General features: G+C 37.1%; 2 protein-coding genes and 1 long non-coding RNA gene across 3 annotated transcripts; all 3 read right to left on the bottom strand.

The window, feature by feature from the left end:
- Positions 1-1737: 1737 nt before the first annotated feature.
- On the bottom strand, positions 1738-11354 carry slc10a7 (solute carrier family 10 member 7). The gene is made up of 12 exons (XM_079849532.1): positions 11167-11354; positions 10109-10191; positions 9896-10032; positions 6973-7048; positions 5816-5854; positions 5657-5692; positions 5378-5461; positions 4069-4234; positions 3887-3938; positions 3652-3725; positions 3410-3555; positions 1738-2805 (listed from the first exon to the last, which is right to left on the bottom strand). The coding sequence occupies exons 1-12, from the start codon at positions 11264-11266 to the stop codon at positions 2788-2790; spliced, it is 1011 nt and encodes a 336-aa protein (XP_079705658.1). The 5' UTR covers positions 11267-11354; the 3' UTR covers positions 1738-2787.
- Positions 11355-66393: 55039 nt separating this feature from the next.
- Positions 66394-66726, bottom strand: LOC307146214. The gene is made up of 2 exons (XR_013819073.1): positions 66685-66726; positions 66394-66545 (listed from the first exon to the last, which is right to left on the bottom strand). It is a non-coding gene; the product is annotated as an uncharacterized lncRNA (long non-coding RNA).
- Positions 66727-71098: 4372 nt separating this feature from the next.
- Positions 71099-141799, bottom strand: LOC307146182 (uncharacterized protein). The gene is made up of 5 exons (XM_079850062.1): positions 141693-141799; positions 140350-140667; positions 101576-101718; positions 71971-72031; positions 71099-71859 (listed from the first exon to the last, which is right to left on the bottom strand). The coding sequence occupies exons 1-5, from the start codon at positions 141730-141732 to the stop codon at positions 71816-71818; spliced, it is 606 nt and encodes a 201-aa protein (XP_079706188.1). The 5' UTR covers positions 141733-141799; the 3' UTR covers positions 71099-71815.
- Positions 141800-144179: the final 2380 nt, after the last annotated feature.

Raw genomic sequence — 144179 nt, 5'->3', positions numbered from 1 at the left:
TTTGTCTATTGACGCGTAATCCATAAGGTTTTGCCAGCATGGTCTGAAGAGGATACGATTCAATTTTGGTGAAAATCGGACCAACGGTCTAGGAGGAGTTCGAAAAAGTTTTTGAAAGAAAATCAAAATGGCGGACAGGAAGTTGAGCCAACTATGGCAAAATTGGTATCTATGTTCTCGGCATGACCCAAGTAAGACCAGTTTCATTCAAATAAGCTCATTTATTTAAAGGTTAATCGCATTTTTTGAAATTTCACTATAACTGTCTCAACTTTTTGAGGACTGTCAGGGCATGGTGCCGAAGACACATACTGAGTTTCGAAGTGATACACCAATGCGTTCGTAAAATATAGCATTTTTATGTCAATATTCTAAATGGTCGACGCCCAAAAAGGCCGATATGGGACAATTGAGTGTCGTTCGACTCGGCATGCTTCACCAAATATAAAGAGACCCGTTTTGGCCAAACTGTTCAGAAGTTATAAGCAAAAAGGTTAATTTTTCATATCTCCTGACCACTAGGTGGCACTTCGGCGAAACTGCTGGTACCTTAAGGTCATGGTTGTCATAAGTTTGGTCAGATACATTAAAGCGTTGCGGAGATATTGCCTCACATTCATTTGTGCTTGGGTCTTGACGACGTAGATGTGACGTGAGCAACCCGTCTGTCTTCTAGTAGCTGTGCCAAGAGAAATCTGAATCATTCCCTTCCGAAACTTGAACTCACGGAGAGCGTGAGTATTAGCTGTCCATCAGCTAGGAGCAGGAGAAACTTTTAGTAGGTATTCTGATTGATTATTTCGTCATTTTGCCTCCATGTCCCTGCGATCGCCCGCGAGCTTCTCCTCCTGTCCATACGGTAATCTCTCTACTGTGCGACAGAGAGTCGCGTGGTTATGGCGCAATCGTTAGCCTATTTTTACAAAAAATGCTTTTACGGGGCCATAACGTAAGATACAAGGTATGGAGCCTTTTTATACATTTTCGTGTTTCTTTAGAAATAAATAATGGACAAATGGAGTCTTTAAACGCCTCAGATGTAAAGTTATTCGCTGTCAAAGTGACGCCAAAATGAATGGGAGTCAATGGAATGCTAACAGCAGGTGGGGGTCCGCTAATCAATGGCGGCGCCCAGGGAAGCTTCAAAATAATATGAAACCCTGCCCCCCTGGTGATGGCCAAGGAGGAGTTTGAAAATTCAAAACGCCGGATACATTTTCATGACGGAAAATTACGTCATGCATTCGACTCGCCTTGAGCCAAGGAATCAGTGCAAAAAAATGTGTTGGTAAGCGAAACTTCAATTGGTGGCGCTAGAACGATTGAGTTAGAGAACATTGCTATGGTTAAAGTTCAGACTGTCCTCTATCTATGTGCCAAATTTAATAACTGTCCTGTTAATGGTTATATGGGCTGCCATTAACTCAAGAGCGGCAGAAGAACACTAACGGTTACAAGTGCTTGGCCCCTAATAACTGTTTTCTATTGTAATACATTTAAAATGTAATTTATTCCTGTGATCAAAGCTGAATTTTCAGCATCATTACTCCAGTCTTGAGTGTCACATGATCCTTCAGAAATCACTCTAATATGATGATTTGATGCTCAAGAAACATTTCTGATTATTATCAATGTCATATTTTTGTGGATATCATGATGCATTTTTTTCTGGACTTTTTACATTTTCTGCAGCAATGTCTTTACGGTCACTTTTGGTCAATGTAATGCAGCCTTGCTGAATAAAAGTTTCAGTTTCTTATAAACAGCATAAAAACTTAAAAGCATACTACAGTTGCGTACTATTGAAAAACAACAGTATGCAAGTAATCACAGCCACTGTATTAAACCTCCTTAATGACGACAAGACAAAAAAGCCAAAAGTGCTTTTGCCTTTAGTGAACATAAAATATCAATTGTGTTTAATAACTAGAAATGATGCATTTCAGTTTGAATGCTAGTTTAAAAGCTTGATTTTAACCATAAATAAACTATAAGATACAGTAGAAATGTTTAAACACAATAGCGTCTTTTAAAAGGTAAATCAGGGTTGAATTATTTAGTTTGAATGTTTTCACCCATTAGACTAAAAATGTTAGATAACTAAAAACTATATTTGATTTGAATAAAGAAATGTTTTAATAAGTTTAATAAATACAGATTTATTTTAAAGAGCGTACAGTGTATTTGTGATCAAAGTTCATTTTGTTTTTGTTATTTTTTGCATGATGCACCACAAAACACATGTGATCAGAAAGAGTTTACACAGAAAACCTCATTTAGACAGAGTTTATAACTGTTTATTGTCTTCAGTAACATAACATGGCACAGTGGAACAGCTGATCTTAGCGTTTACTGCACCAGAACAAACGACCAGCGGTTCAGTAATACTCTCGTCATCGGGTACATGTAAGAAAGATAGCAGGGCATTCAACAGTTCAACGAAGCCACACAAATATCCCCTGGAAGTCGAAATAACAAAAACAAACCCATCTGACAAAGTCTGAGTGCTGTTGGAGTAGGAAAAGATTTCACACTTCATATAAAAATAAAAATATACATTCAGGTATCTGTTTAAAAAAGCTCATGGAATGGATTTCAGTCCCTGGCGTCTGAGGTCCCGGTCGAGTTAAGGCACTTGATCTCACGTTTACTGCACGTTCGGCGAGTAAAACTCCTGCTATCGCCGTCTCAGTTTGGTTTGGTCTCGTTGTTTCTGGTCTGGTCTGGTCTGGTTTGGTTTGGTTTGGCTCAGCCAAGTGTTTCACAGCTTCCAGTTGACAGTGTAGTTCATATGGGCGAGAGAGTCTGAAAGAAGCAAGTCAAGAGGTTAAAAGGTTAAAACAGACCCAAATTAATTGTAATAATAAATGTATGTGTGTGTGATCGAGTGTGTGTGAGAGTGAGTGAGTGAGTGTGCGTGAGAGTGTGTGATCGAGTGAGTCAGAGTGTGAGTGAGAGAGTGTGTGAGTGTGTATGTGTGTGTATATGTGAGTGTGTGAAAGAGTGTGTGAGCGAGTGAGAGTGTGTGAGTGTGTGATCAAGTGAGTGAGAGTGTGAGTGAGAGTGTGTGATTGAGTGAGTGAGTGTGTATGTGTGTGTGTGTGTGTGTGTGTGTGTGTGAGCGAGTGTGAGAGTGTGTGATCGAGTGAGTGTGTGTGTGTGTATGTAAGTGTGTGAGAGAGTGTGTGAGTGAGTGAGAGTGTGTGTGTGTGAGAGTGTGTGATCGAGTGAGTGAGTGTGTGTGTGTGTGAGTGATTGAGTGAGTGAGTGAGAGTGTGAGCGAGTAAGTGAGTGAGTGTGTATGTATGTGATAGAGTGAATGATGAGTGAGTGAGAGTGTTTGTGTGAGTGTGTGTGTGTGAGTGAGTGTGTGAGCGAGCGAGTGAGAGTGTGTGTGTGTGTGTGTTACCTTCTGTCTCCCGCTCATCCATGTTTTAATGGAGGGCAGGAGGACGCTGCCCAGCAGGATCTGAGCGGGATGATAGATCAACAGAGGCACTGATATCAGAGACAGATGCTCATAACCCTCGAACACGATCTTCAGCATGGGGATACCTTCACACACACACACACATTAAACCAGTGTTTTCAATTATAGAAGGTCAGTAATGATTAATATTTGCCTTTTCCAGACAGAAGCTTGTGTTTTACCTAAAGTGAGGGATTTATGAGTCGCACAAAACATGATGGCGACTGAATCAGCTGCAGTGAATCCTGAGGATTTCCTACAAACATCACAAAAAAGATGCATATAAACACACTATGAAGTCTGTCACAGATCAAAGAGTAAGTGGATCAGGGTTATGTCTTAACCTAAAAATGCAGAATTGTTTGTCTCAATCTTAAACCAATAACACCATGACAGAAGACTGAGTGTGTTTCTTACCTTGTAGACAGGAAAAATATCAGGGCCATGAAGCTCAACTGAATGGAAAATACTGAAAAACAGGGAAAAAACAACAATGACGATTTTGTTCAAAAACAAGTTTTTGTGCAATATTCCAGTTTTGCCCGTAGGTTAAATCCGCAGCTTTGGCCGGAGAGCTGGCAGGTTAAACACACACTCACTGATGAAGACGACGAGGAGGAGGCTCAGGTGGTCCAGCTCTATGTTGGGGTTGGAGAATGTGTCGCAGAAGGTGGTGTAGATTATCATGAGCAGGACGACACTGCTCACCGTCCCGAACGGAGGCTTCCGGCGGTCCAAACACTCTCTCAGGAACCTCCTGCACACCTACACTCAAAACAATCATTCAGACACCAGATGTTAAGGCTGGGTGATTTTTCCATTAATCGTTTTTTTAAATGTGGTCGATTCAACATCGGTTCTCAAAGGCCACGAATCGATTTTTTTCCATATTTATTATTTATCTATCACCCAAAAGCCAGTATTAGTTTTCCTCCACTGTTCACAGGCTTGTTCCATGTTACACTAATGCTGAGAGATTTGTGTGTGTTTTATCTTAAACATAAAACATCCTGTTTGATCAAGGCGTGCGACTGTTCTCACTCGTCCAGTTTTCAGCATCAATGTTTCATCTTGCATCAAAATCCTGTCAATTCATATGCATTTGAAATATAGAGTTGAGTTCTGTTTTAATGTACCCAAGTGTACCTAAGGTTTGTGGCTCTTCATTTCTTTTTATTAATTAGCCACTTATGTAAACTTATGTTCACTGTTCTTTTTTATAAATATAAGATTTGTATTAAATCTATATTCATTGAGTCGAATCGAAATCGAATCGAATTGGAACATCTGAATCGATACCCAGCCTTACCAGATATCATTTTTGATATATTTTTACTAGTTTGTGCAGGACACTATAGTTAATTTATGTAAGTGAGGAGAGCAGAATAAAGTGAACTGAGACATATTATACCCAATAATTCTTCATACAGTGACTACCAGTAACATTTATAAAAAATTTGAGACCAAAAATGATTCAGACTCTTTGAGCTGATCATGTTTTGCTGAAGTGTTTGTCTTTAATTGCTAATGCTCTTTTTACACACAGATATTCATCATAATTCATCAGTGAGACAGTCTAACAGAAGGACGGACAAAACCAGTCAAATATCAACTGAGTTCATAACTCATATTTTATTACCATTTTCTAAACTATAGCGAATAAACTGATAATGTGAGAAATGTAGAAGGTGTCTGAATACATGTTGGTTTGACTGTACATCCACAAACATGTTCAGTATCACAGTGGCGGCTTCCTATTAATAACCACTGATGTTTAATTATTTAAGACAGAAACTCAGATTAACGTTTCTAATCCTTTCCCTTACAGATGCTATTTGCCTTTTTCACATGTGAAATTAGATAAAGATGAACAATATTTACTAAAACAACACACACACACACACTCACCTGTCCAACTATGAGCGGGACGACCACCGTCATGAAGAGCTGCGAGAAGATGGAGGTGAACGGGACAGAAGACGAGGAGCCCAGCTACACACACACACACACACACAGTGAAAAATATTATACAAACAATATATCAGAAACAACTCCTGTAAAACACACTGAACAATCAATAGAGTATACAGTATATGTATATTTACAGTCTATATTACACTCGTACCACATGCTCATTGTTCAGCACATCCACACTGAACACAACCCAAATAAAAGAGTTTTACTCACAAACACCAGCAGCAGAAGAGGAGTGACCACAATCCCCTGCAGAGAAAGCAGATTCTTTCACATTGTGCTTTTATTTCTTTGTTCTTTTGTTTGTCTATTTTTCTCTTTTCTGCTCCATTCCCTGTCCTCACTTCTCTCTCTCTCTCTCATCACACTTACCAGAAAGCTCCCAAATGCAGAATTGAAAATGGCTGCAGCCTGTAAAGAAAACAAATATACGCACTTTTACATTAAATACAAAATAATTATATACATTAAAAACATAAATGAATGTTCATTTTGATGTTTAACTGCAATGTACACCAAATGTTGTGATTATTCTGTTCTAAAAAGTTATGATTTGTATAACAAAATGTGATTATAACAGTGATCATGATTATGAGGTGAGGTCTGCTCGCTTGTTAAGTTTTAAAGAAGTACAAAAGTTGTGATAGTTGCAATTGAGTGTTTCTGTAATATAGTTATCATTATGGTGGAGTGTATTTTGTAAAGTTGTGATTGAAAATGCGTTTGTGAAGATAGTGTTTGTAAAGTTGTGATTGCAGTGATTGAATGTGTTTTTAAAATGAGCGTTGTAAAGTTGTGATTGTGAAGGAATGTGTTTGTAAAAAAAAAAGTGTTTGTAAAGTTGTGATTGGTGTGAGAAATGGGTTTGTAATTGTAACGTGATTGTGATGGAGTGTGTTTTTAATGTTGTGATGGGAGCAAGCTGGTAAAGATCTGATCATTGTGAATTTGTAAAGTTTGGGGTTTCATTTTCTATTTTTACTAAAATAGTGTTATTTTCTGTTGGAAATTATTTTGTGGTGAGGTCTGCTTGTAAAGTTTTAATGAAGTACATATGTAAAGTTGTAATTGTTGTGATAGAATGTTTATTTAAAGGTCTGGTGAGGTCTGTTTGAAAAGTTATGAAACAAATTTGTACAGTTGTGATAGTTGTGATTGAGTGGTTTTGTAACATTGTTACCCTAATGGTGGAATGTGTTTGTAAAGTTGTGATTGCTGTGATGGAATATGTTTGTTAAGTTGTGATGGGCACAAGCTTGTAAAGATATGATCTTTGTGAAAATGCATTTTGAAAACTTTTTGTTTATTATTTAGCACACCAAATTTCGTTATCTGTTGGAAAGTCATGATTTAAAAAAAAAAAAAAAAAAAAAAAAAAGTAATCCTAACAGTGATAATGATTTTGTGGTGAGGTCTGTTTGTAAAGTTACATAAGATTGTGATTGTTGTGAAGGAATGTATTTTTAAAGTTGTGATGGGAACACGCTAGTAAAGATGTGATCATTGTGATGAAATGAGGTAATTTTTACCTCATTTCCTCCTACAGTTTTAGTGAGGATAACAGCAGAGGAGACAGGAGGCGGCATACATGCAACCGTCTGCAACCTGAGAGAGAGAGAGAGAGAGAGAGAGAGAGAGAGAGAGAGAGAGAGAGAGAGAGAGAGAGAGAGAGAGAGAGAGAGAGAGAGAGAGAGAGAGAGAGAGAGAGAGAGAGAGAGAGAGAGAGAGAGAGAGAGAGAGAGAATTTTATAACACTTTATTTAATCATTTAAAAAAAAAATTAAACATACACTTTACTCAAGATATTTAGAAAAAATAATAATTCACCATCCTTAAAGCACAACATTTCTTTATAATTCCATACATTTTCAAATTCCTCTACAGTCTTCAGTTTTATAAAATAAAACTCTTATAAAACTCTCTTTTGTTAAATTTTTAAAAACATGTACTACATCCTGGCCCACTTCACCTCCTATTTTTTTCCTTTCTTGTCAGATAAATAGCCATTTTCGCTTTTCCAATAACAAAGTTAACAAGTTGCCCTTTTTTTCCAAAACTTAAAACCAAAAATGAAACAAACCTTTGAAAATATTCATTTAAAATCCACAAACATGAAATTAAGCATCAAAAATAAGCTTTTAAGTCTGTCACAACAGTGAAAAACAGTTCTCTCCATTCACAAAAAGGACATTTGCTATCAATCTGCTGAATTAATTATGCTAACAATCGCATTTAGAGAGATTTAAAGGTGCTTAAGCGATGTCACGCATTTTTTTAGGCCAAAACATTTTTTGTCACATCCAGCAGACATCTCCTCACTATCCGCTAGCTGCCTGTCCCCTGAACACACTGTAAAAACACACGGTCTCTGTCGACAGCCCAGGCTCCACAAACGGCAAGAAAAACAAACTGGCCCAGCCTGGACCACGAAAGACAACAATCAGTGTTCCAGCCAATCACCGACAAGAATGATTTGAGGGTGGAGGAGAGAGAAGCATCAAGAGGGAAGTTAGCTAGAGGAGAGATGTCTTAGACAACGAAAACGACTAACGTTAAAAATGTATATTCTTGAGAATTTTGATATGGCCGACACACGACCAAAGAGACGACGTTCCAATGAACAGATAAAAAAGAAGAGGGAAAAGGAGTAGCCTGGAAATCCAGACCTAAATCTAAAAGATTAAAGGGATACTTCACCGTTTTTTCATATTAAACTATGTTATTCCCTTAACTAAGACGAGTTGATACATACCTCTCTCGTCTCAGTGCGTGCACTCAATCGCTCTGGCGCGGCGACACTTTGATAGCACTTAGCTTAGCCCAGTTCATTCATTAGGATCCAAACAGAGATGAAGTTAGAAGCGACCAAACACCTCCACGTTTTCCCTATTTAAATACAGTTACACGACCCAAGTATGGTGACACAAAATAAAACGTATAAAAAGGATAACTATAATGTATGGCGGAATAGCACTTGGGAGCACTTCGACTCGGCGCAGTAATATCATCACTCCTGAAAAATCCTCTCCCTCTCACTTCTGTCATTAGAACCAACGTGACTTTTTACTGTGCCGAGTCGAAGTGCTCCCAAGTGCTATTCCGCCATACATTATAGTTATCCTTTTTATACGTTTTATTTTGTGTCTGTAAATAGGGAAAACGTGGAGGTGTTTGGTCACTTCTAGCTTCATCTCTGTTTGGATCCTAATGAATGAACTGGGCTAAGCTAAGTGCTATCAAAGTGTCGCCGCGCGCCAGAGCGATTGAGAGCACGCACTGAGACGAGAGAGGTATGTATCAACTCGTCTTAGTTAAGGGAATAACATAGTTTAATATGAAAAAACGGTGAAGTATCCCTTTAATGGTCTGGCGTCGACTAATGAAAATTGTCCAGCTCGAGGGGCGGCACCAAGCATGCATTTGAAAATCTCACTGCACGCAATTGGATAACACTACGACCAATCACAACAAGTTATCGCTTAGCTTCCAGCGGAGCTAATGTTAACTGGTAGATTAGACTCTTGCCGTATCCGGTCGACAAAACAGCAAAAAAGTCCTTCTTGCAAAGGAAGGATTCGAGCGCCGTCTTCTGTTCCTCTTTCAGATAAAAAGCCAAGTCTAACTCGTTCATTGTAGCGGCCAAAGCCATTTCAAACAACTGGTGTTCATCCATAGGCATCTTGCAATGTTTACTAATGACTTAGACGTCACAGCGCTGTCGTCATCTCGCCTCCGACCCGCCCATATCAGATAACCCGCTGTGATTGGTGCAGCTCAGATCGAGGGGCATATTTAATGAGCATCATTACTCGACGCCAGAGTAACTGGGTGAGCAAATTCAACTTGTGCTCTCGCGAGAACTCTGGATTACCAGGGTAGAAAAGGAGAAGGAACGCACAAAGTCCCGAATTTACATAAGAAAAGCGTTCAAAAGGTGATGAGAACGCCACCGGCAGAAGGGCTTCCAATCCCACATTCAGGAGTCTCTGAGGGGGGGGAGGGTCGAGCTAGCCTCCGTTTTGTTTGACAATACTTTGAACGTCAACAAGAAGTGACGTCACCCAACATCGCTTAGAGAAGCTTTAATAAATATTAACACACACAACTGAATTTAAATCACATTTATTCCCCTGCTTTCCGGACAGGAATCCTCCACATACTGTCCCTATCCTGCGTCACTTCAGGACATTTCAACCAATGGCACAACAACAGTAACTCATAATCTTCAACGTTATAAAAACATGAATGTCTTTTCTGTGTGTGAAAGGACGTGTGGAGGTTGCAGGGGAACACAGCGACTCTCTTGCAGGAAAATAACCTTAAAGTGCCAACACAAGAAGCCCTCAGAGATCCAGTTTCCCTCGGCTCAAGCTCACCGACAGAGACTTCATTCAGTAAAGCAGAGAACAGGTAGAGATTGTGTACGAGAAATCTGGAAATACATGCACTCACCCTCTGAGAAGCCATTGGTTGATCGCCGTCAGGGCCAGGACTTTCAGGAGCAGCCAGATGGCGATGGGGAAAAACACTAGCGTAAACGCCTGGACGAAGAAATGCAACTTTACGTGCATTAATGCACTCGCCAGCTCCTGGAAAACACAGCAAAATAGAAATTACTTCTAGAAAAATCTATAAAATCATAACAAAAACTGGTACCAATCATACCTCTGTTTTCAAAGACAAGCCACTGTTGAAGAAAATAACAGATACTGCAACGTAGGTGATGGTGATCTCTGGCCGAAGAGGACCTGAAAGAGGACAGACTCACATGAAATAATAGCAGCATAAGGAATTATGATCATATATATATTGGTTAAATTAGATTGCCATGTTTTGGGGCGCTAGGGTTATAACATGGTCATTTTGACAGGTTTCATAATATTGAATTCTTTATGTTTTCTTGCAGCATCATATAAATACAACCATGGTAATCATTTAGTACCAAAATATAACTATATGTAACATGGGTCCTGTACAGTTTTATACGGGGAGTCATTGTTCAAATGCAACACTTTTCAATATCAACAATATTTGACCTTCTAAGTCAAAATTAATTTATGTTTTGTGATTTTTTTTCAGTGTCAGATATTCATGTTAGTTAAAAACAGACATACTGATGATTATTAGATATAATTCGGTGGTGCTTTCAAACTTTATCCATTGAAATCAAAGACCTACAGCCTGTTCTGACTAATGTTGCTATTACGATTCTTATCTATCCATCCATCCATCCATCCATCTATGATCTATCTTCAAACTTCAATGGGGTTTTAAACTTTAAACAAGTCTTTGTCCAGGCAAAAGTGTTCTCACGCATGTATAAACAGGAAAAACAGTGGTAACTATTCTCCACCCGGACAGGATTGTTCAGATCCGGGTGTTGCAAGTCAACGTGTCACAGTGACAGCTAGAGTAAAAACAACCATCAAACACATCGATTAACACACTGTATGATCCTATTCAGATCACATTTATCATGTAGTCTCCATCTATACGCTGAAAACTTTACATACAATAATGTGACCTCATCCCTCATCATAATTACTTCCATTTTACGTCAATGCACAAATGATCAACCATCTTTTTGTGTGATATTGATCTATACGAGTCATTTCCTAATAGCGATCATTGCATAATTATTAACATTTATGTGTGCATTAACTGATTTTAAAGTTTGCATGGACAGAAATGTGTCCAGGTGTGTGTTTGATGATGATTCTCACCTCCTTTCACTCCCACGGACGGCGCGAGCTTGGCGCACGTGATGACGAGCACTATACCGATGATAAACCATTCTTTCCGCACGCGAGCGATCAGACCCATCGCCCATCAAACCGACGCGCGTCTAAAACTGACGAGCTCCGTGTCCGTGCGTCGAGTCTCGCTCTTCCGGACACATATGCGATACCGTAACGACTGGTGTCTGCGCGCAATCGCTTTGTCAATACTACTACCACGGTGAGCTTTATTATTATTATTTTATTATTGAACATATATAACAGCAAATACATACAGTTATAACCCAAGACTGAATTAAACAACTATAATATAATTATAAACAGTTGACAAAAAGCCACTAAAAAAAAAAAAAAAAACATTGAACATATAATTTACATGTTATATGTTTGGTAAATAATTAAAAATAAATTAAAAGCTTTGACATTGCTGGAAGAAGAGATAGTACCCAAATAACATTTCAGGTCTTTGCGAAAAATAATAAAAAGAGGTTTAACAGACAAAAATGACTTGTGTACAAAAAAACTTGGCTAGAAAAATAAATAGATTTATAAGAAAATACTTGTCTTTTAGATTCTTGTCAGAGTTATAAAATCTAAATAAAACATCCTTAAACACCGATGAAAAATGGTCTAATAAAGAAGATAACGGGTTGTTTTGGCCCCGCCCCCTGCGCCAGGATTGGTTAGTGAAAGCTGCTAACTGCCGAGTCAGCCCTACGCTCATGAATATCCATTACTGATGCGTGCTACCGTAATGACTCGTGTCAGAGCGCACCAAATGGGTTAGAATCATTGCATTATTCCAAATAAATAGATTGAGATTCACAAATAAACGTAAATAGATTCACAAAATTGATTGAATTCACAAATAAATAATTAAGATCCACATTTATTTGTTTCACAGTAAAGAGTTTCACAAAAAATAGTAAAATTCAAAAATAATAAATAAAAAAATATTTACAAATGTGTTTTATGTCACAAACACAATTCTGCCTGGCATTCGCAGTGGTGGAAAGTAACTAATTACAAATACTTTCGTTACAGTACTTGAGTAGATTTTTTGATTTTTTTCTACTTTCTTTTCTATTTTCTTGATTAATCAGAGTACTTTGACAAAGGTGCCGACGGAGCAAAAGAGCGAGCTTACATTTCACAAACACTTTTTAAACGACTGCGTGCGGTGGAGACTGAGCCCTCAGCCCTGCGCTTCAGCCAATAACAGACAGTTCTGAAGCGCTTCAGCCAATAACAGACAGGTCTGACTCGGGTGTAAAACCAATCAAAACTTGCAGTTCAGCTGGGGGGCGGGGCGTTCAAACCGCGCTTTGACATTCAATCACTGGCGCTCGTGTTTAGAATCCAGCCTACGTGCGTGGCAGCATGCAATTTAAAATATTCTGATTTTAAAATGTAATTGTGGCAACTCCTGAAATGGGTCATCCCATTGATATTACCAGAGCATTGAGCAGTTGAAGTAAATAAAAAACTCGGCTCCGGGCTCATAACATGGACAGCGTCTTGTGTCTTGAAAACATTAACACAGTTCAACTGAAAGGTAAAGCTCGCCCTCGCCCCACGAAGCAAACTTTGTACAAAGCTGAAAAACCCTCAACAACAGTGAAATAAGATCGCATGATTTGTCTGTCAATCAGATGCATGTAAAAGCAATATAGGCTCCCAGCACATTTTCGGTAGAACGGAAAAAAAGAGCATTTAATTTAACGTTAACCATATACCCAACTTAATTTTTTTTTTTTTTTTTTCACTGGCACTTTTTTATTCATACTATCTCTTTTTTTATCGGACCTTTCACTTAACCTTCTTTGCTTTCAAATATGAAATTATTCAAATAAAAACATTAAAATGATCTTACCTGGACTTATTTTTAAAGATTAGTAATAAAACATTTTCTCTTGGCAACAGGGAAAACTAGTATGTATAGCATACCGTCAAAAACTACAATTTATGAGTTTAATATCATGTTTTGTTTCAAAATCAAAATTACTTGAAATTACTTCTGTGGTTTCATGTGTGAGAATATATTATTTTATTAAATTCTATAATACAGGCTATGTTGATTAGCATTGCATTAATGGGTTAGTTCACCCAAAAATGAAAATTAGTCCATGATTTACTTGCACATAATTAAATGTCCTGGCTCCTCCAAGTTGAATGGCTGGAAAAAAAATTCAAACCCAAAAAAGTGCATCCATTCATGATAAATAAAAAAAATACTCCACATTGCTCCAGTGGGTTAATAAAGGCCTTCGGAAGCGAAGCCATGGGTTTTTGAAAAATACCCATATTTATAACTTTATACTCTAAAATAACTAGCTTCCGCCAGACGATCGTACGCATACTAAGCAAATTGACTTGCGCCACAAGAGTAACCCGTGACACATGTATGAAGAATGTAGGAGTATCGTAAGCTTAGACGCCTCTCGTGGTTTAAACAAATAGGGCTGTGCAACAAACTGAAGCTCCTCTTCTATATATACGTTGTGCGTCGAGTCAGGGTTTAGTCTTCCACCGTAACTCGATGCGTATGGTCGGTCGTCTGGCTGAAGCTAGTTATTTTAGATTATAAAGTTATAAATATGGGTATTTTCCTTACACAAACACATGGCTTCACTTCAGAAGGCCTTTATTAACCCCCTGGAGTAAAAGTGGTAGTGATGTAGTACTCGAGTCCGGTCTCGGACTCGGTCTTGACTCGGACTCGACCCTTCAAAGACTCGGTCTTGACTCGGACTCGGCATAGGTGGTCTCGTCCCCATCACTAGTCCACTAGAATACATACCACTAGAAAATTAGTCCATATTAAGACGTTAAGACTGCTCCTCTAAACAATTCCCAATCTTGCTTAGTCTGTAGGCCTAACTGTTGATTATTAACTGGGGTGATATTAAATCATGAATATGAAAACTGACATGTTTTTATGGTCTTGGTCTCGACTCCTAAAGACTCGGTCTCGACTCGGACTTGCTTCCTCAAAGACTCGGTCTTGACTCGGACTCGACTGTATTTGAAAACCAACGGACTCGGACTCGACCCTTCAAAGACTCGGTCTTGACTCGGACTCGGCATAGGCGGTCTCGTCCCCTTTTATCATGGATGGGTGCACTTTTTTGGGCTTCAAATTTTCTCTAGCCATTCACTGCCATTATAAAGCTTGGAAGAGCCAGGACATTTTTTAATATAACTCTGATTGTGTTCGTCTGAAAGAAGAATGTCATATACACCTAGGATGGCTTGAGGGTGAATAAATCAGGGGCTAATTTTCCTTTTTTGGTGAACTATCCCTTTAAAGACATACATCATTCTTATGAAAATACCTAAGATATCGCTATCATGTGTTTGTCTTCATGTTTCTTCAGTCAAATGTCTCTATTTGCATGTTATTATATCCATATAGGCATTTCCTGAAACGTCATAAGTGAATCATTCTATGAATCTCACTTGTGGACTTTCTGCACGTGGTATGAATAATTATGTACTGGGCTTCCAGTATGAATGAAACAGAATTGACATGAGAGTGTTTAGCGCTCCATATCGCTATCATCTCCCCATTTTGGGTAAAAATAGAAAAATAATAATAAAGTACTTTGTAACGTAGTTACTTGAGTAGTTTTTAAGCAAACTACTTATTTACTCTTACTTGAGTCATATTATTTTTCAGTACTTCTACTTGTACTCAAGTAAATTATTACTTAAGTAGCAATACTTTTACTTAAGTACAATTATTTAGTACTCTTTCCACCACATTTGTGAATCGCTTCTTTTGCATTTGTGGATTTTGAACAATTTCTAGCATCAAGATGTGCAGACCCATCCACAAATAAGTGGACTCCGCCCACCGTCAAGTTAAGCCAATCAGATAACAGCCATCTGAGCTGACCAATCATAGCACGCTCTGTATTAAGATTCTTTACAGTTATTTGTGACTCTCAATCTATTTATTTGGAATAATGTAACAAATCTAACCCTATTGCACACTGTCTCAAAGAAGATAATAAATAGCTAGATATTCTATTTGAAAATATGAATTTATTCTATGAAAAATATTTACTTTGTCTGCCTTAGATTTTAAAGTCATATAGGCTATTTAAAAAAATTAACAACACTTTTGCATGTTCGTGGTTCTCTGATGGTCACATAAAACGCAGGTAAACAAATAAAATATTCCATCTTTTTTAATATTAGGCCTATTTAAAAAACATTTATTTTTTTAATTATGGTTATATGGTTATATTTTAATTTTACATTTTAATTTAATAATTTAATTAATGAAATCAGATCTGAACAGTGAAACTTTAAAGGCGTGGAAATATAAAGAAATAATGGAATCTGCTTTATGTATTCATCAATTTAATAAGTGATCACAGAAAATATTTCATACAAAGTCAAGAAAAATGTGAATTTGTAGTTGATTGTCCTGCTGCTCTTCATCTTCATCATCATCATCATCATCATCGCTCACACACACTCCTCCTCGTGTGTGAATGAGAATGGCCGCACTGAACTCTGGGCCGGTTCTGCTCGGGTCTCCTCTACAGAGAGAGGAACATCCAGAGACTGATCCATTTCTACAAAAGATGAACATCAACTTAAACACACTCTATTATTTCAGTGCAGATCTTCATTCAGAAACAAATGACACTAAACTCATGTTTTGACCGCGAGTGTGTTAATAAATGAATAATATGTTGTTTAAAGAATAATCATACCCTCAGAGGAACAAACAGAAGTCCTCATCATCTTCCAGAGAGCAGACAGACAGCAGGACACTGATGGACAAACACTCCACACTGAAGAGCCTGGACAGGGAGGGACATTACAACACATTACATTAACAGATAGGCCAACGCCATCTAGCGGCGCGCATGTAAACGTCTCGGGTTGAGCAGGAATACACGTGGTACTTACGCCCGTTTCACACATACTCCGTGTGCAGTGCGTGTGCGGTGCGGGTTGCAGTGCGTTTGCAGTGCAGGAGCAGCACATGCAATAGTGCTTTCACATATGCTGCGTTTGCAGTGCGTTACTGATCCGCTGCTGTAGGCTATAACACATATACATACTCGCTATTTGTATTTCAAATCCAGAAGTTATCAACAACTTTTATTTAAAAAAAGTTTTTTTGTCAGCATTGCAATTCTCTTTGTACACCTATACACTCTTTAATAGACGTATTCACGTTTAAACACAATTTAAACAACATTATTAAATGCATTACTTCTATATAATTATATATTAAGTTGCTCAAGCAAGTGGTAAAATATTTTACCATGTACAAATATTAAAATCGAATAGCCTACATTTTAAATTAAAACTTAAAATTGACAAAAACAGCAGACTCATGCCTTTTCTTTTGCATAATTTAAATCTTTATACAATAAACCTTGCATGTCACAAAGAACTTGTTTTTCCACCTCCACGAATGAGACGAGTGTTGTTCATTATGCCTTGTTGAAGTAAAATGTATTTTCCTTTGATTTACCCGCGGTCTTAACGTCTCAGCATTGCGATTATCTTTGTACACATACTCTTTAATAGACGTATGCACGTTTAAACACAATTGCAACGGCAGCCTATTATTCAATGCATTACTTCTACTTAAGTTGCTCAAGCAAGTGGTCAAATATTTAACCATGTACTTATATTAAATCGCAAACATTTTAAATTAAAACTTAAAATTGATAAGAACAGCCGATTCTCATGCCTTTTCTTTTTCATTTAAATTTTAATACAATAAATCTTGCATGTCACAACTTGTTTTTCCACCTCCACGAATGTGACAAGAGTTCATTATGTCGCCTTGTTGAGGTAAATAGTAGCTTTCCTTGCTTTACCAAAAACATAGTATTTATTTAAATACATTTATGGTGAGATTTATACATTTTATTTAATCAATCGCATTTATGGTGAAATTACAACATTTGCAGGTCAATCTGTGTTCATTTTGACCACGAAACATGCGCTGTCACTTTAATTCAGCGTTTGCAGCACAGCAAAAATAGACTCGGTGCGGAAACGATCTCTGCACTGCTGTATACGCGTAACGCCCGTTTCACACATACTCCGTTTGCAGTGCGTATGCGGTGCGTATTTTTTTCCGTACCCATGTTAACAGGTTAGAGCTTTCACACTGCACGCGGTTGCAGTCCGTCGATCCGTTCCAGTTGCGGTGCGTATACAGCAGTGCAGAGATCGTTTCCGCACCGAGTCTATTTTTGCTGTGCTGCACGCGCTGAATTAAAGTGACAGCGCATGTTTCATGGTGAAAATGAACACAGATTGACCTAAAAATGTAGTAATTTCACCATAAATGCGATTAATTAAATAAAATGTAGTAATCTTAACATAAATGTATTTAATTAAATACTATTTTCACTTTAAGACCGGGGTAAAGCAAGGAAAACTACAATTTACCTCAACAAGGCGACATAATGAACGACACTCGTGGAGGTGGAAAAGCAAATTCTTTGTGACATGCAAGATTTATTGTTTTAATTTAAATGCAAAAGAAAAGGCATGAGAGTCGGCTGTTTTTTATATAGCCTAATAGGCTACATGGTTAAATATTTGACCACTTGCTTGAGGAACTTAATATAAGTAGAAGTAATGCATTGAATAATAGGCCTACGTTGTTTAAATTATGTTTAAATAACATACGTTAGAGTGTATGAGTACAAAGAGAATCGTTAAGACCAGGGTAAATCAAGGGAAAATACATATTTCAACAACGCAACAATCAACAACGCAACATAATGAACAACACTCGTCTCATTCGTGGATGTGGAAAAACAAGTTCTTTGTGACATGCAAGATTTATTGTATAAAGATTTAAATTATGCAAAAGAAAGAGTAGCCTATATGAGTCTGCTGTTTTTGTCAATTTTAAGTTTTAATTTAAAATGTAGTCTATGCGATTTTAATATACATGGTTAAATATTTTGCCACTTGCTTGAGCAACTTAATATATAATTATATAGAAGTAATGCAATGAAGTTTGTTTAAATTGTGTTTAAACGTGAATACGTCTATTAAAGAGTATATGTGTACAAAGAGAATCGCAATGCTGACAAAAAACTTTTTTTTTTAAATAAAATTTGCTGATAACTTCTGGATTTGAAATACAATTTGTTTGTGGTACAGCAGGATCAGTTATGCACTGCAAACGCAGCTTATGTGAAAGCACTATAGCGCGTGCTGCTCCTGCACTGCATACGCACTGCAACACTGCGCACACGGAGTATGTGTGAAACGGGCGTTAGCCTGGCAAGCCAGACCTACATCAAGATGTTAGGTCTGGCAAAATACATTTTGCTGCCACTAGGGTGCGTCTATTTCTAGGCTACGTGGTACTAGGTTTGATGTTAGAATTATGAGTGTGTGACGAATGGTTGAAAAGCAACTATTTGCTTGATACTAGACTTGACACTGAGACTTACAGTTACGTTATTAAATGTTAATTAGATAACATGTATCAATGAGCAATACAGCTTTTATTAATCCCTGTTAGGCTAAATAAAATACAAATGCTAATTTCTAAATTAGATGTTGAAATTAACATGAACTAAGATTAATAAAAGCATGTAGAAGTCATCATCGTTAAATAACTAATAGCCTAAATGAACGCTTATTGTAAGTTGCCAAAAAAATCTAAGCATCAGTTACATTTACACAAATCTCTGTCACTCAGCATTGATTATTAATAAACAGCAAATCTACACACAACACACTCGTTGTTATTGTAGTGGTGTTTTTAATTTAAAAATAATAGGGCTGTTTGACTTCATGTTTTACAGTTAAAATATTCACAATTATTATCAAAATAGGCTATATTCTGCATTGCCATTTTTATAAAAGTTTAAATAAATTAAATATATGAAATAACTCACTTGTTGAGGAGTTCTGCATGATAGATGTACTCCAGGAGTTTGTTTCACTTGAGTGTAGAAGAGATGTGCAGCAGTGTATGGTGCTGATCCTGGTAAGCCCCGCCCACCGGCTCGCTGTCACTGAGAGTTTGAGACTGAGCGGCGGTGTGCGCTTGTGGTTTGTATGTTCAGAGTGAGAATCCCCCAGCGCTGAGTTATGTCAGGAAGTGGTGGCACGGTAAACACCACTTGTTAAGTTTCTCCGTTGTATTTAAGGCGAGACACTACAGGTGAATAGGGTAAAAATGTTCTATCTAGCAGATATCACCATGAAACTTTCCCAATTGATTACCTACATTAAGATGAGCAAATGTATTACAAGTTTTCTGTAATTTAATGTTTAAATATGCAAATTAGGCAATATCTAATTAAATATGCTCTAATTTGCATATATTTTAAAAAACAAAATCTGAGTAGCTATTGGATAAAGCCAGGTTAAAAAATATTTTTTCATCGTGTTCACATATTAGATGGGGGAAAAAAATTACAGAGGGATTTATGGATATCTACTTTTGTTATCCTGTAAATCAGAATATACTGTCAATAGCCTTAAAAAATATTTTCGCCATGTTTTTGGAATAAAATGTTATATAAATCAGGCTAGGAATAATATATTTACAAATCCGTCTGTGAATGTCTTCATAATATAACTAGGTACAAGACTGGAAAGTTTGGTGTAGGCGTAGGTGCTACTGAAGTAGAGATTTCAGACTTGGAGTATGAATGAGAAAAAGTCATTTTGAGAAAACGGTGTTGCTGATAGACAGGAAATGACTGTCGATCAGTCCATATTTGGATCGGACAGCATTGTACAGCAGAGAGAGTGTTTTACAGCTGGGCTGTCCGCTGTGAGGAAGCAGAAGTGCTGTCTGTATCTGTACTGAATGCATTGCTGCTTGTGCTGTCTCTGTTGTGAGGAAGCAGTGCTGTTGTGGGGATCGCGGAGCAGCGTGTTGATTAAGAACGCCAACTTTTGTTGAATTTATGAGAAATCTACAGACGCAAACAGACAAAGTGTAATAAAATAAAGACCTAAATGTGTATTTCAGACTTTTTTTACCACAAGTCTGAAAGAAGACATGTTATTGAAGACAAATATCCAAAAATCTCAAAATGGTGGAAAAATTATTCAATTTGTAGTAGGTGAATATTCAAAACACATAGGCTATAAGTACAAATACTTAAACACTTGTTTAACTACATTAAGGACTTGTATGTCTGTAGGCTACTTTTACAATTGAAGTGACCACACACACACACACACAAAATGACAATTGTATCATGATTCAACCCGGTATGACACAAAAGCGTGGAACTTTCAGATATATCCACTAGAGGATACGGTGTGCACGCTTTGCCTCCCCACGCATGGATGAAGATATAGTCAGGGGGCCAAAACTGATATTAAAACTTTGTTGGACACTTTTTGGTACAAGTATACAACCTATCCAGTATTAATATTTAACCCCTCAACGTGTGTTCTAGCCAGGTTGTCAGCCTAGAAAATGTTTTTTTGTCCATTTTAACACTATATTCTTAAAAGTGGTAAAAGCGGATTTTTTTCCCAAAGTGCTTCCATTTTCTTCCATGTTACCTATTGTAATTTTGGGCAAATGTGCAATATAATCCAACTTATGTGCAAGCATGATCATTAAAAATAATAATCAATAAATACCACAAGAGTATCACACCACAAGGGTCACTGTTGTGTCAGCACAGCTGTGATTTGGCAGCAGATTGAGGCAGCAGATCCAGAGAAGATGATCACAGCAGGTGTCAACAGTACAGTCTGAACAAAACTTTATAAAGGAGTGAATCACACAACAGATTAACTTGATCTATTGAGCATACCTCGGTTGTAACGAGTGGTTATTTCAGTCAAAGTTGCTCTTCTATCAGCTTGAATCAGTCGGCCCATTCTCCTCTGACCTCTAGCATCAACAAGGCATTTTCGCCCACAGGACTGCCGCATACTGGATGTTTTTCCCTTTTCACACCATTCTTTGTAAACCCTAGAAATGGTTGTGCGTGGAAATCCCAGTAACTGAGCAGATTGTGAAATACTCAGACCAGCCCGTCTGGCACCAACAACCATGCCACACTCAAAATTGCTTAAATCACCTTTCTTTCCCATTCTGACATTCAGTTTGGAGTTCAGGAGATTGTCTTGACCAGGACCACACCCCTAAATGCATTGAAGCAACTGCCATGTGATTGGTTGATTAGACAATTGCATTAATGAGAAATTGAACAGGTGTTCCTAATAATCCTTTAGGTGAGTGTATACCTAGGCTAATTTACTTTCATAATTACTAGCTTACTTACTAATAGGTAAATTAAGTTTTGTGCAGATGTGTAATGGAAATATTATGTTTTTAATTTATTTGCTGCACAGCAGCCTATTTTACAGTCTGCTATAGCTAAAAGTGTTAATAAGTTTGTTAGATAGCAAAGCCCTCAGCTTATGTCAGAGGACACTGTAGTGATCCACTCAGAAACCAATCAGACTAGTGTAGTGAAAAATTTCTTTGCCTTCTGATGAGATAACATGGATCCAGAGGGAGCTGTAAGCCTAGCGTCCAAAGAAAAACAAATAGGAAGAGATAATGATTGGGAAAAATGTCAAGTCAAGTCAAGTCATCTTCATTTATATAGCGCTTTTAACAATGTAGATTGTTTCAAAGCAGCTTTACAGAGATAAACGTATAATTTAAGGTAAGATTGTTTTGGCTTTATAGAGGTTCTTTAATAAAGTTATTTTCCAGCTAAAGTTAGTTTTGATTGATTCGCTTCCGTCGCAACGATCATTTGTTATTAAATTAGGGGCCGCCAAGACGACACCATTCTCTCTACACAAACTTTAAATGCGATCCTGTGAGAAAAGCTGATGGCGTTCACATGCGCATTAAGAATTGGTTCTATAGTTATGTGCATTTGAATATATGTGTGCAGGTTTGTAATTCCCTACAAACCAAGCCTAAACAAATTACTGGTGTTTCCTTATAGTTTTGATTAAGAATTTTATTTTATTTTATCAATTCGGGGTAGATACGCAAATTGAGTTTTCCCGACGACGCTTTATCTGTAGAGTGGTAAAGGGATCCTCCATAGGGAGAGACTAGTTGGCACTTCAGCACTGCGTTGTCATCGGGTCCAGGCAAAGGTCCTTCGTCAGATCTGGATACGGCCTGGATCCGGCAGGCTGCGGGAGGAAGACACTAAAATTAGCGTAGATGCCATTCTTCTCATGATGTAACAAGTACATCAGGATTTATGGGAAGTGTTCCCGGTTCCAGCTGACCTAATCTATGCAGCCTATCATTGAATTATAGAAGTCTATAATGTATTATGTGAATGCTATGTCAAAGAGATGTGTCTTTAATCTGGCTTTGAACTGACAGAGTGTGTCTGCTTCCCGGACAATGGTAGGAAGACTGTTCCAGAGTTTTGGTGCTAAACAGGAGAAGGATCTACCGCCAGCAGTCGATTTGGATATTCTAGGTATTATCAACTGGCCGGAATTTTGAGATCGCAATAGACGTGAAGGACTATAATGCGTTAAGAGCTCGCTCAAGTACTGCGGAGCTAAACCATTTAGTGCTTTGTAAGTAATCAGCAATATTTTAAAATTTCTGCGATGATTAATAGGGAGCCAGTGCAGTGTTGACAGAACCGGGCTAATATGGTCATACTTCCTGGTTCTGGTAAGAACTCGAGCTGCTGCGTTTTGAACAAGCTGTAGTTTGTTTATTAAGCGTGCAGGGCAACCACCCAGTAGAGCATTACAATAATCTAGCCTTGATGTCATGAAAGCATGAACTAATTGTTCCGCATTTGTCAATGAGAGCATATGACGTAATTTAGATATATTTTTAAGATGGAAAAATGCGGTTTTACAGATACTAGACACGTGACTTTCAAATGAAAGATTGGTATCAAAGAGCACACCCAGGTTCCTAACCGACGACGAAGACTTAACAGAGCAGCCATCAAGTGTTAGACAGTATTCTAGGTTATTACGTGAGGACGTTTTTTGTCCAATAATTAGAATATCTGTTTTTTCAGAATTTAGAAGTAGGAAATTATGAGTCATCCAATTTTTTATATCAGCTATGCATTCTGTAATGTTTCATTTGTCAAGACAAATATGGAAAATACAGCCAAGATAAAGCCCTTTGATTGAAGTGATTTTTCAGGATTTGGTGTCTTTGTGCTCTTTCTGGAGATTATTGTAGTATAATACTGTGCAATATTTTTGCAATATAATAGACACACACCATTATTTGCATTGTGCTTAGCTTGACCTTGCTTATTCAATCCATTCAGTCTCAAAGGGATGAGACTGACAACCTGAGAGCCAACCTCTGCCAACCTGAGAGCCACTGCTTTGATGGGGAAAAACATACCTTTGCCATACGACTATTACATAGTTATTACTACTAACTAGTTACTAACCCCTAACCCTAAAGAAGTGAGAGAGCAGTTTTGTTAGGATGGAATTAATAACTATAGTGATAATTAAATATAATTTGTGTTACAACCTGGTACACTAATTAAGTCAAATAGCACCATAGACCATCATCTACAGTTCTAAATTTCCGCCTTGACATTAAAGTATTATAACTTGTGCAGCATTGCACTGTCTCTCCCTACAAGCTTAAACTTGGCCATAACCATAGATATGGGTACTGATTGATAGAGGTTTTGGGATACTAGGTTATGTTTCCAAGCTGATATTCACTTTGAAAACTGGTTCTCTTTAGGCGGAGATTGTTTTTTTCATGTTCTAGTTCTGTTGTCTCTTACACTGTACAATAAATGTTCATTCTGACACTTCAGCAGACATCCCATGAGTGTTGGCTTTCATTTGATACCATTTTTATGAATATGGTCCTTGTGGTTAAGGAGATATTCAACATTTACTGTTGGCATGTCGTGTTGAGCAGGAAACCAAAAAATTGGCCTGAAATTGCTTGTACAAGTCACAAAAAAAAAAAATTCAGCTTGACAACCACCCTAATATCTTACCTATGGGTGTCTTCTAACTAAAAAAAATAGGGTGACAGCTTGTACCAAAACATGTCCGCAAAAGTCTTAACGGAAGCCCTTTTCAGAATTGGCCCCCTGACTAATACCGGGTGCATGATTTCGGCCTTCCACACTGTAAACAAATGATTGTCAAATTAACAGTAACTTACTGGCAACAATTATCCAGTAGTTGCTGTATTTCATTCAACAGTAAAATTACTGTAACACTAAATACAGTTTTACAACGATTAGCCTTTGCAGTTGCAAATGTAGCAGATTGTGAATTAGCTCTAGCTCCCCCTGCTGGAGAACTGGGATCATCTACCCCTGTAGATTCAGCGGTGTCAGGTAACCCTCTGGGTAATCTTTACCTATCATGCTGTATCTTTGAGCTATATATAAGCTTTAAAATAATAATAATAATAATACATTATGAGACAAGAAATCAGCTACACATTTTGCTAATATTTCAATTGTGTGACTCTACAATCTGGTAAGAAACAAAACTGTTTAAAAATGTGCCTTTTATATTATGAATTTTGTGCTGAAGAAAAAATAACTGCATCTGACATAATTATTTAGAACATTTTTCATTTAAATTTTACATTTTAAATACTAGTGAACAAACTCCATCGCACACCTGCAATTGATAGGTGCGGATAATGAGACCAACCAGGTGGATCGTTTCAACAGACAAGAAATTCCCGCACACTATCGTAACTTGCAAAGAAGTATTCTTTATTCACACAACGTTTCGGTCACACGACCTTCATCAGGAGTATACACATGTTCAAATTCATCTCTTTTAAGATAAACACATGACCAATTACCAAAGCTCCATCTGTAAACAATTAAGCTCATTAGGAGTATAAAATTAACATCACATCATAAACAGTTACAAATTATGATAGTTACAACAATCAATAAAGATCCCACTGTAGGTTAACAAGATCATCTAATAGCCTATACACATGATCAACACGTCGTCATCAAACAGCATCAAAGTGTTACAACAGTCAGACTCCATAACCACTCAAACTCATTGTGAATACATAGTAGGAACAACACATCATTCAAAACCATTACATCACTATAACATTACATTAAATGGTGCTTCATCGTTCATACCCACAGGAAATAAAGTTTGAAGGGTGTAAATCCAGAACAGTTCGCGTCTCTGTAGAAGTAATTCAATGTCTCCACCTCTAGGTGGCAAAGTTACTTTCTCAATCCCACAGAAACGTAAAGAGGTGACATCGTGATTCAGATTTAAAAAGTGTACCGCGACTGGATAATTCATATCTTTTCTGCTGATCGAACTCTTATGTTCACTAATTCTTTGTTTCAATTGACGTGACGTTTTTCCCACATAGCCTATACCGCAAGGACAACGGATCAAGTAGGCCTAGCCTACACAACATGAGTGGAAACACAAGTAATCACAGATTTAATGCTATATTTTTTTACCAGTTCTAGGATGACAAAAAAATGATGTTTTGAAAGTATTATTACACTGAGCACAATTCCCACAACGATAATTGCCCTTCTGTATAGGACTAAGTAAACTCTGAGATGCACGAGGACTAACGCTATCTTTTAAATTCCTGGCGCGTTTATGTACAATCAAAGGAGGATGTCTAAAAATATCGTTCAACTCCGGATCAGAAGACAATAAATGCCAGTGTTTTAAAAAAAAATGATTTTATCATGTAGGACTTAGATGAATGTGTTGTACAAGCAAAAGAATACTTTCTTGTTTTCTTTGTCTTCTTTTTTAGTAATTCAGACCGTGTCTTTTTAAAAGCTGTATTGTATCCTTCTTCGACGCAGTCTAATAACCTCTGTTCAAAAAATTATTTTTCATGATTTTCGATTTCTCAATAAAATCGGAATCAGAATAACAAATCCTCCTCAATCTGTAGAACTGACTCTTAGGCAGTCCTTTTAAAAAAAAAGTTGGATGAAAACTGGTAGCAAGTAAAAGTGTGTTACGAGTCTCTTTTGTAAACAAAGTTGTAGTCAAACTGCCTTCGTTCTTCTGTACCCACATATCGAGGAAGTGTACTCTAGACGAATCAATTTCAGAAGTAAATTCTAAGTCGTCAACCAAGTTATTCAAATATGTCACAAATTCTCGAGCCTCATCGTGATCACCCAAAAAAATACAAAATATATCGTCAATGTATCTATACCACTTCATAATCTGTGAATAGAAAGGATTATTTTCTGTATTCAATACATAACTCTCCTCAAAAAAAACCCATAAATAAATTGGCATAGTTAGGGGCAAAATTCGAGCCCATTGCTGTCCCACTTATCTGAAGAAAAAAATCCATATCGAAACTAAAATAATTATATTTCAAAAGGTACGAAGCCATCTCGACGATAAAGTCTGATGGTGGATTAGAGTCCTCGCGTAACGAAAGATAATGTCTAAGTGCAATAAGTCCTTTTTCATGTGAAATGTTAGTATATAAACGTGTTATGTCAAAAGTTAATAATAAAGAAAAATCCGGTAAATCATACACCTCAGAAATCTTATTGATAAAATCAGTAGAGTCTCGAATGTAAGATGGTAACGAATAAACAAAAGGTTTTATAAAAAAATCAACATACTGAGATAAAGGAGATAAGAGGGAATTAGTCTGTGCCACAATCGGACGACCTGGAGGGTCAATAAGTCTCTTATGAATTTTAGGAAGAGTGTAAAAAACAGGTCTAATCGGATGTTGACAATACAAGAATTTAAACTCTGATTGAGATATCCAACCCTCTGTTTTAGCATTTGTTAAAAATGACAATATCTCAGATTGATAAGTATTGGTAGGATCACTGGGAAGTTTTTTATAAAACCTAATATTCTGTAATTGTGAAAGAATTTCATCTTGGTATTTTTTCGTATCTTGTACTATAGCCCCTCCTTTATCAGCAGGTTTTATAATGATGCTTGGGTCACTTATCAATTCGGTCAAAGCTTTTTGCTCATTCAATGAAAAATTATGAGAGATTTTATTACTAGAAGAGCAAGCTTCCATCACCTCTTTTTCGACCAAACGACAAAAAGTATGAGTGGTTAGACACATTAGGGCAAAAATTACTTTTAGGTCTAAAAGGTGACATAGATGAACTCGATTCTGATTTGGAGAAAAAATACCGTATCTGTCTAAAACATTTAAACAAATCCACTTTTAGACCAAAACAATTAACACCACATTTTAAATACTAAAATTATTTGATTAACAAAGTCAAATGCTTTAGTTTGGGAAACCAGTGAACAGTGAAACTTCAAAGGTGTGGAAATGTTGAAAAATAATGAAATCCAAATGGTCAAAAACTATTTAATACAAAGTCAGTAAAAATATGAATTTCCAATTTGATTGTTCTGCTGCTCTTCATCGTCATCATCATAATCTTCATCATGACACAGACACACACTCCTCCTCGTGTGTGAATGAGAATGGCCGCACTGAACTCTGGGCCGGTTCTGCTCGGGTCTCCTCTACAGAGAGAGGAACATCCAGAGACTGATCCATTTCTACAAAAGATGAACATCAACTTAAACACACTCTATTATTTCAGTGCAGATCTTCATTCAGAAACAAATGACACTAAACTCATATTTTGACCGCGAGTGTGTTAATAAATGAATGTTGTTTAAAGAATAATCATACCCTCAGAGGAACAAACACAAGTCCTCATCATCTTCCAGAGAGCAGACAGACAGCAGGACACTGATGGACAAACACTCGACACTGAAGAGCCTGGACAGGAACAGAAACAGTAACATTTACATTAACAGATACACGGGGACAGACTCGCGGCTGCATAATAATTCATATCCCTAAATGTCTGTAAACATCGTCACTGTAAATGTCGTCACGTTTGTGGAGACTTTTGAACGAATTGTTGAAAAGCAAATATTTGACCAGACTTGACACTGAGCGGAGAGTAACCGTTACAATATTTAATGTAGGCTAGATAACATATTTGTGGGGCTCATAATAACATTCCCTAATCTTTAGAGAGAGAGAGTAACCCCCTCTAAATGTCTTTATTTTATTTAAATGTCTTTATTTTATTTTTATTGTTCACATAGTTCGTATGTATTCTAAACCCATGATGGGGTTAATGCAGGAAATGTGTTTAAATCAATGTTGGTGCAAATGCATAAGACCCTGCTTCATTTATAGTGAGTGATGCTCAAGCAGGAGTGTTGCGATTCTACAGGAGAGGGCGTGGGGTCGAGAGAGAGGAACAGTGTTTGTGTAGTGTTGTGAACGCACTCAGAGTTTTTGTTACTGCGAATAAATGCCGTGGTAATGTAAGCAGTGAACAAGATTAAACGAACCCATCAAATTATGCACGTCTTGGAATTGATTCATTTCGACATGCAACTAACAATGAGCAATATTGTTTACAGCTTTTATTAATCCTTGTTACTAAAATGCAAATGTTAATTTCTGAACTAGTAGGCTAGATGTTGAAATTAACATGGAATAAGATTAATAAATACATGTAGAAGTCATCATAGCCTAAATTAACGCTTATTGTAAAGTGTTGCCAAAAACTCTTTAAGTCTATCAGTTACATTTACACAAATATCTGTCACTCAGCATTGATTATTATTAAACAGCAAATCTACACACAACACACACACGTTGTTATTGTAGTGCTGTTTAATAAAAAAAAAATAGGGTTAACAGTTCATGTTTTACAGTTATTCACAATTATCAAATTATATTTTGCACAGAATAAACTTCGCTCTTCTTAATTTACAAAATACCATTTTTATAAAAGTTTAAATAAATGAAATATAGCCTATTAAATAACTCACTTGTTGAGGAGTTCTGCATGATCGATGTGCGCCTGGAGTTTCAACTTGTGTATTTGGAGCTGTGTTTGGAATCATGTAGCCTACGACTGTGCGCTGAGGGGGTGACAGAGATGTGCAGCAGAGTGCTGATCCTGCAAGCCCCGCCCACTGACTAGACCGCGCTGTCATTCGTAAAGTCAATAAGTCAAACATTCAAACCTTGATTCTTCCTAAAACTCAGAGTAGTATCCGCTTTTTATTACAGTTACTGAGTGGGCAGTTACTGTGTGACTCTTGTGGTTTTCTACTTCAGAAATCCCCCAGCGCTGAGTCACAATGTCAGAAAGTAGTGGCACGGATACGATTATGAACACGGTGTTGGAAACAGAGGGGCGGCACAATTGTTTTTCTCCATTTCTCCATTGTACTTTAAATTTCATTAATTGAGGGCTTGAGACGAAGAACCATATAAGTCCATATTTTCAAATTTTGAATAATAATTTTTTTTTTTTTTGGACTCTGAATATTATATTAGCCTACTTTAATTTTTTTTTTGCTTGAAGATAGACAACAAAAGCTTCCCGATTCTAATGAGATAAGATTTTTAGTATCAATCTTAAAAATAAAAAGTTAGAGTAATTTACATTTCTGGAATGTGGAAGAACAGTATAATGTGGAATAACAGTATAAGTCCAATTCATCATATCATTTTAAACCACTGGAGATTTTATTGCTTTATCTTAGTTTTAATACAGTAACAGAACCTTAAAGAAAATATTAAGCATTTCTTTCTTTCAATTTCTTTTATTTTTTTTGCCAAAGTAAATCACAGAACAAAAACACGGACAATACGGTACGAACAATGAACAATACATAGACCTACTTATAGTACAAAAAATAAAACGTCAGTACAAACAATAAACCGTACATACTTACAATAAACAATACATACAAACAATAAACAACAGTAATAACAGTAAACAATACATATTTACAATACAGACATACATCATCATCATTCCATGCTATAGTTCCATATGCTAGTTTACCATAAACATCTTCCTTTGTTTGTTTCTTTAACTTTTATAATACATTTCATAAATAATCACCCCATTCATTAATTTACTAAATAAATAAATACCTATATATTCCTATTATACAACATAAGATAGGGCATACAAGATAAGCTACAACTACTTTTATGATTACTTTTACACAATATACACAATATACCCCTTACCCTGCACATGACCCACATACCAGGCTACTCTTCACATTCTAATGTCCCATAAAATGCTTGGGCCTCCGCTGGCATGTAGGCTAGCATTTTCATAAGGTCACGGTGCTTCTCCTTCTTGACGGGCAGAGGGTCGGAATTATTATAGCCTAGCTTTTTCATTATTGTGTAAGTCCAGTGCCATTCAATTTTAAAGTTGCGTTTTTACATGTTTTGACATAAGCTACGTCTACATTAATCCGGATACATTTGAAAACGGCGTTTTCGTTTATAAACGCTCTCCGTCTCCGTCCACACTGCAGTGCGTACTGCGTTTTCAGGCGTTTCAGTGTGGATGAGAAACTTTTGAAAAACGCCTGAAAACGCTAAATCCAACTCACTCCGCATGCGTAAAACCCCACAAAAAGATCACTGATATGATTCAGATGGAAAAATAAATAATGAAGTTATCGCGCAATTCTTCTGACAGGATCATTTTATTTAGTAAAATATCTCAGCATTCACTGATGCGGTCCAGGTCGCACGCAGTCACCATATGTCTGGTCTAAAACGCTAAAACTGCTCTCATGTAGGCTATTGCCGCCAGACAGCAAATGTGAGTAGCCTAAATTCTGTCATCTTTGCAGGACTGTGATATGAAGAGTGTGTGGGACGGTCTACGACTCGGCGAGCACGCGCAATTCAAGTCCACGAGACCGAAAGTCCACATGAAGTGCGCGATTTGGGACAGGGCCTAATGTAGAATAGCCTATTTTTAGCAACAGTGTGAAAGTGAAGAGAACAGGCACAATACTGGTATAAACATTAATATCTATTGGTACAATATGCGTCACATGACTAAATTTACGATACGGCTGCACTGAATAATGTTTAAAAAAAATTAAGTTTGAAATCTGAGGATGGATAAATGATTCAATTTGTTGGTGAATATTCGAAACACAAATAGGATACAAGTACAAACACATAAGCACTTATTTAACTACATTAAGGACTTGTATGTCTGTACTTTTACCCTTGAAGTAATGATTTCCCTTTATTACTCATTTTGGAAGGGTTTGAAAAGGAATATCTCAGCAAGAATATCCCATTGCATGCACAAATCCCTTGTTAACATATATATATATATATATATAGCCTATATACATACATATCCCTTGTTAACATATATATATATATATATAGCCTATATACATATTCAACATAATAAAATGTCATCACTATTTCCAGACACAAAGTTAGATCTTTTTTGACTGTCTAAATCTCACAAATGTTTATATTCAGATTAAATGACTAAATTAAAAATAGCGTAAGGTGGTCTTGTAAGGAGATTCAGAAGTTTTGGGTTATGGTTGAACAAGAACTTAATGCTATCTTATCTATCAATATTGGCTATACGGTCCAAAACACATGTTGCTTGGAATATACGAGACATAACATGGTTATAGACAAAAATAAAAAGACACTTTGCAAGTTCCTAACATTCTGTGCAAGAAAATGTATTCTTTTGAACTGGTTAGTTGATAAAGCCCCTTCTAGGTCACGATGGCACAGGGTTATATTGGAATATGTTTCATTAGATTTTCTAACCTGTGCGTCTTATAATAAATATGTCCTCTTTTATAGAAGGTGGGACCCATTTCTGACATATATGGGCTTAGATATATCCTCTATTCTAGGGTTTGATTAATGAGGTTTAAATGTGTGGCACATTGGTGCAAAAATATTTATTGTTTGTATGATTATACCACTCTTTATTTCTTAAACTGATTTACTGTGGTAAGCCATATTATTTTTTATTCATTTTATTTAAAAAAATTTCACCTCTCTTTTCTCTCCTTATTTTGTTTGATGCAAATATTGTTTTGTAATGTTTAAAAATTAATAAATATATTTCACACACAAAAAAAAATAAAAAATAAAAAAATAGCGTAAGAATCAAAAGTGCTGAGATGAGATTTTGTGCCATACATGGTCAGAACTCGTTACTCGACATACTTTACAGGGGAAAATATTAGAACATGTGTGTGCAACTCTGAAGTAGAAGTAGCCAGACGTATTCCAAGTGAAACTGAAAGTGAAATTAGTTGAACAGAATTGTCTGTGTTATATCTATAATAATTTGAAATTAACAAGCAAATAATCTCACATTTTCACATTTGTACCATCAACGAATCTTTGAAAGTTACAAATTTGAAAGATTATATTTTTTCTTACACACACTCCTGCAATAAGTCAGAGAGCGCTGTGAGATTTGAGTGCGTCTCTGGGCATCAAGAGCTTCTCGGTGAAACCACTGTCTCTGATGAAGCCTCGAATGAAACGGGCTTTTGGAAGGAAGGATGAAGGAAACACGAATCGTCAGCTTCTGGTTTGAACTTTTCACATTTTACAAATTATGTTTGCAGTTGCAAATTTATTTTTTGTTGTTGTTTTAGCTCACAAATATTAGGCTACAATACATTTATGACACATTAATTTGTAAGACCCGTCAGTAGGCTACGAAAACTATAAAGATAACGATAAAGATATTGCCTATAGGCAGGGCCGGCGCGTCCATATAGGCGAACTAGGCAATTGCCTAGAGCGGCACTTTTGTAAGGGCGGCAAAATGTGTGCCAATCGGGAATGAACAATTCACAAAATAGGCTACATGATTTGCTGAGCTGCCGCTGCGCCGCCCCGCCCCGCCCCCTGCTCTCACGAGTCATGACTCATGACTGAGTAGCCGCGTTTCCATTACAGATTTGCGCAAATGTTTTGCGTTATTATCTAAATATCGATAAAAAACTATTGCGAAATGACGGCGTTTCCATTAACCGATGTTATGCGACTAAACGTCCTTTTTTCTCTCGCGATAAGTCATTCCAAAAATCAAGGCAACGGACGTTGGTTTATATAATATCACAGCCACCGCATTAGACATTATTATTATTAATGGAAGGAAACGTGGCGTGTTATCCAAGCATTAATGGCAGGGAAAGACCCTTATACTGCGAACGACACATAAAGCCTAAGGAGTTTCTGGGTGTTTTGCCCTCGGCTGGTTGGAATACCATTTTTTGAGCTTCGATGCTTCGGTAGTAATGAACATCGAATATTCAAAGCTTTGAGAGGGTGCTGAACATATTCTTCTCTCTAATAAAGGCAGGAATCTCTATGTGTCTGTCCGTTTGCATTTTGATTATTTCGAGAACCGTTCATCCAATCGACTTCACAAGGGAGTGCAGTGTCGCATTTGGTGGTGCAATATAGATAGACACGCGAGACGCGACATGTTCAGAATTAATAAACTTTTAGTAAACTACAGAACAACGCGAGCGGGAAGCGGCGCACCTCACGCGGGCAGGGCTTAAATAGCCTACTTGACGCACGCTGCACTAGTGATATAAAACGCACACACACAGGTCTGTTAAATTAAGAAATACTTTAAGGTAGTCTATATTTTTCTGACTAACAAATTACTGACACAGTAGATTTAAATGAAGAAAAACAAAATTTAAATAAAGAAAAACAAAATTTAAATAAAGAAAAAAACAAAATTTAAAATTTCAATAAAGAAAAAACTAAATTTAAATAAAGAAAAACAAAATTTAAATAAAGAAAAAACTAAATGTAAAATGTAAATAAAGAAAAAACTGAAATTTAAATAAAGAAAAAAACATTTAAATAAAGAAAAAACAAAATTTAAAATTTAAATAAAGAAAAAACGAAATTTAATTAAGTAAAACGAAATTTAAATAAAGAAAAACGAAATTTAAATAAAGAAAAACGAAATTAAGTTAAATTAAAAACGAGATTACATCACTAGCCGCGTTTCCATTAGCCTTCAAATTGCGCTAATTGAAATTGTGAATTGAAAATATGCACAATGGAAACACGTCAATTTCGCAAAAACTCCCATTTATCGCAAAAAAAGTTTTTTACACTCTCATGAGGTGGTTTTTCAGGCAATTCGAAAAAGGAATATTTTGCAAAACTGCAATGGAAACAGTTTTTGCGCATTTAAAGTCACCTGACTTAGAAGACGCTGTGTGTTTGAGGTCCATCTACGCAAATAATAATAATTTTATATTATTTTATTATAACATTTAATAGGCTATATTTAGAAGAAGCTTTTATGCAAAAAAGGAACCAAGCTGAGTGTGGAGCGCGCACTGCATGACACGGAGGCGCGAGCGCGAACACTTGCATTTTCAGTGGAAACAACTTAAAATACTCTATAATTTCTGGTCATACAGAAAATAATATTACATTATTCTCAACTACTTTTATTTGTGTAAACTCACAATAACAAGAAAACGTTGTGCTTTTGTAAAATAAAATAAAACAATCAGACGCACTTTCATGATCTCCGTAAACTGGAGCGCGAGAACTGAAACAAAATATAGCCTATAGGCTAAAGCTTGAAAGGTCCACTTTAAAACGAACAAATTCGAATCAAAGGGTAATACCTTCTGATTATGTAATCCGTCTGCTTAGCAGCGGAGATGGAGATGTGATTTTAGCAAAAACAATAGTTTATTAATAATATTAATGGCTCTTCTCATTCAGCACTGCGGGAAAAACATCAATTCCAGGTTCTAATTTGGCCTTAGAAAACCAGTAAAATCGACATGTTTTCCATATTAATTTGTGAATATTTTAAATGTTTAATAAAGGGGCAAAAAGTCATAAACAAAAATCTGAAAATTCGTCAATATTTACTTTTTTTGCGCAGCAGTTGGTGTAGCCAGTTCAAATTAAAATTTTGGTGTTCAACTTTGCGTTTTTAAAAGACAACAATACAGTTTATTTTTCGTTTTTCAATTACGGGTTAAAAAAGGAAAAACGAATGGACACAAAAGTAGCCTACATGGATCGTTTGGACAGAATACGAGACAGAGTTCTTTATTAAATTAATAAAAGAAACAATAATTAGCCTATAGGAATACTGGATTCTAAATCTCAAAGAAATGCCACAATCAAAACCTCGTCGGAGAAAGGGGCGGCACAAATGTTGTTCGCCTAGAGCGGCAGAAGTGCACGCGCCGGCCCTGCCTATAGGCAGTTCTAAAAATCGTTCTAAATATTAAAGAATATAGCAGAGTTCACAAATCATATACCATAACGACACAGAGAAACGATGTTGTTGGAATCACTTTCAGCGCGATTTTATCCAGCTGATGAACGATAAAAACATTGACAACTGTAACGAGCTCGAGCCTTTATAGCGACAGACAAGCACGCGCTTATAAACAGAACAATATCTGCTGGTGTGGACACTGATATTATCTTTATAGTTATTTATATATTTATTTTTGGTGTGAAGGGGCATTTAGCTGGCTAAGTTGAATAACTTGGGGGCCCATTTCCACAACAACATTTTCAAATAAATACATAGGCTACATCTTTTTATGCGATTTTGCTGTTCATATTGTAGCGCTGTTTTTAATTAAAAAAAATAGTTTATTTTGACTTAATCTTTTACAGTTATAATATTCACAATTATCAAAATATATGCTATAGACTATTGCACAGAATAAGCCTGTTCGCTCTTCTAAATTTACAAATTGCCCTTTTTATAAAAGTTTAAATAAATTAAATATATGAAATAACTCACTTGTTGAGGAGTTCTGCATGATAGATGTACGCCGGGAGTTTCAACTTGTGTATTAGGTGAGGTGTTTGCGATCATAGACTGTGCAGTGTGTTTAGTGCTTAAGTCCGCCCACCGGCTAGACCGCGCTGTCATTCGTAAAGTCATAAGTCAATCATTCATGCCTCACCTCGCTGACGCTGAGTGTACAGTGAGAGCGGAGGAAACCACAGTTCTCTGATTCTCTGATTCTCTGACACACTTGCGCGATCAAAAAGGCGGATATCTCGGGAGTCATCTGTTTGGCTAAATAAATTAACGCGCTCCATGTGTTAATAAATAAACTGGATCATTTAAGCTCCTTTGCTTTTCTGAAAATTCGCGTTTTACAGTTTTTACAATTGATGTCAAAATGTGTTTTTGCACAAAAACATAATTATTATTATTTTTTTTACAAAAATAGTCTATAGGCTAAATGTAATGAAAGTTTTAATAAATACAATGTAAAATGTTGTAATTAGCCTACTTGTATTTGAGTTCGGAATAGCCTACTGAAAAAAAAAACATAATTTTCTCACTGTCGGACTCGGACTGTGCGCTAGTGCTTTCTTCAAATGTTTAGAGCAAGAAATCCCCCAGCGCTGAATGATGATGTCAATTCACGATTCTCAAATGCTTTAGTTTAAGAAAACAGTGAAACTTCAACGGTGTGGAAATGTTGAAAAATAATGAAACCCAATTGGTCACAGAAACTATTTAATACAAAGTCAATAAAAATATGAATTTCCAATTTGATTGTCTTGCTGCTCTTCATCTTCATCATCATCATCATCATCATCATCCTCATCATCGCTCACACACACTCTTCCTCGTGTGTGAATGAACATGGCCGCACTGAACTCTGGGCCGGTTCTGCTCGGGTCTCCTCTACAGAGAGAGGAACATCCAGAGACTGATCCATTTCTACAAAAGATGAACATCAACTTAAACACACTCTATTAACGCGAGTGTGTTAATAAATAATAATTAATAAAGAATAATCATACCCTCAGAGGAACAAACAGAAGTCCTCATCATCTTCCAGAGAGCAGACAGACAGCAGGACACTGATGGACAAACACTCCACACTGAAGAGCCTGGACAGGGAGGGACATTACACTACATTTACATTTACAGATAGGCCTACGCTGTGACAGTCTCGCGCCATCTAGCGCGCGTATCATGTAAACGTCTCGGGTTGAGCAGAAACGCGCGGTATTAGTCATGATGTTAGAATAATGAATGTGACGAATGGTTGAAAAGCAACTATTTGCTTGAGACTAGACTTGACACATGAGACTTACAGTTACGTTATTAAATGTTAATTAGATAGCATGTAACAATGAGCAATACAGCTTTTATTAATCCCTGTTAGGCTACTTAATAAAATACAAATGTTAATTTCTAAATTAGATGTTGAATTAACATGAACTAAGATTAATAAATGCATGCAGAAGTCATCATCGTTAAACAGTCCCATGTTTGTTAACTAATAGCCTAAATGAAAACTTATTGTAAAGTGTTGCCAAAAACTCTTAAGTCTATCAGTTACATTTACACAAATCTCTGTCACTCAGCATTGATTATTATTAAACAGCAAATCTACACACAACACACTTGTGGTGTTTTTAATTTTAAAAGTAGGGTTGTTTGACTTCATGTTTTACAGTTATAATATTCACAATTATCAAAATATATTTTGCACACAATAAGCCTGTTCGCTCTTCTTAATTTACAAATTGCCATTTTTATAAAAGTTTAAATAAATGAAATATATGAAATAACTCACTTGTTGAGGAGTTCTGCATGATAGATGTACGCCGGTAGTTTGTTCACCTGGAGTGTAGAAGAGCTGTGCTGCAGTTTAGTGCTGATCCTGGTAACCCCCGCCCACCGGCTGGACCGCGCTGTCACTGGGTGTGCAGTCACTGCAGTGAGAGCGGAGGAAACCACTCCCTCCGCTCTCACTGCAGTGACTGCACACCCTGAGACAGCGCGGTCCAGCCGGTGGGCGGGGCTTACCAGGATCAGCACTAAACTGCAGCACAGCTCTTCTACACTCCAGGTGAACAAACTACCGGCGTACATCTATCATGCAGAACTCCTCAACAAGTGAGTTATTTCATATATACTGGAGGAGTAATACTGGAGGAGAGCTGTAATACTGGAGGAGAAGTACCTCAGGAAACCACAGCTCTCAGAGCGAGAAATCCCCGAGCGTCAAGTGACGATGTCAGAAAGTAGTGGTACGGACCACGGTAAACAACACTTGTTAAGTTTCTCCATTGTACTTTAAATGTCATTAATTATAGCTTTGTCGTTATTGTCTAAGTCCAGTGCTATTCAATTTTAAAGTTGTGTATTTACATGTTTTGACATAGGCCTACTTTGCCATAAGTTGATGTTGTATTAAAATCATTAGACTGTAATAACACTGTGTAATAACACAGAACTGCACATGCTCAAGCGCTGAGCACATGAATAATATTGAATATTACGTTTCAAATTCAACAGTCTCAAGACGAAAACGAACATTACAACGAGGCACGGCTGCACTGAATAAATGAGTAGCCTAATGTTAAAACAAATGAAGTTTGAAATCTGAGGGTGGAAAAATTATTCAATTTGTAGATGAATATTCAAAACACATATAAGCTACAAGTCACAGTTCATACATAAACACTTGTTTAACTAGGTTATATTAAGGAGTTGTATGTCTGTACTGTACCCTTGAAGTGACACACACACACACACACACACACACACACACACACACACAAAGATGATTTAGGCCCTTCCAACGAAAGGGATGTGGAAAAGTGATTTCATACAATAAAAAGTCACTGATGCTAAAGCTATTCGAGCTCAGTCCCATCGCGGATTTTTCAAGTGTAGTCGAAAGACAAACTGCAGCAACCTATTTCTTGGTATTTGTTTGTCGAAATTGCTAGCCAATTTTCATAATACATTTCACACAATTCTACATTTATACCTTTATTATATTATTATTATATACCCAATGTTATTATTAGTAATAATTAAAAAATAATTATAAAAATAATTTTAAAATATATATATTATTAGTAGTAGTATTATTATACTTTATTATATTATTATTTATACATTTATTATATTACATTTATACAATTATATTTAACTTTGCTGGCCATTGAGACGACACTGGTCAAGTCACTGGAAAAGACGCCTAGTTGTACGACAGGGTCACATTTTCTTGAAAAGGAACGTCGAATTTACGTATAAATAAATGGACAATTTTAAATGGACGATTTTTATGATGTAAAGGACTTGATGATCAGGTCCTTGTCCAGCTTGTCCCAAGCAGCGAGAACCCAGTCCACAAGCAGACGGCGAGATGGTGCTTTTAGGTTCCCACTTGTGTATTGCTTGTCTGCATCCCCAGCCATCCACTCATCATAAGAAGCATGTAGGCTCGCTTTGAAGGGCTGGTTCCACATGACATCGGGGGCTTGGACATACTTAGTGCAGCCTCCTGGGATCACCGCGGTTGTGATGTTGTAGGACCTCAGTTCCTGTTTGGTAGAGGTGCTGATGTAACAGCAGTAGGCATCCCACACCAGGACAGGAGGCGCGGGCAAAAACTGAATTTGCCTACCACTGATCTGAGCCATGCTGTGGTCAAGTCGTCATTCATCCAGCCGTTGGCAGATGTGACGATGACTGCTCTTGAGATCTCTTGCTGCATTGCCTTCACTTCACGTATGGCCCCCCGGAAGACGACAAAAGGCTTGAGTTTAGTGCCATCAGCCTTGGCAGCAAGGACAACAGTGAGATGGCTTTTCTCGTGGCCTGTTGTTTTGAGCGCAACACTCTTCGTCCCTCTTACGTCAATGGTACTGGGAGACACCATATCAAACCAAACGGCAGTCTCATCCATTGCAATTATGTCCTTCTCTGAAATTGATTTCGAGACGACAGTCTTGCTCACGTAGTCGACGAATAAGACAAGTTTCTCTGTGAGGAGATCTGGGTCCTTCTGAGCCATTGTGGTGCGACATCGCAATGCAAAGCCATTTGGGTTTAAAAACTTTTGCAGCCAACCCCTGCTAGCCAGAAATCGTGACCTCTATCACTCACTGTAGGGTAGATTTCCAGAGCCTTGTTTCGGATCATTTTCCTCGACACTCGGTTATGATTGTCCCTCATTGAATGGATCCACTCAGAGAGTTTTGTGTCCAACTCCTCGCTAACCTTTTTTCTCCCTCCTCCTGGCAGTCTTGCTCTCTTTTTGTTTGCTGCGGCTAGATCCATTTTCTGCTTTTTCCAGTATCTTATTCTTTTCGTGTCAATGTTAAAATGTTTAGCAGCTTGCTCCCCAGAGTGCTCTGCAGCATATTCCAGCACGTTGTCTTTGAACTTGATGTCAAATTCTCGTCTCCTCTTTGGCTCCGCAGCTGCCATGGTAAACAACGTTAGCCTACCGGTGACTGAAATCTCACGTGCAAGTCAAAAGCGAAGTGATTGACATGACCAGGCTACCGTACCTATGGCTTGGATTTGTTAGTGTGACCGAATGCTCTCTTTTCCATGTTGCCCACTTATGCAAATTAAGCTAGAGGTTCCCGCCGTCAATTTCCCTTTAAGTATAGAGAGCCTAAGTCCCTCCCCTTCCGGTCGACCACCATGGGACCTTATTGCGGAAAAATATTGTATGGGAGTCAATGGCGAGAGACAACAAATATTTTGATCTCGTTTGAATTGTGCCCTGATTTACACATATGATGTTTGTCAATTTAAAAGATACATTTTAAAGTCAAGAAAGTCGCAGCTTGATGTAAAACTGCTGAGGTATAAGACTGTGAAAATACGTAATTACAAAGACTACAAAACCAGAAGGCGCACATGCGACGTCACACCTTTTCTCTCAATGAATGAAGCTAACTTTACTGAAGCTAACGTCTGTCATTTTTTCTATAGTCTTACATTATAATCGTAACGTTACGCCGTCATGCCTGAGTGTTTTGAACCAGAATACACACATACGAGCAACGGATCTTGTGACGTACATAGTGCGAGACGAGAGATGTAGTTCATTGAGCGATTTTCACATAAAACTAAACGTTACTCTTCTGTTTTATGACAAACTGCGACTTTCTTGACTTTCATAATTACCTTTTAAATTGACAAACATCATATGTGTAGTTCAGGGCACAGTTCAGACGGAATAAAAAGATAAGTTATCTCTCGCCATTGACTTCCATACATATTTTTTCCGAAATAAGGTCCCATGAGCCGGAAGCGGAGGGGCGGGACTTAGGCTCTCTATTGGGACACGTCATTTCCGATTGGCCATAAATAGCCTCTTTCAGCCTGTTAGGATACGCTGCTTCCTGTTGACTCGGGGGTTCCCTTTTCGCTTCCCACGTGCGGGTATTTCGAGTGTGGTGTTACGCCAGCGGTTGCGTGCTTTTTACAATGGCGATTGCCTACGCTTGTTGCAGGCATGTGTGAACTCATTTATGCGACGCTGCGGAATCAAAGTGAGATCAAATAATCTGGTGGGCGGTTTGGTGCTTGACTGATTTCATCATCGGCTTGTTTCAGAGATATACAGACCAGTTTACGCGACAGGATCAAAGTGAAACCAAACCATCTAAATGTGGTTCGTTATGAGCGATTGACTGACTTCATTGTCGGGTGTTTGAGATCTGTTGTGCAAATCTTTTGGTCTCGATTCAGAAGGCCTATTTAATGCGAGGAATCGCCGTTGTCCTACAGTCTATTTCTCCCTTGCCTGTTCACCTTGATTAATAGTTATTGTTTGTGTCTTATGATTGGAATGATGATGTTATAATTTTTTTTTTTTGTTGTTTTGTTTCTTTCTTTATTTGGAAATCATTTGTTAGTGGGAGCTATTGTTCCCAGGCGAGTGTTTGGGTTTATTAGTAATTTATTGTTTATATTAATTCTGAAATTATTTCTTTATTGTGGAAGTGTGTGTGTGTGTGTGCGTGCGTGTGTTTGAGTGTGTTTCTTTTGCTAGATGCTGGGGCTCCAGCCAGGAATCCTCCTTCTCCTTTTCTGTGGATTGGTGATGGTTTGAACACAGGGTGTGGTGTGCAGTGAGACGCACGGATTTTGTGTGCAGTGGTGTGAGTTGCCCCAGAGTGTGTGTGTGAAGCCAGGTATTACCTGCTCTTGAGTCCTCAGCCAAAGCTTCTGAATGTAGTGTCATTGTATGTCCTTGTGAGTGTTTGTTAAAACGACCATGTTTCCTTCCCTGATCACATAAATGATCAGTTGTTGTGGCATGCCCTGCCTGGCACGTCCAGTTGATTTTAAATGAGATTTTTATTGTTAATAAAGAATTATTGTGCATGATATTCACGTCTCTGCTCCTTCCTAATGCAACCAACTTGCGTGCCTTAAGATAAAGTGTATCAATTATTCTCTGTGTGATGTCAGAGTGGCGTAGTCGGTTTTCTTAAAGCTGCCTGTTATTCTATTCTATAAAGTTGCAGTATAACTCATGCCACATTAGCAAACATTGCCCCCCTGTGGTATTTGCATGTATGACAAGCATAATGTTGTGGCCTGCCCAGAAAAACGTTGGTTCTAATAGACCAATTTCGAGCCGACGTCACAGTTACGTCACGGCGCTAGCTGGTGGCAAAAGGAAGGGAAAACTGAAGGCGGCCAATACAAACCAGCACAGATTCGGCTACATAATAAGAAGCTTAAATTATTATTATTGTTATTAAATGTCATCTTGTTGTGTTGTTGGGTGCAAGAATCAACGGAGTACAGGCTCCAATTTGAAATTGATTATTTGTGAATCATCTATGATTTTATACATAGTTTTGATTGATTGTGACTATACTTTTTGAAGAACCTGGTAAAAAAGGGGAATCAAATACATAGTTAAAAAATGAATGCTGTCTCTTAGCAATCCCGAACTGCTTCATATCAGTGTCATGATAAAAGCATCATGTATTCAGTCATCCATAAACATTATTAGATCGGACGGCTTGACGTTGACGACAACATCCATAATTCTTGGATGTGTTGCGTCATCAAACTAGCCTTTGTTATTGTAAAGAGGTTAGCGACCCCTAGTGGCGAAAAATTCCATACTGTACGTTTAAACGTCGCTATACTTTACCATTTACAGTTTTTGTTAAAGTTTTAATAAATGAAATGTGTGATTACTTTCTGCATCTTGTGGATGGGGCAAAAGCAGGATTGTCTGGAATTCAGGGTGTGTAACTCCAGGGATAGAAAACCTAGAGCCTAAGGGGACCTGCTTTACGTTCCCACAAGAAAGCAGGAAGAAAAGCGCTTTCGTTTGTGACTCTATATGTCACTATGATGATCAGCGTTTATTAACCCCTAAACCCTTGAAGACTCATCTTTTTTCTGAGTGACATACACAAAAGTAAAAACGTATTAGGCTACTCCAAAACTGTAGCAAGAAAAGTCAAAAGATGTCCTTTGATTTAGAACACTTTTCAATTTCTTTTGAAAATATAAATTAGGGATGAGTGGGGCACAAACTAAAGCGGGCTCGTTGTAACACTCTTGTTTTAAATACTTCCACACATGCCAGCATGACGAAACTTATAGTTGCCATATCAACATTATAGGCTAGAACAAAAAAAATGTGCCAAAATTCAGAAATCTTTGTAAGATATGACTGAACATTTATTTGGGATTTTCCCCTATGCCCTGTTTCAGGATTTCAGGAGTGTGTTTGAGGAATCGCCGTTGTCCTGCGACTTACGTTTGTTTGTTTACGTTTATTTCTCATTCGGGTGGCAATCGGGTGTTCCAATCGGGTTTACTTTCGTTTTATTTCTTTAAAACGTCCGTTTAACCTAAACTGGTTCTCCTTCTTCCCGGTGCCTTGAACTTATATTTCAATTAATTTAAAATAGAACATTGAAATAAAACACTTTAATTTTCCTTGCTTTTATTTTGTGATTATTTTAATCACTTTGTATTTGGCTATAGGAAAAATAACACCTTTAGGGCCTTGTCTTTTTATTCAAAGAAAGGACAGAAATGAATAAGAAATCAAAAAGAAAAGATTTTTTTGGCTTTATCTCAAACTGTCATAATTCTACTAGAGCCAAACACATAACCATATTTCACCACATGCACGTATAGGCCTGTGAGAGCCGAAGCAAGCAAATGCTCATCGCGTATTCACTTCAACTCCGAAAAAATAACCGAGCTTCAGAATCAAAATGTTCGCCAAGTGTTCGGCGTTTAGCGGCATTTATTGTGACAAGTCTTTAAAGTGTTTTACTTTTAGTTGCCAAAACAGACGATTGTTAAAAAAAATCCTGCCGCGCCATTCACATTTCCCATTTAATGACACAATTTGTCTTATAGGCCTATATTGTTAATAACGACTTCACCAGGCTGGAAGAGTGTGTAGCCTATAGACATGTTTCAGTAATTTTGCTTTCTGTGTAGGCTATTTAATAAAGTCTGTGCTTATGGAGAGACATAGATTGTCCTTTTGTTTCCAGTTCTTACAAAACATATCGACGCCACTTTTTTCATTCTTGAAGTGAACTCTTTGCCTGATGGTGGTCAGATTCACTGTTTTGCAATGCGGCATTGAACATGAACACTTCTTGCGCTTAATCGGACAAATACACACATACAGTTATACCAAAAATAACATTCTTGGCGACTGGCGAGTATAAACAGTCGGATATGTCTTAACCGAAGCAGATGAGAAAGAAATCATATTGAATTATGCTATTAAACAAGATTTAATCCAATTCAGTTTCACTCAAATCATTGATTAAAATTAAGTGGCTTTCAGGCCTCCATTTTGTAGCGGATCTCGTCTCACACCACAAGAAAACCCCCACGACACCACTGGCTTCGGTGGACCACGTCTGCAGTTTATTGACAAGAGGACAGACAATTAACACACACGCCTTCAGGTTCACTCTCTCTCTCTCAGCTGACTCTCTCCAGTCACAGGCTGTTCTGCGTTTTATACAATAAAGTCTTGTTTTACAACAATCAATTTCTCTGTGTCTTATTTATGGAAATTCACATTCACAAAAATCAAATTAAAGAAATAAAATTCCATTAAAAGTACATATTGTTACATTAAGATTTTAGCCAAAATATATCAATTTGTTAGATCGTATAGTGGTTTTTTTCCCTTATTGTTGTTAAACATACCTGCAGTTTATTGACAAGAGGACAGACAATTAACACACACGCCTTCAGGTTCACTCTCTCTCTCTCAGCTGAAGGATGTATGAGAAAAGACACATTAAGTACTGTCCTCCATTACAGAAACTGCAATTCATCTAATACAGGCCACACATATGGCTATAAACATACATTCTAGCATCCAAACGAAAGTTACAGACATTCAATAATACAAAACAACATTTCTACAGACTCAATCGTCAATCCACCAAAATTATATTTCAAGAAATGTATTTACAGGGAAAAACCCGCACTCTAGTTTGGCGCGCGGGCGGCAACATCAAACAAACACGTGCGTTCATAAAACTCCGAAAATGCATCAAACTGTACTCAGAAAAGTGAATATATCAACTTGTTTCGGTTTCATGACATTTCTATGATAAATATTGACTTCGAACATCACTTTATACAGTATATTTTACTCTTAAATGAAGAGCACTGCACAGACATACCTGACTCTCTCCAGTCACAGGCTGTTCTGAGAGAGCAGGCGCGACCGGTCCATTATCAATGACGTCACTCACAGAACAAACTCAAAATGTTAATTATAAATAAAAATACACATTTTCCTTGTTGCAGAGAAAAATAAAAATTGCATTGAGAATGTTTAAAGTATTTGTTTTGACTTATATAACCGATTTAATTATTGAACAAATAAAAGTTTGCTGGAACAGTTACCATGAAAAACTCCATTCACTACAATTTGTTTAATCTTTAATCATCTGGGATTTTTTTTTTTTTTTTTTTAAATAAGGAGTTTTGTTTTTACATACAAATTCAAACATTATAGAGTTAATCTTTTTAATCAGTTGAGGAGAATCATAGGAGAATAAGACTTCATATGTTTTGATCAAAATTATTCTGCCCATGATAGACGAGAGATTAACAATGCTCACTTAGTGAGTCGGTGTCATTCACCTCACACACGTCCTTTACAAAGAAAGCTTCTGCTATATTGATTTAGAGTGTGTGAGGGAAGCCTGCAGTTAACAAACTAACGAGTTAAATTGTTAAGGTATTTGGGTATTTATTATGACTCAGACTTTCCGACATTCCGAGCCGAACGGAAACCCTTTGCTACATTTGTATCAGATCGAGCAATGCAAAACCCCAATACATGCGAGTTATTCCAACGTTATCTCACGACCAATCGTTTTTCATATCGCCTATATTAATCTATTAAAACATTAGAATAAATCTAGGCCAACCTAATGATATTATGCTGGTTGATATGATTGTAGCCCTTATTTCTTGATGCCGTATCGGCGTATTCATCGTGGGTAACATGAACAGCCGCCTAAAACTCGCATACCACTCTCTCTCACTCACTCTCACTCTCACTCTCACTCTCTCTCTCTCTCTCTCTCTCTCTCTCTCTCTCTCTCTCTCTCTCTCTCTCTCTCTCTCTCTCTCTCTCTCTCTCTCTCTCTCTCTCTCTCTCTCTCTCTCTCTCTCTCTCTCTCTCTCTCTCTCTCTCTCTCTCTCTCTCTCTCTCTCTCTCTCTCTCTCTCCAGCGCGCTCTGCCTTAAAGGGGCAGGAGCACAAAATAACCCCTACACCACAGGTGTCAAACTCAGTTCCTGGAGGGCCACAGCCCTACACAGTTTTGTTCCAACCCTGCTTCAACACACACACACCTGCAGTTTTCAAATAAGCTTTGGACTTGGATTAGGACTTGATTAGCTGATCAGGTGTGTTTAATTAGGGTTGAAGCTAAACTCTGCAGGGCTGTGGCCCTCCAGGAACTGAGTTTAACACCCCTGCTCTACACTAATATATATAAACTTTGCATAAGACAAATAAAAATGTATGAAAAACATTTTCTTAAATAGAGAGCGTATTTAGGCCACGCCCACACCCAGGGGGAAAACAAACCAACCGTCCCCATTGACTTTGCATTGCGAGAGGCTGCCTCCTTGTCATTTCTTGCTTCTAACAAAAGACAGAAAAATGCCTAAAAGCTGCTGTGTGACAAGGTGTACAGCAAACAAGCTAAAAAACCCAGAAATAAGTTTTTATTAGCTCTCGACCCCCAAAAAACGAGTGTTTAGGACATAAAAGTGGATACAGACAGTTGAGACAGAGCGTCACGTGTCTCATTACTCTGAGAAATAACGTACGTCCACTGGAGGAAACCGTAATCGGCTACACAGGATAGTTTATCTTACAGAAATATAATATATAAAACTGACATTTGGATATTTGACTCCCCAGTGACTAAATGTTTAACTTACTGCACACGTAGTGTATTTTTAGTGCATACTGAGTGTCAGGATCCCACAATTTACCCATTCGTTCCAGCCTGTATCCACTTTTATGTCCTCAAACGCTCGTTTTTTAGGGGTCGACAGCTTATGAAAACTTATTTCTGGGTTTCTTAGCTTGTTTGCTGTACACCTTGTCACATAGCAGCTTTTAGGCATTTTTCTGCCTTTTGTTAGAAGCAAGAAATGACAAGGAGGCAGCCTCTCGCAATGCAAAGTCAATGGAGACGGTTGGTTTGTTTTCCCCCTTGGTGGGCGTGGTCTTCAGATTATGACGCGTTGCGCTCTGTCTCTATAGATTATTATTGTTTAACATCTGCTTTTCCCCCAAATAAAATAATACATTTACAAATAGTGAACTAAAATAAAACAAAGTAATGAACTAGCAAATTTAAGGTTACATGATTAACAGATTTTGATTTAATTCTGATGTTGTAGGCTACATTATGATTTTATGATTATGATTATAAGCATGATTATTTTTATTAGGCATTACATTAATAAGGATTAATAAATGCTGTAATAGGCCTATTGTTCATGGTTAGTTCATGTTTGTTAATACATTAAATACCATTAAATATTGTAACTGGCAAACAAATCAGACGAAAACGGACAGTTGCAGAAAGTCATGATTCAGATCATTAGATATTGAATCTCTAGATAAATAAAATATTTCAGCTTTTTTTTTGGTCAGTGCTTTATTTTGAATCACAAACTATTTAACTGGAAATCAATAAAATTGTGAATTAAAATTTTCCTGCTGCTCATCCTCCTCCTCATCATCATCATCGCTCACACACACTCCTCCTCGTGTGTGAATGAGCATGGCCGCACTGAACTCTGGGCCGGTTCTGCTCGGGTCTCCTCTACAGAGAGAGGAACATCCAGAGACTGATCCATTTCTACAAAAGATGAACATCAACTTAAACACACTCTATTATTTCAGTGCAGATCTTCATTCAGAAACAAATGACACTAAACTCATGTTTTGACCGCGAGTGTGTTAATAAATGAATAATATGTTGTTTAAAGAATAATCATACCCTCATAGGAACAAACAGAAGTCCTCATCATCTTCCAGAGAGCAGACAGACAGCAGGACACTGATGGACAAACACTCCACACTGAAGAGCCGAGGAACAGATACAGATACACGCCACTTATTTTAAACAAGTTAAGTCATTATATTCATAAAAGTGATATGATTAAAGATTATGAAGAAGATGGTCTTAAAACAATTGATTTTGATATTTTTTATATTATTTATTCAGTGTAATTTGGATGCAACAAAGCCTATACCTGCAAAACTGATACTGTCATGGCAAACATTTGGTTTGATAATCAAGGAAAGATGTAGCCTGTCTTAGCCTAATAAATAATTTGTTGCTTTCGTTGAAATTTTACATAGGCGACGGCGTACACAAATGTATGCCTATTTATTTTATTTATTTTATTTTTTTATTAATTCCTCCACTAATAGAGACATTAAGATGGATGAAAAGTAATTGTCTTCGTCTTTAACTCACTGCTTATGTTGAGTAGAATGCGATGTAAATCGAATGTAATCTCAGTCTTCGTTTGTAAATATTTTAGTTACGATTGACTTTCTGTTAATGTTCAACAAGTTGGCTATGCTACATGAATGTAAAATGGTGCGCTAAAAAAAGTAATGACTCATTATTTTTATTTTACCACTGAAGCGCCTAAAAAAAAATGAGTCATTGCTTTTTTCATTGCTGGCGCCGCCTTCTGTAAGCGTGAGACTGTATTACACACACACACACACACACACACACACACACACATGAGGTGACGCAACTGTTCTGGCAAAAGCTGAGAGTGAAAGCAAACTGTCAGGGTGAAAAATAATAAACCTTTTATAATCATTTTAGCCAACAATAAAGCCATTATTTTCACATCATTAGCTCACATAGCACAGCAATATTGTTTTTGCTGTTGCATGTATTAATCCTTACTGGATTATTAAATTAATTTCTGAATTAGTCGGCAAGATTTTGAAATTACCATTAGCTACACTTAATAAATGCTGCAGAATTCATCATCGTTAGTTAGTCAATTGATTTTAATGTATCAAATCATGAAAGGTTATTGTAAAGCGTAAAAAAAAAAAAGATATTTGTATCAGTTCTGGACAATAGAGTTTATTTGTAATAATTAAAAGGTACTTTAAAGTGTTTTGGGGTTTGGTTTTTGTGTGAGTAACATTGGTTCATTATTCATGTTGAGGTTCATCATCATTCTACCAAACTCTATTAAACTCATTATTATGGAGTATTGATTATTATATCTATACACATATTGAAATTAATATTTTTTGTGTCTAAAGTTTTTAAAAATAAAATAATTGACTCACCTGTATTGGAGTTCTGCATTGCTAGATGTAATTCAAGTGGAGAAGAACACTAAAGTCTGTCCTTTCACAACCGCTTCACTGAGTTGTCTGAAATCTGAAAAGAGCCTACCTAGAGATATCAAATCTATGCTAGGACTAAAGAGGCGGGGCGAAGAGGAAATCATCAGCCTTTCTGGTTTAGCGCTACACGACTGAGAGACAGTCACACGCCTATGCACGGTCCGTGGGAATATCTCTCAAGATATTCACACGCGTATACACGACTACACTCTTAACCCGAATTAGTTGACTTTACTCGCAAATCGCGTGGAAACCCGTTGCCATATACCACTTTAGATTTTACACAAGGTGAAACTAAACATGTTGAGTTGTATTAACATTCATATCAATCATATGGAAAGACCCAGACAATAAGAGATTAAACAGATGAAATGAGGTGCTGATGACTTATAATCTTTATAGACTATATCAATATGCAGCATAGTCACTGAATCACTATTCACTACTCTTGGCTTTTTTGCTATAACAATTGTGCCTTTTAAACACACAGATAAAGCAGCCAGAGAAAAACTTATATTCATTTGTCAAGGGCAAGAGCCCAACTAAAGCCAACACTTATCACCATTATGGTGACTACAAATTAAACAATAATTCATCAGCATCTAAACCTCTGTTAATTCTCAATACCGTCTGCTTCTCAATACTCGTCCCGCCAGGTGTAGAGCCCCTTGGACGCACGTTAGACACGTGTCTTTTCACGTGACCAGGCAGGTTTTTGATTTGGCCCCGGCCCCCAGAGCCGTCGCAATGGGGTAGGCAAGGTAGGCAGCTGCCTAGGGCCCCCAGCTGAAGGAGAACACTCATCTGAAGGGGAACACCCATCTGAAGGGGAACACCCATCTGAAAAGCAAGCAAATACCCAGAAGGGACACCAGAGGGCAGAATAACACACAAACTCCTAACAATTTGAAAGATTATACTTTTTCTTACACACACGCCTGTAATAAGTCAGTTCGCGCAGTGAGATTTGAATGCGTCTCTGGGCATCAAGAGCTTCTTGGTGAAACAACAACTGTCTCTGAATGAAACGAGATTTTGGATTACATTTAATCATTTATTCATTTAGCAGACGCTTTTATCCAAAGCGACTTACAAATGAGGAGAGCAATAGAAGCAGTTCAACTAACATGGACAACAATACAAGTAGCCTACTCTGTGACCCTTCCCAGTTTAGTCTAACGCTACACGTAATAAAACATTTTTTTTATTTATTTATATATATATAAGAGAAAAAAGAAAGAAAAGAAAAGGATGAGTGGCCTAGGGAGAAGGAAGGAAAGAAACTTGGAATTGTCAGCTTGTCAACGATTAGCCTTGTTTGCAGTTGCAAATGTAGCAGACTGGGAAATAGCTCTATAGCGCTCCCCCTGTTCGTTCAATCTCAGATATGTGATTTTATAATATTGGCGTGTAATTGAAAGCCTGTGTTCTGCAGTCGCTACACACAGTTCGAGTCCAGCGAGAGCGTGCAGTCCTTGTAGAATCATTGTTAACGCAGTGAGTATGATCTCTTTCTGGTGGACAGTTTAGTTTAAATAAATGCTTACATTTCGCGGCTGCGTGTGTGTGTGTGTGTGTGTGTGTGTGTGTGTGTGTGTGTGTGTGTGCAGGTCGGATATATATATATTACATGCAGTTACTCTTTACTGTCACTGGTTCTTGAGATCTTTCTCTTTGAGCTTGGTTTGGACGTTTCTAAATGTGCATGACTTTATTTCTCCTGTTGAACACACAAAGGTTTTGAAAAAGGAATATCTCAGCAAGATTATCACCATGCACAAATCCCAAATCCCTCGTCAACAAATAGGGGAGTTTGTACAATATTGTGATTTAAAAAACTTGTTTAACCCAGAAGAATACATCCTTAATCACTTAACCCATTTTCTCCTCCTTTCTCTCCTTCTCTTCCTGTTCTTATATATTTGCTTCAATGTCTTGAAAAGGAGCTTAATACTATTCTTATACAAAACCCCATCTATTCCTTCTATGAATTAACTTTTACCTCTGTATATTCCCTAACTTTCTTCAATGAATCAGTGAGCTCAACTTCAATGTTTCTGTTTCCTTATTTTTGAGAAGGAGATTCCTTTCTACGAAACACATGATTCAAACTCACATTACAGCTCAAAAGAAGGAACATGAGGACTGGACGGAGAAAGGTGTGTGGTGTGGTTCATTCGTCAATAGCAGAATATGTTTTATATCACATGAGAGTTTCTGTCTCAAATATGATATAACACATTCAGTTCTATGATCAAAGCTCTCCCCAAACCCATCATAAGTTTAATCAAAGGATGTCTTTCAAATTGAATAAGTGTCCCCTTTTTATTTTAGTTGAAGATTGCAATTTCAAAGAAACTAAAACTCCAAAAAAAAAAAAAAAAAATGATCAGAAATATGTTTGAAAACATCTCATTCCCTGTGGTGGTCTATAGAAACGTTATTTTTACTTTTTTTTTTTTTTTTTTTTTTAAATAAACAATAATTCAATAATTATGAACAAAAAATTCCCATTAATTCCCAAAGCTAAGGAAATCCATTTATCCATCCAGTGAATGCGTACAACGAGGATTTGGAATTGAAAATAGTAGTTCTGCATTTTGTGAAACTATTTTTACATTTTATGGCTTGTTTCGTGACTGGCTTTACTCAACGGAGTCTCCTCTCACAAGGACATTATTTATGGACTCAAACAGCAACAAAGACGATTTTGTGGTTAATAACATCCTTATTCTGGGAAAATGTTATCTACACAAATATAAATATATGTAGATTTTTTGTTGCCATGTTGTTTGTACATGATATATTGTTCAATTACAAAAAAAACCTTGGTTAAAGACCATGATGCAGTTGTTTTTAAGTATTTTTTTTGTTCTTAAACTCGTATGTTAGTTAAGGGCAATCGAAAAACAAAACATCTGTTTATACACACACACACACACACACTGTGCGGTTGTGAATTGACCTTTCGTTTTATGTATGTGGGAGAAAAAAAGGGAAACTCTCTGTCACCCAAAAATGAAACTTCTGTCATCATTTACTCATCCTCAAGTTGTTCCAAACTGAGTTTCTTCTGTTGGACACAAAAGATGATATTTTGAAGAATGTTGATGAACCTCATTGACTTCCATTGTAGGAAGAATCCCATGAAAGTCAATGGGGTCCATCAACTGTTTGATTACAAATATCTTCAAAATATCTTTATCAGAAGAAACTCATCCAGGTTATAAACTGACAGTGGACGGGATCACACACACCAAAACATGCAAAGGAGAATAACTGCAGTGTTGTTTCTCAGAGAAACATGTTTCTTAAATATCTGCAAACATATTATGGTATTTTTATGCTTTAGTACAGTCAAAAACTTACACACAACACCTTTAAGTTTTACGTGCGTGAGAAAGTGACATAGGAAAAATATCAGAGCGGTCAGACAGGATTTCCAGAGACTGGAATAGGATCAAACCACAAGAAAGTAGCTGGAAACAGATTTGTAAAAATTATATTTCATGTGATTTTTCTTTTTTGTTCACATTTACTAAATATGATCGGATATGCATAAAAATCAGATTTCGACTGCCATTTTGAACAAGTGTGATATTTAGTGGTTTAAGACACTCTGGTATCTGTGAGCAGATCTTTAGTATTTCCTCTACAACAGTTCAAGGCGACGGACACACAATCACTGCAACTGGTTCCCAATTCGTTCTTTTGAAAACACGGGATCTGTAAAGAGAACAACAGAAAACTGAGCTTAGAGAAAAACACAATGACAAGACGTCATGTAAACCAAATCAAATAAAAAGGTTCTGAAGTCAAAGCTTAATTTATACATTTTTGCTATTTAGTGATACAGAAGTCCTGAGGGCGACATCTAAACTGTTCTGGGTTCAGCTGCTACTTTAGTGTTAAAATGTTAGATCTAAAGTTCTAAAGTTAGGAGAGAAACGCCACTCATTTTTAAGAGCTGATCCTAAATTTCCACGTTAGAAGCAACTTCAGATTATTAGAACCACATGGTCATATCCATTGGTACAAAAATAAATGTAAGTAATACTTGCCTTGCTGAGTTTCCAGAAGCAAACGCCCCCCGAGATGACGATAACTAGAGGAATTACAGCATAAAGCCAGTGTGGGTCAGAGGAGCTGAGAGGTGTTGGGCTGGAGGAGGAGTGTGGAGGAGCTGGACTGGAGGAAACTGGAGCTTCTGGAAGAGACAACAGGAACAAAGAGGATCATAAACAGCAAACCAACTCTTACTATCACAAATGACAAGCATTTGATCTTTCCATAAAGTTTGAAGTATATGTTTGCACAGCATTCAACAAATTATTCAACAAAATAAGCAAGCAATCGTTTTTTTTTTCTTCTTTTCCAAATCATTAACCCTCCTGTTACCCTCAAATCTACCAACATCTTTTACCCACTGGGGTCAATTTGACCCCAGCTATTTAAACCCCCACAATTAGATTTTTTCCCCAAAGTTTGAAGTCAGGTACTTTATGTTTCTTTGTTGACTACTTAAATAGCCCTTTAAATAAAACACCACCAATCCCCCACCCCCACCCCCACCACTTATACATCCAGAATACCTACTGCACGGCTATGGACAAATTAGCAAATCACTATAAAATGTCACTGATTGATCTAAAATTAAAAAATGATATATATTTGGTGTTTTAATAGCTTTTTATTTATTATATAATGCAATATATTTTATCAAGGATAGGTTTGGGGTCAATATGACACTCCCATTGATAATCTCAGGATGCCTCACTGTTGGCACGACACAGGACTCATGGTAGCGTTCACCTATTCTTCTCTGGACAATCGATTTTCTAGATGTTCTAATCAGATACATTAACTTTTCACCAGTCTTCTGCTGTCCAATTCTTGTACTTCCTGCAGAATTTCAGCCAATCTTTGATGTTTTTATTGGAGAGAAGTGTCTTCTTTGCTGCACTTCTTGACACCAGGTCGTTGTCCAAAAGTCTTGGCCTCGCTGTGTGTGCAGATGCTCTCACACCCACTTGCTGCCAATATTGAGCAGTTCTGCACTGGTGGTGACATGATTCCCAAGCTGATTTCTCAGGAGGAGAAGTTCCTGGTACTTGCTGGACACTCTGGGACATCCTAAAGCCTTCTTCACTGCAGCCGAACCTCTATTCTTGAAGCTCTTGATGATCTGGTAAATGGTTCTTTCAGGTGCAAAATTCTTTGCAGCTATTTCCTTACATGTGAGGCCATTTTGATGCAAAGATGATCCTCCATCTTTCTTTGGAGGAAACCAATGCTAACAGAAGAACATAATGATTGGAAGCACTTCTTCCTTTCTTTTATAGCGGTCATGTGCTGATGATATGATTAGTAAAATGATGTTAGCTGGTAATTTGGTGCCATGGACATAAACAGTGAAATTTGGGGTTTTGTGATAAAGTTTTTTGAAATTATGTAAAATGCCTCTGATCACTCTGCACAATAATCTAGAAAAATGTGAATCAACATCATAACAACTGAAATTTGGCCACCGCTGTACCCTGTCATTCAAATGGAAAGTATTGATTGGCAAATAATTGCTCAGCTGTTCTTGTACAACAGCACTGTCTTGGCCATCTTCCTCGATTCCGTCCAGCCCTGGCACCCGGTCTTTCTGGATGTTCTGGATTGCATGCCTGACCTCACTGGTCAACACTGACGGGATGGCTGGTATGGCGTTGTCCTGCATTTCGGGCAGGTCGACTGGTGTCTTGCTGGCGAACAGGTCCATATAGAACCCCCAAAAAACTTTGCTAAGAGGTCATTTTCAATTGAGAAATAGCATAAAGAGAGAGCTCACAAAGCACAAAGAGAAATAGTTTATAAGGCTTCTGTGGAAGCTTTCATACATTTGCTCCTCCGCTATATTATGTTTTCCCCTCCCCCACGGCACAAAATATCAAAGTTCTTGCAAGAATTATGTTTTCTCTTCCCTGGAAATATATAATTGGCACTGGAAATATCTAATTTCTTGTGAGAATTATGATTCCCCCCTCCACAATATCATGTGAACAATCAGTGGTTCTCACAATACTTCAAGTAGGCCTATACGGTAATGTCAGGTTAGGGCCCTAAAGCAGAGGGAAGGTTTTTGAAGATCATAAAATCTCAACTTATAATGACCTCAATATCATCCAGAATAAATGTGGGATTTGTGCCTAATCACCAATGTGTGAACAACAAAAAAATATATATTTCTTATATGTTTTATACAGCAAAATGAGCCTGGGGTCAAATTGACCCCAAAGAACACCGATGCTACAAAAGTACGTACAGAACATTGAAAACCTATCATCATGTTAATTTTATGTTTATCCAGTTGTCCCCATTAAATTAGGAAAAGTCTTTAAATATGAAGCAAAAAAATTGTTTTAAAGTATGTATTTAGAGACGTTAAACACCGAATGGGGTCAAATTGACCCCAAAGGGTTAAATAAATCATGGAGTTAATGATAAAGTCATGATTATTTACATCATCTGAATGTCATCATTTATAGTCGTTTTCAACTGAGTATTTTGCACACACAAAAAAGCAGTTGCCTGTTTGGATTCACAGTCTAAATCATATTACTTTGTAATTTAAATTAGTAATTTAATTTCTTTAAATAAGAACAGGGTTGCAAGTCAATTCAAGCTCAAGTAGGAATAACATCAGCTTCATTTTTTAAAACTTTATGAGTACAATCATGACCATTTATATATTTTCATAATCCTGGTTGCAGGCACACAGACATATTATAGTTAGTGCCAAAGCTGTGCTGATATTCTTGTCACAAGACCATTTTATGCCACTAAATATATAATCATAATATAACAGCGTAATAATGCATCCATCATCAGTATTTAAAGTAGGCCTATTTAAAATGCAATCATCATCAGCTGTGTTTGTGTTGGCTTGTGTGCAACAGTTTGAGGATGTTCATCTTCACCCAGACATGATGCTGTGTGGAAGAGTTGGTGGTTTTGTGTATCTACCGCGTTTGTGTTGAATCTACTGAGTTTCACTTCTTTAGACTCTGATTACACTATTGAGACTTAAAAGGCAGAAGTGAGATAAATATGTGGTTATTTGGGTTGTTGTGAAACAGATCTGGCCCTGGGTCTGGAAACGGTGTGGCTTCATGCTCACATTCAATGTGTTTCACACTCATTTCACCATTATCCATTTTACTGTTGCGTTCCTTCAATAGACCAATCAGAAAAGCGTAATAATACTCACTGTTGACCACAAGTGTAGCAGTCACCTCACACACTTTCCCTCCAGTGTAGGCTTCTGCTTTATACAATCCTGATCTGGAGATGTCCACATCTTGAATGGTTAGAGATAAACGTCCTTTTCCAACTATCAGTGAAACTCCAGGTCTGGGAGGATCATCATAGACCCAAGGCTTCTGCGCAATAAGTTCAGCATATTCCTTCTTGTCTTCTTTAAAAGTAATTCTCACTTCATCTGCTTTCTCCACTTCATCGATGTCGAAGGATATTGTAACATTCTGTCCATCGATCGCCTCGAACTTCGACCCAGCAACAACTAGAACTGCAAATCAGAACCAGTGCATTAGAATAATGAGGAATAAACTGACAATAGATTTTTTTTTCCAGTAAACAACAATAATCAACCGATTAAATAAACAGGCTCCCCACCTGAAACAAGTGCCAAATTGATAGTGACAATGGTTTTCATCGTAAGCACAATTCAGGAAAATTAGCTTCGAAATGTGTAACGCAGAAATATTCAGTGTTCTGGACCGTTGGTTTTGCTTCTCTATTCTTCTAGATGTTCTGTCCTACTCTGGTCATTTGTGTAATCCCGTTGATTGAGTTAAATCTTTGTAAAGTCCAGTTTAATGAAGAAATAGCGGCTCTCTGTCACACAGCCTCAACTAAGCGCCATACAGCAGCATCCTCCAGATAAGAGCTTCACACGACTAATGGTCTCACTGCTGATTGGCCCGCTGCAGCCAATAGGAGATCTGGATTCAAGCTCCGCCCATTTGGCTCTGCACCACTAAAGAGACAGAGCGCATTTAGGCCACGCCCACATTAGTGGAAACCACTTGTATTTGGTTATTTCACAGCAAGTTTCTTTCCTACACACACACACACACACACACACACACACACACACACACACACACACACACACACACACACACAAAACAAAAAACAATAACATTTTGCTATAATAGAGGATTATGATTTTAAAATAAATAAACACTAACATTTTATCTTAATTGTATCCTTCTTATTTGTCTTTTTTTCCCCCTTGTTATTTACTTTTGCACCTGATCAAACTGTTATAATTAAAGTAGTGATGAATTATTGTTGGCATGTTGTTTTTAGCCTACATGATACATTGTTCAATAAGAAAAGCTTGTATCGCTCTTTTCTTCCACTTTCATTTTCACCATCGCCACCTATAATGCACTGATCACAGAGTGTGTAAAACAGAGAATAACAACAACAACTAAAATATACAATGAACATAAAATAATATATAATAATAATAAATAATTAAATACTAAAATAAATAGCCTAGGATAAAAAGTGTTATAATATAGGGCAGTTACATGAATTTAAAAAGCTTTAAAAATGTTTATGAGCTTTTTGATTTGTGATCTCCTGTTTGAAAAGGTTTCAAAGCTATATTGTGAGATCAGTATTACAAAAGTTATTGTATGAGGGTTTCTATTAAGTTATTTTTGTCTTATGACTTTAAAACTTTAAACTTTAAAAACAAAATATTTTAAAGATTAATAATGTGATGTTCCTCATCATGAGGTTCTAGATCAAGATTAGTGTTTAATTTTTTGTCATGTCTATTTTAAAGAAATATAAAAACTGCAATCAAAAATAAATGTTCAATATCTTCAAATTATGTCTTACAAAAACTACATTTATCACAAACCGTAGCCTATATGAATATATAGGCTATATGGCTGCATTTACAGGATAATATCTATGAATAATTTTGTTAATTATTTATTTTACTTTATTAGAAATAACATTCGAGGCACGATTATTGGAAAAAAAAAAAAAAACGTCTGATGCATCATTATTTTTATATAGACTATAAAAATAGACCTCATTGGCTAAGGTGTACGCTGAGGTGTGATAATGTTGATCAAGCGTCAAGTTGCAGGATACTTCCTGATGGTTTGGTCCACTGGGAGGAAATTTAATAAGAAAATTATGATGCATTAATTAGAACATTATTTGATATCAATCCGCTGACAAATACAACCAACAACCTGGTTTTAAATTATGCTAGTAAAAACATTTTTGACAACATGTTAATATATCCATTTGCTAAACGAATAAGTACGTGATATCCTTTTCTGTAAAATAGCAATTCTTCAATCAGCCTGTATGTCGGTCTTTCGACGCAGGCCACAAAAACTTTGCCAGGCTTTTCGGTCCCTGGCCAGGCCCATCCAGTTTCTGCCGATGTCTTGTTTGAGCGAGTCTCACCATCGGGTTGCGGGAAGGCCGATCGGTCTTTTTATGTCAAGTAGCGGCCATTCGGTCACGGCCCGCGTCCATCGCCCGTCCGAACTTCTGGCCACATGTCCAGCCCAGCGCATCTTGCAACCCGATCACACTAAATGCGTCTCTATAGCACACATTGTGTTTATCGTACAATTTTTACGCCAAAATTAGTTTTTACGTACGATACGCATGGGTAGGTTTAGGGTAGATTTAGTAGTGGTAAGTGCATACACATGGGTAGGATTAGTCGTGTGGGGTGCGTGTCTATTACACGCAATAAAGTGCGTATCAAATGCACGCGAAAACTGCGTATCATATGCACGTAAAAACTAATTTTCGCGTATAAATTGCACGATAAACACAATGCGTGCAATAGAGACGCATTTTCATGGGGTCCTCTTGATGCCGACCATTTGCCACGATACATTTACGTGAGACAGCAAATATACAAACCATTTCTGCATTTGCAGATTAGTTTCTGGGAAATGTGAGTCTTGTTTAACATGGACTTTTCCTTCCCAAAAGTGATAGCTCATTTTACCTGTCATAATACAAAATATCCTGCCATTTAGATAGGAAAGTCACATGGTGACGTAGGCAGTTCAAATGACATGAATGCAGGAACTGAACTGTAGCCTATTTTTGTCATGTAGGCTGTAGCTATTAATAGCCTATTGCTTCATGTTCCATTTCTTCTTATTTTAATGTTAATGACGAGAATTTTTTTTCTTTTCCAGTCTCCAAAACTATCACAGAAATATCACAAAACTAACTCTAAAACATGTTCATCATAAAATAGGTTTTAAAATGTTCAATGTATTTTTTTATAGGCTACGTTTATCTGCTACTTCCGGAAATCACGTGTGTTACGCGAGACGAGGGAACCCTTTTTTTTTTTTTTTTTTTTTTGTAAGCTCACAACCATCACAACCAGTATTAGCGCGTCATGTGGGGATTTTTCCTTTTACTTTCGAAAATGATTCGACTATATATATGTGTCAGATTACAAACGGACCATGCCAAACATTCGACATGTTGTGTCTGCTGAACTTGATCCTACTTGTAAGCTTCATAAACTGAGGTTAGTCACGAGAATCCTACTTTTTATTCAATACATTGCATTTCTTTTTAGGACAAAACTGTGTTTAGGCTTGCAAACTAATAACTTGTTTATTTTCATCCCACAGCTCCTTTCAGGTATTGTAGCACGAGCCGAGGAGACACAGTTGTGTTGGGTCAGGATGTTTCACTCTCTTGTACGCTGCCCTTTGCGTCTTGAGTCAAACATGTCACCTGGCAGCGGGTGCGCACGCACGAAAATATGCAAACTCTGGCAACATTCAGCGAACAATTCCAGGATAATGTGGATGGCGAGTATGTGGGAAAAGTCACTTTAACTCTGGCGACATTTAATTCAGTGGCGGAGCCTGGATTTTTTCATAGGGGTGGCCAGGCAAGGGCCAGCAACCAGTCTGGGGTGGCACAGAAATATTAATTATTTTATCATAAAAAATAATTTGACTATAATGTATTGGACTGTTTTAGTGCCTACACAACTGAATAAAGTTCAGTTGTGCTTAATTGTAGGCCTAATAGTAGTGAATTAGGAATCATGGAATACTGAGTGAATTTTATATTTTTTTATTACTACCCACCACCTCATATTAAAATGAATTAAATAGTAATAAAAGGGCACACACTAAAGTTCAGCTTGCTCAGTTAGATTGGTTCTGGTTCTCAAAATCAATAGCTTGTTCTACATTGTTGCATCTTCATGGATGAGATAACATGCAGTTAAATACTGTAGTCCAAATATAATTCAACCTTCAATGCGTTTTATATGATCAATAAACTCTTCAACCAATTCTGAGTTTGTCAAAAAAAAAAAAAAAAAAAACCTTTCTATATTAGTTTTCAAAATAAATAATTGCAACAGTTCTATCATACCTAAATTAAAAAGGAAAACAAAAGTTATCTTTTAAATCCCCATGTGCAAGAATGTGAACAAGGCGGAAGTCAACAGCACATAATGTAAAATGTTATGTTTTTCATATAATGTAATGTTGCCAGAATGTAAAATTAGTTATTTTATGGATTTAAAAATTATCCGTTTTTGTTTGTCCTTAAAGCAAAATGAATGCCTATCTTCTAGTACAAATGCACAGTGCTCACATTTATTTGGACATTAAAACATTACATATCAGTTTGTGCCTCATATTGTGATCTCGCATAGCAGAATATTTGAATCCAGACACATGTGACGCATATATAACACATACATGCATGCAGTTTTGACAGCTTTAATCGCCTTTTTGATTCTTACATGAGTTTATTGTCGACAGAACTACGGCTACAGCGCGCCGCATTTGCGCGTGATACATGTGCGTACGGAAGCACAATAGCCTACAAAGGCTGTCAGCCGTATTACAGAAAAGTTAGTTTTACTGACATTTGGCCTGACAACATCTCATCTTACCGAACATAGCTAACTGAATAAGGTCAACGCGCTTTTCTCAGCATCTGACAGAAGTGTCACAAGCTTTCACACACATTTTCTAAAATAAAAGTAGCATCAGAAAAAAAGAGATTTACGTTTGTTGTTGACTGCACACTATTCGACTTACTCAAAACGGTCTTGCAACCCACCAGTTAAGAAAGATTGACTCTATATTTACTATGTGCATCTGTTCCTCTTCAGGCTCTTCAGTGTGGAGTGTTTGTCCATCATTGTCCTGCTGTCTGTCTGCTCTCTGGAAGATGATGAGGACTTCTGTTTGTTCCTCTGAGGGTATGATTATTCTTTAAACAACATATTATTCATTTATTAACACACTCGCGCTCAAAACATGAGTTTAGTGTCATTTGTTTCTGAATGAAGATCTGCACTGAAATAATAGAGTGTGTTTAAGTTGATGTTCATCTTTTGTAGAAATGGATCAGTCTCTGGATGTTCCTCTCTCTGTAGAGGAGACCCGAGCAGAACCGGCCCAGAGTTCAGTGCGGCCATGCTCATTCACACACGAGGAAGAGTGTGTGTGAGCGATGATGAGGATGATGATGATGATGATGAAGAACAGCAGGACAATCAAATTGGAAATTCATATTTTTATTGACTTTGTATTAAATAGTTTCTGACCATTTGGGTTTTATTATTTTTCAACATTTCCACACTTTTGAAGTTTCACTGGTTTCCCAAACTAAAGCATTTGACTTTGTTAATCAAATAATTTTAGTAATTAAAATGTAAAATTTAAATGAAAAATGTTATAATAAAACCATTAAAAATGAAATGAAGCACTTATTAAAATGATATCAGTTATTTTTTTCTTCAGCACAAAATTCATAATATAAAAGACACATTTTTAAACAGTTTTGTTTCTTACCGGATTATAGAGTCACACTAGAGATTTTACAAGTGTTTTCAAGTTATTTGTGTGTTAATAAATGAATATGTTGTTTAAAGAATAATCATACCCTCAGAGGAACAAACAGAAGTCCTCATCATCTTCCAGAGAGCAGACAGACAGCAGGACACTGATGGACAAACACTCCACACTGAAGAGCCTGGACAGGGACAGAAACATTAACCTAGCTTTATGACTGGACCACATTCTGCTGCCAGTGATGTTTCAGTCAGGTCTTGGGATTGAGAGTAAATATTTGACATTTTCAATGATGGCATTGCTCTTAGCATTCATAAAATACTGCTCAGTTTTCCAGGGCTCTGAAATGTGAGTTGGGAGTGAAAGTGGCTGTTAACTTTACGCAACCTTATAAATGTTCTGTATATTTTAAAAGGTCATCCTTTTAAAATGTATGAAGGGCATTTGGGCTAGTTGCCTACAGTAAATTATATGCTTTGTTTTTGAAAAAAGGGATGTGTGAAATTTAAATCGTTACAAATGGATCGATGAGGTCATTCATGAAACTCATTTAAAAGAGTATCACTGCATCATTTTAGTGTGAAAACTGAATAAAGTACTAAGCGATTTAAATCCCATTTCCTTAGAGGATGATCATCTTATGAAATCTCACACATACACATAGTGGACTAGAATCTGATCAGTTTTGTCAGGATTGTCTGATCATCCAGTTCCTTGACTTGCATATTACTTTGTTACCACTAGAGGGAGGTAAAACTCCAGAAATCCTCTCAACGATACCTATTTATATGAGATTTGACACCTATTTATGTTCTGCTCTTTTAAACTGTACACACACACACACACACACACACACACACACACACACACACACACACACACACACACACACACACACACACACACACAGTGTATATATAATTCCTGTGCTTTTTTTCCCCCATATGTCATATTATTTTGTGCTTTATTTTATTATTATTTTATTATTAATTGTTAATTAATAATTAATATTAATAATATTTTTCACAAGCTTTAGTTTTTAATGCTCATTTTCGCTCTCTATTGTAGATGCTTCATGACTGTCCCAAAGCTAGACGAGAGGTGGAGATGCACTGGCGGACTTCCTCCTGTACATATCGTTAGAATTGTTGATGTCTATGTGAATCTCTACCAAAACGGGAACTGCCTTCTTATTGTAATGGAGTCATCATCTTCTGCTGTCTTCAGTTTAGGTAACAAAATGCCCTTTTTTTTCATTTCTACATTTCACTTCCTTGGTAAATGCTGATCAGCACTTGTCTGGTCAGACACTGTCTTTATTTCCTGGATCATCCGTACTTGGTATTAAACTGCAACCTTTGCTGTTGTGGCCCTTAGGCCTATCCATCCGGCTGTTAAACATGTTAAGAAAATCATCAGGCATTTATTTCTGCCGTAAATACAAGTTAAATGATGTTTGACATTAAGAGGTTTTTATATACCAGTACAGTCATTATTATGGGAACAAAACATCGTCAATTTTGCTGTTTTAGGCTTGTTACAGTTTGAGTAAATATTTCATGAGAAATACTTGAAAATCATGAAAACCTTGTTGAAAACCTCATTTAGTTACTTTTACGCAGCCCCTTAACTCATTTGTAATGTTTTGTCAAGGTTTCGTTGCCTCATCCTTGTAAAAAGTTTACCAGCAGGTGTTCGGAGGTTACTTATACTGTCGTGGAAATTCTTAATACGAATACAACCTACTTAATCTGACTTCTTCACCACGGACAGTTTAAACAACTTGCAGTTGTTAAAAATACAATACAATACAATGCAATGCAATACAATACTTCCCTGAAGTAAGGTGACGGCGTCCCGTCGATGAAGCTACTATCACTACCTCAATCACATTTGGATGTTCTTTTGTTTTCTTTTGAAGGTTTATTCACGGCCGGGAGATCACTGGCCACAACAACCAAGTGGGTCTCCTGAATAGAAAGATACATGTTTACAGTTGAGTAAAAATCAATGTCACTCAAGTCTTCTTCACTGTGATTTGTTCTGGTAATTGGTGTGTAATGATCTGAGCTAGGCATATGACTGTTAGTTCTGCTGTGTTAAGCACTTTTTGGTTAAGTAGCCTATATATGGCCTGTGACCAGACAGAGCATCCTTAGTCTGCATTTCTCTGTACATTTAATGTTGAAAATAGCCTATCCATTACATCAAATATTTCTATCACAGGGAGGAGAAAATATTTCCATGCTGGAATGAGAAGCGTTCAATAGCAGTCAGAAACAAAAAGGAAAACATTTAAAATACTGAAGAAAACACATAATTGGGAACATATGGCATTATATAAGAAAACTCAAGCAGAAACGAGGAAAGTTATAAGGGAAGTAAAGAGTGACGAAATTGGTAGGCCTACCACGGTTAAGTAAATGTGGAGCATGATTAAAAAGATGACAAAGTGAAAGAGAAAGCATCGTCAAACGTGTCCAAACCATCCGCAGCTGACGCAAAATAGCAGGTTTTCTGAGAGTGTTTACAGCAGCAGAGAGACTGAGATCAGCTGGAGTCTCTTTTCTTTGCAGGATGATCGAGGAATCATCATTTGCATTCTCTGAAACCTGACACTCAAACACATTACCACACACTGAATCTGAAACACATTACCACAAATCTAAACACATTACCACACACTGCGGATCTATTATCACACTACGAATCTAAACACATTCCCACACTGTGAATCTAAACACATTCCAACACTGTGAATCTAAACACATTCCAACACTGTGAATCTATTACCACACACTGCAAATCTAAACACATTACCACACTGCAAATCTGCAAAACCATACTCTAATTCTTCTACACAGTTTTCAATTTCCTAAAACACTTTTTGCAAACCACAATACACAATTCTCTAATGCAACACACAAAAATCTAACAGGAAGTATTTGATTTCTATTTTTAAACACAACTTATCAAAATACCACATTATTCATCAGAGACTCACACACACTCCTCACATGTGCAAACACTCATTGTTTTACTGAACACCAAATAATCAAGGCTTTAGAATAGGTCAAAGGTCAAGTTATAGGTTACACAAATGCTTACAGTAAAAAAAAAAAAAAAAAAAAAAAAAGTTTGCTTTCAATCTTACTTTCGTGTTTCCTTGAATTTTTCAACATCTCTCTGCCAATTACTTTCAATCCTGTACAGAAATGTACATAGAGCTCATGAAAGAAGAGCTTTAGGTTTTGAATAACTGTGTGTATATGATATATCCAAAATATAATATTATGGAAAAGGTGTTTGCAACGTAAGACAAATGTTTGCTTTTGAGATGTTTGTGATATTTTAAATGCATTGCTTCATTTAGCAAGAGATGTGAGGCATTTTGCATTTTGAAAAAAGGCAGAAGATAGACAGTAGTGTTTCGGTCCGTCTGAATTGCCTTATTTTCAGTCACTGCAGCATTACAGGAGATACGAGAGATGCCGATCCTTTTAAAGAGACAGTTCATCTATAAAGGAAAATTCTACTCTCCCTCTCCCTACTCTTTGTTCTGCTGAACACAAAAGAAGATTGGCTATTTTAAAAAATATTTTACCACCATTTAATTCTATTGTGTGAGAAAAAAAAAAACTATGGAGCGATGGAATAAGAAACTATATGAAAAGGAATGAAACATGCTTTTTGTAATCATTCTTTTAATAAGTGATCACAGAAAATATTTAATACAAAAAGAAACGTGAATATCTAGTTCATATTCTGCTCATCATCATCATCATCGCTCACACACACACACTCTCTTCCTCGTGTGTGAATGAGCATGGCCGCACTGAACTCTGGGCCGGTTCTGCTCGGGTCTCCTCTACAGAGAGAGGAACATCCAGAGACTGATCCATTTCTACAAAAGATGAACATCAACTTAAACACACTCTATTATTTCAGTGCAGATCTTCATTCAGAAACAAATGACACTAAACTCATGTTTTGACCACGAGTGTTAATAAATGAATAATATGTTGTTTAAAGAATAATCATACCCTCAGAGGAACAAACAGAAGTCCTCATCATCTTCCAGAGAGCAGACAGACAGCAGGACACCGATGGACAAACACTCCACACTGAAGAGCCTGGACAGGAACAGAAACAGGAACAGATACACCATTACTAGTTATTATAGGCCTAGCATCAATTGCAGGATAACTATTCCACTGATCTATTTATATCACTCTCTCACATCATGCCTACACTCACTTTAAGACTGGAAAGTCACTTAAATTCACTTAGTTATAAGGTATATTATTTGATGCATTAGCTAACAATGAGCAATGTTCTTTAACAGCATTAACCTTTGTCAGTGTTATTTAATAAAAACACATTTGTTAATTTCTAAATTATAAACCCACAGGGTAGCTATGTGTATCAGTTGAATTTATGGAAAATAGAGTTTATTTGTAATATTAAAAAGTATGCGAGTAGCGCATTATAATTATTATAATAATTAGCGCTCTATAGCGCTCTATAATTATGTTTTTATTTTTTACAAAGTAAAAATGCAATGAAAGTTTTAAAATGCATCAAATGTTGAAATTATGTTGTAAACTTACTTGTTTTGAAGTTCGGCATGCTCGTATACTCCGTGAGCGCGGAAAGATACAGTAGGCTATGAGTCACTATAAACACTGCACACATTGCAAAAGTCTGATGATGACAGGAAGTCACAAAAATCACCACTTACAAAAATCGCCCAGATGCTGCGGAGGAATCAGGAAATGAATAATGTATTCAGGTTTTTAGTCTATATTAATCTCAACAATATATTAATTAATGAATTCTGTAATGTTACAGGTATAATAAAGACAAGGAGGCAGTTTAACAGACTTAACTTTACTCTGACAATGTTTCTTGTTTCTTGCTTTTTGAAGAAGACAAACACATCTTCATCTGTCATTAAGGGAGTTCACACAAAAATTAAAACTATTTCATCATATATGTGCAGTTACTGACATTTTTCACAATAGGCTATGGTGGTCAGAATTGATGGCACCCCTGGTAAATATGAACAAAAATGGTTGTAAAAAAATAAATCTGCATTGTTTATCCTTTTGATCTTTCCTTCAAAAAAATTCGCAAAAATCTAACCTTTCATTGAAGTAAAATAATTGAAATTGGGGGGTAAATCACATTATAAAATAAATGTTTTTCTCCAAAACACATCGGCCACAATTATTGGCACCCCTAGAATTTTTTATGAGAAAAATATCTCTGAAGTATATTCCCATTAATATTTACCTTTATTTAGCACACCAGGGTGACTAGGAACATGAAACTATCCAGCTATGACTTCTTGTTTCACAGGAGTTTAAATATGAGGAAACACAAAGGCCAAATTCCCTTAATCATCCATCACAATGAGGAAAACAACAGAATACAGTTCTGATGTGCAGCAAAAGATTGTTGAGCTTCGCAAAATAGAAAGTGGCTGTAAGAAAATAGCTAAAGACCATCAGGGCAATAATTAAGAATTTATAATCAACTAAAGATGTTACGAATCTGCCAGGAAGAGGACGTGTGTCTATATTGTATTAATGGACGGTGAGGAGGAAAGTTTGAGTGGCCAAAGACTCTTCAAGGATCACAGATGGAGAATTGCAGAGATTAGTTGAGTCTTGGGGGTCAGAAAACCTAAAAAAAAATTATCAAACAACCCCTACATCCCCACATGTTGTTTGGGAGGGTTTCAAGAAAAATCCTCCTCTCTCCTCCAAAAACAAACTCCAGCATATTCAGTGGTCAGACACGACTGGATCTTCAAAAGGGACCGGATTCTGTGGTCAGATGAAATAAAAAAAAGGGCTTTTTGGCAGCAAACCCACCAGATGTGTTTGGTGCAAACAGGGATGAAGAGTACCCCATGCCTACGGTTAAATACACTGCTGGATCTTATATGTTGTGGGCCTGTTTATTTGCTGGAGGTCCTGGACATCTTGTTCAGATACATGGTATTATGGATTCTAGCAAATACCAACAGATAAAAAATCAAAACCTGACTGTCTCTGCTAGAAATCTTGTAATGGGCCGTGGTTGGATCTTCCATCAGGACAACGATCCAAAACAAACATCAAAATTAACACAAAAATGGGTAACTGAGCACAAAATGAAGCTTCTGCCATGACCGTCCCAGTTCCCTGACCTGATGAGTGGGCTGAACTGAAGAGAAGAAGCACCAACATGAACTTGTGAATCTGAAGGATCTGGAGAGATTCTGTATGGAGGAATGGTCTCTGATCTCTGGTCAGTTATTCTCCAAACTCACCAGGCATTATAGGAGAAAAGTCAGAGCTGTTATCTTGGCAAAAGGAGGTTGCAAAAAGTATTTAATAACAGGGTGCCAACAATTATGGCCAGTGTGTTTTGGAGAAAAACATTTATTTCATAATGTGATTTACCCCCCACTTTCAATTCTTTTACTTCAATGAAAGGTTAGATTTTTGTGAATTTTTTTTAATGAAAGATCAAAAGGATAAACAATGCAGATTTATTTTTTACAGCCATTTTTTATCATATTTATCAGGGGTGCCATCAATTTTGACCACCACTGTATATATATATATGTTTTGTGTTCAGCAGAAGAAAGAAACTCGTACAGGTTTGAGGGAGAGTAAACACTAACTGACAGTCAGAAACTTGTCTTGTCATTACAGTAATGGATATTATATTTATCATGACTCACACACACACACACACACACACACACACACACACACACACACACACACACACACACACACACACACACACACACACACACACACACACACTGACTCTCTCTCTCTCTCTCACACACACACACACACACACACACACACACACACACACACACAGACTCTCTCTCTCTCTCTCTCACACACACACACACACACACACACACACACACACACACACACATTACAGTGAGGTGTAAGCGGTTATATGCGCAAACACACTCCATACTTGAAATACCAGAAGGCAAGAAAATCTATCGCCTCCCAGCCCGGCCCGTCAGCCTTCAATAAACACAGAAACACAGTAATGAATAGTGGTTTAGGAAAAACAACCACACAAAAACAGAAACACTTCATCTAACCATAAGCTTGTCTGTGAAGAAGTGCTTTTGAAGATGAGCGAGACAGGAAATGTAGGAAACACTTCAACTCTATTATCCTGAGAACCAAAGTATACAGCATATATTTTTGTGAATTTAGTTTTGTATTACATTGTTTGAAGAAGAAACAAATTGAATAGACATTTTTGGAAAAACAAGTATTTTATTCCTGTGTTATGCTATGTCCTCTGTAGTGGACACCAGGTCATTTAAATAAATAGATAAATGAATGTTCTTGGGGCAACATGTAATGAAAAAAGAAGTGTAATAATGGGAGTAAAAATTTAATAATTGGGAATATTTTCATAAGAAAATGTATATATATTTTCTTTCCCTGTTCACTTGTTGCGTCTCCCAGAATGCCTGATGAACATAAGTCCTGATGTCTCTATTCAGCGGTCATGAACTCAGTGCTCTGTTTCATAACAAAGTCACACATTTTTAGAAACCACATATTTTCCTGAGATGTTTTATGACAAATCATTTGAAAATGAAGCCAGGTTTAATAATAAATTTTATTTTAGCACCTTTAAATGTTGTTTAAGGCACTTTACTTAAAAAAAGGATATAATGTAAAGGCAAAAAGTAAATGTAGCCTATAAATAAAAATAGAAATAAAAACATCTATTATCATATTTCCATAAGAGTGCTGCATTTGATCATTCAGTCAATGTAAAGACTGAGGAAGTTTTCGAAACCTTACATCATTCGGTATTTCTGGAAAGCCCCGAATGTTCACTAAAATATAGCATCAAATAATGAAGAGAAACACACTTCATCTCTGTAACCACAAGCCAGATTTTCTGAAATAAAGTGCGGTAATGCGATGCCTGTGTAAAGAGACTGTGCTTTATACATGTGAGAATCTCTCATGATAACCAAATTCAGACCAGTTATTTTCCCTTTATAAAGACTGCAAGTATACGCATATCCTAACATAAATCATAATGTGTGGATCTGATTGAAGATCTGCTGTAGAAGCTTCTGTTCATCTCTGATACATCAAACCTGCAATCTCAGCAATATAATAAAAGATGTATAACTGTATAATACAGATTATTAGCATCAATACCAGCTTACAAGTAAATATTAACAGTATAATTCATGTTGTGAAGGTGTAAATCCACATTTTCATGAAATAACTTCAATGTTACATTGTCTGATTTTTCCACGTCATCTTAAACTGTAGACAAATGTGTATTATTTAAAGGCCCCCTGAAATCAAAATGTACGTTTTTTAGCTTTTAGTATGTATATGTTAGTCTTAAGGTTATGAATAAGCCGGTGTGTTCCAAAACAATGACAAAACTGGTATTTATGCGATTTAAACATTCAGAACGCAGTCTTTCACTTCTGCTAAAATGGATCAGGGATTTTTAAGACATCACCGCAGACTTCAGCTTCTCATCACATCTTCTGTCCAATCAAATGCTCTCTAGAAACTAAAGCTCCGCCCCCTATGCTATAAACACCACCTGGCCAAAGCGATGGAGGAATGTGTGTTGGAGATGTGTGTTCGGTTGCTCAAACGCTCAAGTTTTCTAACTTTACGTTGGTTAAGAATGACATGGTTAGAATTTATTCACATCTCTACTATTGAATCCAGCAAATCATCAATGCTCAGATTCACTTCAATGGTGCTGTAAACTAAACGCTATTGGCTATTTGAAAAGGGGGAGGAGCCATTATATAAGTCCCGCCTTCGCTTCCTGTTTCAGAGGAAATTACATCAACTTATCAAAGCTGCGCTTACCAAGACACTTCAGTGGGGCTTTAACATTCATGAGACAAAATCACAGAAACACATTACAGGAGACAGAACAAGCAGAAGGGCAACACTGCACTGCAACACTTAATGCTGGGGATCTATTTCCACATGTTTTGGTGCTGTCCATCGCAATGGTTATCACTGTCAATCTGAATAAACATGTTGGACTGATAGTTTGAAGAAGGTTAAAGTGTTCAAGTGTTTTAAGAAGACGTGAGAAGAGCTTCAGAATGTTCTCCACAACCGTTCATGGCGACGGCTACACAATCATGACTTCCAATTCTTTCTGTTGAGACACTGGATCTGTGAAGACAACAGCAGAAAACTGTCCTTAGTGAGGAACAACACGGCAAAGAGAAATATCCTAATAATGGAAAAGTCATGTGATGCATCAAACAGTGAAGAGCTTCATACCTGGAGACAGCTGGAGTTTCTCTGGCTCCTTCATCATCTGATGCTGACTGTTTCTGACAGCCTACACACACACACACACACACACACACACACAATTACAAGACGTCACGTAAACAAAATAAAAAGGTGTGATTTACACACTTGCTATGACTGTAGAAAGACAAACATAAATAGTGAAGAAAAGCCAGAATATTAAATGTCACAGATGTATATTTACTGAGTAATCCACTGTTTTGTCGAGGGGGTCAAAATGACATTTCTCACCTGAGATTTGGAGGCAATTTACAGGAGGTTAAAATGACTTTAGAAAGATGACAGCATCCCTATTTTATTTTTACACAGAGATTGGTAAGTCTATTAGTTAAATATGTTGACTTTAGCAATCTGTGTTTCATTATATGCCGACAGTGACAGCTCAGAAATTAATTAATTCATGTTTGGTTGGTTTTTCTCCTCCACAAAACAGTGGATTACTCAGTAAATATCTAAAATTTGAGCCGGGGACTTCTGGTTGATTTGAAGGGATGACCCCATAGCGATTCAGACGATACCGTATTAAAGGTCGGTGTCATGAATGTACAGCAACAACAGGCTCTGGATCGTCTCAGTCAGTTTTAGTGATACAGAAGTCCTGAGGGCGACATCTAAACTGTTCTGGGTTCAGCTGCTACTTTTAGTGTTCAAATGTTTGAATTACTCGTAGATGAAAAATCTATAAGATCTAAAATTAGGAGTGAAACGCCTTCATTTTTAAGAGCTGCTCCTAAATTTCCACGTTAGTAGAAACTTTTAGCCGAAAGATTTTGGTGAATACAGACTCAGATTATTAGAACCACAGTAATGCTCATATCCATAAATAAAATAATATTTTATATATTTTATTTTAGTAATACTTGCCTTCCTCCTACAGAAGCAGCAAAAAACCAAGATGATGATGATGATGATGAAGATGACGACTGCAGTTATTAAAGCATAAAGCCAGTGTAGGTCAGAGGAGCTGGGAGGTGTTGGGCTGGAGGAGGAGTGTGGAGGAGCTGGACTGGAGGAAACTGGAGATTCTGGAAGAGACAACAGGAGCAGAAACGAATAAGAGAATCATAAACAGTAAAACCAAAACCACAAATTTCTCACAATCTGCCAAAAGTCAAGCCTTTACTCTTTCTTTAAATCGATAAAGGATCTGTGTGTTTGCAGAAATTATGCAATTTTCTTCTTTTACAAATCATTAAATCATCTCATTATTAGGGCTGGGAGAAAAAAAAAATCAATTCACCTAGGTATAAAATCGATTTTTTTAAATTACATAATCGATATTAATTCAAATTAAATTGCTTTATTGTTGCCCTTGCTTTAGATGAGGTTGACAGAAGTTAGCCACTTTTGTTTCAACAGAATAAAATGTGTCATTATGAGTGTTGAGTGACGTGGGCGCGTGGAACACACTGAGAGAGAGATGAGACAGTAGAGCTGCACGTTTCATCTTTAATAGACTGTGATCTCGATTCAAACACCCACGCGATCTTTCAATTCTTCTGTCTATTAAACCTTTGGCAAAATCATATCGCATCATTCAAAGCTGTGTTGGCGCTGACTTGGAGAGAGTTGTCATGAAACAGCAGTCTTTTCAACCTCATAGTATCATTATTTCTGTGATACAATAGTTCAAATTATCATAGAAATACTGGGATAAAAGTTTAAAGTTCAAATAAACACCGATGTCTACGATAGAGATCAAAATAGAGTAAATCAGCTTTTGATAAAAACTTGGCGCTTAAAATATCGAATAGCCTAGGCTACAGTTTCATCGATTACTGTAATTCGATCTACAATACTGTAATTGTTACATTGACAAGGACTGTTAAAAAATGTATTTGTTCTTGAATCATTTATTAAAAAGAATGTAGTACTGTATGATGCTTCTAAAATAAGTCAGAAAAATGTGATTAATTGTTTTTGTAAATATGACTCATCATGTACAGTCTGTACAAGTCTATGATTTAACTTTCCCCATGGTGTTAAAATCGCAATTTGGAATCACAATACTTGTGGAATAGCAATTCTTAAAAATAAATAAATAAATCGCAATTCATATCGGCACCCAAGTATCATCATAATATCGAATCGGGAGATAGGTGTATCGTGCAGCCCTAGTAATTATATAGCCTAGATTACCCGAATGTTATCACTCATTGTTTTCAACAGAAGATTTTTCAAAAAGCATTTGCTTGTTACGGTGTAATCATGACCATGAACACACTACCGGTCAAAAGTTTAGAAACCTTACTATTTTTTTACGTTTTTTAAAAAAAATTCTCTTACGCTCGTCAAGCCTGTATTTAATTGATAAAAAACAGGGGGAAAAACAGTAATATTATGAAATATTATTACAATTTAAAATAATGAATTTCCATTTTAACATATAATTTATTTCTTTGATTCAAAGCTGAATTTTCATCAGTCATCACTGGCTGGACGGCGCTTGTTAATGGACGCGCACGCCTGGATTATTATTTACTGAAATGTCCACAAGTTGTAGGAGCCGTATTCATTTATTTTTTCTTTAACTTCTATTTGTTATGAAAATGTTCCATTTAGTTATTAGGAAATGTTTTCTTACTGCTAATCACTGACACATTGTCATCTTCCTCTAAAAACTCACTTGATTTATCAGCAACACTGATGTTCTATTGCAGATCTACATTTTGCAACATCGTTACAGTTGCTGTAGATTTATTTTACTGTGACTAGTCTTGCTTTCAAGTAACCAAAAATCCAAATAAACAGTCAATGAATCCAGTTTCAGTCCTTGTGCTGTGTGAAAAATTGTGTGCACCTTCTCTCCAGCCAACACCCGAGGGAAGATTTCAGGCTCCTATATTCAGTGACCAATTACCCAAGAGTGAAGCCTACTGGACACACACACACACACATGACAACGTTTAAAGAAAAGGAAAAACATGCCCATACAAGGATTATAATCAATGTTGGACACAGTTGTGCTGATTAATATATTTTTTTGGAACATGTGGTACTTTTTTCAGGATTCATTGATGAATAAATAAGTTCGAAAGAACGGCATTTATTCAAAATATAAATCTTTTCTAACAATCTTTACTATCATTTTATCAATTTAACACATTCCTTGCTGAATAAAAGTATTGATTTCCTTTTTAAAAAATTAGCTGACCACAAACTAGTGAATATATTGTTACAAAGAATTTCTATTTTAAATAAAATGCTGTTTTATTTACTCTTTATTCATCAAAGAATCCTGAAAAAACTATCACAGGTTCCAAAAAAAAAAAAAAAAATATATATAAAAAAAATATATATTAAACAACACAATGTATTTTACCAAAACTCAACGACTGAAGTCCTCCTTTCCATGCATTTATGCAAACCAGAGTCAAATAAAAGTAGTGAAGGAATTTAAATATAGGCCTTGTTAGCCTTTACTTTCAAAAAACATGTTAAGAAAATTTGCAGCACGTTAAAATACAGTTTGTCTGTTTTTAGACATATTAGGAATACATTGACTCATGATGCAGCAAAAATTTACTTGGAGGCAATGATAATTCCTCATATTAATTACTGTATTTCTTGTTGGTCGAGTGAAACAGCAATAAAACCTTTAAAATCTTTATATAATCAAGCTGTTAAAGTATTAGACAAAAAGCCACTGAGATATCATCACTGTCTGATTCTTGGAAAATACAGCATGTTAAACTTTGATGATATAATTGTGTATGCCAATGTGCAATTAGTTTTTTAAATTTTGAATAATTTTGCGCCTCCTCCCCTGAAAACATTTGTTGTCCAGCTCTGAACAGATGACAAGGAGCTCCAGGTCCACGAGTTGCAATGATTGCCTAATGCCTAAACGTGCACAGACAGACTTCTCATTTAAAGGCATCAAAGAATGGAACAAACTCCCACAGAGTCTGAAACTTTCCTGACCTGAAGGATTTCTCTCGCAATACAAGGAAAGTGCTATTGGAAAACCAGTCGTGTCAGCATAGATAACTGTGTATGTGAGTTTTAGTGATGTTTTATTGTAATTTTGGTATGATTTACTTTGATTGATGGTTGTATGGGGAATGGTTGAATGAATGAATTAATAGTTGTATTTGAGTGACTAATTACATTTTATATTGTATATTTTGTATCGTAATTCACCTGGAAACTAGCTCAAGCTAAATCTGGTGCAAAGCATCTTTAATTAATGTTTTTTGCACATTGTCCGTGTTGAAATAAATAAATAAACGAAACGAATTCAATCATCATATTAGAATGATTTCTGAGGGATCATGTGACACTGAAGACTGAATTAATGATGCTGAAAATTCAGCTTTAATCACAGGAATAAATTACATTTTATATATTCACATAGAAAACCATTATTTTAAATTGTAATAATATTTTGCAATATTACTGTTTTTTCTGTATTTGTGATCAAATGAATATCAGGCTTGATGAGCATAAGAGATTTATTTTAAAAAAAAAAAAGTAATAGCCTAGATAAATAAAATATTTCAGCTTTTTTGGTAAGTGCTTTATTTTGAATCACAAACTATTTAACTGGAAATCAATAAAATTGTGAATTAAAATTGTCCTGCTGCTCTTCATCATCATCATCATCATCACACACACACACTTCTTCGTGTGTGAATGAACATGGCCGCACTGAACTCTGGGCCGGTTCTGCTCGGGTCTCCTCTACAGAGAGAGGAACATCCAGAGACTGATCCATTTCTACAAAAGATGAACATCAACTTAAACACACTCTATTATTTCAGTGCAGATCTTCATTCAGAAACAAATGACACTAAACTCATGTTTTGACCGCGAGTGTGTTAATAAATGAATAATATGTTGTTTAAAGAATAATCATACCCTCAGAGGAACAAACAGAAGTCCTCATCATCTTCCAGAGAGCAGACACACAGCAGGACACTGATGGACAAACACTCCACACTGAAGACCCTAGGGAGGAACAGAAACAGGAACATTTACATAAACAGATACACGGGGACAGACTCGCGCCATCTAGCGGCTGCTATGATAGCGGTTGGACATCCTGGAGAAGCAGTAGCTTCATGTAAATGTGATCACAAAATGTAGTCGGAAAACGAAGACTATTGAACGAATGGTTGAAAAGAAACTATTTGCATCAGACTAGACTTGACACTGAGAGTTACAGTTACATTATTTAATGTATTAGATATCATTTACTAACAATAAGCAATATTATTTACAGCTTTTATTAATCTTTGTTACTAAAATGCAAATGTTAATTTCTGAAATAGGCTAGATGTTGAAATTAACATGAACTAAAATTAATAAATGCATGTAGAAGTCATCATCGTTAAATAACTAATAGCCTAATGAAAGCTTATTGTAAAGTGTTGCCAAAAACTACACAAATCTCTGTCACTCAGCATTGATTATTATTAAACAGCAAATCTACACACAACACACACGTTGTTATTGTAGTGGTGTTTTTAATAAAAAAAAATAGGGTTGTTTGACTTTATGTTTTACAGTTATATTCACAATTATCAAAATATATTTTGCACACAATAAGCCTGTTCACTCTTCTTAATTTACAAATTGCCATTTTTATAAAAGTTTAAATAAATGAAATAACTCACTTGTTGAGGAGTTCTGCATGATAGATGTACGCCTGGAGTTTGTTCAACTTGATTGTAGAAGAGATGTGCAGCAGTTTAGCACTGATTCTGGTAAGCCCCGCCCACCGGCAGGACCGCGCTGTCATTCGTAAAGCCTGATTGGAAGATTGGTGTCCAGTGAGAGCGGAGGAAAACAGTCTCAGAGCAGAGCTGTGATAGAAAAGGAAACGGCTCTCGCAGACTAGGCAGGAAGGAAATAGTTCTCAGAGTGAGAAAATCCCCGAGCGCCGAGTGACGCGTCAGAAAGTAGTGGCATGGACCACTGTAAACACCACTTGTTAAAGCTGTAGTCTACGATGTTGAAAATCGGTCGAGAAAGCCTGAGACAGTTGTGAAGTTTTAAAAAACTCATCCCGCCCCTCCACACACACCCCCCTCCCTTCTGTGCTACCTGATCCCTCCCACCGGGAAACGACCTAAACAACGTCACTCAGTCAAGCTGTGATCACCGGTAGTAAACATTGGCGCATCTTGTTCAAATTCCGATCGGCTCGAACAGAAACTGAATATATACTGAAATATATTCAAGCACTTCAAGAAATATAATCACTTTGACCCGTGATAGGCGATGCTAAACGGCTAACATTCCAATGCCGACCGGCAGCATAAGCATGTTGTCAGACCGATAAAAAGCTATTATGTAACACCTCACACCATAAAAGTAAAAAATAAATGCTTACCTGCTCAACAAAAAGTCAGCCGTGTCAGCGTCGTTTTTTTTGGTTTGTTTTTTCTCCATTGCTGAGCTGATGCTACTTTGCTAGCTACCATAGACTGTCAGCTGCTTGCCCGCGAAATTTCATGACGCAGGAGGGGGGCGGGGTGGGGTGCGGTGGGGTGGAGACGCGAGCATCAAGAGGAGCGGGGGATTGGATGAGAGCAGTTGACCAATGTAAGCTGTCCGGCCGGACAGCTTACATTGGTCAACTTCTCTGCAGCTGTACACCCAATAGAGTGAATGGATTTTTTTCATTCTTTTTTCTCTTCATATTGTTAGGACTGTACTGTAGAACCATAACCAGCATCTAAACGAGGTTATTAATAATGAACAATCTTTGAAATCGTAGACCATAGCTTTAAGTTTCTCCATTGTACTTTAAATTTCATTAAAGGGGGGGTGAAATGCTATTTCATGCATACTGAGTTTTTTACACTGTTAAAGAGTTGGATTCACATGCTAAACATGGACAAAGTTTCAAAAATTAAATTGTACGTTTGAAGGAGTATTTCTGTGCCAAAAATTGTCCTTCCGGTTTGTCACAAGTTTCGGAAAGTTTTTTTCGAGTATGGACATGTGTGACGTCAGATGTAACGGAATTTCCTTATAGGGGTCCTAAGGGCACTTCTCCGGTAAGATCGCGGGCGCGCGCGCACTCGTACACCAGAGCAAGAGAGCGAAAGCAGTACCTCATCTAAGCGCTCTGCTCGGCTTTAGGGAAGTCAGTGTCACCAAAGAAGTGTGTTTTTGGTTGCCAGGGCAAGACAAACCTGCACAGATTCCCAAAGAACCCAGCGTTAAGGGAATAGTGGATGCAGTTTGTTTTTCCGGGGCAAAAACGAGTTGAGCAAGACTGTAGCCTATCCCTGCATTTCGACGATGATTGTTTTATAAACAAAGCCCAGATCACGGATTTGCAGATCGTCTAATGCTTAAGGATCGAGCAGTCACAATGATAAAGGTCCGCAGTCGTGCGTTGGAACCGCAGGCGGTGAGTAAAACTGTTGAACAAATGTCTCTGTGTGTTGTTAACGTTACTAGCTCGGCGCATTAGCACAGCTTTAACACATCGCCCACACGGCCCGCCCCCAGCCGCTCGTTTTTTTCCGGAAAGACTCGGTACAGTCTATCTTTCACTTATAAATATAATAAAACTAAAGACTTTTTGGAGATATGAACGATGCAATACTACTCTATAGGTACTCAAGATTAACAGGAGATTGAGTGAAAATGAGCATTTCACCCCCCCTTTAATTATAGCGTTGTCATTGTTGTGTAAGTCCAGTGCCATTCAATTTTAAAGTTGCGTTTTTACATGTTTTTACATACTTTGCCATAAGTTGATGTTGTATTAAAACCATTAGACTGTAATAACACTGTAATAACACAGAACTGCAAATGCTCAAGCGTTGAGCGCATGAATAATATTGAATATTACTTTTAAAATCCAACAGTATCAAGACGAAAACAACCATTAAAACGAGGCACGGCTGCACTGAATAAATGAGTAATGTTAAAACAAATGAAGTTTGAAATCTGAGGGTGGAAAAATGATTCAATTTGTAGATGAATATTCAAAACACATAAAACAAGTCAGTTCACATAAGCACTTGTTTCACTACATTAAGGACTTGTATGTCTGTACCTTTACCCTTGAAGTGATCACACACACACTCACACACAAAAACGACAATTGTATCATGATTCAACCCGGTATGACACAAAAGCGTGGGAACATATATCCACTAGAGGATACGGTGTGCACGCTTTGCCTCCCCACGCATGGATGAAGACAACGGGTGTATGATTTAGGCGCTTCCAACGAAAGGGATGTGGAACAGGCAGGGAGCCTTTTCAACATCCTTTTCGTCCAAACCCTTTCAACCCCTTCTAAAAGGATTGGAAAGGTCTACTAAAGAGTTCAAAAGTGCTGAGATTAGATTTTGTGACTCAGGCCAATGAACCCCGACATTCTTTAACGGGGAAATTAGAACATTAGAACATGTGTGCGTGAAACTTTAAAAAAATGATCATTAGAAGTATTCCATCCTGAAGTGAAACGTGAAAGTGAAATTAGTTAAACAGAATTGTCTGTGTTAAATCTAATAATTTCAAATTAAAAGGCTTATAATCTCACATTTTCACATTTGTACCATCGACGAATCTTCGAAAGTTATACATTTGAAAGATTAGGCTCTACTTTTTCTTACACACACGCCTGCAATAAGGCAGTTCGCGCAGTGAGATTTGAATGCGTCTCTGGGCATCAAGAGCTTCTCGGTGAAAAACAGCTGTCTCTGATGAAGCCTCGAATGAAACGAGATTTTGGATTAGCCTACATTTAATCATTTAGCGGACGCTTTTATCCAAAGCGACTTACAAATTAGGAGAGCAATAGAAGCAGCTCAACTAACATGGACAACAATATGCAAGTGCTGTGACCCTTCCCAGTTTTGTCTAAAAAAAATAATATATATATATAAGAGAAAAAAGAAAGAAAAGAAAAGGATGAGTGGCCTATAGGAGAAGGAAGGAAAGAAGAAAGGAAAGAAACTTGGATTTGTCAGCTTCTGGTTTTAACCAACGATTAGCCTTGTTTGCAGTTGCAAATGTAGCAGATTGGGAATTAGCTCTATAGCGCTCCCCCTGTTTGTTCAATCTCAGATATGTGAATGAGTGGAACGTGGCATGTAATTGAAAGCCTGTGTTCTGCAGTCGCTACACACAGTTCGAGTGCAGCGAGAGCATGCCGTCCTTGTAGGATCATTGTTAACGCAGTGAGTATGATCTCTTTCTGGTGGACAGTTTCGTTTTAAAAAATGCTTACATTTCGCGGCTGCGAGTGTGTGTGTGTGTGTGTGTGCAGGTCGGAGGGGCGTGCCTAACAGGCTGTATCTTTAATATATATAGGCTATATATAGGCTATATATTACATGCAGTATACTCTTTACTGTCACTGGTTCTTGAGATCTTTCTCTTTGAGCTTGGTTTGGACGTTTCTAAATGTGTATGACTTTATTTCTCCTGTTGAACACATACAAAGGTTTTGAAAAAGGAATATCTCAGCAACAATATCACCATGCACAAATCCCTCGTCAACAAATAGGGGAGTTTGTACAATATTGTGATTTAAAAAACTTGTTTAACCCATTAATCACTTAACCCATTTTCTCCTCCTTTCTCTCCTTCTATTCCTGTTCTTATATATTTGCTTCAATGTCTTGAAAAGGAGCTTAGAGGTGGTAGGCCTATCAGTGATTTCAGGCCCAAATTTTTTTCATCACATTCATCTAATCTTAGCTGCCCGCCCTATAAGCATGCCTACAGAGACGCAGTTTTTTGACGGCATGCTTATGGGGCGGGCAGCTAGCGGATCGTTAGGAAAAATTCGATGAATGTGATAAAAAAAATTTGGGCCTGAAATCACTGATACCACCTTTAACGCTATTCTTATACAAAACCCCATCTATTCCTTCTATGAATTAACTTTTACCTCTGTAAATTCCCTAATTTTCTTCAATGAATCAGTGAGCTCAACCTCAGTGTTTCTGTTCCCTAATTTTTGAGGAGATTCCTTTCTACGAAACACATGATTCAAACTCACATTACAGCTCAAAAGAAGGAACATGAGGACTGGACGGAGAAAGGTGTGGTGTGGTTCATTCGTCAATATGTTTTATATATTTGATTTGTTTTATATTAGATTTGGTTTTGACATATGGCTTGCCTATTAATAACATTGACGTCTGTGAAGCCACTTTCTCTGATCATTTGCCTGTCCTATTTGAGATATGTAGCCTACTTCGCGTGACGTGTGCCTAAAGTGACTGCTCCAAAACGTCGTTGCCGGATGATAAATCCCTCAACTTCTCACTTATTTTCTGAGGCTTTTAATTTAATTGAGTTGGACTATTGGATGCCATCATGTGGGCTAACTACTGAAGAATTAACTTCATCGTTCTTTTCCACTTGCAATAGCATTTTGGACACTGTTGCCCCTTTCAGGACGATTCGAGATAAATGTAGAGTTCAACCGTGGCTGAACACTACAACTAGAGCTATAAGGCTGGAATGCAGAAGGGCTGAACGCCGCTGGAAGAAGGATAAGTTGCAGATCTCACTTGATATCTTACGCTATAATTTGTCTAAATATCAAAAGTGTGTGAGACTAGAGAAATCAAAGTACTTATCAAATATAATTAGTAGTAACTCCCTTAAGCCAGCTGTACTGTTTAGTACCATTAATGCGGTTTTGAACACTCCCCAAGCTGCTTGTTTAAAACATTCTGCCGAACTGTGTGAACAATTTTTTAAAAAAATTATTGACAAGATTGATGCTATTAGATCGAATATATCATCTTCTCTGATTTTCCAACCTATTAATTTTGAGCGCTCTGCTAAATCAGTTCGAGCCGGTGTCCCTTGTCTCATTGAGGGAGATTTTTGTCAAAATGAAATTTACTGCATGTCACACTGACATTGTTCCTCCACGACTCTTAAAGGATGCATTTGATGCCATTAGCTCTTCAGTTCTTGCTATTATTAACAGTAGCCTGGCTACGGGAGTTGTACCCAAATCTTTTAAACATGCAGTGGTGGAACCGGTTATTAAGAAAAGTAATCTGGATCCATCAGTCTTTGCTAATTTTAGACCTATCTCTAGACTTTCGTTCTTGTCTAAATTACTCGAAAAGGTTGTATTTGAACAGTTGAATGTATTTTTATGTTTAAATGGTATCCACGAAGTGTTTCAGTCTGGTTTTAAGTCTTTGCATAGTACAGAAACTGCAGAGGGTTTCAAATGATTTGTTACTTACCACTGACTCAGGGAATTGTGCGATTTTATTATTATTGGACCTTTCAGCTGCATTTGACACCTTAGACCATAGGACTTTAATTTCACGTTTAGAAGAATGTGTTGGTGTTGAGGGTATTGCGTTGGCATGGTTTAAGTCGTATTTGTCCGAAAGAACTTTTGCTGTTCGCCTCGGAGAATTTGTCTCCTCTACGGCTTCTCTCACGTCTGGGGTCCCTCAGGGCTCCATTTTGGGGCCTATGTTGTTCGCCTTGTATTTACTGCCACTGGGTCATATCTTTAGGAAATTCGGAATTTCGTTTCATGTCTATGCAGATGATACCCAAATGTATCTGCCTTTGAAAAGAAAAGACACTTGCACCTTAGCACCTTTACTCCAGTGTCTTGAGGAAATTAAAGCTTGGATGGCACAGCACTTTTTATGTTTTAATGAAAACAAAACAGAGGTTATGCTTTTTACTCCCGGTGGTACTTATGAATCAAAGAATTTTGATCTTGGTGAGTTGAATCCACTAGTGAAACCCTACGTAAAAAATCTAGGTTTCACTATGGATTGTGATTTTAAATTGGATAAACAGATTAACTTGGTAGTTAAATCGTGCTTTTTCCAATTGAGACAACTCACCAAGGTGAAATCATTTTTGTCTTCTAGAGACTTTGAAAGATTTCTCCATATTTTTATTTCATCGCGTCTAGATTATTGTAATGGCCTCTATATAGGCATTAGTCAGGCCTCTCTTTCTAGACTGCAGAGGGTTCAGAATGCTGCAGCTCGCTTGTTGACTGGGACATTTGCAGTAGCAGGACCGAAGCTCTGGAATAGTTTGCCCCTGCACATCAGACAGGCTCAAACCCTGGCTATTTTTAAATCGAATCTCAAAACTCACTATTACAGTTTGGCATTTGACGCTATGTGAGAGTATTGTTTTTGTTTTTTAGTTCCTTTTATTTTAAGTCATGTTGGTTGATTGCTTTATTGATAAAGGATATGTGTGTACAGCACTTTGTTAAACACTTGTTGTTTTTAAAAAGTGCTATATAAATAAACTTTGACTTTGACTTTGATATCACATGAGAGTTTCTGTCTCAAATATGATATAACCTGTATCAGAACACATTCAGTTCTATGATCAAAGCTCTCCCCAAACATCATAAGTTTAATCAAAGGATGTCTTTTGAAATTGAATAAGTGTCCCCTTTTTATTTTAGTTGAAGATTGCAATTTCAAAGAAACTAAAAATCAGAAATATGTTTGAAAACATCTCATTCCCTGTGGTGGTCTATAGAAACGTTATTTCACAGTTTTTTTATTTTTATTTAAATAAACAATAATTCACAGGTTATGAACAAAAAAAAATCCCATTAACTCCCAAAGCTAAGGAAATCCATTTATCCATCCAGTGAATGCGTACAACGAGGATTTGGAATTGAAAATAGTAGTTCTGCATTTTGTGAAACTATTTTTACATTTTATGGCTTGTTATTCATGACTGGCTTTACTCAACGGAGTCTCCTCTCACAAGGACATTATTTATGGACTCAAACAAAGACGATTTTGTGGTTAATAACATCCTTATTCTGGGAAAATGTTATATATAAAGTAGATTTTTTGTTGCCATGTTGTTTGTACGACATATTGTTCAATTACAAAAAAACCTTGGTTAAAGACCGTGATGCAGTTGTTTTTAAGTATTTTTTTTTGTTCTTAAACTTGTATGTTAGTTAAGGGCAATCAAAAACAAAACATCTGTTTATACACACACACACACACAGACACACACACACTCACACACACACACACACACACACACTGTGCGGTGTGAATTGACCTTTAGAGTTCGTTTTATGTAGGCCTGTGGGAGAAAAAAAGGGAAACTCTCTGTCACCCAAAAATGAAACTTCTGTCATCATTTACTCATCCTCAAGTTGTTCCAAACTGAGTTTCTTCTGTTGGACACAAAAGATGATATTTTGAAGAATGTTGATGAACCTCATTGACTTCCATTGTAGGAAAAATACTAGTCAATGGGGTCCATCAACTGTTTGATTACAAATATCTTCAAAATATCTTTATCAGAAGAAACTCATCCAGGTTATAAACTGGCAGTGGACGGGATCACACACACCAAAACATGCAAAGGAGAATAACTGTAGTGTTGTTTCTCAGAGAAACAAATATCTGCAAACATATTATGGTATTTTGATGCTTTAGTACAGTCAAAAACTTACACACAGCACCTTTACGTTTTACGTGCGTGAGAAAGTGACATAGGAAAAATATCAGAGCGGTCAGACAGGATTTCCAGAGATGAGACTGGAATAGGATCAAACCACAAGAAAGTAGCTGGAAACAGATTTGTAAAAATTATATTTCATGTGATTTTTCTTTTTTGTAGTTCACATTTACTAAATATGATCGGATATGCATAAAAATCAGATTTCGACTGCCATTTTGAACAAGTGTGATATTTAGTGGTTTAAGACACTCTGGTATCTGTGAGCAGATCTTTAGTATTTCCTCTACAACAGTTCAAGGCGACGGACACACAATCACTGCAACTGGCTCCCAATTCTTTCTTTTGAAGACACGGGATCTGTAAAGAGAACAACAGAAAACTGAGCTTAGAGAAAAACACAATGACAAGACGTCATGTAAACCAAATCAAATAAAAAGGTACTGAAGTCAAAGCTTAATTTATACATTTTTGCTATTTAGTGATACAGAAGTCCTGAGGGCGACATCTAAACTGTTCTGGGTTCAGCTGCTACTTTAGTGTTAAAATGTTAGATCTAAAGTTCTAAAGTTAGGAGCGAAACGCCACTCATTTTTAAGAGCTGCTCCTAAATTTCCACGTTAGAAGCAACTTCAGATTATTAGAACCGCATGGTCAAATCCATTGGTACAAAAATAAATGTAAGTAATACTTGCCGTTCTGTGTTTCCAGAAGTAAACGCCCCCCGAGATGACGATAACTAGAGGAACAACTATAACTATAACTATAACTATAACTATAACTATAACTATCCAGTGTAGGTCAGAGGAGCTGAGAGGTGTTGGGCTGGAGGAGGAGTGTGGAGGAGCTGGACTGGAGGAAACTGGAGCTTCTGGAAGAGACAACAAGAAACAAAGAGGATCATAATCAGCAAACCAACTCTTAGTATCACAAATGATAGCACAGAAATGTAAATTATCAGACAAGCATTTGATCTTTCCATGAAGTTTGAAGGATATGTTTGCACAGCATTCAAGAAATTATTCAACAAATTAAGCAAGCAATCTTTTTTTTTCTCTCTTCTTTTTCAAATCATTAAATTAATCATGGAGTTAATGATAAAGTCATGATAATTTACATCATCTGAATGTCATCATTTATAATTGTTTTCAACTGAGTATTTTGCACACACAAAAAAAGCATTTGCCTGTTCAGATTCACAGTCTCTGTTTTAAATCATATTACTTTGTCATTTAAATTAGTCATTTAATTTATTTAAATTAAGAGTCATACCTGTTTTATTAGTGCCCGTCATTAAAGACAAAACTGGCAAAATAAACAGCATGGACAATTATAGACCTATAGCCTTAGCTAGCATTGTATCCAAAGTATTGGAGACTGGAGAGAATTCTTCTTAACAGGTTGGAACAGTATATTCTCACGACTGACAACCAATTTGGTTTTAAACGTCAACACGGTACAGATATGTGTATATTTGCCTTAAAGGAAATTTTAGATCATTATAATAGCCAGAATTCCACAACTTTTATGTGTTTATAGATGCCTCGAAGGCATTTGATCGTGTAAACCATGAAAAATTGTTTCTTAAATTGCAACATAGAGGAATTCCAGAAGTAACTATAAGAATTCTAGTCTTCTGGTACTCACACCAGTCTATGCAGGTGAAATGGGGGATTCTGTATCAGAACCATTTACTGTTGGTAACGGAGTTCGTCAGGGTGGTATTTTGTCACCTTTTCTTTTTAACGTGTATATGGATGACTTGTCACAACAATTAAATCAATGTAATACAGGATGTATGATAGGCAACACTCTCACTAATTATGTATGCAGATGATTTGGTAATCATTTGCCCATATAGTGCTGGGTTACAACAACTGTTGAAGGTTTGCTCTCAGTACAGTGCAGATTTTGATATCAAATATAATGCAAGTAAGAGCAATATCATGATTGTTAGAAGTAAAGAAGACAGGAAATTAGCATTCCCTGATTTCTTTTTATCTGGTACTGCCCTTAAAGTGTGTGATGAGATTAAATATCTTGGCCATCATATTGTAAATGATTTATCGGATGATAAGGACATCATATATGCACAGGCTAATGTGCTTGCACGTAAATTTGGCATGTGTTCTGCTTATGTTAAGGTAGCTTTATTCAAAGCATTCTGTACACCACTGTATACTGCCCACTTGTGGCGGTCTTACAGCAAAAAGAACATGCAGAGACTGAATGTAGCGTATAATGATGGCATGAGACTACTTCTAAAACAACCAAGAAGATGGTGTAGTGCTAGTCAAATGTTTGTTAATGTTGGTGTGCCTACCTGTTCTGCCTTAATAAGAAATCTTATTTTTCGATACATGTGTAGAATGTCTGCCTCTGAAAACAGTATTATACAAGCATTAGCCCATAATGATTTTAGCTCTGTCAGGTATACATCTAGACTGTGGAGACATTGGCGCTCCTGTTTGTATATTACACGTGAAAGTTACTGACCTTTTATTTATTAATTTATTTCTATGTACTGTATATTTTATTACTATGTTGTAACTATTGTCATTTTTTTAAAACTTGTACTATGGACCTTCCATTCTGAGTCCTGAATAAAGTCATTATTATTATTATTATTATTATTATTATTATTTAAATAAGAACAGGGTTGCAAGTCAATTCAAGCTCAAATAGGAATAACATCAACTTAATTTTTTACAACTTTATGAGCACAATCATGACTATTTATATATATGTTTTTCATAATTCTGACTCCTGTACATTACAGGCACACAGACATATTATAGTTAGTGCCAAAGCTGTGCTGATACTATAGTCACAAGACCATTTTATGCCACTAAATATACATAAATATACATATATCATAATATAACAGTGTAATAATGCAACCATCATCAGTATTTAAAGTAGGTCTATTTAAAATGCAATCATCATCATTAGTGTTTGTGTTGACTTGTGTGCAACAGTTTGAGGATGTTCATCTTCAACCAGACATGATGCTGTGTGGGAGAGTTGGTGATTTTGTGTATCTACCGCATCTGTGTTGAATCTTCTTTCAAGATTCAAGTTTCTCTTCTTTAAACTCTGATTACACTCTATGATTGAGACTTAAAAGGCAGAAATGAGATAATATGTGGTTATTTGGGTTGTTGTGAAACACTTCTGGCCCTGGGTCTGGAAACGGTGTGGTTTCACGCTGTTGTTTCACACTCATTTCACCATTATCCATTTTACTGTTGCGTTCCTTCCCTATATAGACCAATCAGAAAAGCGTAACAATACTCACTGTTGACAACAAGTGTAGCAGTCACCTCACACACTTTCCCTCCAGTGTAGGCTTCTGCTTTATACAATCCTGATCTGGAGATGTCCACATTCTGAATGATTACAGATAAACGTCCTTTTCCAACTATCAGTGAAACTCCAGGTTCTGGAGGATCATCATAGACCCAAGGCTTCTGTGCAATAACTACAGCATATTCCTTCTTGTCTTCTTTAAAAGTAATTCTCACTTCATCTGCTTTCTCCACTTCATCGATGTCGAAGGATATTGTAACATTCTGTCCATCGATCGCCTCGAACTTCAACCCAACAACCAGAGCTGCAAATCAGAACCACTTTATTAGAATAATGAGGAATAAACTGACAATAGATTTTTTTCCAGTAAACAACAAGAATCAACCGAATAAATAAACAGGCTCCCCACCTGAAACAAGTGCCAAATTGATAGTGACAATGGTTTTCATTGTAAGCACAATTCAGGAAAATTAGCTTAGAAATGTGTAACGCAGAAATATTCAGTGTTCTTGACCGTTGGTTTTGCTTCTCTATTCTTCTTATAAGATTTTCTGTCCTACACTGGTCATTTGTGTAATCCCGTTGATTGAGTTAAATCTTTGTAAAGTCCAGTTTAATGAAGAAATATCAGCTCTCTGTCACACAGCCTCAACTTCACCAAGTGGCAGCATCTTCCAGGGGTGCGTTTCCCGAAAGCATCGTTGGCCAACTATGGTCGCAAGTTCCGTCGTTACCAATAGAGTTCAATGGACATTGCGATGAACTTGCGACCATAGTTGGCCAACGATGCTTTCGGGAAACGCACCCCAGATAAGAGCTTCACACGACTAATGATCTCACTGCTGATTGGCCCGCTGCAGCCAATAGGAGGACTGGGTTCAAGCTCCGCCCATCTGGCTCTGCACCACTAAAGAGACAGTTATTATTGGAGAGAACGCATTTAGGCCACGCCCACATTAGTGGAAAATATTTGTATTTGGTTATTTCACAGCAAGTTTCTTTCCTAAACAAAACAAACAACAACAACAACAACAAAAAACAACTAAAACAATAACATTTTGCTATAATAGAGGATTATGATTTTAAAATAAATAAACCCTAGCATTTTATCTTAATTTTATCCTTCTTATTTGTCTTTTTTACCCCCGTAATTTACTTTTGCACCTGATCAAACTGTTATAATTAATGATGAATTATTGTTGGCATGTTGTGTGTAGCCTACATGATACATTGTTAAATAAGAAAAGCTTGTATCGCTCTTTTCTTCCACTTTCATTTTCACTATCGCCACCAATAATGCACTGATCACAGATGGCAGAGTGTGTAAAACAGAGAATAACAACAACTAAAATATACAATGAACATAAATGTCAAATAATAATAATAATAAATAAATAAATAAATAAATAAAACAATAAAATAAATAGCCTACTGGGATAAAAAGTGTTATAATATAGGGCAGTCATGAATTTAAAAAGCTTTTAAAAAGTTTATTGTTTTTAGAGCTGTGAGCTTTTTGATTTGTGATCTCCTGTTTGAAAAGGTTTCAAAGTAGCTATATTGTGAGATCAATATTACAAAAGTTATTGTATGAGGGTTTCTATTAAGTTATTTTTGTCTTATGATTTTAAAACTTTAAAAACAAAATATTTTAAAGATTAATAATGTGATTTTGTTTTTGTTTTAGAAAAATATGGGTTTTAAAGACAAAAAATAAAATGTCATGAGGTTCTAGATCAAGAGTTGTGTTAAATTTTTTTTTTGTCATATATCTATTTTAAAGAAATAGCAATCAAAAATTTAAGACATAATTTGAAGATAGGCCTACTGAAGATAGTTTTAATTATTTATTAGAAATAACATTCGAGACACCAAATATTGCTGATTGAAAAAAAAAAAAAACGTCTGATGCATCATTATTTTTATGTCTATAGACTTATGTCAGAAGTCCGGGAATGACTGCTGCAAATTCAAAATCACGAACACAGATATGACGGATGATTACTTAAAAGCAGCGAACTAACGTGAAATAGCCTACTGATGGAAAGTGAGATAGACGAAATCAGTGTTTAAGTGGGTTTTGAAACAACAACAAAAAATCATTAAGGAGAGAGAGAGAAAAAGGAGAAGGAAAGAGAACAGAACAGAATCCACAAAAATCTACATCAAAACGGAAGCTTTTCCGAAAAATTCAGCAGCAAGATAAATATTATTAATGATTTTAAACTCAATGTCCTTGATTTTAGGTATAATTAGTCATTTAAGATAATTACAATATTTGTTCAAAATATTACAATTTTATCAAATTTTAACTTTTAATAGTTAATTGAAATCGTAAAATAATTTACATTTGAATATTTCCTTATACTTTGTTGTTGCTCATACTTCTCCAATCTTCAAATCTCAATGCATTAATTAATTATATTGAATAAATTATGAATACCCATAAATTATCTGCATGACTTGCTGGTTCTTTATGTAAAGTAAAGATTTGATACTAAGCCATCAGGTGTTTGAAACTATATCCTCTAAATCAGGGATTCCAAACTTCTTTGTCAGCCAAACACTTTGAGTTAAAATACTTACTTTAAAGTTCATATTTCAATAATTTAACGACACACCTGCAGGTTCGTGTTCTCTGATGTCGTTAATGGATACATGCAGGCAAACAAATAAAAACTGTCAGCTTTTTTAGCAAGTGCTTTATTTTGAATCACAAACTATTTCATAGGAAATTTTAAAAATGTGAATTTGTAGTTGATTTTCCTGCTACTCTTCATCATCATCATCATCATCATCACACACACACTCTTCCTCGTGTGTGAATGAGCATGGCCGCACTGAACTCTGGGCCGGTTCTGCTCGGGTCTCCTCTACAGAGAGAGGAACATCCAGAGACTGATCCATTTCTACAAAAGATGAACATCAACTTAAACACACTCTATTATTTCAGTGCAGATCTTCATTCAGAAACACATGACACTAAACTCATGTTTTGACCGCGAGTGTGTTAATAAATGAATAATATGTTGTTTAAAGAATAATCATACCCTCAGAGGAACAAACAGAAGTCCTCATCATCTTCCAGAGAGCAGACAGACAGCAGGACACTGATGGACAAGCACTCCACACTGAAGAGCCTGGACAGGGAGGGACATTAACATTTACATTAACAGATAGGACGGTGTGACAGTCTCGCGCCATCTAGCGGCGCTGTAAATCATGTAAACGTTCTCTAGTAGAAACGCGCGGTATTAGTCATGAATGATGTTAGAATAATGAGTGAGTGACGAATGGTTGAAAAGCAACTATTTGCTTGATACTAGACTTGACACTGAGACTTACAGTTACGTTATTAAATGTTAATTAGATAACATGTAACAATGAGCAAAACAGCTTTTATTAATCACTGTTAGGGTATACTTAATAAAATACAAATGCTAATTTCTGAATTAGATGTTGAATTAACATGAACTAATAATAAATGCATGAAGTCATCATCGTTAAATAGTCCCATGTGTGTTAACTAATAGCCTAAATGAAAACTTATTGTAAAGTGTTGCCAAAAACTCTGAGCATCAGTTACATTTACACAAATCTCTGTCACTCAGCATTGATTATTATTAAACAGCAAATCTACACACAACACACTCGTTGTTATTGTAGTGGTGTTTTTAATTTAAAAACTAGGGTTGTTTGACTTCATGTTTTATAGTTATAATATTCACAATTATCAAAATAGGCTATATTCTGCACACAATAAGCCTGTTCGCTCTTATTAATTTACAAATTGCCATTTTTTATAAAAGTTTAATAAATGAAATATATGAAATAACTCACTTGTTGAGGAGTTCTGCATGATATATGTACGTCTGGAGTTTGTTCAACTTGAGTGTAGAAGAGATGTGCAGCAGTGTATGATGATGATCCTGGTAAGCCCCGCCCACCGGCTGAACAGCGCTGTCATTCGCTGGCCTGCTGAAAAAGTCACATATAGGCCTGCCTACTTAGTCTCAAGACTGTGTGCTTGTGGGGTTTTTATGTTCAGAGGAAGAATTCCCCGTCACTGAGAGAAGTCAGGAAGTGGTGGCATGTTGTATAGCTGTGTTTCCTGTTTGTAGTCAAAACTCAAAAATGAGTTTATATTTAATTATTAAAAATTGCCATTATTTTATATGAAAGAGTTTTTTAATTGTATTTTATTTAGAAAATATTTTAGTTTGTTTTGTATATTTTTTTTTTATTAGATCAGATAACATTTTAAGCTGCCATATGTTATGTTACAATGTGCCCCACACATGTTACAATGTACCCCACCTATGGGGCATGTTGTCACATTTCACTTCCATTCTTTCGGGGTATATCAAGAAAAAAGTATATACTGTATTAATAAAACAAAAACACATAATTGTAGTAGACATGTGGGAAATTAATGTGGGAAAAAATAAATAACCTGAACCATAAGTAGATTTACACAAACTGAGAAAGTCAAAAAGCGTTACTTTGTGCCCGGCTCTCCCCTACCTCTTTTGTTCAATGTTACACTTCCTCTTATTTGTGACCTGAGGACACATTGATTTTAAGCATCTTTTAAATGTAAATGTAATGTGAACACAGTGAAAATATGTATATGCATAACATCTCAGTGCATGCTATTTCCTCAGCAGGATCACTCAAGAGTTTTCTCTGTCCCTGATCTGACTGGATCAGTCTCTGCTTAGCTGTATGCGTTTCAGTATAGATGCATTCTGCCTCTCCACCTCGCAATTTGCCTGTGCCCACTTAGGTGTAGTCTTTACATGCTGAATACCATTTGTCTTATTGTTGGAATTGAGTGGACATAAACTGTGGACCACAATCTGATCTGAGGGTGCATGGCAGACCATGACGGCTGAAAACTTCCTCCATACAGTCGAGCCGTGGCAGACTTGAGTATCGCATAGGCTACTCATATACAGCGGCTGTAGTAGTCAACTATCACTATAGGCCTATGGACTCTCCTGTTGGCAGAGGACCTAATATGTCAGTGGCTAGATCCTGCCAAGGGGTGCAAGACAGTAGACTAGACGAGGCAAGAGGAGCAAAGCAGGGAAGGTAAGGGAGAGGTAAGGGAAGAAAATGCGACCGCCTTCGTTGAGAGCCAGAGGAGAGTATATAGTGAAATGTCTCCCGTCTATATTTAGTTTGCAGAAGCCTTTCCTCCTAATGGAAATTTTCCTGAATTTTCTTGTCATATGCCAGTTTTGCAAGCAAGTTAATTGTCCTCTGAATCATTTTTTTAATTTATTTATCCTAATTCAGGTGATGATTGATTATGTATGTGATGACCAATAATGTGTACTTATCGCTGTAACAGTTCATCAAATCAAGTGCAGATTACTTCATATACTACAGGATACAAATGTTGTATAATTTAGCTTAGTATATGCAGTACTTATTATCATTTTTATTTGACCAAAGTTTCATTACACTATATTCTTGAATCCTCCCTGAAATACTGCTTGATACACAAATACACAACTTGACCAGCACACATTTGATTCGAATGCATCAGATTCAGCAGTGTATTAAAATGATATTCACAGAGCATCACATGGTTAAAGACTTTTTTTATTTATTATTATTGCAGCTAACAAAATATTTCACTGTGACTATCACTCAAGCTAGTTCAAACTATGAGAAGGCACAGAACAATCATAACAAACATCATATTTAATATTTTAAGCAGACATTACGTAACAATTTATAAAAGTCATAAAACAAATATATACATAGTTTTGTATGAACAAATAGTTATATTCTAAACTTACACAAACATACATTCAAAATAATTCCTTAACTATTATTCCCTTACTGAAAATAGTAAAATAACATGTTTTGACCAGATTAATAAAGTGCAAATGAAGCTGAACCAGCAAAGTGTGGGAAAGTTGACCATTAAAAAAAAACAAAAAAAAAATTCATATGTAATGCATGCAAGATGGAAGTGGCATTTCATGAGAGCACGACATGCACGTTTGATCATTACAGAGGAAAGATCCAGACATGAGTGTGTGACAGCTGGAGCTAGAGTTACATTATTATAAGTGAATGCAAAATCCAAAACATATTAATACAGTAAAGTGATCATTTGGTTTGCATAGATTAAAGCTTGAATTTTTAAAAGCTGAAGTGATTTCTTTGTTTTATTTATTAGTTAGAATAAGTGTTACTCAATATTTTACATGTAAAGCTGAATATTTGATTAAAGTCTACTGATTAATTGCTGAAATAAACAATGATTAGTCAATTCATAGTTCTAATAATAGTTTGATTAATCAATTATAAAACATAACATTAATATTAATTAGAGATGCACCGATATTATATTTCTCAGCCTATTATAAAATGATATCGGCTGATACCGATAGTTTGGTTTTTCTTATGGGAAAAAAACATTCTCCCAAATGATGCTGCAAACTATTGCAGAGAACTTCTTATTTGGTTCACAACAGAGCTATTATATTCAACTATTTATTTTAAAAATATATAATTTTATAAAGCTTAAATGTTTGTATACAACTCAATTGCACATATAACACTGTTATATTCGAGCTATTATTAAGTGACGTTGTTCAGAAGCTGTTTTATTGACATCTTTCCACGGTTGAAACACTGATTGAGTGATTACATGATATTTGTAAGTTGTACTGTAACTTTCAACATGCCTTCTGATATTCATGCATGTTTTTATAGATATGATTTGTATTAAAGTGGAAGAATAGACTCGCGCTGCTGCTTGACCTGAGGCGCTACAGTGATCTCACGTCACATTTAAGAGCGTCAAAACGCCATTTATTGATTGAATTTGTGATAAAATGGACAGAATTTGAAAAATGACACTGTGCTTTCTTCTAAAAAGAAACAAAGAGCTATTTGCAATTATTGGATGAGAGGCGCTACAAATAATGTTTAGTAAAGGGGAAAACTGCAGACCCGCAACCCTGGCTTGAACTACGGGTGCTTCATTGGGTCAAATAGAGGCCGCTTTTGTGTAGCTGTTTTTAACTGTTAAAGCATTATTGTTGCATTAACTTGCCCTAAATTCAACAAGAGAGATTTTCTTCACACACAGTGAGTTTCAGTCTGGCCAGGATATAATCAGCACTGATCATCAGTGGTTTTTAAACAATCAGCCGATAGTGAAAATACTGGCCTTTATCGGCCGATACCGATTATTGGCCCATACATCGGTGCATCTCTAATATTAATTGACAGCATCTAAATGATTGTCTTTCATTTTCTGGAACCCCTGCATTAGTGTCCAAAAACACAGTAACAGCCTCATGGTTTTCAACACAGATGTTGTCTTGACAAAGACATTGATGTTCAAGTTTTACGTGGCGTGAGAAAGTGACATACAGGCAAAAACGCTTCATGGAATACAATCAGAGCGATCAGACAAACGGATTTACAGAGAAGATGCTGGAATAGGATTTAAAACCACATATGAAAGTAGCTTGAAATGTTTTTTGCCATTCAAACTTACTATGGATCCCAATATCAAATTTCACAAATTAAACAAGTGCTCGAACGTTATTTAGTGTTGAGGCACTCGCCATCTGTGAGAAGAGCGTCTGTATTTTCTCCAAAACCGATCATGGTGACGGACACACAATCACTGCAACCGGTTCCCTCCAATTTTTGTTGTGGTTGTTGAAAACACAGGACCTGTAAAGAAAACAATAGAAATCTGAGCTTGGTGAAAAACACAATTACAAGACCAAATGAAATAAAAAGGTGCTGAAGTCAAAGCTTAATTTCAGCAGGGTATGGCAGTGTGTGGCAGCTGCAGATCAATACAAGTACTGTATTTTCATTGCTGGATTAACAGAGTTATATTACTACATGTAACATAATTGGTATTGTGAAATAAAACAGAAAAGTAAATTAAATTGATCTGGGTGTAGTGTTACCTATCATTCGCCTGTGAGATCGGTGATGCACGATAATATTGTGAGGGGTACTTATTTGATCATTAACTTGCTTATTTACTTATTAATTTGCTTGTTTAATTACTTCGTTTTAGGCCTATATATGAGGATCCTTTTCCATTTCTCTAGCAAAGGTGGAGTGTTTATTAATAGGCTAAATCAGGATATTTCCCAGTAGGGTTGTGCCGATAGACGATAGTAGTATCGTGTATCGACGATAGACAGAGATATTGCCGATGGCAGATGCCTTTGACGATATCAATACGATAATTGGCTCGTTTTCCCATTAATGTATTAAATCATTATTATTATTATTATTATTATGAAGCTAGTATAGTTATTAAATTAATTAGGAACTACAATTATATTTGCCTTGCCTAAATTCATAACGACATCACCACATAAACACACTAGCGACATCACGCGCGTATGAGGACTCCTCAAAGAAAATGTTTTTAAAACAGACCAAAAAAAAAAAAAAAAAAAAAAAAAAAAAAAAAAAAAACTACATCCCACAACGAAATTTAATTGCAAGGTGATCCATTCACAAATTGTCAAGAGTGCTTGTTTTAACAGACGCATCATTCTTATACAGAGCCAAGATGAAGACGCGGCATCGTTGTTCGTCAGTATTTTGTTTCCATAGCACATTAACAAAATATTTAATGACACTAATAACACTAAAAACAATACAATTACAAAATATTAATTATAATAATAATATCAATAAAATTATATAGGCCGCCTAGGCCTAATAAAAGTCTTTAGTTCACGAAGCATCTGTGAAACTCTGCCATCTGTGAAAATCACAAGCAACTTCAAACTTGTTTAACAAGAAATATTCTTCTAATTTTTTCACTGTCAATAATGTAAGTCCACAAGAGAAATATTAAGCCAGTAAATTAAGACAGGCCTAGTTGCTTATATCCACCGTAGTCTCTGAGAGAACGCGCCGTTAATGCAGCGAAAGCTCAGTCCGTTTCTGCTTTCGTTTTCAGGGAATGATCGCGTTTACATGCACGTTATTAACTCGATTATGCTGAATAAACTGACAATGCATGTGGTCATGTAAACGGATTAACCCGTTTTCCTTTATCAGAGTAAAGTCATAAGTTTAAGTAGGCGTATAACCGATCGACTTTTAGATTTTTGCCTCTGATTTCTCCCGGCATTTAAAACACATTAACCCGCGTTATTGAAGTGCGGTGCGCATAAGTGAAGTGCATCCAGACAGAGAGTATATCGCAGACTCCGACTCTTTCTTGACCCAAGGAATTAAAACGTGTTCTCATCTCGTGCAGAAGTAGCCTACAGTCAAAATGCTGCATCTGTAACGGCATGAGAGGATAATGTGTGTCCGTAAATCTCCCGCTGACATGTTGAAATACTCCGAGTCAGATACAAGAATGATTAGGATCTTTTTTTTGCCTCACTATACCAGGAAATAACCTGATTTAGCCTATTAATAAACACTCCACCTTTGCTAGCAAAATAGAAAAAGATTCTCATTTAAAACTAAGTAATAAAACAAGCAAATTGATGAGTAAATAAGCAAGTTAATAATCAAATAATTAAGCCCCGCCCCCCTCACGATAATATCGTGTATCGCCGATCTCACAGGCTGACGATAGGACGATATGAAAATGGAGCATATCACCCAACCCTATTTCCCAGTATAGTGAGGTAAAAAATATCCTAATCATTCTTGTATCTGATCCAAGTATTCAGTTTATTATGTCTGTTGTGATGTTAAATAAGGCATTAAAAACTGAAGAGTATTTCAACACGTCAGCGAGAAATTTAAGGACACATTATCCTCTCATGTGTTACAGATACAGCATTTTGACTACTTCTGCACAAGATGAGAACACATTTTTATAATTTCTTGGGCCAAGAAAGAGTCAGTTTGTGATATTTTGTCCTACCAGTGCTCGCTCTATATGGATGCACTCAAATTCACAGTAAGGACGCTTTCTTGCCATATAGCCAGTGATGTGGTGGTGCCAGTGATTAATCTTAATGGCCGAGAAAATTTCCCTCGGGAAAATTTAGATTTTTCTGATCACATCATGTGCATTTTAAGGTGTTTTGAAGGCAAAAAAAAAAAAAAAGGACAACAGAAGCTTTAAAAAGCATGTCAGTGTCACTAGCATGAAGTATTTTATCAGATATCAGATTCTTAAACATGAGAATCAGTTTAAATGTTGCAATGACTGATCCACACTATGACATGGAAATGCATAATGTTTATGCTTATTGTTGACAATAATAAACAATCACATATTCGAAACGGGAATGGATTCAAGAATTATTTTGCATAGATGTTACATTTCAAACAAACGGCAATGCAATCCTTCTGTGTCCAGAGGCATATGAGCAATTAGTATGAGCATCAAAGATCAGTTTCAGCTACTTTTTCTTTCCTAAATTAAATCAATGTTTTTGGACTAATCTGTTCATTTAATCAATGGTTCAATTGCTCACTCATAAAAACAGTCACTTGTCGCCACTTTCTGGCTTATTGATGCAAGTTGCGCAAACAAGTGGAGTGATACAAACAGTGAAAAGTCCCAGTGCTGATACTGGGGAAATAATCGAACACATTCGAGGTAACGTTATACAAATATTTTTATAGGGTGCTTGTGTTGTTAAATTGAGCTTAAAGTTTCCACTGATTATTTATGTCGGTCATTTAAAACTTCAAAGGGAAAAACAGCTGTTTAGTTTGCTACTTGCATCTTATCTCGCACTGTATGATTGTTAACTGAAGCATGGCGTTGGGATCCGTGCTCGGCACACGCTTCTGTGAAAACAAACATTTTGACATTGACGAGCGTTTTGAGTGCTGAAGCAGCTCAGATGAGGAGGCTGAATCATTGCAGCACCAAATTAGAGTTAATATTAGGCAATTATTTCGCAACTTTCATATATATATATATATATATATATATATATATATATATATATATATATATATATAAAAAAAATTTCTGCGGTCGGGACCTTGGGGACCTCAATGGTGGGTACGGCCCTGACTGGGTGTTTTTTTATTCACATGAGATTGGATTAACTACTAAATGATGCACATCAGAGGGGATTTAGAAGTGGGTATACGCAATGCCGACTGAAAAAGAAGTGGTATCTGCGTATACCCTGCAAGTCGATAGATAATAGCTTATTTACTTAAAGTCCAACTGAAATCAAAATTGACCCTCTTTACTATGTTAGCACATATTACTAGTCTTGTGGTGAAAAATTAATCTGTGCAAGTTAATACACAGAAAAAAATTGTTTGCCGTGGTAATATTTAATCAAAATCTGAAAAGTTACTTCCGGTCTGGAATGGCGTTCCTTCTCTGATGATGTAGGTTTGACGGCTTGGGTTGGGAAACGCTTAACCACTCCCCTCAAACCGTTAGTCTGTTATGAGCAGAGATGGAGAGGAGGAGCGCTGGAGTAAAACCCTGCCCTCTGTTCAATATTCCCTTTCACTGGGAAATACGTCACAACACTAGAGAAAGGTAATTTGCAACTTCCGGTTCATGCGGACTTTAAGTTGAGAGATGCGCGCTGTTCGTCGTGATGTTTTTGAATGATTGAAATCACTTAGAAAAGGAAGATACAGTTAAGTGCAACATGTGCAGCACAAATCTGTCACATAGGCTTCATAACATTATAATAAGAGCACGCCTGTAAAAGATTGTTGTGAATACTTGTTCGCCAGTGTTTCAGCGTGTTGTGGCGGAAAGAACGCGTCTGGAGTCAAAGCCCTCATGACAAGCACAGTTAAGTTCGCTCGAGTATTCACAGCATTTTGTGCCATTGTAAGTTCTAATATATTACTGCAAGTACGTCAAATATGTCAAATATTAATATCAGTTTACATTTCAAAACATATATATAATCTCATATACTGTAGGATGCGTGTGGTTGAGTTAATGAACGATTCAGTAAAGCGCTTCACTGTGATCATCTTCATCTTTAGTGTGCGCAGCTCAAACAGCAATGCACATTAATATTATATCATATGCACTGTCATATACATGCCATTATAAAATGAGAACACTATTGTAATAAAACGTTGTGAATTCCCTGACTTTAGTTGCAGTTACAGCACATTGTTGTGGAAATAGCGCGTCCAGAACAGGGATTATTTCTGATCAGCACAGTCAAGTTCGCTTGTGCAGCATTCACATCATTTTGTGCAGATATAAGTCGTAGTATTAAGTTTATGTAATATAAGTATCTGATTAATCTCACATAGGATGCGTTTCGTTGAGTTAAACAACCCGCTAGAAAAGTTCTTCAGTTTCCCGGTGCTCGTTCTCTTCGGCAATTATTTGAAATAATTACAATAATAATAATAATAACAACATTGATTAAAATAATTTCCTCATTGTCCGTGCGGAAGCGATTCCATTTTATTTATCCATGGCACATGCATTTTGTTTCTTTATAATATGCAGCCCAATGTTATCCAATGGCTTGCATTATTTAGGTGTTAGTTAATAAAATATTTGTTCATGTTCGCAGTGCATTATTTAATGTTAACAAATACAACTTTGGATCTTAAAAATGTCTGCAAAAGTGCAACGTGTTTGACAATCACTAAAGAATCACCAAGTTAAACACGCGTCTTGTATGATTAGTTTGTTTTCATTAAATTCTTAATTTTTTATTATAGAAAAATAAATAGGGGCAATAGTCTGGAAATACAAATACTTTTCCATACTCTGTATTCGGTTTTCCTTACTTTTCCAGACCTGGAAATTCTAATTCCATACTTTTCCTAACCGAGTAGAAACCCTGATTAGAACTGCAGTAATGCTCATATCCATTGATAAAAGAATAAATGTAATACATGCCTTCCTCCATCTACAGTAGCAGCAAAAAACCAAGATGATGATGATGAAGACTGGAATTAAAGCATAAAGCCAGTGTAGGTCAGAGGAGCTGGGAGGTGTTGGGCTGCTGTGTGGAGGAGATGTAGTGGAGGAAACTGGAGCTTCTGTAAGAGACAGAACAGGAACAGAGACAATTAGAGGATTTTAAACAGTAAAACAAACCACTCTTAACTATCATCTTAAAACATTACTGGCCAATCCTACTTTAGCAAATGTTACTATGTGCCAAATTATCTGACGAGCTTTTGCTCTTTTCTAATCAAAGTCAAATGAGAATCTGTTTGAACCGATTCAAACGCAAAATTTCCAAGAAACAGTGCAAGGCAAGCCATATTTTTCATAAGGCTTTATACAAATCTTGAGGACTTCATGCTGTGGATCAAACAATGCGACAATGAGTTTTTACATCATTAACACTAGAACTACAAAGGCAGTCATTTTGACCGGTTTTAAATTTTACAGTGTAATAACTTTGTTCAAATAAAATCAATGTGGGTGTAGGATTCTGACTTTTCCTAAATATGTGTATATTTTATTCTGACACTGTTATTTTATTAAAAATCACAAAACAGTTCTGACTATTTCTACCTAGAATGGCCATTATAGATGTCATAAGTCCGTTACATTTCCCGCTATTGAGAGCAGGAGCAGCAGCAGATAGTACAGAGGAACTGGAAAAAAAAAAAAAAAAAAGGAGACATGTGCCAAATGTCACAAAGTAGTGTGTGGGAGCTGCACATGAAAGGCGGTGTTTACTTGTGTGGACTGTGCGCAAGCGTCAGTGAATGATGCAGGGTGTTTGCGCCGTTCAAATTAGCCCACTTGGTGGAAAACTTGTTTACATGATTTTGTTTGTTAATATTTTTTGTTCACTGAAACTAATCGTTCTAGGCAAGACATGTTTTTTCTTAGCCTGTTTTTGTATACTGTGACAGACGTGATCTGCCTGCTCTCCAGCCCTGCCTCTGACAGCATTTGAACTGCAGTGCTTGTTAATGAATGGTTGGTGTATCTTTTGTATAACCTGCCTGCCCCGCTGATCATTGATCATACACCCATACATCCATACATCATCTTTTTAATGACGAATGAATTCTTTCTTAATTCTCGATTTCCTTCACGCCCCCTCCTTGCAAGGTTCAGCTGAATGTCAAACCAGACCTTGCGGTGTCTGGTGACAGATACGTAGAGTTACGAATGCACTCTATTTCAGCGGTCAAAATGGGAGGATGATGAGAACTGGAGTCTTTCCCAGCCTTGCGAAACTTTTTGAGGACGGTCTTAAATACGTCGTTGGATGATTTGAATTCTGACTGCCCAATGATGTTGTATTTGGATATATAGCGGTAGGGCTGCACGATTAATCAAAAAAAAAATGAAAAAAAAAAATCACGATCTCGATTCAAACATAAATGCAATCTCATTTCTTAATGATGGCGATTCACTTCCGTGTATTTCCCTGCATTCAGATCTCTGCAGAAAAAGCAGCCAATTACAATTCCCTTGTTGTAGCCTACAGCCTACCGAAGTTAATGAAAAGTGTATGCTAATAATATTCAAGTTGTACCGGCAAAAGTGCGTGTTCAGTGCAGTTCGCGAGTGTCACGTCTCACGAGTCACCACAGCAATCAACTAACCGCTTACATTTCTGTGGTAATCTAATAGTTACAGCTCCTGCACTGGATCCAAGCAGCTGCAGCTTGTTTAAGGTAATGGCGAAAACCATTTTAGAACAGCAGCGAAAATGTAAAAGTAGGCTATATAAACTTTAATATATCCTTTTATTGAAACGGGTGCTTTGCTGTCCTTTTACTTACACTTTTACGCAGAGACTCTTTTAGGTCTCTTTTATGTGTCGTATTTTTGATAATCGGCGCAGATTTTAGTTGATGATTCTGTTTAAAGTTATTAATAACAAATCATGGATGAAAGAGAAAGAAAAGAGCAGAATGTGCTTTATATCGAAAATAAATATTAAAAGCGCGATAAGTCACGAAAGAGAACTGAATTATACTGACAGGATGCTGTGCGCGCGCTCCGAGCGCAACACGGACAAGCAGTCTGTCTCTGGTTGCGCGCCTAAACGGCCAAATAAACACAGAAATATTTCAAAACGCCAAGTCGAGTATTCCAGTAGATGTAAGTAGGCTACTATGTACATTCTGTGCCAATTGGAGCAAAAAGCACAGGTTCTATTTAGTTATTTTTATTTAGGCTATTATGTTAATGTTCTCTTATGTTCAGCAACATAAAGCTTTAAATTGATTCACTTTAAGGGGTCTAGAATAAAGAAAAGAGACAATTTTTTGTTACTCCTGCACTTTATTATACTGAATGTCCTTTGTCTTTTTTTGTTTTTTTTGTACTTGAGTGCAATAAATTTTGGTTGAAAAAATGAGAATCGTGTAAGAGAATCGTGATCTCAATTCCCATGGAGAAAAATCGTGATTCACATTTTAGCAAGAATCGTGCAGCCCTATATAGCGGTTCAGTCCAGCTCGGAAGATAAAACTTGACACTGAATACTCTGCTTAGATTCAAGATGAATGGCGTGCTCAGTTCCTTTTAGTTTGATTTGGGTGCTCTTCGGTCCAAGGTAGAAGATCTTAAGAGGCAGTGTAGAGAAAAAAAAAAATCTCTGATAGCCGAGGCACTCCTTAATTAAAATGTCTTTATTGCAAAAATGACATGTCCTAACTGGACAACTTTAAAATGCCCACGCGTAGCGGCATGGGGCCTTCTTCAGGGCATAGTGAAGCAGATAAAAAAAAACTGATCTTATAATAATAAAGACACACAGGTAGAAGCAAACACACAGGTGCTGACAATCAGTATTGAAGGTCTGCAGGTAATTGCTAGGACACGCCTCTCACATGGTTCTCAACACTAAAGCTATTAGTCACAATAATAAACAGAAACACAGGCAACAGATAACATGCATATATTCATGGATACCTCTCACATGGTTCTCAACACTGAAACTGTTGGTCACAATAATAAACAAAGAAGCAACAGATAGCATGCATACACATTCATGCATATATTACTAGGGCACACCTCTCACATGATTCTCAGCACTAAAGCTGTTGGTCACAATGTAAGCAAAAACACAAGCAACAGGTAGCATGCATATATTCATGCATACACATTCATGCATACATATGCATACACATATAATCTTCATTGTTGACTCGAATTGCGTATTTGTGTTCATAAAACCGCTCTTTTAGTTTTCTTTTAGTTCTGCCCACATAGAAACCATTGTAGGCGGTAGACCACATATTCAGAGTTACAGTTAATAAAACCATTAGTCTTAAATTCTCTCTGCGTTCTCAAATCACAAAAAGTCTTACTTTGAATGACACCCTCACAATGACTGCAAGATCCAGACCTATAGGTTCCCCACAACCCTTTTTCTAGCCATGTTTTTCGTCTAGGACCTGGAAGGTAACTTCTATCTTGAGCCATGCATTTCGAAATCAGAGTCATTATTGCAGATGCGTCTAAGACGCTGAAATTGTCCAAAAGGAATGTTATCTTTCAGGCTCCTTAGATGGAAGCTGTCAGCCCTTAATAAAGTGTTTCTATCTGTGCTTTTCCTATATATTGTTGTGTGCAAAAGATTATTGTCATCTATGGAGATAGTCAAGTCCAAAAAATTAATAGATGTTTTTGAAATGTTCAATTGATAGTTTCCAGGTTTCCAGGGGGCTGTTCCATAAACCAAGATTAGAGAATAAGCCAGGCTTATTTCGGTTAGTCAGGCTTATTGTCGGTGGATTCTGTTTCATAAAGCAAACTTAAAATAGTTCAAACTCAGTTACCCTGGCAACTTATGCTGGGAAACTAGCCTGGTCCAGGGCAGGCTAACTATCAGGCTAAGCCTCAGCTGTTACACAGATCCTCTAACACTGACCGACAAGAACACAATGATATTACCACTGACACTCTCTCATACCATTATTGGACTTTATTAACCACTATTAGTCCAACAATAAATACACAGTATACAGAAAATCAACTTAAATAAGGCTACAATGACAATTGGGGCATGCCACAATGGGGCATGCCCCCCCGGAAGAAAATTTTGTACATTTTAAAGATAAATTCATTAATCTGGTGCACTTTGAGTCACCCGAATCCACTGTTAAAAATAAATAATCCACCCGCAAACCGCCTATATTCTTTGATTTAGATATCTGCATCTGATCACCACATTACAATTATTCAAATTCTCAGTGTTAAACATGATGGTAACATTTCACACAGAAGTAGGCTGATTTAAAATGAACATTTATTTAAAATAAAAGTTCTTCCTTTGGCAAAATTAAATTTCCTGTTTTTTCATTTTTTACATTTTTTGTACCTTATATAAAAGGGCATTTCCCCCCCTAATTTTATTAAATGTTTGCTCCATTTTTAATTTCAAATTCTTAAATGTGATCAATATACTCAATTAAAATAATAAGACACAGGCTGTTACCAATCAAATTAAATAATTGACATTGAAAAATTATAACTGTATTAAATTAGATTAATTTAAATATTTTTGAATATACAAATAAGGAATGTTGAAAAGAATATACTTTATGAAACTAAACCGCCAGTAGGAGGTGGCAGGCGACCGTCTTAATGAGCGAGTCATTGAGTCATTCATTCAAACGATTCGTTCAAACGGCTGATTTATTCAGAGTGAGGCAGTTTATGAATGGGTCATTGAATTTTTGACTCAACCGATTCGTTCGAAACGCTGAATCATTCAGTAATGCTACAAGTGTTCGTTGCTGTGAGATGCGCGATGGTTCGTGATCTTTGTTTGGAACTATTTTCGCTGCAGAAACAGAACAAAAACTGTCATTGCGTCTAAAATGTAAGTGACTTAATTTTAACTGTTTAATGAACTTATGAAATCAGTCTCGGTTTCAGTCTTGATGGCATTCAGGAAAACAGCACTCTTGTCGTGTGTAGCCTAGGCTATTGTTTCTTAACATTCTTAACAACATTGTTGCAACATTGTTACCGTCAGTACATTAGGTAGGCCTATTATTATCAACTATAGGCTATCAATCGCCACGTACATTAAATTAAATAAAACAGAATCATTCTCACATTTTCGGTGATTCCCTAGATATTTTTTATTTTTAAATAAAAAAATGGTTTTAATCAGGGTATTTGTTCGGTTGGACAAGTAGTACAATTCTCTCTCACTTTTCCCTTCAAAAAAAGAAAAAAACAAACAAACACACGTGTCCCAGACAAGCGTTATTGTCAAGCCTTGATGTTTTCCTTGATGGGTTTTCCCTGAAGAGAATTAACGTTACGTTGTTGAAAACGAAAGTAAAAGTGACGCACGTTCATTTCGTTTTACCGTGATGCGAGTTCCGTGTCTTTATTAAACTCAAAACATTATAATTTATCGGTCATCCACCCTCGATTAATTGGAATGGAATGTTTGTATTACTTGGCCCGCCCGACCTGCGGATTATCCGCGATCCGCGCAGCACTATACGGGTTGAGAATGGACACAAGCCGGTAACCGCAACAGAACCGTCACGGTGGAAAAACTGTATCTGACCATGTGACTGTCCGAATTTTGTCGAGAGCCGGAGGCGGCACGAAATTTTACGAAGGCGGCCGCCTCATAATTCTCTATATGCAGGAAAAACCCTATATATATATATATATAGGGAGAGAGAGAGAGAGAGAGAGGACTAAATACAATACATATACTACAGGTTTTCTTTTTTTTACTGGCTGAATGTTTTGTGCCCAAGATTTAATTAGATTGTTTTAAAGATTTATGAATACATTTCTCTCTGGTTTTGTTTGGCAGCTGTAATACATGTTTATGATTATTAGAAGAACATTAGAACAATCTAAAAAAAAGCTTTTTAAAGCAGAAGTTAAAATCACATAATTAAAAATAAATAATTACAAAAGCAGAGTATAAATTTTAACTTGGCTATTAAGATGAATCTGAGCTTAGTAATTGACAGTATATTAGCCTACATTTGATTTACCCCATTACAATAGTCCCAGTTATTGCTATCATAAAAATATACACACAGGTTTAAAATTCTAAATAAGGCACATCTAATGTCCAACTAACAAAAATATTTATTTATATATATATATATATATATATATATATATATATATATATATATATATATATATATATATATATATATATATATATATAAATATATATATATATAAATTTACTTTATTATGTCTTTCAATTCAAACACATTTAACACAATTATACAAATTGACAGTTCCTTTAAAACCTCCTGAGACCCTGCGTCCTCATATGAGGACATTACATTTTTGCCTCTTGACACAATGATAGTCAAATTTGTAAATCTTAGACATGTTGGCCACATTTAGGGACACTGCCCACACCATCTTGTGGTGATATAACAACATTACACCAATGTCAGTGAGAAGAAAATGGCTGGAAAATCAGCAAAATATCAGCAAAACACTGCCCGAAAGAAAAATGACCCAGGTAAAAAATCTATTCAAATTATATGAATGAAACAAATGTATTTATGTACAATACTGTCTCTATCATCATATGGGGATGATAATTTGACATATTTTAGTAATAGTAGCACTCTAGGACATCAGTAAATGTGAAGCACTCGTTTGAGGACATTGGGACTATATTACGTTATTTATTCTACCATGTGGTTAGCTAAACTTGGGAATTTTTAGACGGATCGCAATAGCATTGAAAAAACAACATTTGTCTGTGTGTGTATGTGTGTGTGTGTGTGTGTAAGCATGAATTATTGAGTTAACATGGAAAAACTGGTTTGCTTTAGTGCAGAAAACTGGTAAAAATCAAGAATTTCAAAATGAAAGTGAGCCAATAAGTGGCCTTCTACTGCTCCCTGCTGGCCATTACCACTATTATTATAAAAATCAGATTTTGTCAGTGTTTATCACTTCATTTGTACTGACACTTCACATAATTGCTAGTAAAATGGTAAATTATAGACCCACTGTCCTTGCATGAGGACATCATATGGTAAAACATAGACCCACTGTCCTTGCATGAGGACATCATATGGTAAAACATAGACCCACTGTCCTTGCATGAGGACATCATTTTCTGCAAAAACTACTTCCTGTACAAAAACAAATTTTAGTTATTATACTTATTAGGTCCTACTTATCCCAAATAGCAAGAACAATTATAAAATGCACACCAGGCAAGCTCTCGGGTCTCAGGAGGTTATAGACATCATATTTTCCCCCAATAAATATTCCTTATTTTTCCTTCTACTTTTTTTCTTTTGTGATAATACCCACCAACACACAGCCTAAAAACACACATGATTAGAACAATAACCAAGAAGTACATAGACACTTTTACATATGATTTAAGGGGGAAAAGACAAAAACCAATAAATAAATAGTAATAAAAATTTAACATTCACATATTTATATCAAACTCTTATAATGACACATAATTCCTAATAGTTATTCAAGTAATATTATTTGAATATCAAATATTCAATATTAAATAAGTAAATAAATAAAATAACAAATAACTAGAAATAAAAGGGAGGGAGGGTTATATAAAAATGTAGTTAATGTAGGCTAATATATATTCCTTTATTTTATGGAATATTCTTTGATTTTAGAGTTGCACATATCTTTTCAAAATGTATACATTTGCTCTTAATTTAATGTTATCCTCTCCATAATGTACTTTAGAAACTAAATCTACTCATTTAAAACTGGGGATTCTTGCTTTCTCCAAAAAAAAAAAGAAAAAAAGTTTGCATTAAAAGCTGTAATTCTCAGCATTCTAAATAAGTATACATCATCTTTATTAAGTATAGGTCCTATACCCAAAACTATATTTTGTATCTTTATATATTTAGTTTCTTACAAAAAAAAAGTACTTCACTGAAGTACTTCTGTTCGCTAGAAGTTCAGTGCAACTTATCCAACATCCTTAAGATAAATTATTATAATTAGAAGATATTTCTAGTGTTATAAAATATCGCATATTAATTTTCCAAGCAAAATGTATATTTTAGTCAGAATTATTGCGCTCCTATTTGGCGCGCAGCAGCGCTCGTTCAATATGAAAATTAGCAGCAAAATGGATATATTTGCATGACTTTCGAACATTTACAGATGGAGAATATAACTGTAAAATGTAAGTTTTGCACTGAGGGGGAAAAAAAAACATGTCACAAACGCATAAAACAGCACAAAATATACGCTGTTTGATGGTGGATCGATTTGATCCACGATCGACCTCTAGGGCTGCTTAAGAAACGCGTGCACACGCAATTATCTAGACTAGATAAACCTGGATCAAATTAGTGAGATTGCGTGAGCTTCAATACCTTTTATGGAACCACTTTAGCCCCAACTTATTTGTTAGGCTCATTCAAGTCCGGTTTTGGAGTTTAATCCCCGCTTTTCTAAGCGGCTTTTATGGAACAGCCCCCAGGTCCTAGACGAAAAACATGGCTAGAAAAAGGGTTGTGGGGAACCTATAGGTGTGGATCTTCCAGTCATTGTGAGGGTGTCATTCAAAGTAAGACTTTTTGTGATCTGAGAACGCAGAGAGAATTTAAGACTAATGGTTTTATTAACAAACTCTGAATATGTGGTCTACCGCCTACAATGCCCATGTGGGTGTTTCTATGTGGGCAGAACTAAAAGAAAACTAAAAGAGCGGTTTTATGAACACAAATACGCAATTCGAGTCAACAACGAAGATTACCCTATGGCCAAACACTATAAAGAAATACACCATAGTGACCCTTCATCTTTGAGAATTCAGGGCATTAAAAATTATTAAAAAAACCAATATGTGGAGGTGATATTTTAAAACAGTTGTTGCAACGTGAAACTTTTTGGATATGGAGTTTCAAAGCAATGGACTATCCAGGATTAAATGAGGAGATAGATTATAGACCTTTTCTGTGATTTTGGAATATTGTTCTTTCCTGTGACTATTCACTTGTCATATGTATTGTATATGTATATGTGTATGCATGAATGTGTATGCATGAATATATGCATGCTACCTGTTGCTTGTGTTTTTGCTTACATTGTGACCAACAGCTTTAGTGCTGAGAATCATGTGAGAGGTGTGCCCTAGTAATATATGCATGAATGTGTATGCATGCTATCTGTTGCTTCTTTGTTTATTATTGTGACCAACAGTTTCAGTGTTGAGAACCATGTGAGAGGTATCCATGAATATATGCATGTTATCTGTTGCCTGTGTTTCTGTTTATTATTGTGACTAATAGCTTTAGTGTTGAGAACCATGTGAGAGGCGTGTCCTAGCAATTACCTGCAGACCTTCAATACTGATTGTCAGCACCTGTGTGTTTGCTTCTACCTGTGTGTCTTTATTATTATAAGATCAGTTTTTTTTTATCTGCTTCACTATGCCCTGAAGAAGGCCCCATGCCGCTACGCGTGGGCATTTTAAAGTTGTCCAGTTAGGACATGTCATTTTTGCAATAAAGACATTTTAATTAAGGAGTGCCTCGGCTATCAGAGATTTTTTTTTCTCTACACTGCCTCTACTGAATACTCTGCGCCTGATGCATTTCGGACAGTGGCATCAAAAGCCTGCAGCTGGGGCTTTAAAGCGTCTTCCCCGTCTCCCTCTACTTTGTCCACAGACGTATTTTTGGCCTTAAGCCAGTCGTTAAACAGTTCACACGCATTGGTTTAGTACCTATGACCATGCGCGTGAACTCGACAATCGATTACTGTGGACTTCGACCGAAAACAGGATGTAAATACAGGTATTTGCGCTGGCTGAATTAACATAACTTTTATTCATATCTTTCACATCTACTGCAGTCAGATTCACCCGTGTTCACTCTGAAGGAATCACTCACATGACCTGTGCACTTGTAATGACACATCAAGGATGTTAAGAGGCTAAAAGCAGGTTTAGTACTTGCCCCATTGAAGTCAACAGGGTGCAAATTTTAAAAAGAGGATAACGCGCTGTAGGCAACACCGATTTTTGTCGTTGTTCTCTGTACTGACGGCACTCCAAATGTACAAAAAAATGAGCTCAATGTTAAAATTGACCGGAGTTCTCCTTTAAGGCAGGTTGTCAGACTAAAAGAAAAAAAAAATAATTGGGTCGGTCCTAAATTGACTGGGTCAGTCTGGTTATGTAATATTTTTAAGGATGGCCTCAGTCTCTGCAGTTTTAGATCATGTGCAAACTTCATTTATCAAGATACAAACATATGATAAAATGCTTTACATTGTGTCATGCCAGCACAAGTAAAGGAATTTTAGCGAGTTAAAGAAACTTAATGACTTTCAGAATTAATCTGAATTAATATTCTGACACTTAAAAACATAAACCCATTTTAACAAATCAAACCTTATTATAAAACGTTACTAACAAATAATTTATTTTGAACACCTCTGAAATGCTTACACCATTTAGAAAGAGTGGTTAGTAAGATTTAGCCTTAATAATCTACAGTATTTGCAGGATATTTATATGACAATCTGTAGACAAATTACCCATAAAATCATTTAGTTTAGACTGGAGTGAGGTGAAACCAGAACAAAGCAAGTTGTTGTTGTATAGCTAACTGCAAGTAAACTTTATAATGCTACTTTAAGAATTCTACTTTTTAATATTAATATGATTATATACCAAATTAATTATCAGGTCTAGCAAAGAAGGATTTTTATATTACAAAGCTATGAAATCCAGTGGTAAAATCAGCCTGTTTTGACCATTAATTTTTCTCTCATAATCTTGATTCTGGTACATTACATGCAAACAGATTTATAATAGTAATATACTCACGGTTTACAACAAGCGTAGAAGTCACCTCAGACATCTGATTATCAGTGATGACTTGTGCTGTATAGAGGCCTGAACTGGAGATGTTCACTTTCAGAAGAATCATGGACACATTTCCTCCCTCAACTTGCAGATGTTGAGGTGTTTCGAAGGGGTCACATTTGGGAACAGCGTCAGGGGAACAGTAATGTGCAAGCAAAAGTTTTCCCTTGCGCTCTCCTTCAAAAATGATTCTGACTTCATCGATTCTCTCCAGTCCAGTCTCGAAGTGCATGAAAACATTGTGTCCCTCCGTTGCCTCCAACTTGGACCCAGCAACGTGCACAGCGACTGTTTAGAAAGAAAGACACAAAGAAGGAAATTATTTACTTTAGAACAAGTTTTTGTCTTGTTCATTCAAACAGCCCCGTCAGTAAGGCAGATGTACCATAATTGGTTCCAAAACTGATTTTGTATCATTTTTTTCAGATGAACAATGTATTAAAGGGGTCAAGAATCACATGTGATATTTTGACATAAAAGTTGGTTTACTATAGAAATATACTGCCTGTTTGAGACCACAAAATTCCTCCTCAATGCAAAAATAGCATTTGTTAAAACCTAGATACAAAAGCAACTCGTTTTGTTCTTGCCGATCAAATGATTGCAAATCAGGATCACTGCTAAGTCCTTCTGCCTCAGGTAGAGGTAACTTAACTTAAAATAATTTAGTTTGTTTGAGCTCCGTCTTCAGTCCACCATTTTTACAAAGCAACTACTAAGGCTTATTTATAAAAAGTAAAATAGATTAATATATTGATTCTCTGTTGTATATAGCAACAATAACAAAAAGTCACGTGGTTAATCAAAACAAAGCAAATCAAAGAACATGAAACAAAAGACACAGGGCTACAAGCTCCCTCTCTCTTAAAAAAAAAAAAAAGAAGAAGAAGAAAAACAATATTGAAAGAAAATGGCACCCAAACCTCCCCACAGCCTGTCAGCCCTAATCAGGAAATGGCAGGCAGAGAACCGCAATACAGAGTATGCCCCTTACAAAATCACATAATGCTCACCACAGCACCACCAATATGTTTATGCGAGTGTTCGTCTCCAGTTGTCCAGTAGCAGTTTAACGTGACATGGGATCACTTAGAAATTAACGGGAGGGAGAAGGCGTGTCTGGAGAACATACATCTGACATGCACATTCTGCATTGGAATTTAAAAGCTGGGATTGAAAGGGTTCATTCGAACTTCGAAGCTTTAACGTTAATGAACAGGAGCACGAGCATTAACGCCCACTGTCGCGAATTTGCAACAAACCCCTTCCATTCAGACTGCAGGCGAGATAGCGTGTGTTTTCCCCCAATGCCTGTTTGTGCACATTCGATACATACCTAGGAACATTTTGCACGCACTGGTTTATCGTAGGAGCGGTCGGAGTGGGAACTACATCCGGTTCACCGAAGCTAATATTTTGTTTTGCTAAATCCGCATATCAAGTGCGCAAATGTGGAGAAATTTCCCAAAATGAGTTAAGTTGTGCTAAGATAAAAATATGTACCAGCTTATTGATTGCTTCTATAGCTATGTTATTCATATAGACTTCATGTGACGAATATTTTTTACGTACTTTGTAGATTTCTGTTTGTAGCAAATTTGCGACATTGGTCCATAACGGCTGGATTGGGCTAATGGCTACATATTATAATAATGCTGTATTTAGATGGTTTCAGCCCAAAAAAAAAATTTTTTTTTCCCCCACAAAAAATAGCATGTTAGGATATAACACTATAAGAATATATAATGTATGCACTGGAGAAACAAGGAAAGATAAATTTGCAACATACCAAAATGACCCTAAATGCCTGTTGTCGCAAATTTGCAACATACCAAAATTTCTATTTATTTGTTGTGCAAAAGTGAAATTGATAATCTCAACATTATTTACCATCTACTTAAAGTCAAAAACACACAGAATTTTTTTTTATATATACAGCTTTATAAATTCAGGCGTTAAGGGGTTAAGAAAAAAGAAAAGGAAAAAAAAAACTACACACGCGAGCTTACTTAATGTAAATTCAATTAAATGGGCCCAGTTTAATACCGGGTTTCGGATCCATTCCCTATTAAGTCCACACAGAAGTGTCCACCTACCTGTAGTAGCGACAAAGAGCCAGGCTACAGTGATCATCTTGTAAAAGAAAAGCTTCAAAACAAAGGCCCAAAGGAATACTTCAAGTGTGGAAGCAAACGCTAGCGATGCGAATTGTGTACAGTCCTACCGCTTCAAAATAACAACATGGCGTCTCAGTGAGCACCCACAGAAAAAGACCTCCCCACAACAGGTGGAGCTAAAAGGTCCAATCATATTTAAGGGTTCTGCTCTTCACACAACAACATGACCAATCACGGTTTGTTTTGTTCAACGACGTCAGCCAATAAGATGAAGACTCTTTTGCCGGTGTGGTGAAGTGATGAGTCCAAGCTTAGGACCCCAGTAATATGCCTGATCTAAAAGCGGTTCAAACTTTAATTCAAAGCCATATCACCCTGTAGCCCAAGTCTGGTTTCCACTGAAGGCAAGCAGGGCTGAGCCTGGTCAATACCTGGGTGTGAGACCAGGTTGCTGTTGGAAGAGGTGTTAGCGAGGCCTGCAGGGGGTTGGCACTTCTCGTAAAAAGAAGGGATAAAAAACCGCACCCACGCCAACAATAGATTTCAGTTTTTCTTTTTTTCTTTTTTGTTGACAAAAACAACAACCAAATATTCATTAAGAATTCTGCCTGACAAACTAATTTCAAAGTCTAAATTTAGTGACGGCAATTTCAAAACACTGCTTCATGAAGCTTCGAAACCTTTACGAATCTTTTGTTCCGAATCAGTGGTTCGGAGCGTGTATCAAACTGCCAGAGTCACGTGACGAGGCTTCATTACGTCAAAACTGTTTTGAAACACTTTAATGGATCGCCGCTGGGGGGCGATCTCCGTCAACCCATGATTCATGAGTCACTGAGAACAAATGAATAAGTGTCTGTGGGTTTTACCTGATATCTGATCAGTTTTATACATTTGTAGACGTTTTAATTAGACATTAGTAGAATTAAAATGAATAATGGTAGTTAATATTCTCTTATTGTTTAGCTGAGCCATTCATAGAACAAACAAAACAAACCCTGACAATTAATAAAAGAACATGCACTTGATAATCTTATTAGATGGTAGGATAATTGCATTTGAAAGGTTTTACTTTCAATATGAAAAATTGCAATAGATTTGTAAAAGGTGTTTTTATACATGTTTGGCCCGGATTTTTGTTGCAGTTACACTGTTCTGACCACAGGAGCTCAAAGCCTCGGCACATTTGCTTAAACTGTTTCAGTTTCACGAAGCCTCGATCTGCCCGCCACTATCTAAATTCCGAGTTATAAAAGAAATGCTCTTTTATATTACTTTAAAACGTCATAGCATATTGTATAGTCTACTATTTATTAAACAACGCAATGTGTTAACTGTTAAATATGCAGTGTGTTAGTCTAACATATACAGTCATATTTAGGTTATATCTAATGAACATCCTAATCGGATGTGAATATATTTTACTTACTTGTAACAGCGAGGAAGACTGGAAAAACCAGTTCATCGTTTCAGTTCTTGCGAAATGGCGCACTTGTGAGCAGACTGCTTTATATCTGCTAGTGCAAAACCACACAACGAAACACCCTCCTTCTTTACAACATAACAGCCAATAGAGAATGTTGAGCCCCTCTCTCTCCTACAATTCTGCCGATTTGATTGGCTGCCTGCTTGGATGATCCGCCCAGAAGTGGTTTTTACTGTGGTTTGGCAGCAGGAAGTTCTCTTTTGACACTAAGGCTTCATATACTTTTTGGTGTTATGGTTATACACGTAGCAATGAACCCAACTGAAACAACTGAACTGAACATTCACACGCAATTACACTCAAATTCCAGTGTTGTAGTAAATTGTAGATTGTTCGCTACGTACATTCATTTTAACAGCTTTAAAGAGGGCAATATGTATATGTGTGTGTGTGTGTGTGTGTGTGTGTGTGTGTGTGTGTGTTTTAAACATATTTTATATACTATTTATTATAAAACGCAATGTGTTTACTATTTGTTAAATATGCAGTATGTTAGTCTACCATATACTGTCATATTTAGGTTATATCTAAATAACAGATTAATACTCTCGGATGTAAATATATTTTACTTGTGACCGTGATGAAGGTTGGGGAAAACCAGTTCATCATGGCTGTTTTTGCGAAATGGCGTAGGAGGATCTGCAGTGTGCAAAATGGGGCGGGGCTGCACTTGTCTATTTACTCTGATTGGCTCGGTCGTCTTTCATAGGTATACAAGGCTTGTTTGAGACAGCCATAGATGTATATCTTTTTTTTTTTTATGGCTCTAGCAAAGAGTATAGAAGCCCAAGAGGCGAAACTCTGTTGTGTTATGGGTAACAGTCTGTAGATGGCGCTGCGGAGGCGCGTCCGCCATTATGGACTGAAAGCTGCTGAAATCGTTAGCGCCAGTTTGCACGCCACACAACAAAACTGTGAAGATGAGCAAGTGGTCAAAACGCAAGCAGTGTTCTGCAATAAATTGCAATAAATTCCGCCTGTAATAGGACATTCACAGATTGTTTTTGTTCTTGCCATTGAAACGTTCACTGTGTGCACTTTCACTGAAGATGTTGAAAAAACTAATTGTTAATATTTTTGTGATATTCTATGTAAAAGATTAACTGTCTTTAGAAATGTTCATTTATAATTTTATTTATTTATTTATTTTTCCAAATCATATAGGGGAGAGTGGGGTAAAGTGAGACATTTTTTACATTCGTTCCCCTCTAAGCAAGCTAAAATGATATATCAGTCAAATTTACACATTTCCCATTAATTCAGGATGTTTCCTAGCAATGGAAATTATTAGAATGTATTCAGGACGAAGGGCAGTGAAAATATGATTGTTTTAAAAAAAGTGGTCTTGTGTCTCACTTTACCCCAGCTTAGGGGTAAACTGAGACAGACCAGAGAAATCAAGGGGGTAAAGTGAACCAGCTGGGGGTAAACTGATCCACTTACTTTTTCCACTCTGAAACTTCCATAACAACACATGTTGTAACAGTAAGAATCTTGACAGCTAGCTTGACAACCACACATTCCAGAACTAATGTCGGACTAGTAACAGAATCATAGAGATTGGTCAATTAAGCACATTTTTTGATGACCCACCGGTGCGCATCCAAGTGAAGGTGCAATGCCCTTGGTGTGCTAAGGGTGAATGGCACACTGGAGGAAATTCCTCCTAAAAAAAAAGAACTATGTCCAAATTATTGTGATACATTTGGAAAACTCAATGCTGTCAGACCTCCCCTGGCCAGCCCAGGGAGAGTGGCCCGTCCTGAGCCAGATTCGGATTTATCCGCCACCGCTGGAGCTCCGTCTGGAGCAAAGTCAGTCCTAAAACGGACCTTTGGGTCTTTGTGGAGGAGGGACAATGCTCCGCTCAGACAAGTAACACGGACCAGAGAACCGTGGTGGTCAGACCGGGTGGGGAAACAGCCTGACCCAGAGAAAGTTCACTTTGTGCGGGCGAGACGTCCAGTAAATAGGGTCTGGTTTGGTCACCCAGTCCCTCGGTGCCAGGGCGTGCACACCGGTGAATGTGCACCATCCTGGGTGAGCTAGGGGTGAAAGACACACTGGAGGATATTCCTCCTTGTAAAAATGTCCAAAAATATCTTGTATTTGAAGAAGAGCTCCATGCTCGCAGACCTCCCGGGCCGGCCCCAGGGAGGGTGGGTCATCTCCGGTCAAAGTCAGATCCGTATACCTGCTGGAGCTCCTGCTGGAGCAATGACGGTCCAAACACGGGTGCTCGGGGTGTTGTAGTGGAGGGAGACGACACTCTTATCGGACTAGGTAATGGAAAACAGGCGCCTCTGGGTTGCCTGGGGCCCAGAGGAGCACACCCTCTCCTTCGGGCCGTCAGGTTTTCTTCCTGCTGTATTGCCTTGGCATGATGGCTTTTCTACTATGTTTATGACATTAAAAATAAAACATATGTCATGTAATATTACATTAAAATATGTTTAAGACTAAACTTAACTTGTGCCTCATGTCTCACTTTACCCCACAGCATTTGTCTCACTTTACCCCACCGCCACATTTTAGACAAAAACGATCTCTCTTAGCAATTCGGGCGTATCTTCAGCTAGCATCATCACATGGTTTTATATGTGGGTAGTTCATCAACATGTATGATATAAGTTTTTCTACCTGAATCAATTTGCTTTGGCACAACAGTTGATTAAGTTGACAGCAAGAAATTTTACTTTTACATGCAAAAAAAATATTTTTGTGAAAAAAATATGCTTACTACAGCACCATGAGGTCCTCTTCTTCATGGCCAAGGTGAAATGAAAGGGGCTTGAAAACATAATGGTCAAATGACCAAAATTGTGTTCCATAGCCTAGATATAGGGGGTGTCTCACATTACCCGATGTCTCACATTACCCCGTTCTCCCCTATATGGTGATGTTCACTAATTTCAAAATCAACATTTGAATAAATATCTTATTACTGTGTGTCTGCCTATATATTATTTTATGAATTTCTGTTATTCATATAACAAGGAAAATGCATAATAGAACAAAAATATTGATAGATTAAAAATTTGCAGTAATTTTATAATTGTATCTTTACAAACCGTAAGTGGTAGGCTAATGAAGCCGATTCGGTGGGGGACATACCCTTACGAAAAAGTACTATAGGAATCTTATAGGAATACTATAGTAATTTGGGACATACTAGAAGTACGATAAGACTACTATAGAAATACTATAGCAGCTTTAAAATATTATAGAGGTATTACAGAACATCACAGAAGTATGTTATGTTCTGTAATACCTCTATAATATCCTAGAGCCGCTATAGTATTTCTATAGTAGTCTAGTACTTCTATGTTGTCCCAAAATACTATAGGGAATGTGAAGGTGACGTCACGCCGTGTTGCATCATTTTAGACGATCGCGCCCTATCCCGCTCTATCCGCTGTATTTGAATTCGTGTGTAGGAGGCTGTTTTTGGATTTTCTGTCGAGTTTTTAATAACAGCGTTATTGTTGGTCAGTGTTGCTCCACCAAGAAGTGCCATAGCAGGTCACATGATCGTTCAGGGAGGAAAATGAACAAAGGAATACGTTTTTCCAGCAACAAGGGAAACTATTTATGGGGGGGAGAATATGACAGACACAATATTCAGGTTTTTGTAGAATGATGGAAAGGAAAACTGTTTGCTTAAATGACGGAAACTATAAAAAAACTATGGATGTGAATTCAGGAAGGGAATCAGCAATAGATCTAACAATTGTTTCAGATAAATTAGGAGGAATAATAAATTGTGAAGTATTAAATAAATACAGTTGTGATCATTTTTCTATAATATGTAGGCTACAATTGTAGGCTAAATAATGAGATAAGGAGGGGAAAACAAGGAAATACAGGAAAGTGGAAGTTTGAAAAAGCTAACTGGGAAAAATACAAAGTAATGATGAGTGAGGAAGGAATACAAATAAATTGAAAGGAAAAAATATGGTATTAGTTTCAGTGAGAATCATGCAAAAGAATTAGTCCAAAAAAGTAAAGGAAAAAAGGAGGAGCAAATTGTTCCATGCTGGAATGAGAAGCGTTCAATAGCAGTCAGAAACAAAAAGGAAAACATTTAAAACACTGAAGAAAACACATAATTGGGAACATATGGCAATATATAAGAAAACTCAAGCAGAAATGAGGAAAGTTATAAGGGAAGTAAAGAGAGAGTATTGGAGATCATTTTGTGAAGAAATTGGTACTTCAGTTAAGGAAATGTGGAGCATGATTAAAAAGATGACAAACGTCCAAACCATCCGCAGCTGATGCGAAATAGCAGGTTTTTCTGTTCAGAGCGTGTTTAATAAAGCAGCAGTTTATCAGGAGTCTCTTTTCTTTGCAGGATGATCCAGGACTCTGAATCATAATTTGAATTCTGAAACCTGACACCATAACCACACATCAGATCTGCAAAACCATACACTAAGTCTCAGCATTTGACACAGTTTTCAATTCCCTAAAAAAACTTTTTGCAAACCACATCAATTCTCTATGTAACACACAAAAATCTAACAGGAACTTGATTTCCTTTTTTTTAAACACAACCTATCAAAATACCACATTATTCATCAGAGACTCACACACACTCCTCACCAGAGGCGGACAGAGTACACAGCTTTATTACTTGAGTAAAAGTACAGATACCCCTTGCTAAATTTTACTCAAGTACTACAGTCAGATGTCTACTCAAGTAAAAGTACTAAAGTACTTGTTTTTAAAAGTACTTGAGTACCAAGAGTACAAGAGTACATTTTCTAAATATTGCATTACTACTGCCATAGTGCTTACATTTATGTACAGAAACGTCCTACATGGAGTTATGAAAAATGTTAATGTTAATACTAGGGGTGGAACGGTAGAAGTCACGGTTCGGTTCATACCTCGGTTCAGACATCACGGTTCGGTACGAGTTCGGTACAATGGAACCGCCTGCCCTGAAGTGTGTAAAGTAAGATGTAAACAAAATAAGACAATCAGCTATAAAACTAAAAATAAAGCATCTCTTATTTATGTGTGGACGCACGAGCGCGAGGGTGCGCGCAGCAAAAATGTCGTCATTGTGGTGTGGGCGGTCATGCGCGTTGGGTGTGCAAAGCCACATTTTGCTTGGCGGTGTGCAGTGCACGGCTTTTAGCGCACGGCTCCGCATATGATCCGAAGACGCACGACTTCGAGCCGAATCTGGCCGAGCATGTACATCTCACAGCACCGGCACCCAGTTCTTGCGTCTAAATTAGTTGCTTACATTAACAAAATGAGCCTACAATAGCAGACATCAGCCCTTTAAATAAAAATAAATGGCCATGTTTTATAAAAAGGTTCACAAAACTAAATAAAAATGTTTAGAAATTATGTAAGATAACGTTAATTTAGTTGTAGGTTACGTTCTCATATCCATTTTTTTTTTTCTAATGTCACAAGGAATAATCTGGTTTACTGCTTTTGTAAGCTGCTCGTCCCCAAATAAGGGGAGTGGCAACGCTAGTAGCGTCCACAGTGTTTTCCTCATGATGTGTCGGGGAAGAGAAACACCTGTGTTTCATTATCAATCAGGGATCAAAGCCATAAAGGTATGATGAATTTGTTGTTTGGGAGGGTTTTTGTGCGTGCTGCTGAGTTCTTTGCCGAGGCTGCCGTGCCGGGACGTGGGTTGGAGATAGACGCGTGTGACTGGGAGGGATATTTTGTTGGGGCTTTTCCCCGTAAAGTTTGGCGGCCGCCATCGATTTCCTTGAATGCGTGAACCCACGTCCGGTAGCGGGTAAGGAAGCCAGCAGTACACTCTCATTTTTAAGGTTATTGATGTGTGTCTTGGTAGTGCTATGTTCGCTGGGGAGGCCTTATTTATGTGTGTGATTACCGGTCCCCCAGCGCCATTTGTGTGTAAAGTGAGTGCGTGTGCGTAAGGGGGTAGGAGAGCAGGTTACCTCCCATATGACTCTTATACTGTACAGCTATTGACGACGTCTATGTATTTAGCGTGAGTGGTATTGATGGTATGTCCTGATATTTGGTGTGTATTTATTGGTGTGGTATTTAAGTGATTTATACGACTTTATATGAGGTTTGCAGTGCAATGAAATTATGCGTGTTATGGGTGATCACATGAATTGATTTAATGCATGTATTTAACAACCTTGGTAACCTCGTGCTGAATATATTGTCCTGTTTGATTGATGCTTTATTTCTCTTTAAGCTTATTGCTTAAATGTTATCATTAATTACAAATACATTATTATAATCGTACCTGTCATTGCATCAACCTGCTGTCCCCCCCTGGGTTTTACTATTATGCTTGTCCAGAAATAAAATTGTTATATTTATATCTAAGAAATTGTGTACTTGAGTGTTTTCCTTGGTTGTTGGGCCACAGAAAATCATTGGTCCAGTAGAGAACCTGTAGTTCACTCTATTCTATTGGGGTGGTTACACTTTACACGATTATTTTGCTGTGTGGTTTTGGTGTACTAAAGTGTTGTTTTACTAAAATAAACATTCACGAGTGTAGCCTACCTTACTTCAAACCACTGATTCCTGATGGTTTAGAGGACAATTACACCCTGTCGCACCCTGTCGTTTCAAAGAATATACACCGGCGAGCGCTAAGTATAAATGCCTCGTCCATTTGGGGAGGCGCACGCACGGTCAGCGGAGGCTCGCGCTGCGGAGGCAGGCGAAAGTATAAACCATAGACAGTATAAGAAGGTATAAACAAACCTAGCTTAAGGCGGGGCTACAGATTAGGTGTCCCTAAAGAACCCGCGTATCTAACAGTAGTTCCGCATTACATTAATTAATTTGCACGCCAGTTTTATTTATTTTTATACCGTATTCTCCGTGTAAATTCATGTAGCCTACCGAACCGTGACGCCCGTACCGATTCGGTTCAATACGAATACATGTACCGTTCCACCCCTAGTTAATACCTTGGAGAATGTAAAGAAATTGAAAGTAAAATCAAGTCATTTTCATCTTTTTACCATGCTGCTTTATTTAACATTTTCACTTGCCCACAAGGCAATAGCACAATGGCAACGCTCTGACAAACCTCTGCTAGAGTTTTAATGGATTTTTTGCACCCACATTTGAACCCGACTGTGTTAAACACACCGCATACTCAAGAACATCAACGCAAATGCTCAGCTTACATTAATGTGTAATATCAGAAAAGAAAATTCAGCTAACAATTGTGTGTACATGTGAGTTTCTCTTTTTTTCATCAATCAAATCACAGGGTTCCAGACTGCGACCAAATATGCGACCATTTTATTGAGAATGTGCGAGTTCAAATTGTATGTGGTCGAATTTGTGCGAGTGCATGGTCATGTACTACTCAGTTAAATTCACGCATGAATTTTCCTGCATTGAACTTGTTTTAGCGCTCGCCAAAGTGAATTTTTGTCCCGCCAAAGTCTTATTTGATCGGTGAGTAAAGTAGATGAACTGCCGCTTGTGACAGGGCGCATGTTTAACTGAATGAACGAGCAGAGAGAGAGAGAGAGCCGGTCGCGCGCGCAGACACACTCGGTCTCTCTCGCGCACTGTCGCTCGCTTTTTCTTTTTTCCTTTTTTTTTATTTATTATTTTTTTAGAAGAAGTAACGGGTACTCACGGTTATGGATAGAAATGTAGCGGAGTAAAGAGTACAATATTTGCCTCTCAAATGTACTTGAGTAAAGTCATGAGTACTCCCCAAAAATGATACTCGAGTAAAGTACAGATCCCTCAAAATTGTACTTAAGTACTGTACTCAAGTAAATGTACTCCGTTACTGTCCGGCTCTGCTCCTCACATGTGCAAACACTCATTGCTTTACTGAACACTAACCAATCATGGCTTTAGAATAGGTCAAAGGTCAAGTTATAGGTTTTTCGGACTGTGTAATACTGTATTCACAACCACAAACGCTTACAGTAAAAATAAATAAAAAGTTTGCTTTCAATCTTTCTTTCTTGTTTACCGTGAATTTTTCAACATCTCTCTGACAATTACTTTCAATCTTGTACAGAAATGTACATAGAGCTCATGAAAGAAGAGCTTTTGGTTTTGAATAACTGTGTATGATATATCCAAAAAATATATTATTATGGCAAAGGTGTTTGCAACGTAAGACAAATGTTTGCTTTTGAGATGTTTGATCATATTTTGTATGCAGTGCTTCATTTTGAAAGAGATGTGCGGCATTTTGCATTTTGTGTGTGCAATTCTTGGATTTGTGTGTAAAGTTTAGAAAAAAAGAGGCAAAGTTTTGAAAATGTAAGCAGTTGAAAAACTAATCAAATTTATCCATTATAAATTCTGCAACAATCTCTTTTAATTGTCCCCCAATTTCAGAAGTCTCATCTGCTTGAGGATAGCAGTTTCCCCACGCTATTTTAATAAATCAAGTTTTTCTTTGCAGAAGGCAGAAAATAGCAGTGTTTCGGTCCGTCTCAATTGCCTTATTTTCAGTCACTGCAGCATTACAGGAGATACGAGAGATGCCAATCCTTTTAAAGAGACAGTTCATCTAAAGGAAAATTCTACTCCCCCTCAAATTGTTCCAAACCTGTATAAATGTCTTTGTTCTGCTGAACACAAAAGCGGATATTTTGAAAAAATGTTGGTAACCAGACAGTTGTAGGGCACCATTGACTTCCATTGTGTGGGAAAAAAAACTATGGAGCTATGGAATAATAAGCTATGAAATTGAATGAAAAGGAATGAAAACATGCTTTATGTAATCATTCTTTTAATAAGTGATCACTGAAACTATTTAATACAAAAAGAAACATGTGAATATCTAGTTCATATTCCTGTTGCTCGGGTCTCCTCGAACATCCTGATGATACATTTCTATAAAAGATGAAGATCAACTTTATAACGACCCTGAGTGTTCTCCTTACCTCACCCTGATGAATCTTTAACGTCTCCTTTTTATGAGACTGACAGAAATGTAAAGTTTAGTGAGATGTCTCTCCAAGAAAAGCAGTCATGTGTTGATGCGGAAAAGCTTTGTGCCGAGCGTGATGCTTGTGTTTTGAAAGAGAAAGAGCTAGAGAGAGATGTTGAGGTAAAGAAATTACAACAGCAGTTTGAGATGTGAAAAATGGAGTTGCAGTTTGAAACAGAAAAGGATGAAAGACATTTTCAGTTGAGGAAACTTGAGTTAGAGCTGAATGCAAAAACAGTTGAAACTCCACCTTCTGTGTCCTCTAATGAATCAGTCTCTGCTGCACCTGTTTTTGATGTCTTTAAAAACATTAGGATGGTACCGCCATTTTCTGAGAGAGAGGTAGAGAAATATTTTTCTCATTTTGAACGTGTCGCAGAGTCACTAAAATGGCCCAGAGAATTTTGGACGTTATTGGTGCAATGTGTTTTAACAGGGAGAGAACAGGACGTTTACTCTGCGCTAATTGTTGAGCAAAGCCGTGATTATGAAACTGTTAAATCTGCACTACTACAAGCATATGAAATAGCACCTGAGGCATATCGTCAGAGATTTAGAAGTTTTTTCTTAAATCTGAGAAGTGCACTAATCTTGAATTTGCCAGAGAAAAAGAAACCGTTTGATCGTTGGTGTATCTCAATGAAAGTAAGCACTAAGGAACAGCTTATGAGTTACTTTTGGAGGAGTTTAAACATTGTGTACCGAATGCTGTCGCTATGTATTTAAATGATAATAAGGGGAGTAAATAGTCAGATGCTGCTCTCATAGCCGATGAATTTGTTCTTACTCACCGAGGTTCGATTAGCCATTTAAATGATCTGCATTGGCCTAAGATGAGCGTTTTGGGTAAGAGTCAAAATGTTGCTTCTAATTTTTACCCTGATCATGCTGTTGCTACACATGTTAAAGGAGAGATTGTTTGCTTTTATTGTAAAAAGGCAGGACATCAAATTTCTGATTGTGTGATTCTTAAGAAAAAAGAGAGATCTGCTTAAACTGTCGGCTTCATTTCGACATCACGTGAGAACCATAGTCCTGTTCCATTTGTGAAAACGCAGAAGGATATCTCTGAGGTGGATAAGAGTCATAATGATTATGCACCATTTCTTACAGAAGGGACCGTGTCTTTGCCTGGCTCTGAGAAGACTGTTCCTGTTTGTATGCATCGAGATACGGGAGCCTCACAGTCCTTTTTTTGGAAGGACTTCTGCCTTTGTCTGATAGTACTGCTACTGGAACTCATGTATTAGAGGGTTTGAGATGGGGTTTATGGAAGTTCCTCTACACCGCATTCATCTTAACACAAAGCTTGTGTCAGGTGATGTTGTTGTGGGAGTTCGTTCAGTGCTTCCTGTCCCTGGTGTCAATTTCATACTTGGAAATGATTTAGCAGGGGGAAATGTGTGGGTAAAGTCAGATGGTTGGGTTCCGCCTTTAGTAGTTCCTGTTGTAGGAAAAATGTATGACTCCCCTGACTGCATCTTGTCTGTCTCCCTGCATGTGCAATAACTCGAGCCAAGGCCAAGAAAATGAGATCAGACGAAAGGGAAACTATTCTTAGTAATACTTTTATTTTTTCTGTGAATTCCTCTCAGCCAGAAAGTAATATTGTGTTTACTGGTACTGGAGATTAGATCCCTGTGTCTGAATTACAGTCTGTCATTGACAATGTGGAAAAGTCTGATTCCATCCCTGAAAGTTCTTTTGACTGTGTTCATGTTAATGCTTGTTCTTTATCTCCACTTTATAGTGTAACTCGAGATGAACTATAAAGAACAGCAGTCAGATTGCACCCCAATTTGCTGCCCTAGGCAAGACTTTACCTGGTGCCCCATGCATCACAGCCCATTTCACCCCATCATTGTGTTCATGATTATTTAGCCTATATATATATATATATATATATACACACACACATTACAGCCTAAACACAAATAGCAAGAGCATTACATCTAGCATTCAAGTCAAGTCACCTTTATTTATATAGCGCTTTTTATTTTTAGGCAGATTATTTCAAGGCAGCTTTATAGTGATAACAGGAAAATAATACAAAAAAAGTTTGCTTCTGCTGTACAGCAGATCTAGAAGAAAATAGTGTCAGTCCAGCTTAAGTAAGTTCAGTGATGGTTTATTTTTGTTGTAAATAAGTTATTAATTTAGTTCATTTATATATAGCCACTCTGGATAAAACAGTGATGTCATCGTCCAAATGTCATTCATGCACAAACTATTCATGAAGCACAAGCAAAAGTGTTTGTTTTCCAGTTGATGGTAGCAATCTTCCACTAAACTATGGCACGTATCATGTATTTGTATCATGTATCAAATGATTTAATATTTAAATCAATGCATTACAACCCCCCCAATATGTATACCATGATCACATGAAAAGGAGGCATCAGGAGGCATACCCAAACTTCAACCCCCCCAATGTTCAAACCAAATCTACGCCCTTGAGGACAGCAGTGATGTGTGAACTGAATTTGATGACACTATAGTGTGTGACAGTGAAGTTATTGACTGTTTTCGTTGTAGGCCTAACGCTTTTCGGGTTTTTCACTTTGCAGACGGTCCCTTCGGATCTGTCTCGCTGCCGCCTGTGCATAGAGATCAATGTATTTTGTCCACTGCGAGGGAAAGCTCGTTTGGGGGAAAATTAGGTTGTAGCTGCTTGTCTACATTACTGCGATTAAAAAGAGGTGTTATTTGTGCAGTAACAACGTTTAGCTCACGAGTTATTGACCCAGGAAGTTCGAATCTGTGAATTTACTGCCAACTTTACTCAACTGCACTAGTTCTCTTCCGCAGTCGGTGATGCAGGGAGTCTTGTGATTGGTTTTCAAGCCAGCCAATCAGAATTTAGCAGTCTCATCTCTGATTGGCTGGAATTATGGCATATTGTAACGCTGGGTTCAGAGCCATAGAGAGAGCCATAGAGTTGTCTCTCTATGGCTCTGGCTGGGTTGTGTTGAGCAAGCGAGCCGTCTGCGCTTAGAGAGCGCTCACGGCTGGTATGAAAGGAGCAAGAAAGTGAAACTTTGCACACGCGAAAGAGAACGTCCGCGCACATCCAAATACTTATTTTAAATGCAAAATTGATTTTCGTTCGCTCGCAATATTTTCTTATCTGCGAGACGAAAATTTATCCGCAAAACTCAGTTCACGCGCGTGCGAAATGCCCTTTTGCACGCTCAAAATGTGATCTTGCGCGCGCAGAATTGTGACCGAAATCTCACCCCATAGTTGCCAGGCCCGTTTCTACAGGGGAGCCTGAGTGTGTTAAGCGCCCTCAAACAAAAGCAATGCTGTCTACATTGGATGCGGCTAGAGGCGACGCTACACAACAAATTACCAACAACTGATCGCGCGCGCTCTGTTTCTCACGCACTTCAAGCACTCGCTGGGCGGGGGAAGATTGATGTGCCGGACCGGAGTCGGGGGACTTAGTTAAATTTATTTATTTTATTTGTTTTGCTTGCTTTATTTTGTAGTATTTCGAATAAATGGTTTTAAAATTGTTTTAGTAAAAATTGTTTTTTATAATAAAAAAAAAAAAAAATCACTCGTTCACTCATTTTGGCGCCCCTATGGATTAGTGGCGCCCCTAGCATTTGCCTATGCCGCGGGCCGGCCCTGTGCACCCTCTAAGATCTGTTTTCTTTGGTGAATGAAGGAAGAGGTGACCAGAACTCATTTCCTGTCTACTTTCTTAGAAACGGATTGCTCTCTGTAGGAAACAACCTATGCGTTCTGACATTTTACTAGATCCTAGGATCCAAATTGTGGTTCCTGTTACTTTTCGTCAAGCCATCCTGCAGCTGTCTCATGAGGGCGTCGCTGGTCACATGGGTGTACGAAAGACCTATGACAAGATTTTGAGAAAATTCTATTGGCCTAGAGTCAAACGTGATGTGATTAACTATACGATCCTGTCATACATGTCAAATGACCGGGAAGCCAAACCAGAAAATTCCGTTGGCTCCTTTACAGCCTATTGCTGCTGTTACAACTCCTTTTGAGTATTTGATTATTGAATGCGTTGGTCCTTTATCACAATCTAAGGCTGGACAAGCTTATTTACTCACTGTAATGTGTCAGTCCACACGTTATCCTGCAGCCTACCCCTTGAGATCCATTACTGCTAAATCGATTTTAAAGGCTTTGACAAGTTGTATGTCTATTTTCAGTCCTAATGAGATAGTGTTTGGACACACTGTCAGGGGCCCTATTGCTGTCTTGGCAGATGAATGGAAGACGTCTGATCCGCCAGAAAATCTTTTAGATTATGCAAGTAGTTTTCGTTACCGACTCTATGAAGCTAGAGCTATTGCCCATGAAAATTAGGTAAGTCTCAGGGGAAGATGCAAAGATTATTTGACTGCAAGGTTAAATTCAGAGAATTTCAAGTAGGTGACCAAGTGCTGGCATTGTTACCAGTTTTGACTAGTCCTTTCCAGGCTAGGTTTATTAGACCTTATATGATTGCAAAATGTCTTCCCAATAACAACTATCTATTAAACATGCCTGACTGCCAAAATAAACTACAGGTTTGTCATATTAATTTATTAAAACCTTATGACTCCTGTGACTTCTCTGTCTGTTGATATTGTGTCAACTACTACAACTGTTGGTCGGAGCACTTCAGAAGTATCTGAGAAGATGGGGGACAATTCGGGTCCAATAGCTACGGATGAAATGAACAGTCCTTCTCGAGGAAGGGCGACTCCACAATTCTGAAGTTCTTGCTAATTTGACTTCTTATTTGTCTGAATCAGAGGAGACAGATATAGCCTAATTAAGTTGGTAAGTTCATTCCCCTCTCTCTTTTCTGATATCCCTACCCAAACTCATTGAGCATGACATTGACGTTGGTATGGCTCAACCTGTAAAACAACATGCATATCGAGTAAACCCTGTAAAAAGGGAGTAGCTTCAGAAAGAGGTGGATTACTTACTTTCTCATAATTTAGCAGAACCCAGTTTTAGCTCTTGGAGCTCTCCTTGTATTCTTGTAAGTAAACCCGATAATTCTTATCGTTTTTGCACTGACTACAGGAAGGTTAATACACTGACAAAACCTGATTGTTACCCCTTACCTAGAAGTGATGATTGCGTGGATCGTGTTGGCTCTGCACAGTTTGTCAGCAAATTCGACCTTTTGAAAGGCTATTGGCAAGTTCCCTTGACATCTTGTGCTAAGGAATTGCCTGCTTTTGTTACACCTGATAGTTTCCTGCAGTACACGGTTATGCATTTTGGGGTCAGAAATGCTTCAGATTCAGTGGTGGGTAAATCGAGTACTGTCTGGGTTGTCAGGATGCAAGGCTTACTTAGACGATGTTGTTTTGTTTTGTTCCGAACATCTTGACCAAATTAAAGAACTTTTTGTACGTCTGGCCAAAGCCAATTTAACAATTAACCTTGCCAAGTGTGAGTTTGGAAAAGCCACCGTGACATATTTTGGGTAAGGTGGTTGCACATTTAAAAAATAAAATATTAAAGCTGTGAGCAGCATTTATCGGGGTTCAAGCGTTTAAGGCCTTTAAGCAGATAAGCATTAAAATACATTAAGTTTTATTTAGCAAGAATGTAACCAATTAAGTCACAGAGGGAAAATACCATTTACAGCCAATATAGGCAATTTACTAAGGAAATATATGGTTTTTAAAACGTTTTGACAGTTATAGCGCCACCTATGGTCCGATTTCCATAGAATTTTGCATTTTTGTTTATGATGTTATGTCACATATGCTCACCAAGATTTGTAAAGTTTTAAGTTTTCGTTTAGGATTTATAGTCTTTTGAGTGTATTTTGCCATGCTCATTTTCTAAATGACCCTGTTATAGCTACCCAAAGGTTCAACTTTTTTTGATAATTATTGATCTAGAGAGTCCAGATAATTGTAAGGGACTGGTTTGGTTCTGATCGGGCGAAGACTAGTTTGCAAAAGTAGGTTTTAAACATAATCAAGACAATGTAATGAACGATTTGATTGACAGCAGTGGTTCTTGAGGCAAAGTTTTTTATTATAAGGAGATCTAACAAATGATATGCATCACGTAATTATGAGCCATAAAACTAGTTAGCGCCTACTAGGGTCCAACATGCTCACTAAGTTTCGTTATGATCAGCCTCCGGTAACCTTGTCTGATAGCTACTCAAATTTCATTGGCGGCCATGTTTTTTGAGATAAGTCAATGTCCTCATAGACTAGATCTCGTACAAGACAGTGTGTGTCAATTTTCAAGTCATTTGGGCTAATGGTTGGGTGGTGGTTATAGACATTTTTATATTTTTTGGTGGCCAGTCGTCATGACCTCAGATTGAGCTCATACACGTGTCCAGAGTTTGGCGAAAATATCTAGTTCCGTTCATGAGTTATAGCCATTTTTGTAAAAGTGGCAGCTGACATGTAGAATATTTTGGCACCCCCTAGCGACCGTGCAGCGAAATTTAGACTTTTCTTGATAATTATTGACAATCAGACTCCAGAGAATCTTGCTGCACTGGAGTGGCTCCGATTGGGCCAAAAACCTTAGCCTGACTACGTCAGACTTCGTACTTCCGCTCAATTTCATTTCGCTTCTGTACTCAGTCTGAGACAGCGACCTGTCTCTCAGTTTTGCTCCGGCCTGAAAACAGCCGGCCAATCAACGAACAGAGGGCGGGCTGAGAGCCGTGACGTAGAAGCTGATTGTACCGGGGATGCATAGATTTACTTCACATAATCTGCAAAAGTCTTTCACAGCCATGTTCACTCCGGTATTTCGCTCGATGGTTTTGTTTTCGCATCATGCGGCTGAGCCATGTCATAACCAAACCCCCCCGCGAGAAAGAAAACGCTTTTCAATTATGCCATTCCAGACTCTGTTTACGAAGCAAAGCGAAGTAGCAGAGTTCGGTATTACCACTCTACAAAAACCTAGGACTAGTGCGAAAAAGTAGTTTTTTCCCAAAATCCAAAATTATTTAAAATTGGCGAATTAACGGTTTATAGCTTTAATCCATATTTACTTGCAAATATTGTGTTATCTCCTGTTGTAACAGCAGCTTGCTGCCAATAGCTTGGTTATGTAACACGCTTTACGCACACCAACAGTCTTGTAGTCGATCTCAACTCTTTGGTTACTTTTTTAAACAAAATGCAAACAGTTACATACTTCAGACGGTGAACATCAAGCTTTGTGTGGTAAAAACTGTATGCGTTCCCCCACCAACCTTCTAACTCTAAGGGTAAAACACCGGTTTAAAAAACCCTCAGTGCACATACTGCCCCAAAATACATATAACACTGGCTCCAACACACATTCTAATTACACAAATAATTATTTACGGTAAAAAACATTACTGCAGATTAAGTATTTTCAAAAACAACAGTTACTGTAATAGTATGAATTGTTGCTGAAATTATGCATTAGGTCCACTATAGTGGAGACGTTTTCGACATATTGCTCATTTTAAAATAAAATATTAGGCTACTTGCAAATACAGTTTAAATGATTCTCTACCTATGTTCTCTACCAGAAGCCTACGATCGGTCAATGAGCGACGGCTCGTGGTACCATCACAGAGAGCCACAAAATCAAAATGTTTGTGTTATAAATCAACATCGCATGAAATAAATTCAAGTCCGATTTTTATTAATTTACAGTATAAAGGCTAATTTTCATCTGTCCCAGACAGTTCTTAAAAAGCAACATAAAGACTTAAAAGAAAAAAGATCGCAAAAGTAACACTTAGAATGCAAAACAATGATAAAAAAGGATAAAGATATGCCTAACTGACAAATCATATGTTCTAATGCTCACATAACTGATTATTGAAAAGCTACGGCTTCAAGTTAACAAGGCAGATTCATTTCTATAATGTGGCAGAGTGAAGTGAAGTTAAATTATTTAACCAGTCAGATGAGAAAAGCACTCGCGATCTTCCTCTGAGGAAAACGCCGCTTTGGATATCGCATTAGTGCGTGCAGACTCAGCAAAAGTGAAACCTGAAACCTGCAGGCCTATACACTCAGGGCCGTACCCACCATTAAGGTCCATTAAGGTCCTAGAGAGGCCCGGTGCATATAGTGAAGTTATACAGCAGGTGGATATAGGCTATGTATATACTTGCCTTCCTGAGTTTTCAGAAGCGCCCCCCGAGATGACAACAATAGAGGAATTAAAGCATAAAGCCACTGGAGGTCAGAGGAGGAGGAGTGTGCTGGAGCTGGCAGGGCTGCCAACTCTCACGCAATTGACACTTTTCACACGCTCTCACCCCACACATCCATTTTCTCACGCACAGAAAAATTGCGGCGCAAAGATGTACTTTTAATATTAAACTAATTCTCTCTTAGATTCCGTCAATTTTATTACGAAATTCAGACAAAAATACACTCACCTAAAGGATTATTAGGAACACCTGTTCAATTTCTCATTAATGGAATTATCTAACCAACCAATCACATGGCAGTTGCTTCAATGCATTTAGGGGTGTGGTCCTGGTCAAGACAATCTCCTGAACTCCAAACTGAATGTCAGAATGGGAAAGAAAGGTGATTTAAGCAATTTTGAGCGTGGCATGGTTGTTGGTGCCAGACGGGCCGCCTGCTCAGTTACTGGGATTTTCACGCACAACCATTTCTAGGGTTTACAAAGAATGGTGTGAAAAGGGAAAAACATCCAGTATGCGGCAGTCCTGTGGGCGAAAATGCCTTGTTGATGCTAGAGGTCAGAGGAGAATGGGCCGACTGATTCAAGCTGATAGAAGAGCAACTTTGACTGAAATAACCACTCGTTACAACCGAGGTATGCAGCAAAGCATTTGTGAAGCCACAACACGCACAACCTTGAGGCGGATGGGCTACAACAGCAGAAGACCCCACCGGGTACCACTCATCTCCACTAAAAATAGGAAAAAGAGGCTACAATTTGCATGAGCTCACCAAAATTGGACAGTTGAAGACTGGAAAAATGTTGCCTGGTCTGATGAGTCCCGATTTCTGTTGAGACATTCAGATGGTAGAGTCAGAATTTGGCGTAAACAGAATGAGAACATGGATCCATCATGCCTTGTTACCACTGTGCAGGCTGGTGGTGGTGGTGTAATGGTGTGGGGGATGTTTTCTTGGCACACTTTAGGCCCCTTAGTGCCAATTGGGCATCGTTTAAATGCCACGGCCTACCTGAGCATTGTTTCTGACCATGTCCATCCCTTTATGACCACCATGTACCCATCCTCTGATGGCTACTTCCAGCAGGATAATGCACCATGTCACAAAGCTCGAATCATTTCAAATTGGTTTCTTGAACATGACAATGAGTTCACTGTACTAAAATGGCCCCCACAGTCACCAGATCTCAACCCAATAGAGCATCTTTGGGATGTGGTGGAACGGGAGCTTCGTGCCCTGGATGTGCATCCCACAAATCTCCATCAACTGCAAGATGCTATCCTATCAATATGGGCCAACATTTCTAAAGAATGCTTTCAGCACCTTGTTGAATCAATGCTACGTAGAATTAAGGCAGTTCTGAAAGTGAAAGGGGGTCAAACACAGTATTAGTATGGTGTTCCTAATAATCCTTTAGGTGAGTGTACGTTTGACGCTTGTAAATGTGACGTGACAGATCGCTGAGCGCCTCAGTTCAAGTGCACGTGAACCGATCATCTGTTACTTTTTTATTTAAAGATGCAGTACAACTTACTGAAAGTATACATAATTTCGACCAATTAGTGTTTTTCAACCACGGAAAGAGGTCAATATAACAGCAGGAGAACAATTATGTCACATAACGTTACATTTAGCCTACCTCAGGAAAGCCATTTAATGACCATAGCATGTTAATTGAATAGAAAAAATAGCTAGAGAGGAGATTTTGCTGAGTACTATATTACATATTTATTATATTTTTACTTATGTCATTAAATAATTGTTATTATAAAAACGGCATTATATTTATAATTTGTTATTTTTAACCTTTAATACCAGCATATTGGGCCCTCTATGTTTACAGCATTAGGTGAGATTATTTTTTTAAATAAAATTTAAAATAAACAATATCCAAATTAGTCAATATTGAATCAAAATCGGAATCAAATCACAAGAATGGAATTGAAATCTTGAAATTTTTGTCAAGCAATAATAAAAACTGTATCCTACCAGTCATTGTACAATGTAAACATTGTAACATGTTGTCACTAAACTTCATAAAATTCTATTTAGTTACCAAAATGTAACTAGAGTTTTTGAACGCTATCAAATACATTTTAAAGACAAACAAAATGTGCAGAGCCAACACTGCAATCTTCAACTCGGGCGATTTAACAAATACATCTGAATATGAGTGTTTGTTGATTGTTTTAATAAAAGATGGATTGATCTGCACACATTAAATTCTTATTAAAAATAGGAACATTTGATAAGGCATCAGGTGTTTCATATCGGCCTGCAGTGAAACTATTATATCCTCTGAATCAGGGATTCCCAAACTTTTTTTGTCAGTCAAACCACTTTGAGCTAAAATATTTACTTTGAAGTTCATATTTCAATAATCTAACAAAACCTTTGCAGATACATTATCTGCTGTCGGTTATTGGTCACATGCATGTAAACAAATACAATATTTCAGTTTTTTTAGTAAGTGCTTTATTTTGAATCACAAACTATTTAATAGGAAATCAATACAAATGTGAATTTGTATTAGATTGTCCTGCTACTCTTCATCATCGTCGTCATCATCATCCTCATCATCGCTCACACACACTCTTCCTCGTGTGTGAATGAACATGGCCGCACTGAACTCTGGGCCGGTTCTGCTCGGGTCTCCTCTACAGAGAGAGGAACATGATCCATTTCTACAAAAGATGAACATCAACTTAAACACACTATTATTTCAGTGCAGATCTTCATTCAGAAACAAATGACACTAAACTCATGTTTTGACCGCGAGTGTGTTAAAAAATGATTAATAAAGAATAATCATACCCTCAGAGGGTTTAAATCTGTTATTTGAAAGTTTGAAAGATGGTTGTTTAATGCTGATCTAACCAGCAGAAGACACTAGCCGGGTTTAAATCCCAGTTGCGCAGGCGGGGCATGTTGTCACACTGCGTTACAATGAGCCCTTATTAGATGATATTCTATATACTGTTCTTTTTTATGAATTCTACTGAGAAAAGGGTGAATAAAGACTGAGAGTCAATGTTCAGAAATTATTAATTATTATCAGGGGCGATTCTAGGATTTTAATTTTAGGGGGGCTCAGCCTCCAATGAGTGTATGATTTAAAAAAAGGTACCTTTAGTTTAGGGTCTAATTCGCACTATTAACTAGTCGCTTAACATGCATATCGGCTGTTTACTTATAAAGTCAGGGTTTTATGTTTTCTTGTAACGTTCAGAGTTCAAACAGAAAATCTGTTAATATCAATCTGCATAATATCATTAGTTATAGCATTTATTTTAATTAATATTTTTGAGTAAAGTTTGAATAGATTGGTATTAAACCGGGATGAAATATCTGAATAACTCACTGTATTGGAGTTCTGCATTGCTCGATCTGATATAAATCGATCAGTGATCAAGCTTCAAGAATTGCTGAAATGAGACATTATGGGCGGAGATACAAACTGCAGCTTCTATTCTGCATATCAATCAGTTCGAGTCAACCCTTACTCACAAAATAAGTGCTGATGGCAGCTCTTTTATGTGGGAAAAGAGTGAGGAAATGTGCTTTTTACATGATGCTTAAAGGGATTGTTCACCCAACAATAACAATGCTTCATCATTTACTCACTCTCATCTCATGTTGTATGAAAGATATTTTGAAGAATGTTGGTAATCAAACAGTTGATGAACCCCATTGACTTTCATATGGTTGAACTATTCCTTTAAATGAAGAGGAGTGTGCTTTACATGTGTGATCACTTGATTTATCAGCTATGTAGGGCTGTTTTGGCCAAATAACTAAATTCAGGTCAATTATTTTCCCTTCTTTCATTAAGACTGCAAGTAAATGCATATCCTGAGGTGCATCATAATGTGTGGATCTGATTGAAGATCCATATAGAAGCTTTTGTTCATCTCTGATACATCAAACCTGCAATCTCAACCAATTAATGTGTAATTGTAGCCTACTTCTTAAAAAGCCATTAAAAATATCCGTTGCATAAATAGCAGCATGCATAAGTAAATTTAAACTATATAATTTGTGTTGTGAAGGTGTAAATCTACATTTTCATGAAAATCCAAGTTTGATTTTTATTCTTTTCTTTTTATTTGACAACGCTGTGTTCATTACACAAGAAAATTATACAATAAATAGATACAAAAAAGGCTAATTTTTATCTGTCCCTTCCAGTTCTTAAAAAGTAAACTAGACTCAAAAGAAAACAAAAGTAACACTTAAAATGCAAAACAATGATACAAAAGAATAAAGATAACTGATAAAATCATGTTCTAACACTCTAACACTCACATAACTGATTATTGAAAAGCTACGGCTTCAAGTTAACAGTGAAAAGACAGATATTAATTTCTCTAATGTGGAGTGAAGTGAAGTGATTTAACCAGTCAGATGAGAAAACAGTCAAAGCAGCCTGCCCGACTTTAATGCAACAAGAGTCATTTGATCAACAATCATACAATTTATGTGTGAAAAAAAATGCATCTGACAGTTTGGCAGGTTTATTGGCTTCAAAGGCTATTCACACTCAATCCAAATCAGATTATTTCTGATTGGAATCTGATATAAGTGATTGTCTTTCATTTTCTGGAATAACTGCATATATATGTGTATATGGCCAAAAAATAACACCAGCACCATCGAGGGGTTTTCTTGTCTGTGAAACCGGGGGCTTATGTTTAAGTTTCACGTGGCATGAGAAAGTGACAAGCTTCATAAAATACAATCAGAGCGGTCAGACAAACAATTTCCAGAGATGAGACTGCAATAGGATTTCAAACCACATTTGAATGTAGCTTGAAACAGATTTGTAAATCGTATTTCATGTGAACTAAATATGATCGGATATGAACACAAATCTGATTTGGATTGAGAGTTTGAACAAGTGATTGGAATGATATAGTGGTTTAAGACACTCTGGTATCTGTAAGAAGATCTTCAGAGTTTTCTACACAAACTTTCAAGGCGACGGACACACAATCACTGCAACTGGTTCCCATTTTTAAAAAAACATGCAGGATCTGTAAAAAAAACAACAGAAAACTGAGCTTAGTGAAAAACACAATTACAAGACATCATGTAAACCAAACCAAATAAAAAGGTCAAAGCTTAATTTATACATTTCAGCAATACTCCGTCTAAGATAAGCGATACTTCTCATGTCTCGGCTGCGCAACACGGGCGCAAAATGTGTGGAGAAGCCAATCGATTGTAATCTAGTAAATGAGAAATAATTGAAGCGCTCTGGTCAACCACTATAGAGTTAGTGTGGCTATAGAGTTAGTGTCTCTATACAGTTAGTGTCGCTACTATAGGGTTAGTGTCTTTATAGAGTTAGTGTCGCTATAGAGTTAGTGTCACTATAGAGTTGGAGTCGCTATAGAGTTAGTGTGGCTATAGAGTTAGTGTAACTATAGAGTTAGTGTGGCTATAGAGTTGGTGTCGCTATAGAGTTAGTGTAGCTATAGAGTTAGTGTCACTATAGAGTTGGAGTCGCTATAGAGTTAGTGTGGCTATAGAGTTAGTGTGGCTATAGAGTTAGTGTAGCTATAGAGTTAGTGTGGCTATAGAGTTGGTGTCGCTATAGAGTTAGTGTAGCTATAGAGTTAGTGTGGCTATAGAGTTAGTGTCTCTATACAGTTAGTGTCGCTACTATAGGGTTAGTGTCTTTATAGAGTTAGTGTCGCTATAGAGTTAGTGTCACTATAGAGTTGGAGTCGCTATAGAGTTAGTGTGGCTATAGAGTTAGTGTAGCTATAGAGTTAGTGTCACTATAGAGTTGGAGTCGCTATAGAGTTAGTGTAGCTATAGAGTTAGTGTCACTATAGAGTTGGAGTCGCTATAGAGTTAGTGTGGCTATAGAGTTAGTGTGGCTATAGAGTTAGTGTAGCTATAGAGTTAGTGTGGCTATAGAGTTGGTGTCGCTATAGAGTTAGTGTAGCTATAGAGTTAGTGTGGCTATATAGTTAGTGTCACTATAGAGTTGGTGTCGCTAGAGTTAGTGTGGCTATAGATTTGGTGTCGCTATAGAGTTAGTGTGGCTATAGAGTTAGTGTCGCTACAGAGTTAGTGTGGCTATAGAGTTAGTGAGTGATTCAGAACCAGTGAATGTGGTTTACAGGTTTCACAGAAAGAGCATGATGTGATTGTGAGCCAAACAGTGTTGTCAAGTGTTTTTCAGCTTTAGCTATATTTCCATTTAAAATAGTTGGCAACACTGGAGCCAAAAAGCTCAATACAACAAGAAATTAAATGAAATAAAATGTCATCATGCTTTAAATAGTGGTGGAAATGATGGGCACAGAAGAGTGACTTCTGAATAAACTGCTTGTCTTCAAAAATGTACATCAGTTACATCGGTCCAATCAAATAGAAATAGGACATTAAAGTTACGTTACATGACTGCATGTTGTAACCACATACTGTACAGGTCTGGTTTGTTTTTTACTCTGGTGAGAAAAAAACATTAGAGGGAATATTGCATTTCAACTACATTCTTTGACATTATTTTAAACATTCAAAAACAAGCAAATTAATGAATTAACGTTCAGATGAATCACAATCTTTTAACCTGTTAATAGATAGACAATCATTCTGCCTCATCCTTAAACTCTTCACTCAGAGCTGACTAAATCAGTAGCACTTTAAGCACTTGAGGTCTTCCTCTGAGGAAAACGCTGCTTTGAATGTCATGAAGAAGAGATCGCATTAGTGCAGACCGGAGACTCAGCTAAAGTGCGCATCGAGGTGTTTATATCGTCCGGAAAGGCCTATGCTCTCTGAAACCTCTGAGTATGCCTTCACACACACAGGGTTATTAAGGTCCCAGAGGTCCGGTACATAATGAAGTTATATTGCGGGTGGATTATGTATATGATGTATAGGCTACTTGCCCTCCTGAGTTTTCAGAAGCAAACGCCCCCTAAGACCACAACAACTAGAGGAATTAAAGCATAAAGCCACTGGAGGTCAGAGGAGCTGAAAGGTTTTGGGCTGGAGGAAACTGCGTCTGTAAAATACAACAAGAATAAGAAACAATTAGAGGATTAAAAACTGCAAATGAAATGACTCTTATCCTGACCATCACATAATCCTGATTCTGTACATTACAGACATACAGATATTATAGTAATATACTCACTGTTGACAACAAGCGTGGCATTCCCCTCACACACTTTCTTTCCAGTGTAGGCTTCTGCTCTATATAGTCCTGATCTGGAGATGTCCACATTCTGAATGATTACAGATAAACGTCCTTTTCCAACTATCAGTGAAACTCCAGGTTCTGGAGGATCATCATAGACCCAAGGCTTCTGCGCAATAACTACAGCATATTCCTTCTTGTCTTCTTTAAAAATAATCTTTACTTCATCTGCTTTCTCCACTTCATCGATGTCGAAGGATATTGTAACATTCTGTCCATCGATCGCCTCGAACTTCGACCCAGCAACAACCAGAGCTGCAAATCAGAACCACTGTATTAGAATAATGAGGAATAATCTGACAGTACCGTTTCTTTTGGTTATAGCCTACGAGTATCCGAGTATCCGCAGATTAAATCAACAGTCTATCTCAGGGTGAGCTCCTGCTTATTGCTCTTGCAGGACAGTAGAAGTGATTTTGCGGCACTATGCGGGACACGTGTGTGAGATATACAATACTATTATACTAGGCTACTATTAAACAACGCATTGCGTTATTTTCCCCGCTCGAGCTACAACATGACGGCTGCGCATATTTAAACGGCAATCGGTTTTTTAGTATTATATTTCTTATTGTTGTGGTATTGTAATTTCAGGGGGGAATAACGGAGTGTCTTTACGCCAAGTGCGAATAGCCCTTCTTCACACACACTGGCGTCTGGTTGGGACAGTCAAAACTGGAAGACAGAAAGATGATTTTGACAGCGGTAGTGTTGCGGTAAAGCTCGTGTCGGAGAGTTTTGAAGCAAATCGAGCATCAGTTTGAATCCGCCTTTTGCCGAACTCGCTCTACTTTTTCCCATCACTATCAGCTCGGAAAGCCATTTATTTTCAATAAAAATTTAGAAAATATAAGATATAAAAGTGGAAATGAAATGAAGTTTCTACTGTGTGTTTAATGATAGAGTGTTTATCGGTTAGAGTCCTATAAGGCGGCATCCATTTAATAATCTTAATAAATATAATCATACACTATGTTATAATCGCGTTTCATGTAGGCTACAACAACACTGGGGTGCAAATAGCCTATCTGCCACTATTTATAACGAGTATAAAATAGCATCTAACTAGCCTACTATTTAGCCTACACTTAGCCAATTGCAAAGAAAATAGGTCTATGCCTACTGCTATTTTTACATAGTGTAAATATAATCTTTCGCTATTTTCACTTAATGTAAATAGAATCTATCGCTATTAAAACTTAAATAATACAGACATGATTGAAATGCGGGACACGGATTACGTCTTGCGGGACAAAGCTCCCGGTCACCCTATAGTTTACCTGATAAAAGTGTCAAGTTGACAGCGACAATGGTTTTCATCTTTTGCTCAATAAATATCCAAGTCTGCTCAAAGCTGAATCCCCGTTTGAGTTTCTTCACCGTGCCGGTTGGCTTTATAGGCTATGCATGGCTCCTTCCCAACGCACAACGAAACAGCCAATAGGGAATGATCGACGCCTCCCGCCTCCTCCCCTCTCCTTTTTTTTTTTTTATTTTTTTTTATTTTTTGCCTCCTCCCCTCTCCTACAAGCGGTTCTCTGGCGTTTAATACGCATTGGCTCAGTGACCTATCTGTCTGTGGATGTAAGAGTGTTTGGCACATTAGGCTACGGCACACACATTAGGATAAGTCCGCGGATAACCGATCGCAAGATCTGTTGCAAAATAGCGCATCTGGAGCTGGTGCATAAAATTCTGGCTTATGGAGAGCACAATGATCTTATTCTTAATATACCCTGGTGGAAAAAAAAACTTGTAGTGTGCTTAAGTGCATTTAAGTGTACTATATTTGTATTACCAGTTGGCCTACAGTACAAATGCATTGCGAGTGTCTTCGAAGCGTATGATTGTGTGTAAAAGTGAGTGAGGAACAGATAGAAAGAGCAAGGAAAATCAAGGAGATAGGCAAATACAAAGTGATACGAGCAATATTGGGATAGGAAGTGATTGGGTAAAAGAGTAATCTGGGGTGTGCCAATCAATGTAAAATGGAGGATCTAAGTCAAATTTACGAAGGGGAAGGAAGAGGTAAGATGGTTGCAAACAGTCAGGGATGGAAAATGTGACAGTGAGGGCATTGTGATAGTTTTTGATGATGAGATACTTCCAACAAAAGTAACATTATAGGATACCTGAGTTATAATGTAAGAGAATACATTCCAAAACCAGTAAGATCATGTTTTAACTGTCAAAGATTTGGTCATGTGGCCAAAAAATGTAAAGGAAAGAAAAGATGTGCAAGATGTGGGGGGAATCATGAATTTGAGGAATGTAATCGTAGTGCACAGGCACAGCCAAAGTGCTGCCAATGTGGTGGGGGGGGGGGGGGGGGGGGGGGGGGGGGGGGGGGGGGGGGGGAATCAGTGTGGCATTTGGAGGGTGTGCAGTAATGAAGAGAGAGAAAGAAATTCAGCAAATAAAGACACAAGTATCACATATGCAGAAGCAGTGAGAAGGATCAATCAAAAATAAGGAATTGAGGGAAGATCCAAAATGACTAGACAAGCTATGGAAGTACAAGAAGAATCAGTTGAGAGGAAAATGTTGGTGGAAGTACAACAGTTGGTAACTTTCATTGCAGGAGTGATAAATGCGACAATGGAAATCAAGTCAAAAACAGAGAGAATCCAGGTAATAGTAAAGGCTGCTCCACATCATCTTGATATTAGTGGAATAACATGGGAGGAGCGGGTGAGAAACGATTTGAATGCACAAGCAAGTCAATATAATAATTAGAGTGTAAGTAAGTATTAGACATGATATAGGAAGAAGGAATTGGAGGGGGATGTATAACATTTATTAAAGAAGGCCTATCAGAGAAATAGAAAACAGAGGCGATAGCAGCATGGATTAAAGGAGTACAACTGGTAATAGTTCATTATTATAATCCTTATAAAATGGTAAAATGAGACAAATTAAAATCTAAATCACATTAGAGAGAATTCAGTAACAAGCATTAATATTTTGTTGTGGAGATTATCCTTCTTCTCAGCATTATAGGTGGAGATGCGAAAGATGCTAATCCATTTAAAGAGACAGTTCACCTAAAAATTTAAATTCTGTATACATTTCTTTGTTCTACTGAACACAAAATAAGTTATTTTGAAAAATGTTGGTTGATTGAAGTGTCAATCACTAATGGATTATAGTTAGGAAAAGAAGACCCAAAAGCGGGAATATGTAGCAAATCAAACTTGCGACTCCTGGCCTAATGGTGTCCCGGAAGGTGTTGTGCCAAATTCCGACCCCCTGCCAAATTATTAGGCCTACCCCCTAGTTGAAATCAGTACCTGCCTAATCCTAACCCCTCCCCCACAACTAATCCTCAACACCTGGTTTATCCTAAATAATTTGTAACTAAAACTATTAATGCATTTTAAGTTCATTGAAATAAAGCTGAACATAAAAAGGGCCTATAATATTAGGTAACGAAAATTAGAAATGTTGCCTAGCAATAGACTGAAATAAGTTGAAGTTGAAGCACTAGAATAATTAACTGGGAAGAAATAAAAACTTAAACTTAAACTGAAAAATAGCTAAATTCTATATAAATAGCCTAATTTAATATATCCCAAATTAAACCGGGTGGAAATCGTTACTCAAACCCTGCGGTCGGATATCAGTCATAACCTTTTTTACTGTGATATGGTCATATATATACATATAGATATAGATATATATACATATAGATATATGGTCATAACTCATATCTTCATTCAGAAACAAATGACACTAAACTCATGTTTTGACCGCGAGTGTGTTAATAA

This window comes from Squalius cephalus (assembly GCF_949319135.1).
Source record: "Squalius cephalus genome assembly, chromosome: 18".
NCBI lineage: Eukaryota > Metazoa > Chordata > Actinopteri > Cypriniformes > Leuciscidae > Squalius > Squalius cephalus.
This window is presented reverse-complemented; position numbering and strand designations above follow the sequence as displayed.

Excerpts from the sequence above, each read along its gene's own strand:
- slc10a7 (XM_079849532.1), bottom strand. The coding sequence starts at position 11,266 with ATGGGTCTGATCGCTCGCGTGCGGAAAGAATGGTTTATCATCGGTATA. Across the intron at positions 10,033-10,108 it reads GCTTGTCTTTGAAAACAGAG|GAGCTGGCGAGTGCATTAAT; the intron begins GTATGATTGGTA and ends TGTGTTTTCCAG. Across the intron at positions 3,556-3,651 it reads TCATAAATCCCTCACTTTAG|GTATCCCCATGCTGAAGATC; the intron begins GTAAAACACAAG and ends GTGTGTGTGAAG.
- LOC307146182 (XM_079850062.1), bottom strand. The coding sequence starts at position 141,732 with ATGAAAACCATTGTCGCTGTCAACTTGACACTTTTATCAG. Across the intron at positions 140,668-141,692 it reads CAACTTGACACTTTTATCAG|CTCTGGTTGTTGCTGGGTCG; the intron begins GTAAACTATAGG and ends TCTGATTTGCAG. Across the intron at positions 101,719-140,349 it reads TGCCACGCTTGTTGTCAACA|AAGCTCCAGTTTCCTCCACT; the intron begins GTGAGTATATTA and ends TGTCTCTTACAG.